The 118,082-nt window shown below is 41.7% G+C and overlaps 2 protein-coding genes and 1 long non-coding RNA gene across 36 annotated transcripts; 1 reads left to right on the top strand and 2 right to left on the bottom strand.

Annotated features, from left to right (window-relative positions):
• Positions 1-19,737: 19,737 nt before the first annotated feature.
• UBE2D3 (ubiquitin conjugating enzyme E2 D3) lies at positions 19,738-54,981 on the bottom strand. 18 transcript variants are annotated; one of them, XM_070047814.1, is made up of 9 exons: positions 54,531-54,680; positions 53,074-53,232; positions 34,504-34,567; positions 34,382-34,413; positions 27,005-27,082; positions 25,712-25,817; positions 23,130-23,223; positions 22,659-22,708; positions 19,738-21,218 (listed from the first exon to the last, which is right to left on the bottom strand). In XM_070047814.1, the coding sequence occupies exons 2-8, from the start codon at positions 53,095-53,097 to the stop codon at positions 22,660-22,662; spliced, it is 447 nt and encodes a 148-aa protein (XP_069903915.1). In that variant the 5' UTR covers positions 53,098-53,232; positions 54,531-54,680; the 3' UTR covers positions 19,738-21,218; position 22,659. The 18 variants fall into 18 exon arrangements, with proteins under 18 accessions (XP_069903915.1, XP_069903917.1, XP_008265771.1 ...); XM_070047816.2 differs by lacking the exon at positions 54,531-54,680 and adding an exon at positions 54,177-54,349; XM_008267549.5 differs by lacking the exon at positions 54,531-54,680 and adding an exon at positions 54,320-54,349.
• A 10,429-nt stretch (positions 54,982-65,410) lies between these two features.
• On the bottom strand, positions 65,411-105,622 carry LOC149125089 (uncharacterized). Of its 16 annotated transcripts, XR_016212368.1 has the most exons (6): positions 105,431-105,622; positions 102,876-102,975; positions 99,971-100,171; positions 96,044-96,159; positions 66,683-66,883; positions 65,411-65,654 (listed from the first exon to the last, which is right to left on the bottom strand). It is a non-coding gene; the product is annotated as an uncharacterized LOC149125089 (long non-coding RNA). The 16 variants fall into 16 exon arrangements; XR_016212370.1 differs by lacking the exon at positions 66,683-66,883 and having other exon boundaries at positions 99,971-100,296; XR_016212362.1 differs by lacking the exons at positions 66,683-66,883; positions 99,971-100,171 and adding an exon at positions 70,342-70,428.
• Positions 105,623-105,738: 116 nt separating this feature from the next.
• On the top strand, positions 105,739-117,486 carry CISD2 (CDGSH iron sulfur domain 2). 2 transcript variants are annotated; one of them, XR_011378330.2, is made up of 4 exons: positions 105,739-105,886; positions 113,944-114,071; positions 115,496-115,710; positions 116,997-117,486. XR_011378330.2 is itself a non-coding variant. In XM_008267552.5 (3 exons), the coding sequence occupies exons 1-3, from the start codon at positions 105,784-105,786 to the stop codon at positions 117,084-117,086; spliced, it is 408 nt and encodes a 135-aa protein (XP_008265774.1). In that variant the 5' UTR covers positions 105,739-105,783; the 3' UTR covers positions 117,087-117,486. The 2 variants fall into 2 exon arrangements, 1 of the variants encoding a protein (XP_008265774.1); XM_008267552.5 differs by lacking the exon at positions 113,944-114,071.
• Positions 117,487-118,082: the final 596 nt, after the last annotated feature.

Below are 118,082 nucleotides of genomic sequence, written 5' to 3'. Positions count from 1 at the left end.
AAACCACCCTTCAGTCCCCCAAGTTTTGCACAGACCCTCGTCTACGCTTCCGGGGTCGGCCTAGTGACTCAACCTGCTGACCTCCGAGCACACGCGACGCTTTGAACGGCGAATGAGTACTGATGGTATCTAATGTGACCCAAGTCCTTGAGCTTCTAACACTGCGCTGTTGCAAGAGTTTAAAATTCGTTGCGCTCATTAGCTGTGGAACCTGGGCAAGCGCAAAACCTCCAATACCTGCTTCCAGAACCCGAAAATATGGGCAGTTAATTCCTTTTATCTGTTGTGAGCATACAATGAGAGCAGCTGAGAGCAACGTCCCTAACAATGCCAGGGAACGCAAGAAATGCCAGAGTTGTTTCAGGTCTTGAAATAGCCAGGTCTACCGAAATGGTGTTTCTGCAGTAGGGTGTTATTCCAGTGATCCTAGGAAACTGAGATGGAATTTCACGTTATAAAATAGATTGATTCCTGTGTTATCTGCATTATTTTTCTCTTTAGGAAGAACTCCTTTCCTCGGATCTGAGCTTGGTTTTGCCTTGTAATGGCCCTGGAATTTTCTCAACGTGTAGGTACAGATTAGATTACTTTTTTTTTTTTTTTTTTTTTTTTGACAGGCAGAGTGGACAGTGAGAGAAAGACAGAGAAAGGTCTTCCTTTTCCGTTGGTTCACCCTCCAATGGCAGCTGCGGCCAGGGCACCGCGGCCGGCGCACCACACTGATCCAAAGCTAGGAGCCAGGTGCCTCTCCTGGTCCCCCTTGCAGGTGCAGGGCCCAAGGACTTGGGCCATCCTCCACTGCACTCCCGCGCCAGAACAGAGAGCTGGACTGGAAGAGGGGCAACCGGGACAGAATCCGGCGCCCTGACCGGGTCTAGAACCCAGGGTGCCAGCGCCGCAGGCAGAGGATTACCTATTCAGCCTCGGCGCTGGCCAGATTAGATTACTTTTGCAGAGTCAGAAGTTTGTAAAAGTCCAACATCTTGGTTTAGAGACTATTTTCCAGTCTAAGCCTCTGGCTGTTCAGCAACCCTAAAATTTGTATCACAAAAGACATCTACTGGCCAAAGCAATTTTGAACAAAAAGAACAAAGGTGAAGCCATCACAAAACCTAATTTCAAAATATACTACAAAGCTGTAGTAACACAAAAACCATAGTGTGGCATAAAAACACACAGGGACCAATGAAACAGAATAGAAAGCCCAAAAATAAGCCCACATATTTACAGCAGCTGATTTTTTACAAAAGCACCAAAAACATACATCAGAGAAAAGACAGTCTCTTTAACAAATAGTGTTGATGAAATTGAATATCTATAAGCAGAAGAATGAAACTAGACCCCTAATTCTTGCTATATACAAAAACAACTCAAAATTACTTTAATCTAAGACTCAACTCTATGTAGCTAGTAAAAGAAAATATAGGCATAGGCATTGTGGTGCCATGGGTTAAGCAGCCACTTGGCATACCCATATCTCATATTAGAATGCTGGTTCAAGTTAGAGCTCCTTCACTTCCAATACAGCTTTTTGCTAAGGCAGCAGATAATGGCTCAAGTACCTCGGCCTCAGCCACCCATGTAGGATAATCAGATGGAATTCCCAGATACTAGCTTCAGCCTGGCCCAGCCCTGGCTATTGTGAGCATCCGGGGGAGTGAAACAGTGGTTGGAAGATCTGTCTCTCTGTCACCCTCTCTCTCACTCTGCCTTTCAAGTATATAAACATAAATGAGTAAACTCTTTTTCAGAAATAAAACATACAGAAAATGCTTCAAGACATTGGTCTGGGCTAATATTGTTTGCGTATGATCCCAAAAACACAGGCAACAAAAGAAAACATTGACAAATGGGATTACACCAAACTAAAGAGCTGCTTTCTGCACAGAGGAAAAAACAATCAACAGCGTGAAAACAACCTAAGGAAGTGGAGAAAATATTTGCAAACTATTCACTCAAGATTAATATGCAGACCATATAAAATACTCTCAAAACTCAAGCAATCTTACTTTATAATGAGCAAGTGATTTCAATATACATTTCTCAAAATCTATAAACAGCCAACAAATACCTGAACAAATGTTCAGGGACTGGTGTTGTGGCACAGCAGGTTAAACCAATGTCCACCATGCTGGCATTCCATTTCAGAGTTACAGTTCAAGTCTCGGCTGTTCTGCTTCTGATCCAGCTCCCTGCTAATGCACCGGGGAAGGCAGCAGAAGATGGCTCCTGCCATCTGTGTGGGAGACTTAGATGGAATTCCAGGCTCCTGACTTTGACCTGGCCCAGCCCTGGCTATTGCAGCCATCTGGGGAGTGAACCAGTGGAAGGGTGGATCTCTTTTCCCTGTCTCTTCCTCTTTCTGTCAATCTGCCTTTCAAACAAGAAAAAGCAAATCTAAAAAAAAAAGAAAAAAGAAAAAAGAAAAATGTTCAGCATTACTTATTATCAGAGAAATGCAAATGAAGACCAAGATTGTATGTCATCTCCTCCCAATCAGAATGGCTTATTATTAAAAAGACCAAAAATAGGCCGGCGCCGTGGCTCAATAGGCTAATCCTCTGCCTGTGGCACCGGCACACCGGGTTCTAGTCCCGGTCAGGGCCCCGGATTCTGTCCCGGTTGCTCCTCTTCCAGTCCAGCTCTCTGCTGTGGCCCAAGTACTTGGGCCCTGCACCTGCTTGGGAGACCAGGAGAAGCACCTGGATCCTGGCTTTGGATCAGCGCGGTGTGCTGGCCTCAGCACGCCGGCCAGCCGTAGCAGCCATTGGGGGGTGAACCAACGGAAAAGGAAGACCTTTCTCTCTGTCTCTCTCTCTCACTGTCCACTCTGCCTGTCGAAAAAAAAAAAAAAAGACCAAAAATAATGAATTCTATTGAGGTTGCAAAAAAGTGCACTGTTATACACTGTTGGTAGGAATGTAAATTTGTACAGCAATTATGAAAAACAGTACAGAAGTTCCTCTAAAAATAGAAATAGAACTATCTTTTAATCCAGTAATCCTACCACTGGATATATATTCAAAGGAAAGATAATCAATATGTCAAACATAATCTTCACCCCCTTGTTCACTGCAGCACTATTCACAATACCGAAGATATAAAGTCAATTTAAGTATCCTCCAGTGGATGAATAAATGAAGAAAATGTGGTTTACATGAGGGTATTTCAAAAAGTTTTTTGTAAGATAGAATTAAAAGATAGGTTTATTCTGGTGTCAATGTTTTAAAAGATCTATCTTTTATTAATTTGAAAGGCAGAGTTAGAGAGAAAGAGGAAGACATACACCCAGAGAGAGAGAGAGAGAGAGAGAGAGAGAGATTTTCCATCATCTGGTTCACTCCCCAAGTGGCCACAACAGCCAGAGATGGGCTAGGCTGAAGCCAGGAGCCAGGAGCATCTTCTGGGATTCCTACATAGGTACAAGGCACCCAGGACTCTGGCCAGCCTCTGCTGCTTTCCCAGGCCATACCAGAGAGCTGGATCAGAAGTAGAGCAGCTGGAACTTGAACTGGCACCCATATGGGATGCCAGCATTGCAGCCTGCGGTTTAACCCATTATGCCATAATGCCATCCATAATACTCAGCTCTTCCTTTAAATTTTACTTATTTATTAATTTGAGAGAGAGAAAGAGTTCCCCTTTGCAGCTTCACTTCCCCAAATATCTGCAGTAATCTGGGATGAAGTCAAGAGATGGAAACTCAATCCATGAGTGACAGGAATGCAATCACTTGAGCTGTTACTGCTGCCTCCCAGGGACTGCATTAGCAGAAAGCTGGAGTCAGGTATTGAACCCAAGCACTCTGATGTGAGACACGGGAACTATAACCAGGTCTTCACCACTAGGCCAAATGCCTGCCCCTCCATGAAGCCTTTGAAGAGCTTTTACATATGCAACGGAATAGTGTCGTAAAAAAGAGTGAAATCCTCGTGGCCAGTGCTGTGGCATAGTGGGCTAAACCTCTGCCTGCAGCTCCAGCTGTGTCCCAGCTGCTGCTCTTCTTCTTTTTTTTTAAGATTTATTTATTTATTTGAAAGTAAGAATTACACAGAGAGAGAAGGAGAGGCAGAGAGAGAGAGAGAGGGGTCTTCCATCCGCTGGTTCACTCCCCAGTTGGCCGCAATGGCCGGAGCTGCACCAGTCTGAAGTCGGGAGCCAGGAGCTTCTTCTGGGTCTCCCACATAGGTGCAGGGGCCCAAGGACTTGGGTCATCTTCTATTGCTTTCCCAGGCCATAGCGGAGAGCGGGATTGGAAGTGGAGCAGCAGGGACTCAAACCGGCGCCCATACGGGACACTGGCACTGCGGGCAGCCACTTTACCTGCTATACCACAGCGTTGGCCCCCTGCTGCTCTTCTGCTCCAGCTCTCTGCTATGGCCTGGGAAAGCAGTGGAAGACTGCCTCAGTGTTTAGGCCCCTGCACCTGCATGGGAGACCTGGGGGAAGCTCCTGGCTTCGGATCATTGCAGCTCCAGCCTTTGCAGCCATTTGGAGAGTGAATCAAAGAAAGGGAGACCTTTCTCTCTCTGTCTCTTCCTCTCTCTTTCTGTGGTTCTGCCTCTCAAATAAATAAATAAATCCTTAAACAGGAAAATAGTAAATAAGATATTAAACATTTGTCACCAAGGGCATGACTATTATTAGCTGAGGACCAATCTAAAGACTTTACATTGCAATAACGTACTTGGTCCTCAGCACAACCCTTTTACAGATGAGGAAACAGTGAGAGCACACAGCCAGTAAACAGTGGAGCTGCCTTCCCCTTAAGTCTGTGGTCTTACAGTGTCCTTGGGTAGCTGATTTAATTTTATAACTGTACTATTGGCAAAAAAAAAAAAAAAAAAAAAAAAAAAAAAAAACTTCAGTAAGCATGCTACAATGTTATGTCAGCACAGAAAAAAATTACAAACTAAATCAGTCTATTAGTAACTGATGAGATTGGTGACATGTTTCTGTGTAATACTAGGATTGACCTACATGATACACGTGTGCATTACTATACTGTATCTTATTTGATGCAATAAAGTGAAATGTGGCACTACCAAAACTACAAAGCTGTGTTTAGTGGAAAACACGTTAATTTTCTTCCATTTTTAAATTGTTAACACAGCTGTTTGTTTGAAAAGCAGAGTGACACAGACACAGAGGGAGACACAGACACACAGACACACACACACACAGAGAGAGAGAGAGAGAGAGAGAGAGAGAGAGAGAATCATCACAAATGGCTGCAATGGCAAAAAGTTGGGCTAGGGCTGGGCCAGACCAAAGTCAGGAATCAGGAATCCAGTCAGGGTCTCCCACATGACTGGCAGGGACCCAAGTATGTAGGCTATAATTCATTGTTTTCCCAGGCAGATTAGCAGGAAGCTGGATTAGAAGCAGAGACCCACCTTGTGCCATAGAAGGTTAAGGGTCTGTCTGCAGTGCCAGCATCCCATATGCGCACCAGTTCAACTCCTAGCTGCTCCACTTTTGACCCGGCTCTCTTCTATGGCCTGTGAAAGCAGTAGAAGATGGCCCAAGTCCTCGGGCCCCTGCACCCTCGTGGGACCCGGAGGAAGCTCCTGCTCCTGGCTACAGATCAGCCCAGCTTCAGCCATGCAGCCATCTGGAGAGTGAACCAGCAGATGGAAAACTCTCTCTCTCTCTCTCTCTCTTTCTCTCTTTCTCTCTTTCTCTCTTTCTCTCTCCCTCTCTCTGCATATGCCTCTCTGTAACTCTGCCTTTCAAATAAATAAATAAATCTTTTAAAAAAAAGAAGAAAAGAAAAAAAGAAGGAGAGGGGGAGAGGAAGAGGAAGAGAAGAGCAGCCAGGACTCAAATAAGCACTCCAATGTGAGGTTGAAGTTATGTTTCAATATGTTGCAAGCCACACCTCAACCTGCTGTGCTACAACACCAGCCCCACTTTTTAAATTGTAAAATGAGACATTTACTGTATTTCAATTGCCCCATAGCCCCATAAGGCTAATGACTGCCATACTGGACAGCATAGTTCTAAGAAAGAGAAATTCAGCAAAGAAAAAAGTAAAATAAAAAGGCCTCTCACCCTGGGGCTTAACTTGTCTGTCTTCCTATGTTTTATTTACTTATCTTACACAAAATAGAGCTGCATTTTAATTTTTGTATTCAGGCTGAACATCTTTTGCTTTAATTGGCTAAATTAACCTCATTACTTTCTTTAAAATTTATTTATTTATTTATTTATTTATTTATGTGAGAGTCAGAGTTATGGGGTGGAAGGGGGTGCTGGTGTGAGGACTTAGATGACCTAATGAGGAGCTCTTTAAAAAATATATCATTATCTGGGGCCAGTATTGGGGCATAGATGGTAAAGCAGCTGTCTGCCACGCCAGCATACCATACGGCACCAGTTTGTGTCCAGGCTGTTGCCCTTCTGATTTAGCTCCCTGCTAATGCACCTGGGAAAGCAGCGGCAGATGGTCCAAGTGCAGGGGCCCCTGTACCCACATGGGAGACCCAAGTAAAGCTCCTGGCTCCTGAGTGCAGTCTGGCCCAACCCTGGCAATTGTGGTCATCCAGGGAGTGAAGCAGCAGATGAAAGATCTCTCTCTCTCGTTCTCTAACTCTGACCTTTGAATAAATAAATATCCAAAAATATATAATACATTTTTTTTTTGACAGAGTGGACAGTGAGAGAGAGAGACAGAGAGAAAGGTCTTCCTTTACCGTTGGTTCACCCTCCAATGGACGCTGCGGCCGGCGCACAGCGCTGATCTGAAGCCAAGAGCCAGGCGCTTCTCCTGGTCTCCCATGGGGTGCAGGGCCCAAGGACTTGGGCCATCCTCCACTGCCTTCCCGGGCCATAGAAGAGAGCTGGCCTGGAAGAGGGGCAACCGGGACAGAATCCGGTGCCCCAACCAGGACTAGAACCCGGTGTGCCAGTGCTGCAGGTGGAGGGATAGCCTATTGAGCTGCAGCACAGGCCTAATACGTTATTTTTTTTTTTTTTGAAGACTTTATTTGCTAACTTGAAAGTCAGAGTTACAGAGAGGCAGAGAGAGAGAGAGAGAGAGAGAGAGAGGTCTTCCATCTGCTGGTTCACTCCCCAGATGGCCGCAATGGCCAAAGCTGCGCAGATCTGAAGCCAGGAGCCAGGAGCTTCCTCCAGATCTCCCATGCGGGTGCAGGGGCCCAAGGTCTTGTGAAGTCACAAGACCTTGTGAGGGGTTGGGATCTCACAAGTATATACATTTGCCAATGAACTGTGTACTTAAGAGCTGAACGCTAAGTAAATTACCTCAAGGAAATAAAAGAAAATAAGTTTTTGTTGACAAAAACTGATGGCTTACCTCAAATAGTTTTTAATCAGAGCTAATTCAAAGAAAGTGTATACCAGGCACAAGTAAATATATCTTAGTAAAGATACTGTATTACAGGGGCTGGCTCTGTGGTGTAGCAGGTAAAGCTGCTGCCTGCAGTGCCAGCATCCCATATGGGCAACAGTTCGCAACCCGGCTGCTTCACTTCTGATCCAGCTCTCTGCTATGGCCTGAGAAAGCAGTAGAAGATGGCTCAAGTCCTTGGGCCCTTGTTCTTGCATGGCAGACCTGGCAGAAGCTCCTGACTCCTGGCTTTGGATCAGCTCAGCTCTAGCCGTTGAAGTCTTTTTGGGAGCAAACCAGTGGATAGAAGACCTCTCTCTCTCTCTCTCTCTCTCTCTCTCTCTTTGTTCTACCTCTCTCTGTAATTCTTTCAAATAAATAAATATTTTTTAAAAAAGAAATCACTTGGAATACTCATATTCCATGTTGGAGTGCCTGGGTTTGAGTTCTGGCTTGGCTTCCAATTCCAGCTTTCTGCTTATGAGTGCTCCGGGAGGCAGCGGATGATAAACCAAGTAGTTTGGTCGCTGCCACCCACACTGCAGTCCCAGACTGAGTTCTCATTCCCTGCTTCTTTGTGGCCCAGCCCCAGGTGTTGCCACCATTTGGTGAATGAACCACTGGACAGAAGTGCTCTCTCTCTGTCTCATTCACAAATAAAGAAAAATTTTTTTAATTAACATTTTTCTTTTGGTAAAATAGTTTCTCCACAATGTGTCTAAGTGTTGACTGTTTTCTCTGTTTGAAAATCAGTGCGTTTACTTGATCCAAAGTTAAGGAACTTTAATCAATTTTAGAAAAAAGTTAGCCATTAACTTTTTAAAAGTGCCTGTGATCTGTTCCCTCTTTCTTCTATATGATAGTCTAGATCTAATTAGGAGAGAAGAATCACACAAAAGGTTAAACAAGAGAAACTTCACATAAAGAATGACTATGGTACAAGGAAACTCTATCTAGTACCCTGGGGCCAAGGGAGAGTATTCAAGAAAAAACAAACTTAGAACCTGTTCCTATCTTATTGGAGAAGTTGTGTGGGTCAGGATATTGGGTAGAAGAAAGCTTGGCTGGTTTGGAGTTGCTGGGCAGGTAATAAGCCACCCTTTGGATTATAAGCAGGAAAGTAGATGATTAGCTACTGATAACGTGGACCTGTGATGGGAGTCAGGATCCATACTGGGGTGGAAAGCCTTCAAGGGCATTCAGGCTGCCCAGGCGTGGCTGAGGGTTGGCAGCTCTGTGTAGAAGTGGGCCACAGCTGAGGTCTGCATGAGCTGAGCAGAGGCTTGTACAAGGAGTGACCTTAGACATCACTTCCCAGGCCATTCTGGAGCTCCGACTTCCTTATCAGGATGATTGCAAAAAGTTATCAGGAGGTCAAGACTGCAAGGTCACAGATGGATTGAGTTCTGGACCTGTAGATATTTACTGGTTATCAGCAGCCATCCCTCAGGCAACACTGGAAACAGCAGAAACTTCCTTAAACACCGCTCCAGTGCTCTTTACTGAGAAAGATTAATATCATGCACCATTTTAAAAGGGAAAGGCTTAAAGAATTCATCTATTCCAGAAGATGTGTTGGAAGATATATTTGAGGCCAGAGGCAGTCAACTGAACTCGGGCTCCAATTAGACAGGTGTTAGACAGTCATTTCTCCCACCTTGTTACTTAAATCCATTCTCATCTCATTGTGCTCCATATGGAAGGATTTATTCTTTACCAGTTTTGTCTACTAGGTTATTAAACCTAGCTTCTGAGTTTAAGTTTCAAATAGTCTATATTTTTTAAATTCTGGAAGTACTGCTTCTGGTTATCTTTCAAGTCTGCTCATTTTTATAGTCTCTCACTATTTATTTGTGTTTTCAACTTCTCTTATTTCTTCCATTATTAAGAGGTAAGATTTGGAACCCAATTAATTAAATCTAGCTTTTTATCCTTTTCCTCATTTGTAAATTAGGGCTAATAATATAAGTATGTAATAGGTCTATATAAGTTGTTATGAGAATTAAGAGTTAACATATGTAAAGAATTAAGAACAGTGTTTAGCAACTAAAAAATATTACATAAGTGTTGGCTGATATTATCTTTTGTGGTTGATTAATTTTTTATTGCAGGGCCAGTGCTGTGGCGTAGTGGGTAAAGCCGCCACCTGCAGTGCCAGCATCCCATATGGTCACCGGTTCGAGTCCCAGCTGCTCCACTTCCGATCCTGCTCTCTGCATGGCCTGGGAAAGAAGTAGAAGACGGCCAAGTGCTTGAGCCTCTGCACCCATGTAGGAGACCTGGAGGAAGCTCCAGGCTCCTGGCTTCGGATCGGCGCAGCTCTGTCCATTGCAGCTATCTGGGGAGTGAACCAGTGGATGGAAGACCGCTCTCTTTCTGCCTCTCCTTCTCTCTTTTTTTTTTTTTTTTAATTTTTTTGATAGGCAGAGTGGACAGTGAGAGAGAGAGACAGAGAGAGAAAGGTCTTCCTTTGCCATTGGTTCACCCTCCAATGGCCGCCGCTGCAGCCGGCGCACCGCGCTGATCCGATGGCAGGAGCCAGGATCCAGGTGCTTTTCCTGGTCTCCCATGGGGTGCAGGGCCCAAGCACCTGGGCCATCCTCCACTGCACTCCCTGGCCATAGCAGAGAGCTGGCCTGGAAGAGGGGCAACCGGGACAGAATCCGGCGCCCCGACCGGGACTAGAACCCGGTGTGCTGGCGCCGCAAGGTGGAGGATTAGCCTATTGAGCCACGGCGCCGGCTACTGCCTCTCCTTCTCTCTGTGTGTAACTTTCAAATAAATAAATAAAATCTTTAAAAAAATGTATCGTGGTGAAATTCACATAGAATATAAAACTGACCATTTTAAAATGCGAATTTCAATGATATTTAATGTGTTGATGATGTTGCACAATCATCACCTCTATCTAGTTCCAAGACATTTTCTTCACCAACACAGGAGGCCCCATGTGCACTAAGCACTGGCACACACCAACCTGCTTTCTGCCTCTATGGATTTAACTATTCTGGATATTCATACAAGTGGACTCATACAATATGTGATCTTTTATGTTTGGCTTCACTTACTCAGCATGTTTTCAAGGCCAAACTACATAGCCACATTGTATCATATGTCTAGGCCACATTTCCTTTTTGTGGCTGAATGATATGCCATTGTACAAGGGTACTTTAAAAGGCATGTGGGAAAATGTGGAGCATTTGGCAGTGATTAAGATGTCACTTGGGACACCCACATCCCATCTAGAGTGCCTGGTTTCGAGTCTTGGCTATTCATACACTTCTGATCCAGCTTCTTCCTGATGTTGCTTACCCTGGCAGACAGCACTTGGGTCCCTGCCATCCACACAGGAGACTCAAGATTGAGTTCTTGGCTCCTGGCTTTGGCCCAGCTCAGCCCTTGCTGTTGCGGGCATTTGGGGAGTGAACCAGCAGGATGGATTCTCTCTGTATGTCTGTCACTCTGCCTTCCAAATCAAGGTAAATAAAATTTTAAGTATGTGGAAAATAGAATTAAGGGGTAATTTTATTATGACATTCAGTCCTCAAATGGATGCAAAACCTGGTACTGGACTAGGCTGAAACTAGGAGCCTGGAACTCCATCTGGTTTCCCTTGTGGGATGCGGGGGCCCAAGCACTGGGGCCTTCTGCTACTGCTTTCCCAGGCTCATTAGCAGGGAGCTGGACTGGAAGTAGAGCAGCCGAGACTTGAACTGCTGCTCATATGGGATGCCTGTGTCACAGGCAGTGGTTTAACAGATTGTGCCACAATGCCAGCTCTGGGTTCATTTCTTTAATGTTCACCAACACTTATTTTTGATTTTTAAAAATTATAGCCATCCCATTGGGTATGAAGTGATCTCATTATAGTTGTTTAAAGATTTTTTTTTTAATTGAAAGGCAGAGATAGAGAGGAGAGACAGAGAGAAATCTTCTATCCACTGGTTCACTCCCTAGATGGTTGCAATGGCCAGGTCTAGGCCAGGCTGAAGCCAGGAGCCCCAAGCTTCCTCCAGGTCTCCCACATGAGCACAGGGGGCATCTTTACCAACTGCTATCCCAGGTGCATTAGCAGAGTTGATCTCAAATCAGCGCCTATATGGGATGTGGGCATCCCAGGCAGTAGGTGGACCCCTCATTATAGTTTTGATTTATATTTCTCTAATAACTAATGAAGCTGAGCATCTTTTCATCTGCTTCCTGGAAATTTGTATATATTCTTTGAGAAATATGTAATCAAATCTTTCCCCAAGCAGGATTACTTGTTTTCTTATTGAGTTTTAAGAATTATTTATGTATTCTGGGTACTAACTTTTTAAGATTTGAGTTGAAAACTGTTTCTCATTCTGAACATTGTCTTCACTTTCTTTTTTTTTTTTTTTTGAGAGGTAGAGTTACAGACAGTGAGAGGAGAGGGAGAGGCAGAGAGAAAGGTCTTCCATCTGCTGGTTCACTCCCCAAATGGCATCAACGGCAGCAGCTGCGCCGTTCCGAAGCCAGGAGCTTCTTCCAGGTCTCCCATGTGGGTGCAGGGGCCCAAGGACTTGGGCCACCTTCTACTTTCCCAGGCCATAGCAGAGAGCTGGATTAGAAGAGCAGCAGCCAGGACTAGAACCGGCGCCCATATGGGATGCTGGCGCTTCAGGCCAGGGCTTTTAACCTGCTGCACCACAGCGCCGGCCCCATCTTTTCACTTTTATAATGTCCTTTAACACAAGAAATTAACAACTTTAATGAAGCCCATTTTCTTTTAATTTTCTTGGGTTGCTTGTTCTTCTAGATCATATGTAAGTATTGCCATAATGCAAGGGCATGGAAATGTATTCAGTTTCTTCTAAGAGTTTCCATTTTAGCTCTCACATTTTGGGCTAAACCATTCTGAGCTATTTTTTTGTATATAAGGGTCCAAATTCATTCTTTTGCACGTACATAACCAGATTATCATAGCATCATTTGTTGAAGACTTTTTTTCCCCACTGAATTGTCTTAGCATCCTTGACAAGTACAAATTGACCATACCTGCAAGGGTTTATTTCTGGACTTTAAACTCTTATTGTACATCTTTCATGTTTATTCTTATGCTAATACCATTGTTTTAATTACTATAGCTTTGTAGTAAGTTTTGAATTGAGAAGGATGGGACCTTTATCTTTGTTCTTTAAGACTGATTCTACATATTATATTTCTTTGCAATTCCATATGAATTTTTAAATCTTTTGTATAGTCATTGGGGTTTTGAGAGGGACTGCAATCTGCAGATTGCTTTGAGGATCACTGTCATCTCAACAATGTTAACTCTTGCAAGTCATGAACATAGAAAGTCTTTCCATTTATTTAAGACTTTTTCAGAAATGTTCCATATGTTTCACTATATAAGTTTTGCAGTTCCCTGGTTACATTTCTAAGTATCTTATTCTTTTCAATGCTCCTGTAAATGGAATTTTAATACTTGGGTTAAAAAAATTGTTTTGAAAGGCAGAGGGATTGTGAGAGGGAGAGAAAGAACTTTTCCATTCACTGCTTCACTCCAAAATAGCCACAATAGCCAGTTCTGGGCCAGGCTAAAGCCAGGAGTAAGAAACATCATCTCGGTCTCCCATGTGGGTGGCAGGGGCCCAAGTACTTGGGTCATCTGCTGCTGCCTTCCCAGGCACATTAGCAGAAAGCTGACGGATTGGAAGCACAGTAACTGGTCTCGAACAGGGACTTCGACACGAAATGCTGATCATCACAAGAGGTGGCTTAACTCTGCACCACAAGGCCAGCCCCTGGCAGTTTTTAAATTACAAAAACAGAAGTTTTTGTTTTCTGAAAATTTGCTGAATTCATTTATTAGCTGAGTAGTTTTTAATTTTTGTGATTTTCCAAGCGCCAGATCATGACATTTGTGAAAAGAATCTTACATCCTCCACTCCAATTTGGTTAACCTGTTATTTTTTTAAATATATTTATTTGAAAGGCAGAGCTGCAGAGAGAGGCAGAGAGAGAGAGAGAGAGAGAGACACTTCCCTGCTGGTTCACTCCCTAAAAAGCTGCCAACAGCCACAGCTTCACTGATCCAAAACCAGGAGCCTCTTCTGGGTCTCCCACACCAGTGCAGGGGCCCAAGGACTTGTGCCATCTTCTACCGCCTACCCAGGCCATAGCAGAGAGCTGGATTGGAAGTGGAGCAGCTGGGAAGCAAACTGGCGCCCATATGGGATGCTGGCACTGCAGGTGGCAGGTTTACCGGCTATGCCATAGCACTGGTCCCTAACTCGTTTAATGTTTAAAATTCTTGCAAATTGCTTGGCTGGCTCCCTTTCATGCTGCTGTTCCCTTCTAATTTTTCTTCACTGTGAGCTATTTGAATTCATGCAGAGTACTTTCTTTTGGTTGCTCTACTACTTGGAACTACTTTAAGAATTAATCTTCTGGGCCGGCGCCGCTACTCACTAGGCTAATCCTCTGCCTTGCGGCGCCGGCACACCGGGTTCTAGTTCCAGTCGGGGCGCCGGATTCTGTCCTGGTTGCCCCTCTTCCAGGCCAGCTCTCTGCTGTGGCCAGGGAGTGCAGTGGAGGATGGCCCAAGTGCTTGGGCCCTGCACCCCATGGGAGACCAGAAGTACCTGACTCCTGCCATCTGATCAGCACGGTGCGCTGGCCGCAGCGCGCCGGCCGCGGCGGCCATTGGAGGGTGAACCAACGGCAAAAGGAAGACCTTTCTCACTGTCCACTCTGCCTGTCAAAATAAGTTAATTAATTAATCTTCTGGAGTTTTCTGGTGCCATTTGCATAAGATTTGGGACTGCAATCTTCACAAAGCCCAAACTATTAGTACAAATTCTGTTAAGATTCTCCTGTCACAGAACCCTAGACTCAAGCTAGGCAGACTCCTAGCTGTGTCTATCAGATGAGTTTCTATTGTGAAACCATTCATTGGTTGCATCCTGGGCTTTGTCTGAACCATGAAAATTAAGTACATCAGGTACTTCAACTGTTCTCAAAACTGCTTTATAGATATGTTCAACGTCCTTCTCGGGTTCCTGGTTCGTTTAGGGGACTGAGAGTATCTGCTTTCTTGCGGAGTCACTGATGTATCAGAAACTGTGTCCCCGTCCCCCAGCAAGTGTAGTTGCTTTGTTACAGTTGTTCATCCATACTGACAAATGAAATGCTCACTATGTTGGCATTTTACTTACAGTAATCAATATAGTAAAGGTGGTTCAACTAATAAACTGTAGTAGTTGTACTTTTGTGTTCATACTTTGAGTTGGAAATTTTTTAAAAAAGGAGTACTTTTGACAAAGTACTAGGGAACGTCAAATGTTTATGCAAAACAGGATTAGAACGTAAACTTTTTGTTTCTAAAACTTCAAATTTATGTGAAAGGAAGAATAACAAGACAGAGACAAGCTATCCACTGGTTCATTTCCCAAATGCACAGAACAGCTAAAGCTAAGGTAGGCTGGAGCCAGGAACAGAAAACTTGACTCAGGCCTCCCATTTGGTTGGCAGCAACCCAAGTACTTGGGGCATCACCTACTAACTTTCCAGCTGCATTAGCAGGAAGCTGGATTGCAAACAGGAGCAGAGACTAGAACCAGCATTCTGATGCAGCTATTCCAAGCACAGGCTTAACCCACTGCATCAGCAAATGCCTCAAGCCAAAAGTTTCTTTTAAAATCCTTGCACTGGGAGCCAGCGCCGTGGCTCACTTGGTTAATCCTCTGCCTGTGGCACCGGCATCCCGTGTGGAATGCCGGGTTCTAGTCCTGGTGGCTCCTCTTCCAGTTCAGCTCTCTGCTGTGGCCCAAGAAGGCAGTGGAGGATGGCCACCTGCATCTGCATGTGAGACCAGGAAGCACCCGGTTCTTGGCTTCGGATCGGCGCAGTGCCGAACGGAGCGGCCGTTTGGGGTGGGGGAACCAACGCAAGACCTGTCAAATTAAAAAAAAAAAAAAAAATCCTTGCACTGGAAGCCTTCAAATAGTTCATGGAAAATGCGTATTTGGAAACACACATTTCCCCCACCAAAACAGACATCTCAATTCCATTTCCCCACAAACTTCTTGAAGTACCCTGTTATACATTTGTGTATAGAGTATTTGACTATTTACAGTGTGCCAATCTGATCATTGTTGAATACAAAAGAACCAGAGAGAAATTTGTGCCCTCGTAGCTTACATTCTGGGGTGAGGTTGTGGGGGAACCAACTACTACATGTAAGGTGAATAAAACTGAACATATTGATGTATTTTAGCAAAGGTGCTGTTACTATTTAGGATGACCAAGAAAAACCACCCTCATAAGGTAATATTTGGACAATGCACTACATAAAGAGAAAGCCACATGGTATGTGGATTTAACAACCATCACCACAAAGTCCATTGTCAATTCTTCAGCCAGAGGTTTGCGACTTATGTTGGGATGGGAGGTGGAGGGCAAGAGAGGATAGTACAAGTGATTAGACAAAGTAGAGGTAAAAGTAGTGAAGCAAGGTCATTCACAGTAGCGTAATGGGAAGCCATTACAAAGCTCCAATATGAATGACATGGTTGTGTTTTACGTGCCATGTGGGAAAGATGCTACTAGGTAGGAGGCATCCTACCATCCTTGAACAGCAGACCATTCAAGAAGCTACTACTGAGGGGTACTACACACTGGCTGACACTGGAGTCCTGTAACATGAGTAACTGGGTTCAACTCCTGACTGCAGCTCTTTACAACTAAGACCCCTGGGAGGCAGCAGTGACGACTCAGTCTCTACCAACTTGGGAGACCTGGATTGATTTTTGGCTTCTGCTCAGTCCCTGCTGCTAAAAAGGCATTTGGGGAGTAGAACCGCAGATGGGAGTTCCCCGCCTAACAAAAATAAAGGACACTTTAGATCATAATGGCTGCAGTGAATATATTAAGATCAGCAGACTGAACAAAATTTTAAGTTGAGAGGACAGCCGCGAAATCTGTAGAAGCTAAGAAATTAAGAAATCAAGAATGGTCCAAGTTCTGAGCCAGTGCAACTGATACTTATTGAGGCAAAGAGGTAGGTGGGATAGTTGAGTGGGTATGAAATAGGGCCCCATACAGTTGTTTAGGAGACATGTGGATGTGAGCAATTAGCAATGGTTAGCTGTTCTTGCATGAACATATTCCTGTTTGGCTTTGACACTAGGTATGGTAAACACCAGAACAACTTACGTACAGGCTTAATTCACTGTCTGGAAAAAAAATGACTTTCATAAAACCACTTTCTACAACACAAGAAAAAAAGTAGAGGGTGCTTGAGGAAAGATGGAACTTTTGACAGGCAGAGTGGACAGTGATAGAAAGGTCTTCCTGTACCGTTGGTTCACCCTCCAATGGCCACCACAGCCCTGCGGCCGGCGCACCACGCTGATCCGAAGCCAGGAGCCAGGTGATTCTCCTGGTCTCCCATGCAGGTGCAGGGCCCAAGGACTTGGGCCATCCTCCACTGCATTCCCTGGCTACAGCAGAGAGCTGGCCTGCAAGAGGAGCAACCGGGACAGAATCCGGTGCCCTGACCAGGACTAGAACCCGGTGTGCCGGTGCCGCAGGTGGAGGATTAGCCTAGTGAGCCATGGCGCCGGCCAGGAAAGATGGAACCTCAACTAAAGCATATTTAAAGTAAAAGAACAATGACCAGAAATACTTTACCTGAGTTAAATGAAGCAAGATGGAAAGTAGATTAACAGGAAATAAAGCTACACTGACCATTACTGGACACTTAAAAACATTCACAGCTGATTTCAATGTTCCTAGCCTTTCTAGACTTTAAACATGGTTCCTCCATTTTTTAAAACCAAATACCTTTCGTATTTACTCTTCTACTACATTGGGAGAGTACAAAAAATGTTTATACCTGCCTTACATTATACTTGGTATGTTAAATTCAAACACGAAGTTTTTGACATCTTTATTTTTACTGGGGAGAAAAAGTTGCCTAGTTAAAAGACCACAGAATGAGATACAGGTTCAAATCTTTGTTCAACTATCCAGCTTCAACACCTAGACAGATCTCTGCAACCTGGCCACATTTTAACACTTTGCCCACTGGCTCAATTATGTATACCAGAAATCAAGTTCTATGCATTGTAATATTCCAAGGATGTGGAAATCAACCTAATTACTTAGTATTCATAGTAGTATGACTTCATCAAATGTTACTTAGAAACTTAAGACTACCGGCTGTAGTCTTTCAAGACTAGGCACTGACTCACAAAAAGGTTTCTACTTGGAGCCAGTGTTGTGGCACGGCTGGCTCAATCAATGCCTGAAACATCAGCATTCCACATGGGCTCCAGTTTGAGTTCCAGCTACACCACTTTCAATCTACTTCCCTGTTAGTGGCCTAGGAAAGCAGCAGCAGATGCCCAAGTGTTTGGGCCCCTGCCACCCATGTGGGAGACCTGGAAGAAGCTCCAGGTTTTAGCCTGGCCCAGCCCAGGTCGTTGAGGCCATCTGAAGTGAATAGTTGGATGGAAGAGCTCTGTTTCTTCAAATAAATAAATCTAAAAAGAAATGGTTGTCTACCATGCATGAGCATTATTTGGGAGGGTTCTTTAATGTAAGCAATGGCTTGATTCATTAGGACTGTGGTGGGACCTGAAAACTCCTATTTAAGTAATTTTCCAAATGATGCTGATACATTGGTCTTAGTCACACTTTGAGAACCAACATAATTCTTCACAGACCAGTTTAAGAAGTTCAAATTCAAGCTTACAGAGTTTTAAGTGTGGACTTCATTTGTTAGCTGGAATTACTGAGTAAGACCAAAGTGTCTTTAAACACAGACTTTAATGGTAACAATTCCTTTAAGCTCAATTAACTTTAGTTATTACAAGTCTTAGGCAGATGTCACTATTAGACAATATTTAGTGACTTGCACTGGGTTCCTCATAAAATAGACAAATTCACTTTAAAGTGTAATCAACAATCATTTAACAGTTTTGTTAGGTCAACACAAAACATGGCTGAGTCATCCCCCCACCCCAAAATCACTAACACAGCATGATCAGTATCTTATACTTCAACTAAGCCATTTAAAAAAAAAAAAAAAAAGTGAGTGTTTCACTACCCCTGAGACCACTAGTTAACTGTGGTTCATACTTTAAAATGTGAGTACACCCACACAAGAAAGCAAACTAGTCAGTTTAAAGTAAAATCTGATTATCACATTGCAAACTTGCCCAGGAAAAGTCACTTGAAATGTAAATTTGCTATTAACAGGCCAACTGGACTCTAATTCTTATAGGTTAAAAGAAATTTAAGTTTTATGCATTGAGATTAGGAAATACATAGGAACAGTCAAAATCATTTCTTAATCTGTTAAAAATCCACTTTAGTCCTACACATGGCACTAATGTTAAATTACTAGTTGAGCAAAGAGGGTAAATTCATGGAATCTTTTGCAGATTTCACTGTATATGATCTGAAGTCCAGTGTCCATACATTCAAAAAATGTTGGTTTTCCAGGTCCTTTAAATTACTGTTCTCTTAAACCTGGAGAAGCCTTTATGGCTTATTCCCTAAGAAATAACGAATGAAATGTTGTATAAGCATCATGTCAAAGAAACAGAACTGGACATACCTACTAGTTATGACAATCAATGGTTTAAGGAAGTCAACTCCATATACCTAAGGAGTCTAAGGCTATATAAAGGTCAGTTTTTGAAAGCCAATTAGGGATATACTATATTCTATAAAAGTGGTTTTTTTTTTTTTCGTGTTTGGCTTTCAAGAAATGATTTGCCTACTAATGCTGTTATTTTGAGAATATAGGAGTGTCAAAAGTAATTATTGTGAAAATGGAGCCAAAGAGCAGTTCTTACCTTGCAGAGCAGTATGTTACTAATTCTCACTCACAATTAAATCCAGAGTTTTAACAATACAACATCTACCTTGATAGGAGCCATTCTCTTAAGCAAAAGATAAAATGAAAAAAACTCACTCATTGGAAAAATTATATAGTTGGATTGACTTTTCCCAATGAAATGCTTATGCTTATTACAGAATTAATGAAGCTAGAACATTTTCAGAAGGCATGCATTTCAGTTCCAGTTTAGACAACCATTAAGTCAATAAATCATGTTCAAACTATGTATTAAGATGTTTATAAAAATTAAGCTTTAACACTTATTTCTAGCTTTCCACATCTGTGTGGAGACTAGAAATAAGATTGCACGTAAGTGTAAGCAGTGCAAAACTGTAGAAATGGAGAAGTCACATGTGCAAGAAATTGAATACAAGATTTTAAGAAATTGCAATGATAAATCAAAGTAACTAGGAAAAAAGTAAACTACAGTGTCAGAATCAGGAGAGTGAAGATGGTAATGCCCTTGTTACTGCAGAAGTTAGTGGCACAGATAGCACTTGTCAAACAGAAAAATAATCCAATAGCATCGACTTTTATTCATTCATGTTAAGTCACCTGAAATGATCTGTTTTAAATGCTCATTAATGTAAATGGCTGAACAAATCCATTTCAATGGATACTCAATATCCCACATAGTTAAGTCACTTCAACACAGCCTCATGACAACTCCCACACCAAAACAGTACTTTATTTTGTAAATTTTGACCCATTATTACTCCCAAGTTATGTTTTTATCAGCTGTCAAGTGTACAAGGTGAAGATAAGTTTTAGTTAGATGGGGCTACACCTGGAAAATAAATTTCTTAAAACTCCATATACACGCTTCAAAACTGCTGGGTCCCAAGTCCATCTATGAACTCCAGGGCTGCCAGTATCACGGTGCAGCATATTAAAGCTACACTATCTGAATAGCTTATTAATTCTGCATAAATCAGGTCAAGCAATGTGTCAACCTGTAACAGACTGTGCACTCTAACTGAACATGGCAAAATATTCATTCTTTTGAACTTTACATCATCATTTGATGTCAAACAATGAAGCAAATCCCAACAGTATATACAAAAAACAGCTTTGCATTTACAAAAGATTGTTTCCCATACTGATTAATCCAGGCAGCTAACTCATTGGTTTATGCAACTTTATTGAAGAAAAATAAATCAATTACTAGCAGAGCTATTAGTTGATCACTCATCCATTGACAACTTGCATCATTTATTCAGTGCTATATTAAACAGTGTATTGGAAGATAGATTAACTAATAGCTCCAAGCCTCCTAACAATTTAAATGAAAATTACAAAATGTTTGAGACCCTATTTTGGAATACAAAGGGTGTTTGACTTCCAATTTCCATTCTCTGTAGAACAAGAACAGGTCATTCCTTTATTGACATGCATAAAATACATCACATTTTCTGTTCTGCTGATGCTATAAATTCAATACCAATTCTCCAGCCACATCAGTTATGAGCATAAAGTATATCATGTAACCTCAAATCTCTAACAGTGGAAGGCTTAAACAAGAATGGATGCTGCTAGAATAATGCTGCTTCCTTTGATGTGACAACTGAGCATCCATCTCCCTCCCTCTCAGATGATTTCTTCAGCATGTTAGAGCAGTGAGGAATGGTTTTAGTCTCATAACCAAGTTAGAGTGAAGACATTGGCCACATAATACACATGCTCCATTTTTTAAAAAAATTCTGAATCTTGGGCAACTGTTCTCTTGTAACTACTTTACAGTTTCTAAAAGCAGTTATTGTCCAAAGCTGGAAGAACTTAAGTCTTCTCAGATGAGCATGTGAATGAATGGAGGGAGGTAAACAAAAAATAAAATTAAAAAAGATGAGGTCTGATAGGGGAGCAGCCGGATAAGAAAATCAAAAAAGGAACAGTAATTTAAAGTTTATTCCAGCTATAATGCAGGTTATTCTGACTTTAAGGTAGCATCACATGGCATACTTCTGAGTCCATTCCCGAGATATTCTGTTGTACCTGTAAATAAAGATGATATTTTAAAAAGAATAAAGTGGAAAAAATTATATTTTAAAAAGGAAAACTTATCTTCAGACTCGTTATAAAGTCACCTCTAAAGGCCTTAATTAGAATAGAAGCCAACAAGGGAGACATAGCTTTGGTACTCAAGGCAGTGTGGGCAATGAGAACCTTATGCTTTGAAAGCAGTATTACTTTAACAAACTTAAAATGGCGCTGAGATTGGGAGGTTAACAAAAATCAAAGACCTTTTCTCTATTAGAAACTCATCAACAGAAATGCATTCTGACAAACTTCTAACACCAAGAAAAATATTTTCCAGTTCATCACAGTAATATACAGAGGGACATACATATTCTCTACATCAAGAATTTCCATGAAAGCCAGAACCAAGTGTTTCCTACAAAATTTTACCTGACTCCTAGACTTTGAGAAGTTCCTTGGCTCTGGCTGTTACCAGAAGAGAAAATGCCTTTGAGACTTGGAGAGGGGCAAAAGAGTAAAATATTGTAATTTTCAAGAGGGGGTGGTTTCATTGGTTGTGTTAATCATAACCACATGTGTGGTGACTGGTGCTACTAAGCCCTACTGCCACTCACTGAATGGAAATTTCTAGAAGTACAATCACATCATCTTTGTTTAGTAAGATCCACAGGTAGTTCACACATGAGCAAGGTTATGATTGAGAAATATTTCAAATATTGTCAAATACTATTGAGTTTTCCCTAAACATTCATGCCATAGACTACTTACCCCAAGAAAGACAGTGATAACCTTAAGAAATAAATACACATCAAAGGGCATAGGATATCTTTTAGATTTATAGTTTAAAATTTCAAAGTATTAACAAGCTTCATTTCAAAAATTAAATATGACTCAACTGTTTTTCTAAGCTTTAACACATAAAAGTTCTGTCTACTAGTTCACGATTATGCCATTTTTAAAAGATAGCCCCTCAAGAAGTCACCACTTTGAAACAAAAGGCTTCACTTAGCAAACAGGGTGCCACAAAATATAGCTGACACTGAGGCATGCTTGTCAGTAATGAACATTTAGTTTAGATGCTTAGGCTTTAAAGTGTTTTTCCCTTTCTATACTATCTCCTGGCAAAATTTGAACTGAATTGCCACATTCCGCATAGTATTGGTACAAGGACTCAAGTTAAAATCTAAACACTGTGGTAGTTTAATATAAAGATACTAAAATTTCCACTTCTTAACAAGGGCTATATAACTGCTTTGCCATGCAACAATACTTTTAAGCAATAATGACTACTGGATATACTTTCAAGTTAAACCGAGATCAAGCAGTTAAATGTACAGTTACCAGAAAACTGCCACATCTGTTACCTTTTGTTAGTTAATACAGTGCCTTAAAGCATGCAGCACTCAAGTGCTGGCAGTACCATGAATAAATGGACCACAGTGCAGATCCTCTTACCCTACAACATAGCGTATTTCTCTGTCCACTCTCTTGCTAACCTATTGTACCTAATTGAACAAGTACACTTAGCATTAATTATAACATACGTAAGTTATAACGGTGAAGTCGAACAATAATCAAGTATCTGAGAAATTTAGACCTCAATGTTTATAACAGCATTTTTTTTTGGAAAAATACAACTGAGAAGACTTTCTGCCCAAACTTGAAAATAAAGTGACAAAGTAACACATCAAAACAAAAAGGTTTTAAAGGGCCTATTCACTGTCACACACACTTAAATCTAGTAACTTTTTATACAACCATTTTATTAACTACCTTTCTGTACTTTTTAGTTATTATCAAATAAAAGCATCAAGTCTTCTTGGCACTGCCACAAGTTACAGAATGTAAGCCCAACTCATTAAGTAATACCACATTATTTCCTTAAAGTATTAAAACCAGTATCTCCTCAAACAATTACACACTTACTTATCTCTGTCTGTTTTATAGATCCGTGCAATCTCTGGCACTAGGGGGTCATCTGGGTTTGGATCACATAGCAGTGAACAAATGGATAAAAGAACTGCAAGTAAACACAGAGCTCGTTATTCAGCATCAAAAGTTTGGATGATGTGACAACAGTATTTTAACACACAGGCATTACAAACCTCAACCGTCAAAAGTTAATCTCAATGAGATATAGTTTAATAGAGTCAGGTAAAAGTAAATCTAAAAAGTAGAGCTTTGTTGGCATCAAATTCAATACCAACTAAACTTGAAAACACCACCCAACTCAGGAGTTTCTAAGGTACTCAAATGTCATTAACTTCTTATTTTTTCAAGAGCCTAACTGGATTAGAATTTAAGTAGCTTTTGGGCATTTTGACAGTAGGGACAAACAACTTTACTAAGAACAAGGAAGTAACACACATGCCATGTTATTCTTAAAATCCATTCATTTCTCCAACCCTTAGTTTTATGAGAAAACTCCCAACCATTCCACTAAATGTTATGTCTCCTTGAATCTACTTGAAGATATTATTCTCAAGAGTACTGGTGAAACGAAAACAATGTTAAGACAGAAAACGATAGCATGAAAAAGTTACATGAATGAAGTATGAGGGGTCTTCAAAAAGTTCGTGGAAAGTAAGCATTCATGTACTACATACATGAATAATGTCTGGTGCCAAAATAAGCTTATCTTTAAAATCCCGTAAGTACTATCATATACTGGTTGACATCAAATACAATTTCAAACCATACGCCCAGGTTGGTAGGCCAAGATGCTACAGATATAAAATTACAAGATAAAAGAGACTTGGCTACACAGTAATTGAGGAAAATGTAGTGAGTTTTAGTTCTGACTGAGTTTACTAAGTTAAGCAAAAAATGACTGCTGAGAAACAAGTCATGAATGGGTATTTGGTGTAGAGAGGTAAGATGTCAGCTGGGGCATCCAGAACCTGAATCGAAGTGCCTGGGTGCCAGCAAGGCTCTACTTCAGATTCCACCTTTTTGCAAATGCATACTCCAGGAAGCAGCAGATGATGGCCCAGGTTGCTTGGTCTCTACATGGAGACCCACATTAAGCTCCAGCCCTGGCCACTGTAGAATGATCCTAGAGATGAGAACTATTTGCTTCTCCACACTAAACACATTAAAAAATCATTTTTTTTTTAAAACTTAAATTACTGCAATCTCCTCCTATATTTACAGGTTTTCATTGTTAGTGTATGCTGGCAACAATAAAATCTTTAGATTTAGGTATGAAGGCAAGATTAAAATTTGAAAAATTCTAAGTAACCCCGCTAGGAGATTCAAATATAGTACATAAGCACATGAAAGCTTCTATATGATGTCCTGTTTTACTGCGCACTTTTTAAACTACTTTTAGTAAAACATTACCTATTCCAAAAGTTTTGGAAATGCCCCATGTCAGGAAAACTTTCTTCCCATCAGTTTTTTGTGTGGGTGGTTTTACTTGAGGCAAAAACAAGAAGGAAACCACCAGAATCATTCAAAACAAGACAAAGAGACAGCAAATCTGTCACCATCTAAGATTCTGAGATATTCATGTTACTAAGTAAGCTACTATGGTTACATAAACATCAACTAAAGATAGGTTTAAATAACAGAAAGCAAGTAAGATTTTCCTACAGTGAAAATGTTAAGATTTAAAAGCTCTATTGACTACAATATACCATATTTGCTAAAAAGGCGAGTATGCAATAAGTGGTTTGCAACTGAAATACAAAAAAACAAATAAACTATTAAGTGTTAAAGTTAACTCATTATGCAAAGAATGCCTCCCACCTCAACCTAAATTTTCTTTCCATAAAAGTCTCAGTAATCAAATATGCCAAGAGTAACCCTGATATAAATAAATTAAAACTTGTATTGGGTCGGCGCTGCCACTCCGGGTTCTAGTCCCGGTTGGGGCACCGGATTTTGTCCCAGTTGCTCCTCTTCCAGTCCAGCTCTCTGCTGTGGCCTGGGAAGGCAGTGGAGGATGGCCCAAGTGCTTGGGCCCTGCACCCACATGGGAGACCAGGAGGAAGCACCTGCTCCTGGCTTCAGATTGGCTCAGTGTGCCAGCCGTGGCGGCCATTTGGGGGATGAGCCAACGGAAAAGGAAGACCTTTCTCTAACTCTGCCTGACCAAAAAAACCTTGTATTAATTTGGGAGGGAAAGATCTTCCATATACTGGTTCACTCCCTAAATGCTCCCAACAGCTGGGGCTAGGCAAGGCAAAAGGCAGGAGCATGAACTCAACCAGTTGACTTAGCAGAAAGCTGTTATTCAAAGTAGGGGCTATTACACACACTGGGGAGCAGCAGGTGATACTCAACCCAATTCTTCCACAACGGGTGGCAAGGACCCAAGAACTATTCCCTTTGACATCTTAATCACTTTGTCAAACTCACCTGATACAAAGAACGTCCTTCTTATTCCTTTCCCCACCTCTTAACAAAAAGTGGAACTCAAAATACTGAGTAGATTCAAGGATGAAATTCTTTTAACTATTAGAAAATCAGAGCATCCCAAGAAAGATTTGCTGTAAGTATTTTACCTTTAGAAATAGTTAAAGCAGGAGACCACTGTGATCTTAGAATATCGAGACAAATGCTGCCATTACTGTTAATATTTGGATGATAAATTCTTGTTGTAAATGCAACCTAAAATAAATTTTAAAATCTTTAAGTATTTGATCCAAATAAAAACAAGCATCCTAAACTTAAGTAGAAAACTATGAAATATTAATTAAGGTCACACAAAAAAATTCATATCACTAAAATCTAGTCTATACATATGGAAGAATGAAAAACTGCAACTGATTTGTTTATACATTGTAAGATTCCCCGTAAGGCTATCTGTTTTTAATTAAAAAGGAAAATATAATTTTAGGACAAAAATTTCATTACCAATGATATAATAGCAAGTTCTTTTTAAAACCTTAAGTTCTTTTTATTGATCAAAAATGTTCCACAAACTTGGTGGGAAGTTCTGCATGGCTCAACAATACTGCAAGTATCAAAAAGAGCAGTAAGGAAGGTATTTAATACATCCAAAAAAATAAACTTATGGATATAATCAAATTTACAGACCAGCTCAGTTAGTTATACAGGCACATATTTGACAATGCATTTCCCCTGTATATAGTTGAGTATCGTGTATTTCAGGTGTTGGAAATGTCTGGCCCACCAGCAATAAGACCTGTGAAATCATCTGGCCCTGCCAAGGCACTGCAGAAAAGCTTCGAAATTCAATCTACAGCAGGCTAATTTTTAGGTTGGTAATTCTGTATGGCCCACAAATGATGTTATAAATATAAATATTCAAATAGCCCTTGATGGAAAAAGGTACCTTACACCGATAAGAGACTTCACACTGTATGTTACATAACTCAAGTGTCAATGTTCCCTGTATACCATCTTCCACAGTTATCATAGGTTGAATTTATATTGACTAATCGTATGTACAAACCAATCATCTAAGTGTATTGAGCAATTCCTGTATGTTGTGATAAATTTATAGAGCTATATACACAAAACCACTGAATGACTACCTACCTATACTGCATTGCAGAAATTTTAACCATGTGCAACCACATACCGAAGTTGAGTATCTGATGCCTACTACTTTCAGAGAATAGCAAAAATTATCCAAATCTATATAAAAACATTAAAAAACCCCAAATGTTAGCAAAGCCAAAGACTGACTCAAAATCACTTACACAAATTCTATGAGTTTGTGTATGTTAGCCTCAATTTTATTCATTATAATATAGAAACTAATTTCTAAGAATGCTCTATTTCTCTAATTAAAGCATGTATCCATAATAAAGGTTTTAAGAAATACTTACCTTAGGTGGTTTGAAGGGGTAGTCTGTAGGAAAATGAATTGTCAAAAAGAATACACCGCCTTGATATGGGCTGTCATTCTGACAAAAAAAAAAAAAATTAAAAAAAGGGTTAGCTCTAGAATCAGTGCTTAATATATAAAACATCACCATTTTTAAAGCATTTCTCTAATAAATGAATCAAAACCACCTATTACTTACCCTGAAATGATCTATATTACTTCAAAACTCAGTTCATATTAATGTGAAAGACAATCAAAGCTTACTATTAAGAAATACTAGTTTACTTAAAGTGTTTAGAAAACGTTACTACAAAAATATTCTATATTCTTAAAGAGTGTACTTAACAATGAAGTCTACACACAGAATTATGTATTATACTATAATAGTCTACACAAAGAAAATTAAATAAGAGGAAGGTGAGCGGGATTGGCCTTGTGGCCCATAGCAGCTAAAAGCTGCCACCTGCAACACTAGCATCTCACATCAAATCTCCAGTTCAAGTCCCAGCTGCTGCTTCCAGTCCAGCTCCCCACATTTGATGTGCCTGGGAAAGTAGCCGAAGACAGCCCAAGCGCTTGGAACCCTACCACCCAAGTGGGAGACACAGTTTCAGGCTCCCAGCTTCACTCTTAGCTGCCCTGGCCTAGAGGTGTGGCCACTGCAGCAATCTGAGGAATGAACCAGTGACTGGAAGGCTTTGTCACTCTGCCTTTCAAATAATAAAAATACTTCCTCTAACAGTAAAAGGACTATGCACTTCAACAGGCCACCTAACCTACTGGCAAATCAAATGTCAGGTATTCCAAGTACCACTCATCTACCTTTAAAAGAATAGAAATAAAATAGGCTTTTTAAGAAAATTTAACTTCCAACTGGCTTCGCAAAATTTCTTTTCAAAAACAGAATTCTCCAGTGAGTCAACAGGAACACAAGTTTACAAGATTTGGAAAACAAAGTGGAATATGTTTCTTTTAAAATAGAAAAGACAAAATTTTGGATTTCTATCTGTGGATCAGTACTTGTCTTTGATAGTATGAAGAACTTAATAAATAAATATTAGACAATGTTAGTACAAACATCTGAATTTCAGACTACTTGCCAGGAGTTTCTCAAATTTAACTGTTCCTATTTTATGGTTGAGTAAAATGAGCCAATGTAACTAGTGTACAAATAAATGACAGAAACAAGATTCAAAACAAGACTAAAAAGAGTTGCATAACACTAATCAAAACTGATGATAAAAGATACTGACCTAGTCTAGGACTTTTAGGTTAAAAATTACAAACTGCCTAACTCTGGATTTGGGAAGAACCAATCTGAAGACACATTATAAAATTTATGGTAACTGGAAATTGGTGCTAAGGCTGAGACAGCTAAGCCCCTGCCAGCTAAGCTGGTATTTCATATTGGAGTACAGATTTGAATCCTAGCTGCTACATTTGCGATTCAGCTCCCTGCTATTACACCTGGGAAAGCAGCAAAAGGAGGCACAATTGCTTGGGCCCCTGCCACCCACGTGGGAGACCTAGACTGAGTTCATGGCTTCTGGCTGAGACATGCCCCAGGCCCAAACATCGCGGCCATCTGGAGCATGAACTAACGGACAGAAGATGTTTCTCACATTAGAACAATTACTCTAACTCTTACCACGAAATGTGAGCCAAAGAATTTTTTAAGAGCCCGAAGGACTTCTACTCTGGTACAGACACATGTACAGAAAAATGTTACAGGTATGAAAAATGAGCAAGATACACAACCAGTTCAAAGAAACCTAACTAGTAAACCCAAGAGCTACTATTTAAATCGAGTCCCACACAATTTTATTTGAAAAGCCTTAAGATTGCAAAGCATCATCTGAAAGCTGTAAAAAAAGGCATGAGAGTGAGTAATTTTGTTAAATATGGGTTAAAAATCATGTGGGTATATGAACTGGAAATAAAAGATACTTCATGTATCATGTAATTTTATGTAACTGGATAATATGGTAGATGTCTTCACTGTATACAATTAAAGAGTAATCTCAAACAAGAAAACCTTTAAGCACAATTCCAGAAGATCTGTTTAAACTTTCATTTTGAGTTTTACATCATTAAGTGCTATATCTTTCTGAATAAAGACAATCATTTTTGAGGATATTTAAGCAAAGTCAAATTTCACATCAATTGCATTAAAGAACTTTCCCAAGGTCAGCTTTAACACTACAATTTCACGATAAGGGGCTAGTGCTGGCCCCTGGCACCCACGTGGAGACCTGAAGAGCACTCCTGGCTTCAGACAGGCCCAGCTCCGGCCATTTGGGGAGTGAACCAGTGGATGCAAGGTCTCTCTAACTTTGCCTCTTAAAGAAATAAAAAATTTTTTAAAAGTTTATTTGAAAGGTGGAGTGGCAGAGGGAGAGAGAACGAGATCTTCCATGCACTGGTTCTCTCCCCAAATGGCTACCAATATCCCATCTCTCTTGTCCAGATTAAGTGCAATTCCCAGTCAAAATTGATGTAATAAGCCGGCGCCGTGGCTCACTAGGCTAATCCTCCGCCTAGCGGCGCCGGCACACCGGGTTCTAGTCCCGGTCGGGGCACCGGATTCTGTCCCGGTTGCCCCTCTTCCAGGCCAGCCCTCTGCTGTGGCCAGGGAGTGCAGTGGAGGATGGCCCAGGTGCTTGGGCCCTGCACCCCATGGGAGACCAGGAAAAGCACCTGGCTCCTGGCTCCTGGCATCGGATCAGCACGGTGCGCCGGCCGCAGCGCGCCGGCCGCGGCGGCCATTGGAGGGTGAACCAACGGCAAAGGAAGACCTTTCTCTCTGTCTCTCTCTCTCACTGTCCACTCTGCCTGTCAAAAAAAAAAAAAAAAAAAAAAAAATTGATGTAATAACTCTTTGGGTCAGAGCTGGTCCGATCTGAAGCCAAAAGCATCAACTGGTTCCCCGACGCGGGTGCAGGGGCCCAAGGACTTAAGCCATATTCTATTATTTTCCCAGGCCAGCTATAGCAGAGAGCTGGACTGGAAGTGAAGCAGCTGGGTCTCAAACCAGAGCCCATATGGGATGTCAGCACTGTAGGCGGCGGTTTTACCCGCTACACCACAGTGCCCGTCCCTAAATAAAATCTTTGAAAAAAAAAAAAATTCCACAATAAAAAGAGGAAAATCCTGTAAAACAAGATTTAGAGGTATGACACTAAGACCTATAAAAATGGAGGCTCTAGAATACCAAATTTATTTCAGTAAATTACTCCAAGAGGAGGTGAGGGGAAGGAATACTTTGATTATCAAACTGACCTAAATCTTAGAAATCCAGCAATTATATTAGATCTCTCCTTTAGAAACCTGTACCCTGACTTTTCTCCCATCAGTTCAAGCTTCTCCTCAGTGGCATCAATAAAGTGATGTTATTCCTACAAATTCATTTTCTGTTTCTAACTCCTATTCCATATTTTTATATATTCTGCAAACAACTTTTCCTATAATGTAGTTTTCTGCTCCTAACCACATACACAAATGCCTCTTCAATATTTCTAATCTCTAAATCTTAAGTTGCTGATCTCCTTCATTTCACATTTTCTATCTATAAACAGTTAACCACAATACAAAGTTGTAAACAATAATCCCATACTTGATTCCTCCTCATTTCCTGAAAGAATGTACTTACCAAATTTTAGATGTAATTTAAAAATTTCTTCAATTATTTTCTTCTTTTGGCCAACAGCCACTATTTTAATTCAAGATGTTTCTAGCTTTTGACTTTTATGCCAATAGTTTACTACCAATATTCCTGCCTTCAGTCTTTCCTCCCTTCCAATTCTGTGCCCATCCTAATGGTGCAGTACTCTTCAAGTTGAGGCCCCTATTCAAAATCTACCAAACCTTTTCTAATAAAATTCAAAATCCTAGATACACAAGGGTATTTTGGGATCTGAATCCCATCAATCTAGTTTTCTTCTTCTACTTCTTCAAAACACACGCTTTACTGGACATAAAAATCAAAGTGCTGCTCCCTATCTGGAACATTCTTCCTTATAAGAAGTCCTCCCTTCAGTCCAATCTGCTGGCTGCCCTTTTATGTACCTTTTAATGAACACAATTACCACTTCCCACCACAATCCTAATATGTACTAATATGTTCCTTAAAAAATAAAGAAATAGAAGTTTAATAGAAGTCTTTAAAAGTAATGACATAACACACTTAACGTTGGAAAAAAAACTAACCCTTATGGGGCAAAAAGTAGTATCTATGGACTGAGGATTATTTTATCCATTGTTTTTCAAGTTGACTATGATCATACTGCTAAATACATTAAGATATGGCACTTTTTTCTACAGTTAGGTCGTATATCAGGTGGAAATTGGAGTCGTTCTCCAAATAATGTCAACACATCTCTTTCTGCCAACTCCATTTCCAATTAAAGAAAAATCAGGGAGCTGGCACCGTGTTGCAGTGGGTTCATCCTCTGCCTATGGCGCCGGCATCCCGTATGGGCGCCGTTTCTAGTCCTGGCTGCTCCTCTTCCAATCTAACTTTGTTGTGGCCTGGGAAAGCAGTGGAGGATGGCCCAAATCCTTGGGCCCCTGCACCCACATGGGAGACTCAGAAGAAGCTCCTGGCTCCTGGCTTTGGATCGGCGCAGCTCTGGCCGTTGCAGCCATTTGGGGAATGAACCAATGGAGGGAAGACCTCTCTCTGTCTCTAACTCTGTCAAATAAAATACAATCTTTCTTTTAAAGAAAAGTTAGGCATTAAATACTAGAAACAATAGGTAAGGAAGTTAATTCTTGTTATCAATTTTTTAAAGATTTATCTGTTTAGGCCAGCACCACGGCTCACTAGGCTAATCCTCCCCCTGCTGCGCTGGCACCCTGGGTTCTAGTCCCGGTTGCTCCTCTTCCAGGCCAGCTCTCTGCTGTGGCCCAGGAAGGCAGTGGAGGATGGCCCAAGTGGATGCTTGGGCCCTGCACCCGCATGGGAGACCAGGAGGAAGCACCTGGCTCCTGATCGGCGTAGTGAGCCGGCCACAGCAGCCATTTGGGGGGTGAACCAACGGAGGGAAGACCTTTCCCTCTGTCTCTAACTCTGCCTGTCCAAAAAAAAATATAAATAAATAAAAATAAAAATAAAAATAATCTATTTGAAAGGCAGATTTACAGAGACACAGGGAGAGTTAGTACATCAATTCTGACTGGGAATTGCACTTAATGTGGTCAAGAGAGAGAGAACCCCAAATTTCAACAATTACTTGATGAGTAATTCTGTCAATCCTTTCAAAGATGTTATATTATTTGTGCTTCCATCTTACGTTCAAAAATCAATAAGCAAGCACGAACTATTAAAAGTATTCCTGACACATAACTTTTATTGAGCATTTCCTGACTGCAACTCATGAAAGTTTGATACTCTTTTCAAACTGAAATGCTATATTTAGAAAATCAAATTTTTATTCTGCCATCACTTTAACAGACTTAAGTAGCCCAAAGCAAAAGTGATTGTCATCATTCCTTTCTTCCACCCAATCTGTAGTTTATGGGTTGTTATACTCCCAGTGCCCCAGTTGTATTTTGTCACAACTGCACATCATAGAACTAAACTCACAAAACTATTATTTATCTTACACTATATTGTGATATCTTACCACAAACATGCATTCAGAAGCATAAAGAACGCAAGCCATTTCATTGATGCACTCTATAGTAAGCACATAGTTAACCATTTAAAGCTATCAGCTTAATGTATGTGCTTATTTAGGTGACAAAATTTATTTGTGGGACATTTTTCTAACTTTTGATTATTTCCTGAAATTATCCAACCTGTGAGAATTAACTCTTGTAGCCAAACACATTAAGAGACTACTACTACCAAGGCAAAACTTTGCAGCTGTGGTATATACATTTTTTGCTTTTGTTAATCAGAATATTCAGACAGTTCTGGAAAAAAAACAAGCATTTATTTTGAAAACGAACCCTAGTTATTAATACATGTAAAAAGGCTGCTGTGAAGACTTACCTTTTGGAAGAGTTCAAGATACCACACCAGTTTCTATTTGAAAGATCTGTATACTGTCCAATTAGGAAGCTGTGATTATTGTGATTACTAACTTTTCTGCACTTTCTTAGTTTTGGCAAGTTTTAAAATGAGGCAATCCCAAAATGCTCTAAATCAAAGGTAAGTTTTATTTGGTATAGCTCTGAAAATTGGCCTTTAACAATGCAAACACTCACAGAATCTAGGTGAATAAGACAAAGAGGACCCAGCAGGAACTGTGGCAGAAACATACATAGTCCCATCTAAAATGATGAGTAAGGACCAGGTGTTTCTCCTATTGTTTAAAACATTCATGTCCTACTTCATCATGCATGGTTCAATTCCTGGCTTCAGCTCCAGTTTCCTACCACAATAGTATCTGTGCCTTGTCATAATTTGTTTTCATTTAATTCATACTTCCTTCTTTAGGTTGCAACATTTTCCAATTACTTGAACTCAAGAACTCCTGTCCCATTTTCCCATAAATTTCTTTTATGAAGCATTTGAGTCACGTATTACTTAATTCCCATCATTACTTTAGTTTCTAACAATTGTTTTGATTATCTGTCTCCCTTAGTAATTGTAATTTCCCTAAAGTTTGATAAGGATCATTTCTATTATGTCCATTTGTATCCTTTTTACTTGACACAGCAAGTATTCACATGAGGTAGAAATATTAAAATTTTCAGTAAGATACACATGTTGTTACTTAGAATAAAAAACCTAAAGTGTCTTCCAATTTTAAAATAAATTTTAAAGAACATTTAAGTATTTGTGCAAGATAGTCTTACCCCAGGATGTTTTTAAGTGTGCTCTAATTCTCTGAAATTCTTAGATGGTATCGATAATTCTCAACATTCAATTATCCAGCACATTGTTTCTCATCTACCCAGAATAGAAACAAATTTTGCTATATTCAAAATATCACTGTCTGCCTGAAGTATTAATTTTGTATAGAACTAAAGATTTATTAAGAATAGATTACAAAATACAATTAGCTAGACTGTTCACAAGTACAGAAAGGTGGTACGACTTTAGAGTAACACAGCTCATGGTAGAATCAGAGCCAGTACATTAATATTCTACATCACTATAAAAGGAAAACTGCATTGAGACTAATAGATACCTGGTAATTCCAGAGAGATGCTATACTCTAGAAACCTTATCAGAGAGGATAACACATAAGGTACATGTAAGCAAGTAACTAATTCATTACACTATTTTTTCTAAAGCAGTAAAATTAAGGCATATCCAAAACAAAATTACCACCTAAAAAAATAAACCTAAAGACTAAGTAAAACACCACAAACAGATCAATGCACAGTCTTCAACCAAAACCAAGATTTAAAAATTTTTAATACTTACAGGTCCCATAATTGTGGCTTGCCAGTGAAACACTAAAGAGGGAAAAAAATGTAACTTATTATCTAAAAATACAGTAGCTTTAAAAAAAATCAGCTATAAACATCAACCTGAAAGTTACTTACTATCATCCCCAACTGGACCTGCAGAACATTGTGCTGGAGGGTCACGGGCCAAATCACTAAGTTCCTACACAGAGAAAGAAAATGTTGGGTCACATAACCTAAAAATTTAAAAAACCTAAGAAGTCAATTGCTTCTAGTTATTTTAATTCCATTTCTTTTAGGGACATGCAATCCTAAAAATCACATAAACATATTTCATTAGGGGAAAGGAAACATTAAGTAACCCAACTCTAGTTCCTGGAACTTCATAGGCATATTTGTTTAATGGACACATGCTGAGGCAATTACTTTGGCTAGGGCTCATTAAAGTTTACATATAGCAGTATCAATGTTTTTATTACATGAACAAAAGCTGATCACCTAATAAATCAAAAGAGTGAGATGTTCTCAGTTTAAGAACTTATAGCACAGCTAACATTCATGAAATTTGCCAAAATTCCAGACCATTTCAGAGACCCTTTTGTCGTTCTTAAATCCTTTACTTTCTTCTTGAACAATTATTCAAAAGTGGGGAGGGGGAGTCACTAACTCCAGTTTATACTTGAAAACTTTCAGACCTAAGTACTTTTTTGTATTTAATCTCCTTATTCAACTCAATGTCTTTTACTGAACATCCATTTTTACTACTGAAATTCCACCTAGGGAACCACTTCTAGGTAGAGCAATTTGCTCTTCACAAAGCTACAATTCTTAAATTTCATGAGAACTTTCCAGTATCTATAAGTACTTAATTCTGCCATGAGTTATGCATAACAAATATGGGAAGTCTGATATGAAGTAATTTTTAAAATATCTAATATTAAGCATAACTCCATCTTACGACAGAACCAATGTATGATCAACAAAACTAAAAAGATAAACTGAACCAATGTTACTTTGACACAGCCTTGAACATTCTCAAGTTTCTCATAAGTTAACTTACAGTGTAAGAAAGAGCTGCTCCTTTAAAAAAAAAATCAAATACACAAATACACCTGAGGCTGGGGATGGTTTTAACCACTTTATCCCTCTTCTAATCTACACATGGAAATACTGATAAAAGCAATGCCTGTAAACAAAACAGAAAAAAACTGCTGAATGCAGTCACATGCAAAAGACAAAGTTCTAGAAAGCAGAAGAATGAAAGCCTAAATTTAAAAAGATACAATAGGGGCCAGTGCTGTGGCATAGGGAGTAAAGCTGCCGTCTGCCGTACCAGCATCCCATATGGGAGCTGGTTTGAATCCCAGCTGCTCCACTTCCAATCCAAATCTCTGCTATGGCCTGGGAAAGCAGAAGTCCTTGGGCACCTGCATCCCCAAGGGAGACCCGGAGGAGGCTCTTGGCTTTGGATTGGCACAGCTCCAGCCATTGCAGCCATCTGGGGAGTGAACCAGTGGACAGAAGACCTCTCTCCATGTAATTCTTTCAAATAAATCAATCTTTGGCCGGCACCGCAGCTCACTAGGCTAATCCTCCGCCTTGTGGCGCCGGCACACTGGGTTCTAGTCCCGGTCAGGGCGCTGGATTCTGTCCCGGCTGCCCCTCTTCCAGGCCAGCTCTCTGCTGTGGCCCGGGAGTGCAGTGGAGGATGGCCCAGGTGCTTGGGCCCTGCACCCCATGGGAGACCAGGAAAAGCACCTGGCTCCTGTTAAAAAAAGAAAAAAAAAAAAAAAAAACCCATCAAATAAATCAATCTTTAAAAAAATATACTAAATAATCTATCCAATGGCAACAATGTAATGCAATTATCAATGTATCCGTAAGGTGTGACTCTGAAAGTTATTTCTTTTCATCTTGTCTACTGTAACAATTTATTCTCTACTACAAACACAGGAATTCGATTAAATGAGAATTTCCAGACATGAATTCTTTGATTTTCAGTACAATTAGGATATAAAATGCAGAATATTCACTACAAACCCCCCACCCTACACCCAGGGTTCAGAAAAGGGGAATAGAAATTCTCAATTTAAATTCCAGAATAATTGCTTTGAGTATGTAGGACCTTGTGGCATTAGAAGAAGTAAACTGTATGACCACCACAGTAGAGTAACAAAATATATCCAGCATACACACACACACACACCCCATTTTACTGTTATGACCTGAAACATTTGTACATGCAGTCATAGACATAGAAATTCCAACAGTATCATAATGTTTTCATGCACTACATAGACTTAAAAACAACTTTTTTCTAATTCTTCTTAATAAATCTGCTATATTCTTGGGGGCAGTGTTGTGGTGTATTAGATTAAGCTACTGCCTATAATGCCAGCATCACGTGATTGCCAGTTCAGGTCCCAGGTGCTCCACTTCTGATCCAGCCCCCAGCTAATGCACCTGAGAAAGCAGTAGTAGGCTAAGCAGTTGGACTCCTACCACCCACATGGGAGACCTGGTTGGAGTTTCTGGCTTCCACCTGACCCAGCCCTGGCTGTTCCAGCCATTTGGGGAGTGTATCAGAATGGAAGATCTCTCTCTCTCCTGCTGTCATGCTTTAAAGTATATCTTGAAAAAAATTCCTTTAAAAGAAGCAATTTCTGAAGCATAAACATTCTTTAATTGGTTGCGGTACATACCAAAGAAATGGAGCCTGTCAAAATACTATTCATACACTCAAATATAGTAACTTACAAAATATATGAAAAGCTCATCAGTTAAAAAAAAAAAAAAACCCAGCCAGTAATTATTTTTTGCAGTTATCTGTAATTCAGATATAAAGTTATGGTGATTCAAAAATTACTTCAAAAACAGAAAGATACCATTATAGCAATGATTCATTCAGGGGTTTATAAAGGAAATATTTAAAAAAATTTCAACGGATGTTGAACAAAATGTAACAGACACTTGACCAATTAGATGTTCCCCACCCAAAAATTTTTCACCTTTTAAAGCTTTTAGCAAAGTGGAATCATTGAAAAGATGATACATCATTAGAAATTTTCTTACAGAACAGGCTGGACAGTTAAATTACACAAACCCCAATACTACCTACATCTAAATTTGTGAGCAAGTTTTCTTATTTCAATTGGTAAGTTTGCATTTTATATCAGCAGTGGAATAAAATTGAAATGGCTAGGGTGGGCCTTGTGGCTCAGTGGGTTAAGCCAATAGCCCTGGCTACCCTGCTTCCTGTTAATGTGCTAGGGAAGGCAGGGAAAGAAGGTCCAAGTACTTGGTTGGGTTCCTGGCTCCTGCCTGGCCCAGATCTGGCTGTTGTGGCCATTTGGCATGGAGTGAGCCAGCAGATGGATGATCTCTCTCCTTCTCCAACTCTTGCCATTATCTTTAAAAAATATACGTAACTCTTAAAAAAAAAAAAAAAGAGATGGTATAACATTTGAAGATTCGACATTGGTGAATAAAAAGTGATTACACAAGTTTTCATCTTGAAAGGCACGAATCTAAACCTATTCATCTCAAATGAAGTGCTACTTTGGGGCAGGTATTGTGGCAAAGTGGGTTAAGCTGCCACTTGGAATGCCCACAACCAACATCAGAGTGCCTGGGTTCAGGTCCTGGCTTCATTCCCAATTTCAGCTTCTTGCTGGTATACATCCAGGCACGCAGCACTGACAGCTCAATGGGTTTGGTCCCTGCCACTCATATAGACACTCAGACTGAGTCACTGGCTCCTGGCTTTACAGCCTGCCAAGGCCTGGGTGTTGTGGGCATCTGGGGAATAAATCAGAGGGCAGGAAATCTCTGCTTTATAAATTTTAAGATTTTTTTTTTAATTTGAAAGGCAGAACTACAGAGAGGCAGGAAGAGGGAGAGGGAGAGAGAAAAGAGGTGTCTTCCATCTACTGGTTCACTCTCGAAATGGCTGCAATGGCTGGAGCTGCACTCATCTGAAGGCAGGAGCCAGGAGCCTCTCCCTCTGCTCCACTCCCCCCCCCCCCAACCACAGCAGAGCTGGATCGCAGGTGGAGCAGCCAGGTCTCAAAACACCACCCATGTGAGATGCGGCACTGCAGGCAGAAGTCTTACCCACTATACCACGGCGCTGGCCCCTGCATTATAAATTTAAAACAAGAACAAAAAACTTTTTAAGCCAGTGCATTGGACAATAATCACGCTGATACACTGCCAATTCACTTCTCAAACTCAGATGATTAGGTTATCAAAGACCATAAGACTCAATCTTGAAGATGACAGATCAGATCGTATCTCACATGTTCAACATATTCACAAGAGGGAACCAGGGGCCAGGAATGCTACAGCGGATTATACAGAAGCACCATTATACAGAAGACCAAGAGTCTTGGCTGCTCTGCTTCCTGATCCAGATCCCTGGGTTAGCAGGAAATGATGGCCCAAGTCCTTGGGCCCATCACCCATATTAAGAGAACCAGATGACGTTCTTGGTTCCTGGCTCCTGGCTCCAGCCTGGCTCAGTCCTGGGCATTGTAGCTATTTCAAGAGTGAACCGGAGGGTCAGCACTGTGGCATAGTTATTAAAGACACCGCCTGCTGTGCCGGCACCCCATATGGGCGCCAGTTCAAGTCCCTGCTACTCCACTTCCTATCCAGCTCTCTGCTATGGCCTGGGAAAGCAGAAGATGGCCCAAGTCCTTGGGCCACTGCACAAGCTCCTGGCTCCGGGCTTCAGATTGGCACAGCTCTGGCCGTTGCAGCCAACTGGGGAGTGAACCAGCAGATGGAAGACCTCTCTGTCTCTGCCTCTCCTCCTTTGTGCTTTCAATTAAATAAATAAATCTTAAAAAAAAAGTGAATCAGGAGATAGAAGATTGATCTTCTCTATCACTCTGCCTTTCATGATTGTACTCAGAAATATTTTAAATTCTGGAATCTTACCATATACATGAGATATCCTGAGGATGGGACTCAAGACTAAAGTCTAAGCATGAAATTCACTTATGTTTGTAGATACTTTGTACCTTAAAGTAATTTTATACATTTTTAGTGCCTGCACTTTGTGACCTGTCAAATGAGATAATATACAGAATATTCCACTTGTGGCATGCTGCTGTTCTAAAGTTTTGGGGATGACAGTTTGGGAGACCTAGACTGAATTCCAGGTCTTGGCTCCAGCCTGGCTGTTCAGTGTATTCTGGGCGTAAACCAGCAGATGGGAAGGTATCTTGGTGTCTCTCTCACATTAAATTGAAGTGTACAAAACAAAAATAACTCTTTAAAAACTATGGAACTTAACTAGAACAAATCAACATACTACTACTTGAAAATTATACTTTAACTACAAAGAATGAAAAGTATTTCTTGGAAACAAGTTTTTCTGCACACTAGTATTTATGAATCACTAAGGCCTTTTCAATACTGTTGTTCCTTTAGCGTAATGGTAACTTCAGCTAGTTAATGCTGAATTTCAGCTCTTTATTCACTCGATTTCAGGTTCTGGTTACTCTCAAATCATTTATAAATGCTGTGTTTCTCAAACTTTCCATGATCAAGACACCTCTGAAGCTATAATTAACTGCCTAAAATGGAGCCAATAAACCTACACACCAAAATCTACTTCAAATTCAATGTTGAGAAAAATGACCATGGTAACATTTAAGGATCAAAATAGCCATTTTTAAAGATAAAAACACCTCTGTCTCTCGCTCCAACTCTGTCAAAAAAGATAATACTAATTTCACTTTTCATGCTTGCCTTTCAAATAGTATCCAATGCTAATCAAATCATGTATCAGCACTTATTTTTGAGATCCCAAATAATTTTAATGACGTTATGCTCACAGAATGAGTAATAAGATACAGCATCTTTGGCAGGGAAAAAAATCTGAGGAATAGAGTAAGTCATCATAGAAAAGCTTACCTGTAGTTGACACTTTGTTATTCAATAAGACCTTTTCACTCAGGGAACTGCTTTATTTCCTTAACATAAATACGCGACTTTAATTCTTGAGTGAGTTAAGCTCCTGAACCAATTATAAGGACATGGCTAACCACAGAATTTTGTTGCCTCTGCTTCAGTTATTACCTTAAAGGGCTGGAATATAATATAAGCTCAGACTTGATTTTACTAGTCCATTGTCTATCCCTGCCCACGAATTTTCAAATCAATACTAGAAGAGACACTCATTCTATAATCAAGAGCTTGAAGAGATATGACCCAAAGCTGTTGGCAGTGCCTTAAAATTACAAGGTAAAGTAGCCAGAGAGACCACATTCAGCAGCAAAGATAACATATTCCTTTAAGTATCCAGTTTGCTTCTAACAAACTCCCTTACTAAATCTGGGTCACACCAAGAATGAAAAAAATGTAGTGGGGATGGACCCATGTTAAGAAACATGCTACCTGGTCCCTTTTACCAATTATGTAGATTATCCTACTAAAGTACAATATAATGCTGAATCTTCCTGGAAAATCAGAAATGTAAATGAAGCAAAGTCTGAAACTTACATTATGGAGAATAAGGAACAGTCATGCATCCTAATGCCACATAAACTAGAGGTAAATTTAAATCTATTACTAAAACAAAAAATGCAATGCTATTATCTAAAACTTCACCATTAACACATTTACTTTTCTGTACTTTTTTTGTGTGTGTGCCAAACATGTTAGTTCTGAAAATACCAAGACAAGTAAGAGTGGCAGAGGGGGTAGAAACTAGAGCCCCATTTCAAAGACTATCCCAGCGGCAATGAAAAAAAATCACTGGTTGCTTTCAACCAGGAGTTAAAAAAATCAGATTTGGTTTTTTCAAAGTACTGGCAGAGCACCAGAGGTCAATCTTCACTTGTAATTTTTAATTAAATCGCATCATTAAAGCACACATGTATTACTAAAAATTTTTATTATAGTTCCTTCCAATCTTAAGAAATGTTCTAGAAATAACTGAAGCTTTCTAAGTACTTCTCAGGTTGCCTTCTCCCGCCCTTCATGAGATGTTAGCCCAGATTTCTATATTACTGCACATACATTTTGTTTTATACCACTTTTGTAGGTTTTCAAAATTTTAATCGTTTAAAGTAACAGACACCATGCATAACATTGGCTTTTTTTTTTTTTTTTTGACAGGCAGAGTGGACAGAGAGAAAGGTCTTCCTTTGCCATTGGTTCACCCTCCAATGGCCGCTGCAGCTGGCGTGCTGCAGCCAGCGCACCGCGCTGATCCGAAGCCAGGAGCCAGGTGCTTCTCCTGGTCTCCCATGCGGGTGCAGGGCCCAAGGACTTGGGCCATCCTCCACTGCACTCCCGGGCCACAGCAGAGAACTGGCCTGGAAGAGGGGCAACTGGGACAGAATCTGGCGCCCCGACCGGGACTAGAACCTGGGGTGCAGGCGCTGCTAGGTGGAGGATTAGCCTAGTGAGCCACGGTGCCGGCCAACATTGGCTTTCAACACTACTTATGACAGCGGCTGCTAAGAATCTGTTAACACCAAAATGCACGTATGCCAAACTAAGATTTTTTTTTTTAATAGGCAGAGTTAGAGAGAGACGGAGAGAAAGGTCTTCCTTCCGTTGGTTCACTCCCCAAATGGCCGCTATGGCCAGAGCTAAGCCGAGCCAAAGCTAGGAGCCAGGTGCTTCCTCCTGGTCTCCCGTGAGGGTGCAGGGCCCAAGCACTTGGGCCATCCTCCGCTGCCTTCCTGGGCCACAGCAGAGAGCTGGACTGAAAGAGGAGCAACTGGGACAGAAGCCGGCGCCCTGACCGGGACTAGAACCTGGGGTGCCGGTGCCGCAGGCGGAGGATTAGCCAAGTGAGCTGCGGCACTGGCCTAAACTAAGATTTTTAACTTGTGTACCATACCCTAAAATCATATCACAGGAATTCCTACTAAGACAGACTGAATATGTAACTACATTAGGAAACCACAGGAAGCATTTAGTTGAGTGAAGAATGTAAACTAAGTTGCCAAGATGGTTTTACCCTCCCAACTACCGTATAGAAATAGAACTCATCTCTATTTTAGGAGCCTCTTAAGAGGGGAACAGAACCATTAGGTGTAGGACACCCTGAGACTCAAGATATGTAGAACATGGAAGTAGGACTAAAGGTAAGTTTTATAAAGGGTCATTTCTCCATAGGATGTTCTTGCATTCAAGATTTATTTAAGTTAAAGAACCTGATATGGTATTTGGCACAGAGGAAAGAGAACTTCAAATGCAAAACAATTTCCAGGAGGAATACTTCACAAAGTCTATGGGCAGCAGGCATTTGGCCAACCAGCTAAGATGCCAGTTAGGATGCCCACATCCTATATTAGAGTACCTGTGTTCAACTCCTTGCTCCAGTTTCCTGATAATGCAGATCTTGGGAGGCAATGGTTATGGTTCAATTAACTGTGTTCCTACCACGCTTGTAGGAAACTTGATTCTGTTCCCCATTCCTGGCTCCAGCCCAGCCCAGCCCTGCCCTGGGTATTGCAGGCATTTGGGGAGTGAATAAGCAGAGAGGAGCACACTGTTTCTTGTCTCAAATAAACTTAGAGAATTAAAAAAAGTTTATTCTAGTGTAAAAATTTGAAGTCCATTACATGAGGTCTTCAAAAAGGTAATGGCCTACGATTATGAAAACCGTATGTGGATTGCAAATTTTTACCCCCCCCCCCCCAAAATAAACTGACCTTTTAATTTCATTTTCCGTACTTTAAGGATCTCCCATGTGGATGCAGAGGCCCAAACACTCAGGCCAACTTTTGCTGCTTTTTCGGACACATCGGCAAGTACCCTTTTATCACTCAATGAATCAATGTCTCAGAATGAACATATGAAGTAAATTAACGCTTTTCCTACAGTTCAGTTGGCCTAACTATCCAATGTCCATCTGTATCTCACCAATGTTCATCTGTATCTCACAGAGTGTAAATCAAGTGTTATTTTTCAAGTTACACGGCCTTTAAACAAAGGCCAAATCAGAGAACAATTATCTAGTCCACTGCAAGAGGAAACAATTTACTGGACCCAAGGTCATTTTCAATAGAGCACCTACTCGAATTTTCAAAAGTAATCTTGTCTACCATTTCCATTTTAGTAAACATCTATTAGTGCCTGTAAGTTTCACAAGCTTAATTATTTACAGAACTAAAACTGTCAGCTCATTGCTTCATAGTAGAGATGAACAGTATTGTGGACCAGACAGCTGACATGTGGCCCACATAAAATTCACACTCCACTAACAGGAGAATGCCCAACTCAGGTGAACTCTTGGCCAAAACAGGAAGAGCTGGTGGGGAAGAGTCATATAGAGCAGGAGTTACTACAGGATTCATTCACTCTGAAGGGACATTAAGAGGAATCAAGTACACACACATTCAGAGTACAGTGCATCAATTTTGGAGTGACTGGGGTTGAGCCCACTTCAGATTCCCATCCAATTTCCTGCTAATGTGCATCCTGGAAGGCAACAGATACACGGCGGTTTAAGTATCTGGGTCCCTGCCTCTCATGTGGGAGACCTGGGTGGAGTTCCTGGCTTCAGCCAGGCCCAGACCCCATTATGGGCATTTGGAGAAATGAATATGTAGATGGAAACGTTGAGTGTACATGCATGTTTCTCTTTTCTCTTTCAAATAAACTTGAAAAAAAAATTCAGACAATGAGTTAAATCTTTTTAAAACTGTTCTGTTCTTAAAAAAAAAATCAGACACTTCTGTGTGCTGTTGTGGGGCCAACTCCTTTTAGGATTATCTTCTGCACTGAAACCTTCTACACAACTCTTGAGAATCTAGTCCTTTTCCAGTGGCAAGAATGCTACTTCTCTTTAGAAGCATAAAACATTTATAGGAAAAGCAGTTAGAAGACCACTCTGCCATTTTCTTCTAACCTAGATAAATGAGATCCCCGAAACTCTTAAATGGTCTAGTTTACCACATTATGTTAAAAGTCCTACAAACAAATCTGAGATTGAAACAGGTTTAATACACCTGATTTAGCTGCCTGTTTCCTTAAGATTTAATAAGCACCATGATGGTGAAGGAGGCTGGGCTCAGGGGATTCATTCACCAAGAAGATCTTTCAACAGATAACCAACATTTTCAACTCAAACTATTAAAGTACTCTCATCTCGAAGTACATTAAACAGTAATAGTTATGGGGCCGGTGCTGTGACGTAGCGGGTAGAGCCACCACCTGCAGTGCCAGCATCCCATATGGATGCTGGTTCGAGACCCGGCTGCTCCACTTCCAATCTAGCTGTCTCTATTATGGCCTGGGAAACGAGTGGAGGATGGCCCAAGTTCTTGGGCTTCTGCACCCACTGTGGTTAAAACCCAGAGGAAGCTCCTGGCTTTGGACTGGGGCAGTTCCGGCAGTTGCGGCCAGCTGGGGATTGAACCAGCAGATAGAAGACCTCTCTGCCCCTCTTCTCTTTGTGTAACTGGCTTTCAAATAAACGAATAAATCCTTAAAAAATGGTTATATGATTTTTAATTCTGAAAACATTTCTTCTGTGGAATTTTAAGATGAAGCTGACAATGTGATAAGATCTGATCTCTGTAAGAAAAGACTTCTGACAGTTAAAATTGGGAAATAATTTGGTCAGTGTCTATCAGCCTTTGTCGTTGTTTAAATATGGCATTAAATTTTCTGCTCTCTACATGTTCCTCACTCAATGATAGATACATGGTGCTGGCAGAATAATACACTCAGAACAGGAGACCAAGGCATGTAGCACTGCTAGGGAAGTATAGGAAATGGCTGCTGCCTTCAAAGTTTAGAAATTAGAAGTACAAAAGCTGCTTATGCATAATGAACCTATAAAGTAGCCAGGCTCAATGAACCTCTAATAAGATTTAATGCCTCTAATAAAATCAACTAAGCATTCTTAACTTTCTTTCAATGACAACCTCTACTTGTGTATCATATCAGAAGAACTGAAAAGGCACTATTTATGGAAACAAAGCTTTTACTGTCAGAATACAAGTCCATTAGTAACACATTCTATATTGTCCAAATTTCATTATTCCCCAAAACTTGTCAACTCAGTTACTGTGATAAGACCAAGTACGTAGATTCTACCCCTAATTATAAACTCCAACAATCTGTTACCCAAATCTCCACTCATCTTGCAGTTTCTAATACAATCGATTCAATGAGAATGGAATGAGATTCAAATAGGTACAATTCCTAACAGTGCTTTTGGGAAACTTAAAAGCTTACACTACTATAGAAAGCTAATCTGCTGTGTGTTGAGTCCATTTCTTTCAGAACTAAATTTACTTGCCTTAAAGATAAGATTTTGATTGTGAATTGGCACTGAAAGACAGTCCTTGCCTCAAACCCATACTAAATGACAGTGAACACTCCCTTTGGGGCTGGATGAAATGAGGGCATCACATGGAAGCAGGGGTTAAGTTAGGTGCGTTAGAAAGAAGGAAATTGAAGTTACGAATCACTCACTAGGAACCTCGCAAAACACAATTCAGATCAATGATAAAGGTCAAAATGCAGTATAATTATGTCTACTAGGCAGACAACACTGATTTGTTCATATAATTATCAAGCTAACTGTAAATAAGTTTAAAAGGAATTCCTATATACCTTATGTAAATACAAATATAAACTTCTCAGAAATGTTTCTAGCAATTATTTCCTAAGCAGTTTGGCAAAATCATGAATGGGGACCACAGTTATGGCATAGCACATGAAGATGCAAGCATGGCATCCCACATGAGCGCCAGTCCCAGCTGCTCCACTTTCCATCCAGCTCCTTGCTAATGTATCTGGGAAAACAGCAGGAGCTGGCCCAAGTAATTTGGGCCCTTCCACCCACAAAGGAGACCTGGATGGAATTTCTGGCCTCTGGCTTCAGCCACAGCTATTGTGGCCATTTGAGGAGTGAACTAGCACATGGAAGATCTGTCTGTCCTGCTCTCTAAAACTCTGCCTTTCAAATAAAAATCTTTTTTTAAAAAGATGCTAAAACCAATTCTTAGAACTCCAAGCTTGAGATCAAAAGAAGGGGACAGGTACTTGGCACAATGGTTAAAATGCTGCCTGGGACTCTAATATCCCCAGTGGGAGGTGACCGGTTTTTGAGTCCTAGCTACTCTGCTTCTGATCAGCTCCCTTCTAATGCACATCCTGGGAGGCACCAGGTGATGGCCCAAGTACTTGGGTCCCTGCCACCCAAACAGAAGTTCTGGATTGAGTTCTAAGCCCCTGGTTTCAGCTGGCCCACTATGGCTGTTGTGGGTATTAGGGAGTGAACCAGCAGACATAAGTTCTCTCTCCCTGCTTTCTAAATAAAATGAAAAATTTCAAACAGGGTCACAAGGAATAGTTCCTTTAAAATTCACTTTAATTTCTGAGAAATCCTGAAAGTTTCTATTATTGTAAGGATTAACAGGTAGGTGCTGTACAATGTCTCACTAGCAAGGTATTAACTTCCTGTTTAGTTGTAATTATAGATATGACAAGTATGCTTCTTCATTAGACATGATACTATAAATGAACTTAATGAGTAATACTACAATTTTCTTCCTTTAGATCATCACTGAAGGTCACTTAAGATTATTCAAAGCTGTTCTTTTCTAAGCATTTTATGAAATGGGAAAGACAGCATGTCAAACTTCATTTCTGAGCTTTAATCCATGAAAGCAAATATTACGGACATAAATAAAAATTAACAGTAGCCCAGGAGTAGAAAACATCTCATTATGTATTAGCCATTTAATAGAATGGCTAGGATTAATAAATATTCCAACTGGAACCAAGCAACCAAACAACAAATCACCACATAGACTTCAAAGGATAAATACAACAAATGGTCGAAGGTTGAAGATTATGCTGAATGCATAGTTGGGAAATAGAATCAGATGTCTGGACCAAGTACAAGGATACAGAACTTTCCCCCTTCCCACGTAACAAGGTTATGGGTGCAGATCTGAGAATAAACCCTATATAATAAAACAAATTGGTTCATCAGATAATTAATGTGTCTGTTCTCAATTACACTATTCGATTTTGAAGTAAGATTGTAAGATCACCACTGTGCTAGCAATACCAGAACAAGAGCATAAAATTTTCCAGTTAAGGAATGGAAACAGTTGAATTTCCTAATTTCCCAAAACACTGGTTCATATTGACAAGGGAAATTAATGTTACAAAAGATAAGCCACACTAACGACAAGATGGAATACAGAAAATTATCTAGTATGTCTTTAATGGGCAACCATGGCATGTAAATACCAATATTTCTCTTTACAGTAATAGTTTGCCATACTAAACTTATTCTTGAAAGCTGAAGTTACACAAAGTGACAAACACCCACTCTTGTTTATTTGCCCTTTTTCTCCATTTAAAGCAGCTTCTCACTGATGATTACAGCCTTACTCATTTTTCTTTAATCCCCTGAGACTAGATTACTGTGCCTAATGCAGATAACGCCCTTAGTTCAGTATTGATTAAATGATTACCAACTATATCTGTGGTTCTTAACCAAAGGGCTTCACTTTCTCAATCACTGAGAGAACATTCAAAATGTCTGTCTCCAGAGAAAATGACTAAGACCCCACATTGCTGAATTCTTTAAAAACTCTCAATGTTCTTCTGATGTATAAATATTTACTCGCGTCTCAACTACATACATAGGCTGTGCACTGTGACACTGCAGATGAGGCTACTGCCTGCAATGCCAGCATCCCACATGTCCTGGCTGCTCCACTTGTGATCCACTTTCCTGCTATTGGTCTGAGAAAAGCACTGGAAGATGGCCCAAGTGGGCCCCTGACACCCACATGGGAAACCTGAATGAAGCTTCTACTAGCTTCAGCCTGGCCCAACCCCAGCTGTTACAGCTATCTGGAGAACTAACCAGTGGATGGAAGCTTGCTCACTCTCGTGCACGCTATCTCAATCTGTAACTCTTTCAAATAATTAAAAAAAAAAAAAACTACATATGTAAGTTAATACATTATATACAGTCAGGTCTTATATAAATGGATAGAAGAAACTGCTATTGAAAGAATGTAGAGGTAAGCCTTGGTACTGTATCAGACACAGCTTGGGATGCCTACATGCTGTACTAAAGGGCCTGAGTTTGGATACTAGCTCTTGCTAACGTGCACCCTAGAAAGCAGCAAGTGATGCCTCAAGTAGCTGGCCTTGCCACCCACATGGGAGGCCCAGATGAGTTCTCAGATCCTGGTTTTGGTCTGGCTCAGTCCAGCTGTTGCAGGCATTTAGAGCAGTAAACCAGTGGATGGGAAATCTTTCTGTGTCTGCCTTTCAAAAAAAGTAACTTTGAAAATCATACAAAAGCTAATCCATGACGTGAGAATTTAATCTTCAACATTTTCACCTCAGGAATCTAGTTTCCTCTTTAACAGAAAGGGGTCATTAGAGCCAAATGCTTCAGAGATTTCTCTAGAATTTACTGTTTTTCCAGTGCTAACAAGAATACTGAACTACATATGAAAAACATAAGAAAAACACCGTGTCAGTTGTTCCTTTTCTAAATTATTAATGTCTATATGATCAGTATCCCTCAATCCCACGATAGTCCTACATACTAAACTGACTACAAACAAGCCTTGAGAACGATATAAAAAACATATCAAAGACTTAGTCTATTCTCTATAAACTCGCTGGGAACCAGAAAGTATTATTCACTTCAAGAGACCCCTAGAACTTGACACGTGGTAGTTTCTAGTCCTTCCAAATGTGTTATCAGCTAAAATCTAAATTCACAAGTCAACTACAACGTAACAGTAAAACTAAACCCCAATTATTTAAATGTAAAGGGAAAAGGAGCTTATTTCAGGTAGTGAAAATTAAAAATACATTCACTATAAACAGGGGAGTTGAAATGGCCCGTCTGAGTTTGACCTCTTGAGGCAGATCATCTTGATTTGAATCTCAGTCACTAATTGTGTTACTAGACAAATATATGAACCTCTGTGCCTGTACTCCATCCATAAAATGAAGTATCTCACATCCAGGTCTTGAAGATCACAAAGTTGCTACTCACGAACAACTTGGAAAGCACGGTAACAAAAATTAGTCTGGTCTCAGCTGTTATAAGCAATACTACGTAAAAAGGAAAACCATTTTTAATGACAAAAATCTCAAAGATGAAATCCAAATGTTCAAGAGCACAAACTCTGGAGCCGTATGGCCCGAGTGCTAATCTAACTCTGCCACAATGTAATAAGCCCAGGTGTGTTTTCCCTAACCTTTTGGTGCCCTAGTTTTCTATAAAGGCATCTCAAGAAGTTCATGGAAAAATGGAGCTGGTATGTGTTCTGCTGCAAATACAATTGACAGCCATACAGTTTTCTCATAATATACATTTCTATCAGCATTCTGAAGATCCCTCAAATGCACACTTAATTTTGGTGCCAAAAACTTGATCTTTTAACTGCATTTTTCATATTTTTAAGTACCTTTATAATTTCAAAATGGAGATAAAATTGTGTCTACTTTCTAGGTCTGTTATAAAATGAACTGAACTTATACAAGTGTTTCCAACGGTCCAAACACATAGCAAACACTGGATACATGAGCTAATCTTTTAGGCCTAGTTCACGTAATACTTTAGATAATGCAAAGTCCTGAAATATCCCACAAACCTATGTACTACAGTCATGTTGTCAAATGGGAATGTTAAACTTGTCTATGGCACCCAACAACCATCATCTCAATTTATTCTTGTTTATCACCTTATTTAAGACCATACTGCTTGTTCCAAATAAAGGATACAACTAAAGACAGAGTAAGGCTGTTTGAAAGAACTACTAACAGTTAAAAGTACTCCAATAAGTACTTCGATAAGTTAGTGAAGAACAAATTATTTCAGTATTTCTAATTTGGGGGCTTCAGACAAGAATTTAAAATAAGTAATGACAAGGCCGGCGCCGTGGCTCAATAGGCTAATCCTCCACCTTGCGGCGCCGGCACACCGGGTTCTAGTCCCGGTTGGGGCGCCGGATTCTGTCCCGGTTGCCCCTCTTCCAGGCCAGCTCTCTGCTATGGCCAGGGAGTGCAGTGGAGGATGGCCCAGGTGCTTGGGCCCTGCACCCCATGGGAGACCAGGAAAAGCACCTGGCTCCTGGCTCCTGCCAGGATCAGCGCGGTGCGCCGGCTGCAGCGGCGGCCATTGGAGGGTGAACCAACGGCAAAGGAAGACCTTTCTCTCCCTGTCTCTCTCTCTCACTGTCCACTCTGCCTGTCAAAAAAAAAAAAATAAAATAAAATAAAATAAAATAAAATAAAATAAGTAATGACACAAGAAATGTATGGATATCAATGGCTACTGTATCTACTTCTACAACAGAAGTAAAATAAACAGCATGCTCCTTCAAAGCTGTCCATTCACTACAACTGGATTTAGTATCATTTTTAGAAGTTTCCTCATGTGGTTCTGACAGCAACATTTAAATACAAACCACATCAAAATCTTCTATAGGGCGACCTAACAACGTCTCATATTTACCAATTTAAAAGTGACATCTATTGTATCACCAAAATATTTACAGTAAGATATAGATGGTAGTAACTAAGCATACTAGATGAGAAGTCAATGTTCTTTAGTAAACAAGGATTTTAAGTTCTGTCATTAAAATAGCAGTAATAACTGTTTAGAGTATCATGCAACATGGGCCTGTTCAAAACCACATATTAACCTATTAATCCTCAAAAAAACTACGACCTGAAAATCTGTTTTGTCCACTACTGCCATCTCAGTGTCTCGAACAGTTGCCAAGTATATATCATTAGGCACACAACTATTGTTCATTCGTAACAAAAATCTATCTTATAAAGGCACGTAAGTAAGCTTATTCAGAGCTTGAATTTTAATGAGCATTTGTGCTCCTATGTTCACACTCTTAACCATTATTTTATATTGCCTCTCTAGAGCTTTTAAATCATTAAAGTGGTGTCACAGCAGCTGGGTATCACCTGTAAAAGAGAAAAAATCAATGAGACCTTCCTTTAAAGTGTCCTGTTCCACTTATATAAAAACGCTACGGATCTGAAACATTCCATATCTTAGTGGGCTGAAATAATTTCCTGAGGGTTTTGATTTTTACATTGTATTCTTCATATTAAGTACACTACAAAATACAGCAATGCATCCACATGTTAAGTGGTCATGTAAAGGGGTTTATTAAATAATTCCTTATACTTTAGTTCTTAAATCCTCAAAAGTTTTTCTTCCTTTCTTTTTCCATAATCTCAGAAACGAATATTTAAGTTTGTATTCTGCATAAAACAATGGGATGAAGGCCTTAAAAATTTTTCAGTAGCGTATTAAGATTTAAACTTTCATCTCTTGCAAGACACCAGTTTTGCTAAATAAACTCCAAAGTCACACTTACTAATTAAATGCAAATAAAGCAGCATCAGATCTATTTTCCTGAAGCCAAGTTCTTCCAATACCTTCCAAGGAATTTTAAAAAGTAACCTATCAACGCCAGTTCCGAACCTGCAACCTTCCTGTCCCATCTCCTATTTTCCAATAAGGCTGAATTTATTCCATGACATTTTTTTTCAAGTTAGCTGTAAATACTCCACCCTCCTCGATTGTGCAAGAATCAAATACACCACACGTACACAAGTTACGAAAAAGGGAAATACAGTCTCAGAGTTTCAATTCAGGTAAGTCTTGAACAAGGGGTCCTAAAGCAGTGCACAACCTGATATAAAAGTTAACGTTTAACACAGAATATTATTTCACGTTATTTCTAAAGGAGATACCAGAAAGAGCCTGAACCAGTTAGAGCAGCCGCCATCTTAAAATGCGGGACAGAAGTTAGAGCAAGAAAATGAGACTAAACCACCGGAGGTGGAGGTTCCGCTCACCGCCTGAGTTTCAAAAATCCTAGCTTCTTTCAACTTAGATCGATAATTTACTATGAAACCACATTTTAAGTCGCCAAACAATCTTCCCTGCGAGTGTTATTAAACGAACTGAGGCAAAAATAGGTACACCCAGCCTTCCCTTCCAGCCATCTCACCCCCATCTCCCCCGACACCTAACTCCAGCCAAAAGAAAAAGGGAGCTTCCAGAAGGTATTTACATCAGTTCCCAGTGTGCTTCCGATAAACAGCTTCGGGTGAAAATCTGCAACTACCGCACAGAGGAAGTGGCAACATTGTGTCACCCCGGCTCCTCCCAAGCCCACTCAGCCGGGCCTAAAGCTGCCCCGAGTCTATGAAGTTCCACGGCTCAAGCACTACCCTTCAGCACAGGCCAAGAGACTTAGTCCTAACTGCGACCTTAGCGAAGTTCGGGACCCACCAGATTTTTCTGATCTCTCTTCTAGAAGACCTAAAGCCTTGCTCCTACAACTAAAACCAGTTTTTCAAGCACCAAAAACAGGGAGCGCCATGACATCTGCTGGGGTGTCTCCCCGCAATTCCGACCCCCAAACGGGACCAATTTTTAAGAAGCAGAAAAGTCGAGGCGTCTTACATCACTCTCCCGCACCCATAATTTGCAGATTCCATCGTAATATACTCAGAACACCACCTCATTTGCCACAAGTGTTCTCCCTCCCCCAGCTTTAAGCCTCATGCCTTGAGAAAGCACGTCCGGGCTCTTTATCCCCCAATGGGAGAAGTGACCCCAAGAGACTATCTTCGGAACTATAGTTCTGGCCCGGCTCTCCTTTCCTCCCACAACCCCAATTCCCTTCAGCCCCCTCAAGTTACCTTATTAATCCGTTTCAGCGCCATAGTCTGTGCTTTTAGTCTGGCTCCTCTCTCCCTCTCTCGGTGTATGCTCAGAGGTCCGGCCAAAACTCTTGATTATCCGGGCGGCGGGGAAGGATTGTCTCTTGGTCTCACGCCGGCTCTGCCAGACACAGGCGCCTTTTGCAAAAACGGAGCAGATCAGCACTCGCACAGGCCCCGAAGAGAGACCCTGATGAATCCAGGTCCCTTAAAACCGTCGCGCTCCGGGGTGGGTGGGGTGGCAAACCCACCAACAGTCCCTATAGCGAGCTTCGGCCAGGAGCGGGGGTGAGGGTGACGGGAAGAGCGAAGGGGTGGCTACAAGTTTAACTTCCCGGCCTCTCGAAAGGAAGAGAGCCGGGTGGGAGAGGAAGAGGCGTAGGAGAAAGGGGTGGGTGCGGGGCAGGGTCCGGGGCCCGGCAGAGGAAGAGCCGGGGCCTAGTCGGCGCTGCGCCGGCGTCACTAGGGCAAAGAAAGGCACGGGGGGAGGGGGCAGCAGGGGAGTGCGGGCTGCCGCCCGGCTTCCTTCGCTTTCTGCTCAAAGGTGCGGCCGGGGAGGGGAAGGGAATAAAGAAAGGTTGGATGTGTGGCTGTCCCCGCAGCTACAGCTATTCTGTATCGCCCCTGACGCCACCGTACACTCCGCCTTCCAGCGCGCTCCCGCGCGCGCCCGCCCGCCCAGCCACTACCACCACGCGCCCGTGCTGCCCGAGGCTTCAGCGCGAGGACGCGCCCATTCCCCCCTCCCACCCACCCCCCAGCAGGAGAGGCCCCGGCTCCTCCAGCTTCCCCACCCCACCCCACCCAAGCCTACAGGCTGGCCACTCCGGCGGCCCGGCGCCCGGAGGCCCCCTTACCCCGCCGGCACTGGCCAGCCTCCCCTTCCCTGCCCCTGGCTGTCCACACCCACGCGTACAGAGGGGCCGGGGCCTCCCTCAAGCTGCGGCCTCGGCCTCCTCCCCGCGCGGCAGCTGGTGCCTCCCCGGCCCTACGGGGCTCACGCGCACGACACAGCCACAAGATGTCCGCTCTGACGGAACTACTGCCAGCTGCCACGCTCCGCCCCTCCCCCCTCCTCCTGCCTCTTCACCGCCGCGTATCAGTCCGCCAACGCCGCCGTCGCGAGCACGGCACAAATCTAAGGGTGGCGGGGGACGGTTTACTGCCCTCGGCCAGAGCCGAGCGAATCTGGGCCACCCCCTTTTCCTTCTTTTCGGAACAGCACCTTCTTACTAAACAGATCGGAGGTTGGACTGGGAGGGCGGGGGACGGAGGCGGGTCATAGGCTGAGGGGGGAGGGTGGACGAGTGGCGGAAACCCTTAGACTCAGAGAAGCATCGAGAACCGGAAGGAGACCATGGGAGGAAGGTAATGGAAGCGACAGCTGCGCGCTGGTGCCCCACGCCCCTCCCCACAGCGTCCCTCGGTATCCTCACTTGGTATGGAGGCGGCGGGTCTCGCGAGAACGACGTGGACGGCTAACAGGAGCTGGAGCTCTGCAGTGACTTAAGGGCAGTTTTGTGCGCTCTTCCGGACGGGGATCCGCCCCCAAACCTACCAACTCTCGCGAGATGCAGCGGGCCCCCGGCTCCAAGTGGGGCGGGCCCCAAGCAAGCACCGCCCCTGAGTGCTTGTGCTGGTGGGAGGGAGAGGAAATGGAATTCCCCGGACTGGTGTGAGCGCGAGCCGACGCAGCCCTCGCTCAGGCGTCCAATCAAGGGTGTGCAGTGGGAGGTCTCCAGGGTTAATTACTAGATACCTTTCGTCGGGGTTGAGCAGGGTCCTTGAGGGTTCCCGTGCGGCAGGTGAATGATATTTACTCACTTGCCCTCCGGGGCCGGTTAACTGGTGGGGGGAAGGCGCCCCTCGGGAAGGGAGCGGTAATTTTAAGTGGGTCCCAGCTGACTGTGATCAGCGCTCCCACGTGCGGAAACCTGGTGCGTTGCTGACCCTCGGTCGGTACTGAGAAGTTAAGAGGCCCGTGGGCCGAGCCCCAGCGTCGGAGCGGCCTCGAAGCCGAGCTCAGTGACCGCGAGTTGCGTGGCTGGAGGCGAGAAAGTGAGGGGCGGGCTGTTTGTCTAACCCGCAGCCCCTGTTCCGTCAGGTTTAGGCGTGGGAACAGCGCGCCTGATAGTTAAGTATCTCTCCTCCGCCCCGCTCAGTTGCGGTTCGGTTTTTGAGTCAGAAAGTGGCGTAACCCGATCCAGAACGCGTGGAGTTTGGTGTTGAAGAGCTCAGTACTCGCCGAGATACCCCGGGGCTACTGGGCTGAGGCGAGGAGAACTGGCCTGCCTTAGTGTGCCGCCGGGTTTAAGTATTTAGAGGGCGACTTTGCGCTCTGGTGTGTTCTACAGGCAAAATATAGTAAGACCTTAATTTTGAGGAATATAAAGGCGGGTAAGCAGTGAAATGCTTAAGGGTTTTTTTTTTTTTTTAACTTTCCTTAATGAGTTCTGTTTACCGAGGAGGGAAAAACAGGACTACATGGAAAAATCCTTGTTTGTTTGTTTGTTTGTTTTTTTTAACTTTTTTATGTTGGAGAAAATATTACCTAATAAAAACCTTCACAGGTCAATGATAAATAACAGGTAGCGTTCAATTGATCATACAGTGCACCAGAGCAGTTACCAACAGTGCCCCTCAAAGACCGTGAGAATCACCTGGAGTTTTGTTGAAAATGTGGATCTTGATTTAGCAGGCCAGGGGAGGAGCCTGAGGTGACAGGCTTCCAAGATCCTAGGTAATAGGGATTTGTTTTCTGGTCTGACCCGCCCTGTGAGTAGCGGAGCACTCAGGGGCAGCCCTCATGGCCTCCTGGACACCTCCGCTTCCTTCCTCCCTCAGGAATAGGCTATTGTTCTCTTCTAGCTAACCAAATATAGTAGAAGCACAGGAGGGGGCATGGGGGAGGAGGGAGGAACCACCTCGGACTTCTTGTTTGATACTGATCTGGTTACTTTGTTTCTCTACCGCTAAACCAGATGTAATAATAGCTGTCCCTTCTCACAGGGTTATTGTGTGTTTGAAATGTCATAATGTCAGAGGACACTGTAGATGTAGATGACACTACTGTATAAATGTAAGTTTCTAAAGTAACCAGTCAGGTGTTAACTGGCCATAATGTGAAACAAGTGTATGTGATAAATATAGGTAATGTTTTGAATTTATCATGTGCCAGGCACTGTGCTTATTGGCTTTCTTACAAATGAACAAACTGATACAGATTGTTACTGTACAAAGATGACACAGCTACTAAGTGGCAGAAGTGGAATTTGAACTCATGCAGTTAAGTTCAGAGTATTTATTGGAGTTTCATACTGTCTTTTAATTTAGAAAGAAAGTACACTATCTTGTAAGTCTACTTTAAATGCCACCTGAATCTAATTTTATTTAATTTCTTCATTTGTTTTACTCCTTCAGAAGCCAGGGTACCAAGGATGGTAGAAAAATTCCCACCTACCCAAAGGAAACTCCAAAAAAAAAAAAAAAAATTCAGGGAAGTCAGTGAAAAAAAGTCTCAGAGAAGCCAATTTATATAATCCTAATCTAAAAAGTTTCAGTTTAAAAGTATAATGGAACGTTAAAACTGTGGATTTACAGAGCCCAGCAGAGAAATGACAAATTTGAGGTCACAATTTTTAATTTTTTGTTCAAACCACTTTGTCAATCTGATAAAGCCACAGATCCTTGTCAGGATTATGTAGTGTTTTTTTGTTTGTTTTTAATTTGAGAGGCAGGGACAGAGACACACAGAACTTGCATCTTCTGGTTTACTCTCAAATGCCTGCAGTGACTGGGGTCAAAGCCAGGAACAACAAAACTCAATCCAGTTCTCTCACATGGGTGACAGGAACCCAGTTACTAGAGCCATCACTTTCTGGATGCTAGGGTCTGCATGAGCAGGAAACTTGAGTCAGGAGCTCATGCTGGGATTCAAATCTAGGCATTCTGAAATGGTACACTCATGTTCTAACCAGTTTCTTCTCAGCTATGCCGAACACCCACCCAGCAATAATGTCTTATATATAAAAAATGAAATCCGCTGCATTGTGAAAGAAAATATTTGAGCTACAGTTGTCAAAATATTAAAGAAAAATTTGTGATAGACATCTTTGTGTTTTATTAACATGGTTAGATCTAGTGGCTAGGTCTTATTAATATAGGTAAAAATTTTAGAATAAGGATGAATATAAGTGATATTTCCAGAGTTTGCAACAGTTGTGATAAAAAGTGTAATTTCTATTGATAATACAGATATAGGTATAACTAATACTGCCATGTTGTGTACATTTACATTTGGAAGAATGCTAATTTTTATAGATTAGTAAAAATACATAATTTTTCCCATACATGTTCACATACCCCAACTCAATCAATAAACTTCATGTTAGCAAGTCTTGGATAGTCTTGAAGAGATTGTGACATTTTAACACAGAACTGTAATTGATGCTCATAATGATAATGATTCATCATGAAAAAGCTTAGTGACAACCAGTATACTTTCTAAGAAGGTATAGAAGTATGTAATAGGTTTAAGAAATAATTGGGGCTGGCACCATGGCTCACTAGGCTAATCCTCCGCCTTGCGGCGCCAGCACACCAGGTTCTAGTCCTGGTCAGGGCGCCGGATTCTGTCCCAGTTGCCCCTCTTCCAGGCCAGCTCTCTGCTGTGGCCCGGGACTGCCGTGGAGGATGGCCCAAGTGCTTGGGCCCTGCACCGTATGAGAGACCAGGAGAAGCACCTGGCTCCTGCCATCGGATCAGCGCGGTGCACCGGCCACAGTGCGCTGGCCGCGGCGGCCATTGGAGGGTGAACCAACGGCAAGGGAAGACCTTTCTCTTTGTCTCTCTCACTGTCCACTCTGCCTGTCCAGAAAAAAAAAAAAAAAAAAAAAAAGTTGGATCCCATTTGTTAAGTTTGTGGGGAGGGCTGTAAAGCTTCTTTGGAAAATGATTCATTTCCCAAGTATTTTGGATAACTTGAATTTTATTATATTCCTTTATTACATGCCTTTCTAAATAAGATGTGACAGAGAATTACAAAATCATATGAGGGCAAAAGTCATTAAATATTGTATATATTTTAAATTTTTAAAAATTTTTATTTGTATAATATGTACTAGGTCCTTTAATTTCTTATCTGATTCTCTTTCACTGTACAGGTGAAAACTCAAGACAAGAAATAAGTAGTACACCCATGTACCACTACTTTCTTAAACCTATGTAGTCTGACCACAAAGCTCACACATAAAAGAATGTTTTTTTTGAAGGCAGAAGGACAAGGACAGAGAGAACTCCCATTAGCTGGTTCATTACCCAAATGCTGAAAATGATTAAGACTTATCTGGGCCTAAGCTGGGCACCTGGAACTCAATTCATGTCTCCCAAGTGAATGGCAGGAACTCCTAAGGACTTGAGTCATTATTGCTGCCTCCTAGGATCTGCATTAGCAAGAAGCTGGAATCATTAGCTTGATCCTGGAATCAATCTTGGCACTCCAATGTGGGACATAGGAAACTTAACTGGAATCTCAACTATGAGGCTAAATGCCAGGAAGCTGATTAGTTTAATCATTTGCTATTAGCTGATGTCAATTTTCCCACTAATGCAACACATACACACATATACATACGTTTGCTAGCCCAAAATATTTATGTACTCCTTAGTATTACAAGTAAAATTCTACCCAATGACTAACAGATATATTCCAAAGTACTCCTTTGCGTAGTACTTGATATACCCAATATCACCCCTTAAGTGGGCTATTGCACTTAGGACTAAAAAATAGTTTTGTTTTGTTGAATTTTTTGTTCTAATGGAATTTTGCTTAAAATATGGATCCTAGGGCCAGACATTGTGTCTCAGTGGGTTAAGCCACGTCTTACTGCAATTCTGGTTTGAGTCCCACTACTCTGCTTCACTTCCAGCTTCCTGCTGGTGCGCTTGGGAAGGAAGTGGAAGATAGCCAAAGAACTTGGGCCCCTGCTGAAGTAGGCAGGCATACAGGTTAAAATTGATCAGATTTGTGAACTGGAAGACCATGCCCCTGTGTGACCTTCTGCTCCTACCTGATGCCTTTGCCACGCCCCTGTGTGGCCTCATTCCCCTACCTGGCCACACCGGGGTGCCCACCAGCCAATCAGGTTAATTAACCACTCCCCTTTGGAGTGGGTTAAAAGCCTAGGGCACAGTGTGCCTGGCCCTATTCTTCTTCCCTGGCCTCTTGCCAGGACAGGGCTTGCTGTAGCCCTGCGCCTCCAGGGCACATGGCCTTCGGGCCTTGTGCTCTAGGCTTCCTGGCCTAGATGTTCATCCACGTGGCTGGTTCCTGGTGCTTGGTATGAACCCCTATTCACCTCTCTCCCCTAAATAAAGCTCTCCCTCTCTTATGCACCTTTCTTACTAAATAAAAGCTTAAAACATACCATGCTGCCTCGTTTATCTGTGCCGGTATTTAGAATTCTTCTCTAAATGTTAGGCAAGAACCCTCTCGGGCTTATTGATATCGGGGATTTAGTAATAAGCCCATGGTGAAATCGTAAGGCACCCCAAATTCCAGTAGCGCATGTGGCACCTCGGATAGCATTTCTAGAGAACTTTAAGGGGCCACATTTTAGTGTGAATTTTAGGGGGTCTTGTCCGATTTCACTGCCACCCATGTGGGAGACCTGGAAAGAGTTCTGGCTCCTGACTTCAGCCTGTCCCAAACCTGTCTGTTGAGGTCATTTGGGGAGTGTACAAGCAGATGGGACATCTCTCTGTTTCTATCTATCTCTGTTTCTCCCTCTCGCGCACGTTAACTCTTCCAAATAAAATAAATCATAAAAAAGACATGAGTCCACCAAGGCTCTCCTGCCCTCCAAACATCTTAAGCCTAAATCTTTTTTTTTTTTTTTTTTTTTTTTTTGGACAGGCAGAGTGGACAGTGAGAGAGACAAAGAGAAAGGTCTTCCCTTGCCGTTTCCCTTGCCGTTGGTTCACCCTCCAATGGCCGCCGCGGCCAGCATGCTGCAGCCGGCGCACCACGCTGATCCAATGGCAGGAGCCAGGTACTTCTCCTGGTCTCCCATGGGATGCAGGGCCCAAGCACTTGGGCTATCCTCCACTGCAGTCCCGGGCCACAGCAGAGAGCTGGCCTGGAAGAGGGGCAACGGGGACAGAATCCAGTGCCCCGACTGGGACTAGAATCCGGTGTGTTGGCACCGCAAGGCGGAGGATTAGCCTAGTGAGCCGCGGCGCCGGCCAAGCCTAAATCTTAAATCACATCTTAAATCTAAACTTTTGTTTTACAATAGTGGCACTATATTTTTTATATTAACCATTAAAAGGTTATATAAAGGGGCAGGTGTTGTGGCACAGGTTGTGCTGCTGCTTTGGACACTTTCATGCCATATCTGAGTGCCTGGTTTGAGTCCAAGCTGTTGTGCTTCCAAACCAGTTTCCTGCTAATGCACACTCTGGGAAGTAGCAGGTAAATGTTCCAGTACTTGGGCACCTGCCATGTACATGGGAGACCTGGATGGGGTTCCAGGTTCCTGTTTCTGCCTGGTTTACCCTTGGCTGTTGGCAACATTTGGGGAGTAAACCAGCAGATAGAAGATCTCTTCCTCTGTCACTCTCCTTTTCAAATAAATCATTTTTTAAAAAGATTTATTTTATTTATTTGAAAGACAGAGAGGTAGAGACAGAGAAAGAGGTCTTCCATCTGCTGGTTCACCCCCAAGGTGGCCGCAACAGCCGGAGCTGCTAGGAGCTTCTTCCGGGTCTCCCACGTGGGTGTAGGGGTCCAAGGACTTGGGCCATCTTCTGCTGCAGGCCACAACAGAGAGCTGGCTTGGAAGAAGAGCAGCCAGGACTAGAACTGGCACCCATATGGGATGCTGGCGCCTCAGGTCAGGGCTTTAACCTACTGCACCTCAGCACCGGCCCCATAAATCATTTTTTAAAAATGATTATACTGGCTCTCTCTCTCTCACTGTCCACTCTGCCTGTCAAAAAAAAAAAAAAAAAAAAAGGCCGGCGCCGCGGCTCACTAGGCTAATCCTCCGCCTTGCAGCGCCGGCACACCGGGTTCTAGTCCCGGTGGGGGCGCTGGATTCTGTCCCGGTTGCCCCTCTTCCAGGCCAGCTCTCTGCTGTGGCCTGGCCGCGGCGGCCATTGGAGGGTGAACCAACGGCAAAGGAAGATCTTTCTCTCTGTCTCTCTCTCTCACTGTCCACTCTGCCTGTCAAAAAAAAAAAAAAAAGATTATATATAGAAAATGACTAATAAATGAGTCATAATGTATGGATTATCCATGTTTATGTTTGGTAATGCCATTTTGTAATCCCGAATTCCTGAATTCCTTTTGGATGGCTTTGAAGAGAATTTATTGGTTGTTTTTAGGCTTATTTATTTATAGGTTGTTACTAGGCTTTCTGTTTGCTTGCTTGTATTTGCATTTAGTGGACTTATATTTATACTTAAATTTGGTTTAAAGAAATGTGGCCTAGAAGCATTTTGATGCCTTAGGATAAAGCTGGCTAGGATTAGCTCAAATTTTTCACTATTCACAAATCTAGTGTTATGGAGAGCCCGCTTTGCAGTTGCAAATAAAGCTGAAACATTTTCATTCTTTTAACCTATTTGGATTACAATGGTAGAAATGTCTGCATCTGAATACAGAAAGGAAAATGATTGTTTTTTATATCTTAGTCTGGGTGGAGTTTTTAGAAGTCTGGTTTTAAATACTGAAAGATACATTCCTATTGAGAAGTTAATAAAAGTACATAATTGTTGAAAAGAGGGGCTGGTATTGTGGCACTGTGGGTTAAGCTGCCACCAGCATCTTATCTGAGGGGGAGTGCTCTGCTTCTGATTCAGCTCTCTGCTGAGACACCTGAGAAAGCAGCTGAAGATGGTACAAGTACTTAGGTCTCTGCCACCCATGTGAGAGACCTGAATGGAATTTCTTGCTCCTGCCTTTGACCTGAGAAGTTCCAGCTTTTATGGCCATTTGGAGAGTGAATCAGTAGATGGAAGAGATCTCTCTTTCCCTCACAATGCCTTTCTAAGAAATAAAGCTTTTTTTTTTTTTTTTTAAACAACAACAACAAAAAGTTTGAATAGATGATGGGCTGAAAACAATTCCTTTTTTTTAAAAAATATTATTTATCTGAAAGAGTTATAGATGGCCACAATGGCCCGGGTTGGTCCAGGTCGAAGCTAGGGGCCACTAGATTGTTCAAGGTCACCTGCCATGGGTGGCAGGGTACCAAGAGCCTGGGCTATCTTCTGCTGCCTTTCCCAGGCACACTAACAGGGAACTGGATTGGAAGTGGAGCAGCCAGGACTCAAACTGGCACCTATATGGGATGCTGGCATCACAGGCAGCTGCTTTACTATCTGTGCCACAATGCCAGCCCTATAGTTCCTTTGTAATGAATATTATGTTGAATTCTCAAAAACTTTCTAGTAAATCAGATTTTCTTGCATGAATTGGCACAAAACAGAAAAATACCAAAGATCAAGAAAATATAAAATTGGCAATTAACTAATCTGAATAATGAAGGTGTGCCAAGGTTCTAATATTTGAATTCTTTAGTGAGACTATATTGTTATAACTTAAACATGGGGCTAATTGAAATATAATTAAGATTTGTACTGTATCTACACTTATGAATGTATCTATGTTTTCATGTATCTTTATATTTGACATAGAAGTCTATAACTTGCCAAGGACACTGGGTCTAATACAATTTCATCATTTTAATTAGAAATTCTATGGAGGAGATTTTCTGTTTTGCTTGGAATAGATCATTTGGAGCTCATCAACCAAATGTTATTCATATTATTAGTTTTATACTTACCAATGAATTCTCCTTTTTATTAAGTGAAATTAAGGTATTATAAATTATTTCATGCTAAGAACAACATTTTCACCTTAAATTAATAGGATTTTAACCATGTAGTGAACTTGCACAAGTCTTTGAGATAAAAATAAAGTATTTTTCTACACAAAAATTTAATACTAATACACACCAGTGTTCAGAGTAGCAGGATTCATAAAGGCCAAGTAGAAGAAACAACTCAAATGTCCAACAGGTGATGAATGAATAAACAAAATGTAATTTGGTTGTAAGGTGGAATAGTTTGAACAAGAAGGGACAAAATACTGATACATGTTACGACATGTATCTTGAAGCTAAAAAATATCCTGTTAAATGTAAGAAGCCAGGCTTAAAAGGCCACATATCATATGGTTCTGCTTATATGAAAGGACCAAAAGTGAATCTACAGGGACAGATGGCAAACTAATGGTTGCCAGGAACTAGAAGTAGAGAGAATGGGGAGTGACTGCTAATGAGTGTGGGGTTTTGAGGATGAGTTGTTGAAATTTTCTAAAATTAGATAATGGTGATAGCTGCACCACTCTGCGTCTATAGCAAAACATACTGAATTATACACTTTTTTATTTATTTTTTTATTTATTTATTTTTTTATTTGACAGGCAGAGTGGACAGTGAGAGAGAGAGACAGAGAGAAAGGTCTTCCTTTTGCCGTTGGTTCACCCTCCAATGGTCACCGCGGCCAGCGCACTGCGGCCAGCGCACCGCGCTGATCCGATGGCAGGAGCCAGGTACTTATCCTGGTCTCCCATTGGGTGCAGGACCCAAGTACTTGGACCATCCTCCACTGCAGTCCTGGGCCACAGCAGAGAGCTGGCCTGGAAGAGGGGCAACCGGGACAGAATCCGGCGCCCTGACCGGGACTAGAACCTGGTGTGCCGGCGCTGCAAGGCAGAGGATTAGCCTAGTGAGCCGAGGCGCCGGCCGAATTGTACACTTTTTTAAGAGTTGATTCTATGACATATAAATTATCTGAAATATAGATTTTTCAAAATAATGGTAGATTAGAACAAATATGGAAGCTAGTCTGGAAGCTTATTAGTCAGTAAAATAATTTTTAATTTATTTTTTATTTGAAAGGCAGACAGATGGATCTCCCATGCTCTGGTAGACTCCCCAAATGCCAGGAATAGCCAGTGCTGGACTGGACTGTAGCCAAGAGCTGGAAACTCAATCCTGGTTTCCCTCCTGAGGGGCAGAGACTCAGCTACTTGAGCCATTTCCCGCTTCCAGGAAGCACTTTAGCAAGAAGCTGGAATTGGGCTCTGAGCTGGACTTCCCAAGTCAGGCATCAAACCCATGCAAGTGTCCCAAGCAACATCCCAACTGCTACTCAAAATGCCTATCTCAGTAAATACTTTCTCATAATAATAAATGAGTTATAGCATTCTTGAAACACTTAAAATGTGAAAATTTTATAGGCAGATTTTTCCTTCAGTATAAACAATTTAGATTTTTAAAAATTTTATTAGATTTATTTATTTGAAAGTCAGAGTTATACAGAGAAAGAAGGAGAGGCAGAGAAAGAGGTCTTCCATCCACTGGTTCACTTACCAATTGGCCACAGTGGCTGAAGCTGTGCTGATCCGAAGCCAGGAGCCAGGAGCTTCCTCCAGGTCTCCCACATGGGTGTGGGGGCCCAAGGACTTGGGCCATCTTCCACTGCTTTCCCAGACTACTAGCAGAGAGCTGGATTGGAAGTGGAGCAGCCAGGACTCAAACCGGCGCCCATATGGGATGCTGGCACTGCAGGTAGTGATTTTACCCACAAGCCACAGCGCCGGCTCCTGTAACTTAGATTTGTTTTTAACATTAGTATTTACTGTGAAACACTCTTAAATTTGGAGATATTTTCATCAACATTTGCTTAGTAACACATGATCAAAAATTAAATAGTATTCTATTTTATTGAACTTTTATAAATGCTCATTGTTATGACCAGAAATGGGAGAATATAGCCAATTAAAAAAAAAGATTTATTTATTATTTGAAAGAGTTACACAAAGAGAGGGAGAGACAGAGAGAGAGAGGGAGAGCAAGTGAGCTTCCATCTGCTGGATTCACTACCCAGATGGCCTCAGTGGCTAAGGCTGAAGCTACGAGCCAAGGAGCTTCATCCAGGTCTCCCACATGAGTAGCAGGTGCATAAGTATTAGGCCATCTTTTGCTGCTTTTCCTAGGCCTTTAGCAGGGAGCTGGATCAGAATTGGAGTAGCTGGGACATGAACTGGTGCCCACATGGGGTGCTGGCATCACAGGCAGCAGCAGCTTTATCTGCTACTCTGCAATGCCAGCCCATGATGATAAATCTAAATTTGTTCTATTAAATTTAGGAGTGATTGTGGCAGTGTGGCATGTAGTGGTTCTAAAGGTCCATGTGGTATCTTAATGATTTAACAACACCACTTAAATGAGGAATTGTTTTAAACTTTGCCTTTAAAAAAAAAAAGTTTTATTTATTTACATGAAAGTCATAGTTACACAGAGAGAGGAGAGGCAGAGAGAGAGAGAGAGGTCTTCCATCCGCTGGTTCACTCCCCAATTGGCCACAACAGCTGGAGCTGCGCCGATCTGAAGTCAGGAGCCAGGAGCTTCTTCCAGGTCTCCCACACTGGTTCAGGGGCCCAAGGACTTGGGCCATCTTCTACTGCTTTCCCAGGCCATAGCAGAGAGCTGGATGGGAAGAGGAACAGCTGGGTCTTGAACCAGCACCCAAAAGGGATGCTGGCACTTCAGGCCAGGGTGTTAACCCACTGCGCCACAGCGCTGGCCCCTAGACCTTCCCTTTTTTAGATTTCTTATATTACTTGAAATGCAGAGTGATGGGGGGAGGCAGAGAAAGAAATCTTACATCCATTGGTTACTCCCCAAACAGTTGCAACAGCCAGATCTGAGCTGGGCCAAAGCTAGGACCCAGAGACTCCATCTGGGTCTCCTAAACAGGTTGCAGGGGCTCAGACACATGGGCCATTCTCTGCTACCTTCCCAGGCACATTAGCAGGGATCAGCATTGGATTTGGAGTAGCCAGGACTCAGGACTAGTACCAGCACTCAGATAACAGGATGCTGGTGTTACAAGCTGTGTCTTAACTTGCTGTGCCCCAACACCCTCCTCTCCCCTGTGTGAAATTTATTTTTTAAAGATTTATTTATTTATTTGAAAGTCAGAGGTCTTCCATCTGCTCCCCAGTTGGCCACAACAAGGCCAGAGCTGCACCAATCCAAAGTCAGAAGCCAGGAGCTTCTTCCAGGTCTCCCACAAGGGTGCAGGGACCCAAGGACTTGGGCTATCTTCTACTGCTTTCCCAGGCTTTAGCAGAGAGCTGGATCGAAAGTGCATCAGCTGGGACTCAAACCAGTGCCCATATGGGATGCTGGCACTGCAGACAGTGACTTTACCTGCTACACTACAGTGCCAGCCCCTGAAATTTTTAATACGTACAGTTGTCTCTACGATTGTTTCTAGGACCTCTTGCAAATATCAAAATCCACAGATGCTCTAGTCCCTTTTATAAAATGGTATAGTGTTTGCATTTAACCTTCACCTCTCTAGATTACTTAGAATATCTAATATGACATAAATGTTATGTAAATAGTCTTTATACTATATTTTATTCTATATTGTTTAGGAATAATGACATGAAAAAAGTTTATAGATATTAACTATGGATGCAAAACTATTTTTTAAAAGATTTATTTACTTGAAAGGTAGTTGCAGGGAGAGAGAGAGAAGAGAGAGATCAATTCTTCATCTGCTGGTTCCCCAGATGGCTGCAATGGCATGGGGCTGGGCCAAATCAAAATCAGAAGCCAGGAATTCCATCCGGGTCTCCCACATGAGTGGCAGGAGTCCAAGCATTTAGGCCATCTTCCATTGGTTTCTCAGGTGCACTAGCAGGGAGCTGGATCAGAAGAGGAGCAGCCAGGAATCAAACCAGCTCTCATAGAGGAGTCTGGTATCACAGGTAGTGGCTTAACTCACTGCACCAGAATATGAGCACTGCAAAAAAGCTTTTTACCTGCACTTGGTTAAACTAGTAAATGTGAAGGGATGATCATACTATCTAGTACCTATTGAGGATTGTTGTTTATTTTATGTACAAACATAACACAAGGCACTAAAAGAAACAGTGGAACTAAGAAACTATACTGTACAGTACATTTTTTTTTTTCGACAGGCAGAGTTAGAGAGAGAGAGAGAGAGAGAGAGAGAGAGAGAGACAGAGAGAAAGGTCTTCCTTCCATTGGTTTACCCCCGAAATGGCCACTACTGCTGGCGTGCTGCGCCGATCTGAAGCCAGGAGCCGGTGCTTCCTCCTGGTCGCCCATGTGGGTGCAGGGCCCAAGGACTTGGGCCATCCTTCACTGCCTTCCCAGGCCACAGCAGAGAGCTAGACTGGAAGAGGAGCAACCAGGACAGAATCTGGTGCCTCAACCCGGACTAGAACCCGGGGTGCCTGCGCCGCAGGCGAAGGATTACCCTAGTGAGCCGTGGTACTGGCCAGTACAGTACATTTTTAAAACATTTGTTTACTCCAATAATTTGGCTCATTTGGTAGTGAAAAGATGTGGCAATTTCGGAGATACTCCATCATCAAGCATATTAAATTTAAAATCTCAAAGTTATAAGGAAGTAGTAATGCAATTGGGATTTCATGCACATACCTGGTAGAAGAATAATATGAGGGCCATGGCTCACTTGGTTAATCCTCCACCTGCAGCGCTAGCATCCCATATGGGCACCGGGTTCTAGTCCCGGTTGCTCCTCTTCCAGTCCAGCTCTCTGCTGTGGCCCAGGAGGGCAGTGGAGGATGGCCCAAGCTCTTGGGCCCTGTACCCGCATGGGAGACCAGGAGGATGCACTTGGTCCCTGGCTTTGGATCGGTGTAGCGCCAGCCGTGGTGGCCATTTCGGGGGTGAACCAACGGAAGGAAGACCTTTCTCTCTCTCTGTCTCTCTCACTGTCCACTCTGCCTGTCCAAAAAAAAAAAAAAAAAAAAAGTTGATGCTTTGAGACAAATTGAGATTAAAAAAAAAATCCAGAAATTACTAGACATTTATAGATGTGTGTGAATTTAGCTTTTTTGTTTTTCTTCTTACTATTTTGGAGTAGGGGAACAAGGATGATTCCTCTGGAAGATTTTAGGGATAGAACCTAATGTCTAATGCTGGATTGGATGATAAGGTTATAATTAGGGACAAAAGGAAAGGGAAGGACTTTGGAGGCAAGATAGATGTGTAGAAAGAAGTGAGAAGAAAAATATCAAAGCCTTGTGAATATTTTTTATTTTGTTATTTGTGTATATATATACACAGATGTTAAATATCTTTGATTTCTGTTCCTTTATCATGTAACATAAGATGTACTGAGTTTATATTGGTATTTAAGTATTATTAATTGTTCTTATTTCTGTTATGTGATATCAGGAGAAAAATGACCATCACCCAAGGACCTTACTACCTCTGCTGGGGAAGGGATTAATACATTTCTAGTTGTGTCACTTTCGGTGAAATTGCAACCTTGTTATTGTCTATTTGGAGATTAAAGTATAGTTTAAGGAGATTATATGGGTGCCAAGTTGATAAGAGGTGGACTTGAGATGGTTACTTTTATTTTTATTTATTTATTTTTTTATTTTTGACAGGCAGAGTGGACAGTGAGAGAGAGAGAGACAGAGAGAAAGGTCTTCCTTTTTGCCGTTGGTTCATCCTCCAATGGCCGCCGCGGCCAGTGCGCTGCGGCCAGCACATCACGCTGATCTGAAGCCAGGAGCTAGGTGCTTTTCCTGGTGTCCCATGCGGGTGCAGGGCCCAAGGACTTGGCCCGACCTCCACTGCACTCCCGGGCCATAGCAGAGAGCTGGCCTGGAAGAGGGGCAACCGGGTCAGCATCCGGTGCCCTGACTGGGACTAGAACCCGGTGTGCTGGCGCCGCAAGGCGGAGGATTAGCCTATTGAGCCACGGCGCCAGCCGAGATGGTTACTTTTATGTGTCAACTATACAGGCTATGGGGTGCTCAGAAAACTGGTAAAACATTAATTTTCAGTGTATTTGTGAGGGAGTTTCTGGAAGAGATTAGCTTTGAGTCAACAGACTGAAAATAAAGAAGATTGCCCTTAACAATGTGTGTAGACGTTACCCAGTCTTTGGGAGCCCTGAAAAGAAAATAGAGGCAGAGAAAGGGCAAGCCTCTTTCCTGTTTGAGCTGGGATGTCCATCTCTTCCTGCCCTCAGACATTGATGTTTCTGGTTTCCTGGCCTCTGGACTAAGACTGTGACTTATGCCATCGTACCCTCCCCTCTAGTTCTCAGGCTTTTAAGCTCAGATTGAATTATGCTGGCTTTCCTATTTCTCCACTTTACAGATAGCAGAATATAGTAGGTTCCATAATTAAGTGAGCCAATTCATATATGAGTATATATTCATATTTAGGAGAACTTTACTAGTATATTTCTCTTGCTTAAATGCTACAAATCTCTGCTGACCAATATAGTTTCCTGCTAACGTACACCTTAGGAGTCAACAGGTGACACCTGACACCCACATGGGAGCTCTGGATTGAGTTCCTAGGTACCTGCTTTAGCCCAGCCCTGACCTGGCTGTTGGGGGCATTTAGGGAGTGAACTAGAAGATGAGAGATCACTGTATGTTTCTCTCTCTGCTTTTCAAACAAAAAAATAAATGAGAAAAAAATCCTTTTATCACATACCCAAAGTGGAATTAGTTGAATTTAACCTTGTGACTCTTTTGTAGGGTCAAGAAATGCGAGACAGGTAGGACAAATAAATTAATAAACCTGATTCTAAAGTGAAAGTCAAAGGAGGAAGGCTTTAAAGAGTTTGGGTGTATATCAAGAGTCATTTCTATTCTAGAACAAAGAACATGATTTCTTATGGAAAAGCAGTTATGGCTACAAGTCATCCTGCAAAAAGGGTTTCTCTAACTCCACTTGCCCAGTTTGTGTTACCTTCCTATGTAAAATGCTCCAGAGTTCCAAATTCACTTAGCCAGACCCACCAACCGGGGCCAGCATTGTGACATAGTGGGTAAAGTCACCACCTGCAATGCCAGCATCCCCTGTGGGTGTTGCTTCCTGTCCTGGCTGCTCCACTTCTGATCCAGCTCTCTGCTGGCAGCCTGGGATGAGAAATGGAGGATGGCCCAAGTGCTTGGGCATCTGAACCTACATAGCAGATGTGGATGAAGCTCCTGGCTTCAGCCTGGCCCATTGGTGGCTGTTGCAGCCATTGTGGGAGTGGACCAGCAGATGGAAGATCTCTCTCTCTCTCTCTCTCTGACTTTCAGAATAAATAAGTAAATCTTAAAAAAAACAAACAAACAAAAAAACACCCATGTACCTTCTGCCCATCAGATTGAGGCTGCCTGCCTTTCTGGTCCATTATCAGAAAGTCTCCAAGTTTCCAACAGGAGTCACTTCTTTTGGCCTAGAGGAAGGACTCAAGCACAGTGGGGGAAAATTGAGTGTGAAATCATGTTGAGTGGCTGCACAAAAGCTTTAAGAATATTTGGATTGGTGGCCAAGCAATCTGTACATTGAACTCTCTTGAGTGTCACTGTATGTTTCAGCTGACTCTGGGATCCTTTTTCTTTTTTTAGAGCCAGAGTGGTTGACTCACATTCTTCTTCACTGCCATTATCTGGGGCTTCATAACAGGAAACAAGCTTTCTTTTCTACCCTGCTAAATGTGGAAAAGGGCAATTTCATAGGATTTTTCTTTGCCATATACTTTTGTTCCTAAAACAAGTATACACCCTGTTAGGTTTTCATAAGGGTTTTTATTTCTGGTAATAGGACTTTAGCACTTCTATATGATAATAAGCCAGCAGCTGGCAGTGTGAAGGTCAACAAGAAAGTGGGTAAACTATTTGATGGTGGTTTCCTTCCTATCACCACCTCCAGCACTGTCTCCCACCTTCTCAGTAGATGAAATCCAATAGAAAAATTCCTAAGATTCAACTAGTCATGTGTTGCATAATGATGTGTTGGGTCAAGAATGGACCACATATGTGATGGTGGTCCCATAAAATTATAATGACACTGAAAAATCCCTGTGACCTAGTATCATTACAGCTTTCTTAATATCATAGCACAATGCATTACTCACATGTTTGTGGTGATTCTGGTGTAAACAAACCCAGTGTGCTGCCAGTATAAAAGTATAGCACATACAATTAGGTACTGTACATAATACTTGATAAGAAACAGTGATGTTATTTATGTGTCTACTATACTGTACTTTTACTCATGATTTTAGAGTGTACGCCTATTTATTAAAAAAAGTTTTCTGTAAAAGCAGTATGTATGTTATACCAGCAGCAGTTGCATTAATAGGCCACACTGAGGGACTGACCTACACTATCTGGGTTTGTGTAGGTGTACACTGTGATGTTTGAATAATGACAAAATCACTGGATAACACATTTCTTAGAATGTAATCACATCCTTAAGTGACATATGATTATGTTTTAAAGAAAAATTGGAAATGGTTATTGTAGTACTTTCTTTGATGTTGACACACATTAGCACAAACTAAGAAGCTGTTTTAAATTTTTATATATTTTTTCTTCTTAAATATTTACTTATTTATTTGAAAGGCAGGGTTACAGAGAGGCAGAGGCAGAGATAGAGAGGTATTCCATCCAATAGTTCACTCCCCAGATGGCCACAGTGGCCTGAGCTGCGCTGACCCAGAGCCAGGAGCCAGGAGCTTCTTCCGGTCTCCTGCGTGGGTGCAGGGGTCCAAGGACTTGGGCCATCTTCCATTGCTTTCCCAGGCCACAGCAGAGAGCTAGATCAGAAGTGGACTCGAACTGGTGCCCATATGGAATGCCAGCACCGCAAGCGGCGGCTTTACCTGCTACACCACAGTGCTAGCCCCCTAAGTAGCTTTAAATAACATATTTATAGATCTGGACACCAGAGAATTAAATGGGTCTCACTGGACTAAAATCAAATAAGCAGGACTGCATTTATTTCTGGAGGTTTTAGACCAGAATCTGTTTTCTTACCTTTTCCAGCTTCTGGAAACTACCATGTTCCCTGGCTCATGAACCATTGCTGTGTTCAAACCAGCAATGGCTAGCTGAGTCTTGCTTATCTCATTTGGATATACTCTTCTGCCTCTTTTGATGTTCATTTCCATTTTATTTGACAAGGGATTGAGGTAGATCTTCTATTAGCTGGTTATCTCCCTAAATACCCACAACAGCCAAGGCTGGGCCAAGCCTAAGCCAGAATCTGGGGACTCAATCTGTCTTCCACATGGGTAGCAGAGACCCAGGTACCTGAACCATCACCTGCTGCTTTCCAGGGTGAGCATTGTCAGAAAGCTGATCAAAAGTAGAGGAGGCAAGAATCCAACCAGGTACTCCAACATGGATAATCCAAGATACACAATGCCAACTGAAGGATAGATGATCAATAACCTTTTTTTCCCCTTTGCCATGTAACTATATTCATTCACATAGTCCAGCAACTAGGATGTGGGCATCTCTGGCAAGATGGGGAGTGGGTGACTAGAGTCTTGCTACTCCAGCTATTTGTAACCCATTGAGTTCTCTTGAGTTTATAGGCACCTACCTTTCTTCTTTTCATCACATTCCCACTTTATTCATCCAAAAAATATTTGCCTACTCAAAATATCAGATGCCAAGTGATACAGATAGTTCAAATGTACTAATGATTAGTACAGCTAAACTTTGTCAATTGTGACTCAGAGTTCTGGTGAGGTGATACAGGTTGAGTATCACTTATTCGAATTGCTTGTGACCAAAAATGCTTTGGGTTTTTTTGTTTTGGAATAGTCACATTCATATAATGCAAAATATATAATGAGGGAGAAGCTCCAAGTCTAAACACAAAACTCATTTTTGTTTCATATATGCCTTACATACATAGCCTGAAAGTAATTTTATCCATGTTTTTAAAAAAATATTTACTTTTATTTATTTGAAAGAGTTACAGAGAGAGGTAGAGACAGAGAGAAAGAGGCCTTCCATCCGCTGGTTCACTCCCCAATTAGCTGCAACAGCTGGAGCTGTGCCAATCCAAAGCTAAGAGCCAGGAGCTTCTTCCAGGTCTCCCACATGAGTGCAGGGACCCAAGGGTTTGAGCCATCTTCTACTGCTTTCCCAGGTTATAACAGAGAGCTGGATAAGAAGTGGGCAGCCAGGACTCGAACAGGCACCCACATGGGATGCTGGTGCTGCAGGCTGGGGATTTAACCCACTGTGCCACAGTGCTGGCCCCTATCTATGATCTTTAATACACCTTTATTTTGACTGGGACCTCACATGAGGTCAGGTATGGAATTGTCCACCTGTGGCATCGTGTTGGTGCTTAAGTTTTAGAGCACTTTAGATTTTTCTATTGGGAATGCTCAACCTGTATTGACTTTAAGTACATTGGTGGTTAATGAAAGGTGGAAAATGGAGAGGTTGGCATGACTTAGAGGGACTTTGTCAAAGGAAATTTTTTTTTAGGAATGGGAGAGATTTGGGTAAATTTATAGTTGAAATTCATAAAAGAAATGAGATACAGGACAGAGGGGTTGATGGATGAAGGCAGTTTTCTGAGAAGATATGAGACCTGGAGTAAAAATATAGGTGGAGTACTTGATTCTGAACAAGGGAGAAACCCATCAGAAATTAGAAGAAAGTGAGGCTGGTGCTGTGGTGTAGTGGGTTAACACCCTGGCCTGAAGCGCCAGCATCCCATATGGGCACCAGTTCGAGATCCAACTGCTCCACTTCTGATCTAGCTCTCTGCTATGGCCTGGGAAAGCAGTACAAGATGGGCCTTGGGCCCCTGCACCCGTATGGGACACACAGAGGAGGCTCCTGGCTCCTGGTTTCGGATTGGTGCAGATCCAGCCATTGCAGCCAATTGGGGAGTGAACCATTGGATGGAAGACCTCTCTCTCTGTCTCTTTCTGCCTCTCCTCTCTCCATGTAACTCTGACTTTCAAATAAATAAATAAATAAATATTAAAAAGAAGAAGAAGAAGAAGAATGTGAGGCTGGCGCTGTGGCATAGTAGGCTAGGCCTCTACCTGTGGCGCTGGCATCCCATATAGGTGCCAGTTTGTGTCCTGGTTGCTTCTCTTCTGATTCAGCTCTCTGCTTATGGCCTGGGAAAGCAGTAGAAGATGGCCAAAGTGCTTGGGCCCCTGCACCTATGTGGGAGACCTGAAGAAGCTCTTGGCTCCTAGCTTCAGGTGCTCAGTTCCAGCCATTGGAGCCATTTGGGGAGTGAACCAGTGGATGGATGCCCTTTCTCTCTGTCTGTAACTCTTCCTCTCAACTAAATAAATAAAAATCTTTTTAAAAGAAGAAGAAAGGATATTAGAGTGGGTAAAAATGAAATGAAACTAGGTTAGAGGAAGCAGAAAGTCAATATCATAGTTGATCTCAACTTTCTTAGTAAAGAAGAGGGCTGTGTGACAATATTGAGTTGGGCATGAGAAAAGTTGCAGACTTTGGAATCAATCTGGAGGCAAAATGAAAAACTAACCAAAGAAAAAAATGTTGGTTAATGAACTAAGGTAGGAGATTATTAATTTGTAGGCACATTTTTCCATATGGTTGTATGATTTTTCCCCCTCACTATTGAGGTTTTATTGAGGTGTTTGGATATGTTTAATAGGATTTTTTAATAGAGAATTGCATTGCTAATCAATGTGTGAATATGTATATAAATCAGTGCTTTTACAAAGATGGTACATTGGTATATTGTATTGGTACTTTTTAAAGTGGACAGTTAACACCTTTTCTTAAATGTATGTTCCCATGTTGAGAAACTCAAATGGCAGGAAAAAAATTATATGCCAGTTGAGACAGGATTCAAGGGGCTGGGGAGGGAGGCAGAAGTATAGAAGGAAATGAGAGGCTTTTAAAATTCAATCAAGATTCATTTCACAGATATTTATTGAGTACCTACTGTGAACAGACTCTGAGTTTGGCATTGTAATTAAATAGATGGTTTTCATGATTTGTTCACCACCCCCTCCAGCCCCCCACATCCCCACCCCTCTAGAAATCATTTGTAAAACTGAGAACCTTTCTGGGTTGGAGACCAAAGCTTTACCCATTCAGATTCTTGTCTCCCTTTCCCTCTATCGCTAATCCCCACTCCCACTTAGGATACTCCTGATGGCTCCATGGGTAGCCCTAGTGTTCACTCAGCAAGTCTGAAAAGCCAACAGTTTAATGAATATTAATGTCATTTTAAATTATAATGAGAAAATCTCATTATAAGAGTAATAGTCATGTGTAAAACAAGTGATTTGAAGAATTTAGGGGGGAGTAAATGTAAACATAGGCATTCAGATGAAGATAATTTGGTTGAACAATAAATATGTAATGAAAAGAGCATTTCATTTGTCTGACTTCTTCTGTGTAAGCCAGAAGTGTGCTTATGGCTCCCTAAACTAGTTTCACTCTGAAAGAATAGAAATAGGTAGTCCAGAATAAAGCAGTTGGGGGCTGGCACTGTGGCATAGTAGGTTAAGCATCTGCCTGTGGCACTGGCATCCCATATGGGCACTGGTTCAAGTCCCGGCTGCTCCACTTCCAATTCAGCTCCCTGCTGATGGCCTGGGAAAGCAGTAGAAGATGGATCAAGTGCTTGGACCCTGGTACTCACATGAGAGACCCAGATGAGGTTCCTGGCTCCAGGCTCCAGGCTTTGGACTGGCCCAGCTCTGGGTGTTGTGGCCATTTGGGAAGTGAGCCAGCAGATGGAAGACCTCTCTATGTGTCTCTTCCTCCCTTTCTCTGTAACTCTTTCTCTCAAGTAAATAAATAAATCTTAAAAAAAAAAAAAAGAATAAAGCAGTTGCCTTTTCCTTGTCTCTACTGGTTGGACCACAGCCAGATTATTATTATTATTATTAAGATTTAATTTATTTGAAAGGCAGAGTTACAGAGGAAGCAAGAGACAGACACAGAGATTTTCCACCTTTAGATCACTCCATTAGTGGCTGCAATGGCTAGGGCTGAGCCAGGCAGAAGTCAGGAGCCAAGAGGTTCATCTGAATCTCCCACATGGGTCATCTTCCACTTCTTTCCTCAGGGCATTAGCAGGGAGTTGGATCAAAAGTGGAGCAGCTGGGACTTGAACCAGGCCTATATGAGATGCTGGCATTGCAGGCGGCTACTTTACTTTCTATGCCACAATGCAAGTCCCATGTTAACATTCTTGTACAAGTGATTGTATGGACATGTGCTTTCATTTTTCTTGGAAGAACAGCTAGGAGTGGAATGACAAGATCACATGAGAGGAATATGTTTAACTTTTTAAGAAGCTGTCAAACTTTCAAACTGCCAAGTGGTTATACCGTTTTACATTCCCACAAGTAGTGTATGAATTCCAATTCCTCCTGCTTTGTTAGGGTTAGTCTTGTGAATTTTAGCCATTCTAATAAGTGTGTAATTGGGGCTGGCTGCTGTGGCGTAGTGAGTAAAGCTGCCTCCTGAAGCATTGACATCCCATGTGGGTGCCAGTAGAGTCCTGGCTCCTCCACTTCCAATCCAGCTCTCTGCTAATGCACCTGAGAAAGCAGCAGAAGATGGCCCAAGTGCTTGGACCCCTGCACACAGTGGGAGACCCAGAGGAAGTTCCTTGCTTTTGATCTGCCCAGCTCTGGCCATTGTGGCCATTTGGGGAGTAAACGAGCAGCTCTCTCTCTCTCTCCCTGTAACCCTGCCTTTCAAATAAATCAATAGTCTTTTAAAAAATGTATGTAATGGTATCTCTTATTTATTTTAATTTGCATTCCCCTATAACTAATTATATTGAACATTTTTCATGTGTGTGTTTGCCACTCATATATATTCTTTCCATATTTTTTGCCCTTGTTTACTCGATTCCTTTTGTCAGTATTTATTTTTACCAGTGACATGGATTAAATTAAACATCTACAGTAGCCTTAAAATTAATAGTCATTAATAGTAACATATGCATGGGGGAATATGAGAAGGCATCAATAGCATTCTTTTGTGAGACCACATAATTTAAGGATTGACTATATAAATCCAAGTGTTATATATATTTAAAAGAATCATAAGGTAGCAGAACTACCTCAATTCATATTGTTTCCAATAAATTTCTGCTTCCTCTAGCAAGATTGAGACCCTAAAAGGGGGTCCCTTTTAGGTTCAGTGTTGTGAAGCCAGTAACAAGACCAAAACTTAAGCACAAGTAGCACATGCTAATTTAGTGGCTAATTTAGTGAAGAAGTGGAAGCCTAGCTCGCAAATCAGGTTCTCAGCTTATTGAAGATTGAAGAGTCATAGATTTGGGCAGCAGGAGTTCGGGAGAGGAATATGCTAATTAAAGGGAGGGATTTTAATGGCTTTCTTGGAATAGGTGGAAATTTCTTAGAACTTGGGTGCCACCTCTTTTCAGTCCTTTTATAGTCTGAGGTTTCCTGTCATGGTGGTCAGCACCTGCCATTTAATAAGGAAATTAGCACATGTGGAAGGTCTTTTGAGGTCACCCAGGCACCATCTTGGATCTAGCCAGTTCTAGCTGGCCTGTCTGAGGAATAATTCTGGTATCTATAGACATTCTCCTGTTCTCAAAGATAAGCAGTGTTAAAGTGTGGTGGGCATTTATTCAGGTTACTCAGGTGCTGTCCTGGGTAACGATACTGTTCAATCCTTCAATCACTTCCAAAACTAGGAGTACATGTGGTAGTGTGCTAGAGCTGGCTTATACAGACTTAAAAGAACTGCTTTAAATATTTTTAGGGATTTTGTAGGATGATTGTTAGAAGTCACTATTATAAAGCAGTTACATAACTGACAATTATATTAAAATCCAATATGTAAGACTCAGTAAACAATACCCAAAACTTACTTCCTCTTTCTAGTACATTAAACTATTATTCATGCTTTTGTGGTTACATCAATTTGGTTCTCATGGTGGAAGTATTATATAATTGTTGAGAGTATAATATACCTCTTCTCAACTGTGTATTCAGTGATGTCCTATGGTAGCTTGAAATGGAACACAGTAGGAGAACTTACTCTAGGGGCATTTGCAGACACCAAAAATCAGAGCTTTACTCTCATGCCCCAGCAAGAGATGGCTGTTAAACATTTACTACCACACCAGTGATGCTAAGGCCCTTGCAGCTGCACTGACTTCCTGTCCATAACAATAACTGAAGCTTCAGTTTCATGGAGAATTCACCTTTGTGAAACTCTTAACTCCTCAAAAAGAGACAAATATTTTTGCTACATATAAAGCTATAACACCAATTTTCCTTGCTGATCATTTTTCCCCTAACATCCAGGTTTCTTCAGTTGAGGAAGCTAACATCTGACTACTGGGTTAGGAGGATACCACTATATATTATATCTGTGATCTCAAGGAAAAGCACATAATACTTTATTCTGAGAACAAGAAAAGGATGTACAATACAGAATTGTCCTAGGCAAAAATATAGGAAAAGCAAATAAGTGCCATACAACCAAGTTTCTGTATTACCAAAATTCAATTTATGTAAAGGAAACTAGATTAAAATGAGAGAGCAAGAGATGATGGGAGGGTTTGTTCTAACCCTTAAATCAACTTAAAAATTATTTATTTATTTGAAAGGCAGAGTTACAGAGAGAGGGAGAAAGGAGGAGAGAAAGAGAAACAGATGTTCCATCCTCTGATTTACTCTCCAGTGGCTGCAACAGCAGAGCCAGACTGAAGCCAGGAGCCAGGAGCCAGGAGCTTTATCCAGGTCTCCTACTTGGGTGGCAACGGCCTGAGCACTTGGGCCATCCTCCAGTGCTTTTCCCAGGCAATTAGCAGGGAGCTGGATTGGAAATGGAGCAGCCAGGACGTGACCCATTGTCTATATGGGATGCTAATATCACAGGCAACAACTTTACCCACTATGTCACAACACTGGCCCCTCAAATCAGCTTTTTATTTTGTTTTTAAAAGTTAGCTTATTTATTTGAAAGGCAGAGTTACAGAGAGAAAGAGAGACAGATTTTCCATCTGATGATTTACTCCATAAATGGCTGCTACAGCCAGGGCTGGGACAGGCTGATGCCAGCAGCCAGGAACTTCATCTAGGTCTCCCACATGGGTGCAGGGGCCCAAACACTTGGGACATCTGCTGCTGCAGATTAGCAGGGAGCTGCATTGGAAGTGGAACAGCTGAGACATGAACCGGCACCCATATGGAACCTAGTGCGTCACAGCGCAGGCCCCTCAAATCAATTTTTTAATATATGAAGCACTTTTTGCCCAAAGTCATCAAAGATGCTGGATACTGTTAGGAATTTAACTTCTAAGACAGATTCAGTATAATACTACAGCAGTCTAAAAATAACCAAATAAACTCTGGGAACAAATTTTTTATTTCTAAAACATGGAGCTACTGCTAAGGTAAGTGTCCATTAAAGTTTAATTTTAAAAGCAGCTAAGAGAAACCTACTAATGACTTCAAGAGCTTGCATTGTGGTGCAGTGGGTTAAGCTGCAGTGTGCAATGCAAGCATCCTATATGGGCGCTAGTTTGAGCCCAGCTCCAGCTGTTGTGGGCATTTGGGGAGTGAACCATCAGATAGAAGATGTCTCTCTCTGTCTTTGTCTCTCTATCTCTCTTTAACTCTGCCTTTCAAATAAATAAATCTTTTTTTTTTAATTGATACCAACAAAAACTAAACACCAGAACTTATTAGAAAAAGATTTCAAGGGGCAATAGAAACATTTAAAATGTAAGAGACAAATGTATCATCCATATAACTTTAAGTATTTGATTATGTTTCATAAGGAATTTGGATAGAAAAGCACATGTATACCTTGATTATAGGAAGGTACTAGTAGTGACATTTATTTAGAATGATGCATAGAGAGGTGGGCATTAGATCGAATGATTAAGTCACTATTTGGGGCACCATATCCCATATATCAGAGTGCCTGGATTTGAGAGCTAGCTAATGCACACCCCAGGAAGGCGGCAGGTGACAGCTCAAGTACTTGGGTCCCTGCCACTCGTGTAGTAGATCCAGATTGAGTTTGTGGTTCCTGGCTTCTGCCTGACCCAACCCTGGCTGATGCGAGCATTTAGAGTGAACCAGCAGATAGATCTCTGTCTCTGTGTATCTCTCTCTGCCTTTCAAATACATACATATATTTTTATATACATATATTTTTAAAATAATCATGCACAGAAAGAATAGCTCCATATTAAATTAGGGGGACTTAAATAATCTTTAAAACCAGTCAGTGCCCTATATAATGAGTGAAATAGATGAAACTTCCATGGGTATATGTCCTCCCTTATTCCTCCTTTCTTTTATTTTTAAAAGATTTATTTATTTATTTATTTGAAAGAGTTACACAGAGAGAGATAGAGAGGCAGAAAGAGAGGTCTTTCATCCACTGGTTCACTCCCCAGTTGGCTGCAATGGCTGGAGCTGTGCTATCAGAAGCCAGGAATCAGGAACTTCCTCCTGGTCTCCCATGTGGGTGCAGGGGCCCAAGGACCTCTGGGCCATCTTCTGCTGTTTTCCCAGGCCACAGCAGAGAGCTGCATGGGAAGTGGTGTAGCTGGTACCATATGGGATGCTGGCACTGCAGGCAGTGGCTTTACCCACTGTGCCACAGTGCTGGCCCCTCTCCCTGCTTTCTTAAATACAAGAACACAAATTCCCCAGGAGAGAACTCTTTTCTCTGTTTATGAAATTATATTTTAGGAATTTCATATGACAAATACTCAAGAATATATGAAACTAATATACACGACAGAACTGCCTGCTGAACATTTCCCACAATTGAAATTAAATTAATCACTCTTTTCTTCCTAAACCTTGTCCTATTTTCCAAAAAAATTGGTTTGTCTACTGACTGTCCTACTTAGGTGAATATCGACTCAATATATTGGAGTAATGTTTGTCTTTCACCTTTCTTGCTCCTTTCAGTCTCCATTTCTGCTTCCTTAGGCCTTCAATGCATATTACACCTTAAGTTTTCTGAAATTTAAATGTTGAAAACGTTTTTCATCATTACTGTATTTATATAACTACTCTGTGAGTTAAGCCAAAGCTATAAACATTTCATCATTCAAGTATTTATTGAGGGCCTACAAGGTGACTGACATGCAAATAAGAAAGCATCATCAGACAGGCTAAATGACTTGCTGAAGGTGACAGATCAGTAATTAAGACCAATCCTGTGGTTCTGATCTCAACATTCCTTTCATTACATATGATTCCTCTCATGAACTCATTTTTGGTCTATTACTTTAGATTCCTAATGAGTTTCTCTGTTTCTGCTCTTCCTTCTCCATTCTATCTTGTACATCACCATTAGATTAAGCACAGCTTTCAATCTAACATAGTCCAATAAAATTTTTAGTGGTTTCCCAGTATATCGTATGTAACAGTAAACCATGTTAATGCCTTATTGAGTTTCTTTCTCTTTTAGGACACTGACTACTGGACACTGACCACTGGACAGCCTAATGTAGTACTTTCCTGACACAAAGTTTTAGTGTTGTAACACTAATGTTGTAACACACTTTCAGCCCCCAGCTCCCCATTAATCTGTAAAAGTATCAAACCTGGCCCTTCTATTTTGCCCAGCAGAATAAGCCTTACTGAGTCATGCCTGGAACAATCTGTAAATTGCCTTAACATATTCTTTCATTTTTTAAAACAGCTTTTTTTTTTTTTTAAGATTTATTTATTTGAGGCTGGCGCTGCGGCTCAATAGGCTAATCCTCCGCCTTGCGGCGCCGGCACACCGGGTTCTAGTCCCGGTCGGGGCGCCGGATTCTGTCCTGGTTGCCCCTCTTCCAGTCCAACTCTCTGCTGTGGCCAGGGAGTGCAGTGGAGGATGGCCCAAGTGCTTGGGCCCTGCACCCGCATGGGAGACCAGGATAAGCACCTGGCTCCTGGCTTCGGATCAGCGCGGTGAACTGGCCGCAGCGCGGCGGCCACTGGAGGGTGAACCAATGGCAAAGGAAGACCTTTCTCTCTCTGTCTCTGTCTCTGTCCACTCTGCCTGTGAAAAAAAAAATTATTTATTTGAAAGACAGAGTTACAGAGAGAGGTAGAGACAAAGAAAGAGGTCTTCCATCTGCTGGTTCACTCCCAAGATGGCAGCAATGGCCAGAGCTGTGCTGATCCAAAGCCAGGAGCCAGGAGCTTCTTCTGGGTCTCCCATGCGGGTGTAAGGGCCCAAGGACTTGGGCCATCTTCTACTGCTTTCCCAGGCCATAGCAGAGAGCTGGATTGGAAGAGGAGCAGCCAGGACACGAACTCACGCCACATGGAATGCTGGCGCTTCAGTCCAGGGCTTTAACCCACTGCGCCACAGCACTGGCCCCTAAAATAACTTTTAAAAATGTTTATTTGAGGGGCTGGCATTGTGGCATAGCAGTTTAGGCCTCTACCTGTGATGCAGGCATCCCATATAGGTGCCAGTTCAAGTCTCCTCTGCCCTACTTCCTTCCAGCTCCCTGCTGATGTGCTGATGTGAAAAAGCAGCCGAGGACGGCCCAAGTGCTTGAGTCCCTGTACCCACATGGGAGACCTGGAAGAAGCTCCTGGCTCCTGGCTTTGATCTAGCCCAGCTCCGGCTGTTGCAGATGGAAGACTGTAACTCTCACTTTCAACTAAATAGAATAAATCTTTAAAAAAGGTTTGTTTGTTTGAACAGGAGAGTGAGACAAAGAGAAAGAGAATGTTCTCACCCATTGTTTGCTTCCCCAAATGCCTGCAAAAGTCAAGCCTGGGCCAGGCTCAACTCAGGAGCCAGGAATTCAATCCAGGTCTACCACATGGTGGCAGGGACCTAACTACTTGAGTTACCACTTGCCGCCTACCAGGGTAAGCATTATCAAGAAGCTGGAGTCAGAAACCCAACAGAGATTGACTTGGGCAGAATAGCAGCTTCAGATCCTCCATGAGGTCACAGGTTTATGAAGGTTCCTCTGCCTATTCCTGTAGGGCAGAGTCAGGAATAAGTTTAATTCTGGAGAAGTTAACTTGGAGAGGGATACCTTGAACTTTTTCTATGGTAGGGGTGTTGGGTAGTACTTTGATAGAACACTTTCTATTCAGGCTGTAGTTGAGCAGGTGGAAATCCCCTTCTTCAAGTCTTTAGTAACAAAAGATCTAAGAAAAAGACTGTTTATGACCCTTGGGATATGGTGTTGGAAAAATTTTGTTACTATATTCTCCAAGAGCTTTTTGTATATGATCCAAATTAATAGTGTACTTTATTTGATCCTGGGTATATGGATCAAAGTGAAAATCAGCAGTATGGAAAGGCCATGCACATATCCTTTCATAGGAGTTTAACAGTAAGTTTACTTTAGGTGCCATACTTATTTTAAGAAGGGAAACTGGGCAGCAGCTTCAGTCAAGTTTCAAAGGTGTCTTGACATAATTTAGCCAGGGTGTGTTTAAGGAATTGGTTTACTCTCTCAACTTTGTCTGATGACCAAGGTTTCCAAGACACATGGAGGTGGCAGGTGATGTCTACAGAGGAGGTTACCTGATGGCTTCCTTTGGAGACAAAGGGCCATTATCACTTTGGAGGGATCTTGGGAACCTGAAATGGGGAATCACTTCATTTAGCAAGACCTTAGATACCTCTTGGCACCTTTTCTGTTTGAGTTAGAATGGCTTCATCCAGTAGGTGTCAAGAAAAACTAGTCAATATTTAAAACCATTTGCTTTAGGCATATTTGTAAAGTCAAATTTTCAGTTTTCACCAATATGTGATTCCTTCCCTGTACAGGGTTAAGTAGAAGGTGTGGTTTGTTGTAGCTGCCAGGGATATTTTTGAAGACAAAAGGAGAAAAAAAGATCTAGTCACTGCTTGTGTCAGTGTATAATCCATTGCCTCCCAAACTGTGAGAAGCCATCTGAGCCAGAGTTTCCATCCCCAGCTGGGTGAATCGTACAAGTTTTTGATGATTTTCTACTGAGAGCCCATTGGTAGCACTATTTCAGGATGTAGGTACCCTCATCCATTGGGGTCTTTAGTATAGCCTGGTTGTTGGGGTCATTCTATCTTGGGAATAGTATAGTGGGAGCTTTTAGCTGCTGACAAGAGACTAGGGGATCAGAACCATTTTCAGTGCTCCTGCTTTTTTTTTTTTTTTTAAGGTTTTTAAATTCTTTTTTTAATTGGAAAGGCAGAGTTACACAGAGAGAGGGAGAAACAGAGAGGAAGAGAGATCTCCCATCTGCTGGTTCACTCCTCAGATGGCTGCAGTGGCTGGGACTGGGCCAGGATGAAACCAGGAACCTGGAACTCTTCTGGGTCTCCCACAAGGGTGGCAGGGGCACTTGGACTTCAGCCATCTTCTGCTGCTTTCCCAGGTGCTTTAGCAGGGAGCTGGATCCAAAGTGGAGCAGCTGGGACTAGAACCAGTGCTCACAAGGGATGTTGCCATTGCAGGCTGTGGCTTAATCTGCTGTGCCACAATGCTGGCCACCCAGGGCTGCTTATGTAGCAGCTCATTTTGCTGCCTTACCTTCTGCCAATATGATTGTTTCCCTTTTGGTGCCCTCTTCAAGAATCTCAGCTACCTCTAGGGGTTCCAAAATGCCTATAGAAGAGCCACAATTTCTTGGCCATGTTTAATAGGAGAAGTTTTTTATAGTAAGTCCAGATTGCTGCCTGGGCATGCAACACAAGGAAAGCATAGTTAAAAAAGTATTGACTGTCTTGTCTTTTCCTAATTTTAGGGATCTGGGTAAAGCAATGAGTTTGGCATTTTGACCTGAAGTGTCAGGAGGTAATGTTTCAGCTTCCACATTTGACTGAGACTCACTCACTATGGTGTATCCTGCCATTCTGATCCCTCATTTTATGAAACTACTGCCATCAGTGACTATTCATCATCTGGGTTTTCTAGAGGCTCATCTTTGAGGTCAAGTGTACTCTGCTCTGAAGTCTCTACACAGGAGTTAGCTCTTTAACATCTTCAAAGGGAAGGAAAGTGGCTTGACTGAGAACTAGGCATACTTTGAAAGTTATCTGGATTGAGAGTTCTCTCTGGTAAATCTAAAAGAAAGATCTGGTACTTAGTGAGGCATCCTTATGTTAATCATTGGTGTTTCTCTTAACATCCAGAACCCCCCTGCCCCTGGTGAGGAGTTTAAACCTTGGGGGACTAACCTAAAGTTCACTTGGCAGCTGACCACCAGAAGTGAGTAGCAATCACTGCCTTTAAGCATCCATTTTGTCATTTTGTGGCTACTGAGTCCAGCTGTTTGGAGAAATAGGTCACTGGCTGTGAGAGTGGGTCTAACTTTTGAGTAAGCACCCCAAGAGGAATTCCCTTTTGCTCAGTCAAAAATAGGGTAAAAGACATATCAAAATTAGGGATTCCTAGTGCAAGGGCAGTGGTCAATAAGCTCTTTTTTTAAAAAAAAAATATTTAATTTGAAGGGAAGAGAGAGGAGAGAGGGGAGAGGGGAGAGGCGAGAGAGAAGAGGGGAGAGAGGAGGGGAGTGGAGGGGAGGGGGAGAGAGAGAGAGAGAGAGAGAGAGAGAGAGAATCTTCCATCTGCTGGTTCATTCCCCAAATGGCTACAACAGCCAGGGATGAGCCAGGCCGAAGCAGGAGCCAGGAGTTCATCTGGGTCTCCCATGTGGGTGCAAGGGCCTAAGCACTTGAGTCATTTGTTGCTTTCCCAAGCACATTAGCAGGGAGCTGGATTGGAAATAGAGCTGGAAGGCAAACTGGTGCCCATATGGAATGCTGGCACTACAGGGTAGCTTAACCCACCACACCACAAGGCCAGCCCCATCAATAACCTCTTAATTTCTTGGAAAGCCTCATGACATTTCTTGATCCATTCAAGTGGATCCATTTTGGAACCTTTAAGGTTTCATGTAAAGGCTTGGTATGAGTCTAAATCTTGAAATCCAGATCCTGGAGGAGCCTGCCATCCCCAAGGATGTTCTTACATTTTTAAAAAGATTTATTATTTATTTGAAAGTCAAAATTACAGACAAGGAGAGATGATGGGATGCTGGCATCATAAGTGGTGGCTTAACCTACTGTGCCACAATGCTGGTCCTATCTGTAACATGTCTCCTTTTCAGTTAATTGCTTTCTGGTTTCATGATGTATCCCAGATAGGCCACTTTCTATTAAGAAACTTGGGATTTAGCTGGAGAAACTTAATACCCTCATTCCCCTAAACAATTTAAAACCTGAATAATATTTTTATTTGAGTACTCCTTTGATGGGTCACAAAAAGAATATCATCTATGTACTGTAAAATGTCCCCAGCCTTTAATTTGAGCTCCTTGTGTTTCCTAACAAGGGTGTTATCAAACACATTTGGGCTATCCCTAAAACCTTGGGGAAGGACCATATCCATGTACTGTTACATTTAAGTAGGGGGTCATTCCACTCAAAGATGAATAAATATTGGGATTATGGATGTAGAAGTATACATTTTAAGGCCAGGACCATAAAACAGATGGTGCCTTTATGGAACTGGGCTAGAATAGTATAGGTGTTTGATACAATAGGGTGGAGCAGGATGACAGCCTCATTTATGGTCCTGAGACCCTGAATCATGCAATGTTCCTCATTTGGCCACGGGACTGGCAGAATAAGAGTACTGTAGGAGGACTGACATTAAAGTAGAACCCCATGTTCAAGAAATTTATTGATCAGAGGTTGGAGTCCCCATTAGGCACAGACCTTAAGGAATACTGACATCAATAGGGGGAAACTGGTGGTATCCTTTAAGATTTTGACAGGGACATAATAGGTGGCCTGTCCAGAAATGTCCCAGAGTTGAGGGTTTGATTTATGTTGAAACTTAACAGGGAGTTTATCTAAATGGAGTATTGCCTTAGTATCTATTAGCATCATAGTAAGAGTTCTGGTCCAGGGGCATTTTTAGCTAAAGGGACTTGCCCAAGGAGGACAACAAGTTTCTGACAAGTAGAGGCATTAGGCATTCCAGCATTACCTCAAAGTGCTAGGTGACTAGAACATCTATTTGGCAAGCTAGAGGCAAGGTAAGAAATTGGGAAAGAGATTTACTCTCAACTCTGGTAATACATCTTTAAGGACAGGGGTCCTGTCTGGGAATTTTAAAAAGAGTAAATGGTTCCTTTGTCCATCAAATCAGTATTGTTACTTGTGACATCCAGGGTTCTCTGGGTTTCTAGGACTGAAATAATCATGAGTTGTGGTTGCTACCTGAGTTCCCAGGCCATCAGTCCTCAGTGACATAAGGGAATTAGGATTCTTCCCCTCCCTTTGGAGATGGGGACAATCTCATTTCCAGCATCCTTCTTGTTTGCATTGAGGACATGGTCTGGGTGGCTCTCTCAGGTGGAGACATTATTTGAGCCAATGTCCTGGTTTCCCACTTTAAGTTCTCCTTTGGATTTTTCACTTACACCTGGACACCCCTTAGGTTGACTGTGAGGCTGCAGAGCACTGGTTTATAGAAACTGCCACCATGAGAGCTTGTTGTAAAGAACATTGTTCCCTGAAGTAGAGCCCCCTTTTCTCCTCAGCTTTGTCTCTGTTACTAAGTATGCCAAACACTGTAGCTAGCGTCTGGTTACTGGGAATTTGGGGGTTCTACTGATAAATTTTGGAGTTTTCTCTGAATGTCTGGGGCTGACTGATGAAATGAATACTGACCAAGACCTGTCTCTCAGGTGTGCTGGGTTCTATGTTGCTGTATCTCTTTAAGGCCTCTATCAGTTGTCTCTGGACTACAGCTGGGCTTTCTAATTTTGTCATAATTGATTGGCTTAACAGTGTATTTTTTTTTTCTTTTATCCCAGTCACCAATCAGGTAACTCTATGGCTTTAGCACCCTAAAGCCCCATGACCTCTTTGATAGTTCCATTTGGGATATGTTTGAGGAACTGCCGTGGCTCCCATAGCATATTAGCTCGGTTGCTGAGCTGTCAGGGACTCGGTATGAACTTGGGTTTCAGCACAAATTTGCTGTTTTCCTTCCATGGTACAACAGATAGAACAATATGTAAGTCACCCAGGTTAGATCAAAGGCTAGGGTTAAGGCCTGAAACTCTTCAATAATCTAAGTGGCACCTTCCAAGCATCTCCCCAGGTTTTGTTTGCACTGAGTTAGATCAGTCACGGAGAAAGGAACATGTACTTATTATCCTAGCTTCTCCATTGGCTACTTCCCCCAGGGGGCAAAGTCTATTTGCTCCACTACAGGTGACCCCAGATGAACTACTTCCTAGTAAAGGAACACAGACTGGATTATAGGGTGGAGGCTGGGGGCTGGTAGGGAGCAAAACAGAATCAGGACTTGAGAGAGAGGAAGTCCCATCATCCCTTCACACTTAGGCAGGTTGAGGTTGAGGTAGTTGGACCCTGGGTGGTGGAGGGGCACTTAATAATAATTCATCCATCGAATTCACCTGTCTTTATAGAGGGTGAGGCTAGACTTGATGCTGGACAGGAGCTTCAAGATTTTCCACAGGTATAGCAAGGATACTTAGGGTCTACAGTGTGGCAGAATTTGTTATCCATCAATAAAAAGAGGCTTGCCACCCAGGGCCCAATATTTCCTTAGCTATGGCAGTGGAATACTATGTTTTTAACAGGAAAGTAGGGGTTTTAGAAGACAATGTAAAAAATATCATAGCTAGATTGCAATAAAGATAAGAGACTTCCCAGCCAATGCCTTGGAGCAAATCCCAACCATTCTTACAAGGCTTCATCAGAATGGATCCCTGGCATCTTATCTGGATGATGTTGGCTCTTGGCATTCCCACCTCCCAACAGTTGCTGGAGGGAGCAAACATCATTGGGTTAAGAGGAATTAGTCCATAGTGGGTGAGAATGGCGTGAAGAAGAGAGGGTAGAGGGACACAGTCCAAGATTCTCAACCACAACAGAGATTACAGTTGACAGAAAGATTCATTGGCTGATTTCTCAGTGGGCTTTCAACTCCTGCTTGGCTCACCAAGGATTGTGTGGAATGAGGGGTCCAGGTTCTGGTCACCAACACAGGAAAGAATTTGAAGAAAGGACACAAGGGCCAGTAAAAAATTTTTATTGCAAAGCAGAAGTACACACTGAAGGAGTGAGTGTGGGCACACTAGAGAATGAGCTGTGTCCCAGGTGCCAGTAGAGATTCTTTTATCAGGCTTTTCCAGCTTGTGGCAGCATCCTTTACTGATGGGTGAGTCTTTGTCATGTAGTACTACTGGGATAACACACTCTAACATACATTGTGTATTTCACTAGAATCTTAATTTTCCCCCCAGTGATGTATGTGTTTTACTATTATAATAAAGCAAAGGTTGGTCAGTGGTTAAGATGAAGCTTAGAGCTATTAAAATTGGTTTTTGATTGCCTGTCCAGTATTAAAAAATGGTTGGGGTATAACTGCTTGGTTATTGTTGATCAGGACTTGTTTTCAAGAGGTGGTTATGACACCAAAAGTGCTTGCCGTAGAGCAGGCCACTTGCCCTATGCCAGTTATCTATCCTGCCTCACTAGGGTTTTCATTTGAGATCCTGAAGAATCAGAATGAACTGAAAGTAGATCAGAACTTACAGGAACAGAGTCATCTCAGGCATAACTATATTGTGGTGATGCAAGTCTATATATCGCCCTTGTCTAGCTGCCTAACAGAAGCAAAAGAAATCCTCTTTAGAGGAAAGTAATGTTATCCACAGCCTCAAAATATCTCTGTGATATTTTATATGTAATATTCAGGACACAAAAATAATCAGGTATACAAAAAGGCAAGAGAAAACAGGAAGCAACCCATAAAAATTATAAGGACTTCAAAAATCACTGTAATTAATATGTTCTTAAACTTAAAAAAAAACATAAGAATAGGAATGTTTGTAGTGCCTGGAAACACAGAAAACCAAATGAAAATTCTACAGCTGAAAGACAAACATCCAATCAATGGATCTAATGGCCAATTATAGAGTTAAAGACAATCAAGGAACTGGAAGAAATTTCAGAAGAAAATATGCAGGTGTATTTAGAGAAAGAGATGAAAATATAAAAAATTAGGGAGTGGGGAGAAGAGGAGATATACAGAACAAGGATTTTTTTTTTTTAAATGTCTAATTTAGGTATAAGTAAAGACCCAGGAAAGGAGTGACCGATGGAAGAAGGCATCATTTGAAAAGATGTCTAAAATAAAAGCCACCTGAAAAAGCAAGAAAATCACACCAAGTCACATCATAGTAAAACTGCTAAAACCTAGAAAACAAAACCAAAAGCAACCAGAGGACAAAGATAAGTTACTTTATTACATGAGTGGCAATAAGAAAGCTGCTTCGCAACTCAAATTATGCTATCTTCAACTTACTGAAAGAAAATATTGTGAACATAAAATTCCATATCAAAATAACTATAGGGCCGGCGCCGCGGCTCACTAGGCTAATCCTCCGCCTAGCGGCGCCGGCACACCGGGTTCTAGTCCCGGTTGGGGCGCCGGATTCTGTCCCGGTTGCCCCTCTTCCAGGCCAGCCCTCTGCTGTGGCCAGGGAGTGCAGTGGAGGATGGCCCAGGTGCTTGGGCCCTGCACCCCATGGGAGACCAGGAAAAGCACCTGGCTCCTGGCTCCTGCCATCGGATCAGCGCGGTGTGCCGGCCGCAGCGCGCCGGCCGCGGCGGCCATTGGAGGGTGAACCAACGGCAAAAAGGAAGACCTTTCTCTCTGTCTCTCTCTCTCACTGTCCACTCTGCCTGTCAAAAAATAAAAAAAAAAAATAAATAAATAAAAATAAAAAATAAAAAAAATAACTATAAAAATAGTGCAAAATAAAGTTATTTTCATACATACAGAAACTAAGAATTCAGCACAAGCATATCTGCTCTAAAAGAAAGAGCAGCCTCTGGGCAGAGAAAAATGATGTAAGAAGGAAGTGCTGATATTCTGTGAGGAATTAACAGCAATAAAAAGGAAAAATATGTAGGTAAATCTAAGTGAACATTAACTTTACAAAAAAGGCTGCAATACTGTGTTAAAACATACAGATTTAATTCATAACAGCAACAAAAATTTAGGGAGCACAAATAAAGTGTTAGAGGGTATTTTTACAATGTCCATAGAGTGGCAGAAGTACTAATATACATATTAGAATTTTAGAAGTCAGGGATGAGCAATCAGCTTCCTAGAGGAATTAAGATAGTGAGCAACAACAACAAAAGAATAGTGAACACAGAACTAAAAGTCTAAGAAAAAGATGAACTAATTTCCTAAAAACTTGATAAATTGCAAAGGAAGTAAAGAAAAAAGCTTGGGGCCGGCACTAGGGTGTAGCAGGTAAAGCTGCCGCCTGCAGTGCCAGTAACCCATATGGGCACTGGTTCGTGTCCTGGATGCTCTACTTCTGATCCAGCTCTCTGATATGGCCTGGGAAAGCAGTGGAAGATGGCCCAAGTCCTTGGGCTCCTGCACCCGCGTGGGAGACCCAGAAGAAGCTCCTGGCTCCTGGCTTCGGATCGGCGCAGTTCCAGCAGTTGCAGCCAATTGGGAAGTGAACCAGTGGATGGAAGACCTCTCTCTCTGCCTCTTTTTACTCTGTTTAACTCTGACTTTCAAATAAATAAATCCTTAAAAAGAAAACTTGTAAACCAGGTGGGACAAATAAAATACGGTAGGGTGGCACTTCTAAAGCTCCATATATCAGTACTCACATTAAATGTAAATTAGTATTCCCAACTAAAAGACAAAGTGTCACCTTGGGCTAATAAAATACACCTTTAGCTTATTTTCAAGAGACAAAAAAATTTTTAAAAGATTTGTCTCTTTGAAAGGCAGAGTTATAGAAAGAGGAGGAGAAACAGAGAAAGACATCTTCCATCTGCTGGTTCACTTCCCAAATGGCCACAATTGCTGGGGCTGGGCCAGGCTGAAGGTAGAAGCCAAGTGGAACAGCCTAGACTTGAACCAGCGTCCATACAGGATGCTGGCATTGCAGGCAGCTTAACCCACTATGACACAAATTTTAAATATTTACACACACACCATATATATATATATATAGCATGTATATATACAAATATATACATGTACATATATATATATATACACACACACACACACCCCTGTAAAACTAACAGATAGATAGATGGTGTGGCCATGCTATTATCCAAGTAGCATTTATACAAGAAGCAAAACGAGATATAAAAAGGTCCTTTGTAAGGGTCCTAATAGGAAACAAATAACATTCAGGTTGGGATCATTTAGTAAGGATTTATTTACAGTGGGACTGATAACAAATTTGTGTGTAGGGTACAATGGAATCATAAGGGATAGTTCTGTAACCCAGGGCTAACAGCAGGGGAGCTGTACCACCTTTACACCCAAAGACACAAAGGGATGAGGAAGTTACCAGAATCTGGAAGGAGAGAAAATTGTGAAAAATTCACTTCAAGGGATGCAGTGGCTTTTTGTTAGAGTACGCACCCAGTTACAAGGTAGCCTGATTTCTACAAGGCAATCCAGTTACGAGGTAACCTCTAACAAAGGGAGCAGTGAAATAAATACCCTCATCTCACTCTTTTTTCACCAGTATCCTCCTGTCAGCTACTAAGTCATCATGCAGTGGTGTTAATTCAGTCATATGTTCACTCAAAACCAAAAACATTAGCCACCCCAGAATTCTTCATACACAGTAGAGAAGAAAAGAAGTAACAAAACACAGTTTCATAGAACCTGCTTTTTCACTGGTCATAAGGCCTAGAGTCATAAGCACAACTGCTTTCTTTTACCACCTATTCTAGACTTCTCTCAATCTTTACCAACAGCTAAGCTGAATGGAGTTATTTTACAGGTGAAGTAACCAAGATAACAGTCTTGTATGATCCGAGTCCTAGTGGAGGTCCTTAGGGGGTCATACCCCCTCCTTTTTTTTTTTTTTTTTTTTTTTTTTTTTATTGGACTACTGGCCGAGAGAGCACTGAATGCATCTGAGTGAATACCCTACATTATACATGAAGTAATACTGAATCCAGTTTTCTCCTGTTAAGTAGGAGCCTCACCGTTGCCAGTACAGGGATCCCCTTTTCTGTTGGCTTAGTGATATAAGCAGTTCAAACTTGCTGGTGAACACCATCTGCGTCTAATTAATTGAAACCATTTTTCCTGTGAAGCATTCCTCCACTGCACACAAGGACACTGGAAGCAACTAAAGTTTCAGGGACCAGAAAATTCTTTAAGTGGGTTATTAGGGTATAATAGAGCAACTGCCAAAAAGGTGTATCTTTGTGCACCATAATGGTATATACAAGAATGTTCATAGTAGTGCTTTTCATAATAGCCAAAAAAATAAACATTTCCAACTTCCTACAACAGTAAAATGGATAAATTGTAGTATATACATAAAGTAGAATATTGCATAATAGTGCAAATGAATGTACAACTTTTACCAGTAACATGAATGAATCTCAAATGAAGGAAGTCAGACACAAAAGAATGCACTATGTATAATTCAATTTATATAGTGGTTAATTATTGATGAAACTAATTTTTGGTTTCAGAACAGAAGATGTGACTACCTTGATTAAAAGACACAATTTTCTACTGTCCTGAATAGATATTCTAACATGTTTCAGGCTACTGGACCCCTAAGACACTTGTAGGTCCTGGAAGTTTTGTAGGGTTTCTAGTGTACCTCCTACCATGCATATGTCTTACCAATGTGTGTAAATGCTGGATACTATTTGCTAATTTCACTACTATAATGAATCAATGTGATGTTCTATGGTGTAACAAGATTACCAAGGTCTCTTAATACCATAAAAGAGAGTTGACGTAGGATAAGATAGTAGGAGGGTTACTGTTGTCCTTGCTATCTAAACCCAATCTGCTAATTTTCTTTACTGACTGCAGTGTGTGTGTGTGGGGGTAATTCCAGATCAATATCATGTCATGTTTATTAATTTCCTCCAAAGAAGATATCATATCTAAGACAGTTACTGCAAATGTCATCTCCGCTTGCTTAAGCTTTGCAATAATGTGCTGTTATCCTTCATTACCCACCTGGTTTTTACAGTATTCTGTAAGACCTACCTGGTGACCACACAGGTAGTGGAAATGGCAATGTGGTAAGAATCCTCATGCCAGCATGACAGTGTTAATATCTGCAATTTCCTCAGGCATGCAATGCTGCTTTGCATTTACTATCTTGATGAGGAGTGGCAGAAGGCAGTCTTGAGCTTCCATGTAGCTTTTTTGTATTAGTCATTTTTTAAAAAAGATTTATTTATTTATTTGAAAGAGTTATATAGAGAGGAGAGGCAGAGAGAGAGAGAGAGAGGTCTTCCATCCACTGGTTCACTCCCCAATTGACTGCAATGGGTGTAGCTGCGCTGATCCAAAGCCAGGAACCAGGAGCTTCCTTCGGGTCTCCCACGTGGGTGCAAGGATCCAAGGATTTGTGCCATCTTCTACTGCCTTCCCAGACCATAGCAGAGAGCTGCACAGGAAGTGGAGCAGCCAGGACTTAAACCAGTGCCCATATGGGATGCGGCACTGCAGGCAGTAGCTTTACCTGCTAAGCTATAGCGCCGGCCCCTATTAGTCACTTTTATTCATCACTATAATACCTCAAAGAAGGAAGATTTATATTTGCTCATGGTTCTGCAGGTTCACAGTCCAAGACTGGATGGGCCCCATCAGGGTCTCCTGTGTGGTAAGACAGAGATTGACAGTGGCAGAGTGTATGCAAAGGAATGACCATATGTTGAGCCAGGAAGCAGAAAGACAGTGAGCATAATCATCTCTATGTGCTCTCCTTATATAAAGCCATCATTATACACCATGAATACTTTAAAAACATTTTTATTTATTTTGATTTTATTTGAAAAGCAGAGAGGGGCCAGCATTGTGGTATGGTGGGTTAAGCCACTGCCTATAATACTGGTATCCCATATGAGAACTATCTCAAGTCCTGGCTGTTCCATTTTCAATCCAGCTCTTTGCTAATATGCCTGAAAAAGCAGTGTAAGATGGCCCAAGTATTTGGGTTCCTACTCCTATTGTGGAAGACCTGGATGAAGCGCTTGGCTCCTGGCTCCGGCCTGGTTCAAACTTGGCTACTGTGGCCACTTGGGGAGTGAACTAGTGGATGGAGAATCTCTCTCTAACTCTGCCTTTCAAATAAATAATCTTTTTTTTTTTTTTGATAGGCAGAGTGGACAGTGAGAGAGAAAGAGAGAGAGAGACAGAGAGAAAGGTCTTCCTTTTCCATTGGTTCATCCTCCAGTGGCCGCTGCAGCTGGCACACCATGCTGATCCAAAGCCAGGAGCCAGGTGCTTCTCCTGGTCTCCCTTGCGGGTATAGGGCCCAAGGACTTGGACCATCCTCCACTGCCTTCCCGGGCCACAGCAGAGAGCTGGACTGGAAGAGGAGCAACCGGGACAGAATCTGGTGCCCGACAGGGACTAGAACCCGGTGTGCTGGCGCCGCAGGTGGAGGATTAGCCTATTGAGCCACAGTGCCGGCCCAAATAAATAAAACTTAAAAAGCAAAGTAAAGAGAGAGAATGAGATAGAGACAGAGATCTTCCATTCACTGGTTCACTTCCCAAATGTATGAAATAACTGGGTTGGGCTAGGCTGAAGCCAGGAGTCTGGAACTTAATCCAGGTCTCCCATGAGGGTGGCAAGGAATCAGGTACTGGAGCCATTACCTCTTGCCACCCAGGTGTGCACTGGCAAAAAGTTAAGAGTTAGATATGGAGCTAGAATTGGATGTTCACTCTCAAGCAGGGTTTAAAGTATTGCACCCTAAGCTTGCCCTCTTTGACCCTAACTACTTACTCCAATCTAAACATTTCCCAAAGGTACCACTTCCAGAAACCATAATTGGATTAAGGTACCACCCTTACTCCATTAACCATTAACATAAGACTTTGGGGACCAAATACTGAACACAAGGACCTTTGAGTAACATGCAAACTAATATTCAAAGCATAGCTCATTCTGCCCTTAACAGCATTTCACACCATGGGTTAGAAAACCAAAAGTCTGATTGCTTATTATTAAAATATATCTATTCTGACTATATAGCTACATACCTGGGACTGGAGATGGGTTCCTCTGGATCCACTGTTAGCTGCTCATGCCAAGACTCCATCTATCACTTGACTTAGGTCTTCTATGCTGACCAGTTTCTCAGTGTGGAATTCTGGGTCTTCAGATATTAGTATATGATTAGAGATAGTATGCAATAGACCTTAAGAGATCTGGATACTTTCCTTTCTCCAGGAAGCTGGTACTGGTCCCTCTAGAGAATGGTTAGAGCAGTGATTTCCTAAATTTTCTCCTTATTGGAATTACCTGGGTAATTTTTTTTTTTTGACAGGCAGAGAGAGAGACAGAGAGAAAGGTCTTCCTTTGCCATTGGTTCACCCTCCAATGGCCGCTGCAGCTGGCGTGCTGCAGCCAGCGCACCGCGCTGATCCGAAGCCAGGAGCCAGGTGCTTCTCCTGGTCTCCCATGCGGGTGCAGGGCCCAAGGACTTGGGCCATCCTCCACTGCACTCCCGGGCCACAGCAGAGAGCTGGCCTGGAAGAGGGGCAACCGGGACAGAATCTGGCGCCCCTACCGGGACTAGAACCTGGTGTGCCGGTGCCGCAGGCGGAGGATTACCTATTGAGCCGCGGCGCTGGCCACCTGGGCAATTTTTAAAAATACCAATACCGGGGCCGGTGCTGTGGCGCAGTGGGTTAAAGCCCTGGCCTGAAGCGCTGGCATCCCATATGGGCGCTGGTTCTAGTCCCGACTGCTCCTCTTCCAACCCAGCTCTTTGCTATGGCCTGGGAAAGCAGTGGAGGATGGCCCAAGCCCTTGGGCCCCTGCACCCACGTGGGAGACCTGGAAGATGCTCCTGGCTCCTGGCTTCAGATCAGCGCAGCTCCAGCCGTTGCAGCCATCTTGGGAGTGGACCAGTGGATGGAAGACCTCTGTCTCTCTCTACCTCTCTGTAACTCTTTCAAATAAAAAACAATACCAATGCCTAGGTCTCACCCTGAGAGATTATAACTGAATTATCCTACAAGGTATTGAAATGTGCAGACTGGTTTGGGAACAATTCATGATACACAGCTGTGATTCCAATGTAGCTTTCGCAAAAGAATGCAGTTTCTTTTCATCAGTCAAGGAGTCCAAAGTCTGAGAAAGAGATGAGATCTTTCTAGTTTCACAATAACATGTTAACTTATTTCTCAGAATTTTTATACCTATCCATCAATAAGCATCTTAGTAGGTTATCTATTTTGTTTCAAGAACTCTTTTTTTTTTTTTTACAGTTTATGGATTACAATGGCTTTCCCCCCACATAACTTCCCTCCCACCTGCACCCCTCCCATCTCCCGCTCCCTCTCCCATTCCATTCACATCAAGATTCATTTTCAATTATCTTTATATACAGAAGATCTATTTAGTATATATTAAGTAAAGATTTCATCAGTTTGCACCCACACAGAAACACAAAGTGTAAAATACTGTTTCAGTACTAGTTATAGCATTACTTCACATTGTACAACACATTAAGGACAGATCCCACATGGAGTAAGTACACAGTGACTCCTGTTGTTGACTTAACAATTTGACACTCTTGTTTATGGCGTCAGTAATCTCCCTAGGCTCTAGTCATGAGTTGCCAAGGCTATGGAAGCCTTTTGAGTTCGCCGACTTCGATCTTATTCCAACAGGGTCATAGTTAAAGTGGAAGTTCTCTCCTCCCTTCAGAGAAAGGTACCTCCTTCTTTGATGGCCCCGTTCTTTCCACTGGGATCTCACTCGCAGAGATCTTTCATTTAGGTCTTCTTTTTTTGTTTCAAGAACTCTTGATCACTTCACCATTAGCATCTTTTTTCATGGGGTCAAAACAGTATGATTAACATTCTATCCTTTGATTGATTGTGGTAACCCTGCCCACTTTATCTCTAATAGTTGTATGTCTCTACCACTTTGGGATTCTATCCCTGCCACTGAGATCAGGAACCCCAATTTTACCACAGTATTCATCATCATGTCTGGCAAACAAAGATTGCTATTTCAGGGTTCTTTGGGAATGCTGATGCTCCCGTCATCATTGCATTCCTAAGTGACTTGAAAATTGAGGATGGCTAAGAGTCTTTGTATTTCAGGAAATATCTGGCATTTGGACCATTTCACTTGTACACTATTACCGAGACCAAGCCTCATCCTAGCAAACTATTAATGCCAACATAATACATCTTGATTCTTGGGTGAGTATATTTATGCCAATAAATCTGCCTTGATTTTATTTTGTATTTATTCTTCCTTGGTAATAACACTCTTAGAACTCACTTCCATAGATACCTGCCAGGTTCCTGCTGATTAAATTGGCAAGGTCTAAGAAAAAAAAAAAGCAACGAAAGAACAAAAAAAATAATAAAAACAAAAAGAAAAGAAAAAAAGAACAATAAAAAACAAAGAAAAAACAAAAAAAAAAACCAAGAAAAAAAAAACAAAAATAAATAAATTGGCAAGGTCTCTTTCTCTTTTTAAAAGGTTTATTTATTTGAGAGACAGAATTACAGAAAGAGAGAAGGACAAAGAGGTCTTCTATCTATTGGATCACTACCCAAATGGCCACAATGGCCGGAGCTGAGCTGTTCCAAAGCCAGGAGCTAGGAGCTTCTTCCGGGTCTCCCACATGGGTGCAAGGGCCCAAGCACTTGGGCCATCTTCTACTGCTTTTCCCAGGCCATAGCAGAGAGCTGGGTTGGAAGTGGAGCAGCCAGGACTGGAACTGGCACCCATGTGAGATGCCAGCACTGCAAGTGGCAGCTTTACCCACGATGTCACAGTGCCAGCCCTGGCAAAGTCTTTTAATTCTTGTGTATGCTGTCTCCTTCCAGAGCAGGCTTCATACTTTCTTAACCAAGTTGTTTGGGAATTTAACTGGAGGCATTGGGAGACGGGAAGTTGAGGACAGCATGTATTAGCTTTTGAGGAGGAAAGTGGTCACCAAGGCCCTCCATGTAGAGGCTGATCCTCTGAGAACAAGGGAGGTTGAGGGGAATATGGAGGTTCAAAGTTCTAATTCTTGTCACCCAAATGTTCCTATCCTGTCTATGCTTTCACCTTAGAATGATTAACTGGAAAAATCAGGCATTTAATTGGTACGATAAATCTGCAGCAGTTTCAGAATATAAGAAACTCCTTCAAAACTGCAGCAGAGGAGTTGATGCTCCATATGCATTTTTTTTAAGATTTATTTATTTGAAAGAGTTACATAGAGAGTTCAAGAAAGAGAGGTAGAGAGAGAGAGAGAGATGTCTTCTATCTGCTGGTTCACTCCCCAATTGACTGCAATGGCTGGAGCTGCACCGATCTGAGGCCAGAGGCAGGAGTCTCCTCCAGCTCTTCCATGTGAGTGCAGGGGCCCAAGGACTTGGGTCATCTTCTACTGCATTCCCAGGCCATAGTAGAGAGCAGTATCGGAAGTGGAGCAGCCAGGACTCAAACCAGCGCCCATATGGGATGCCGGCACTGCAGGGAGCGGCTTTACCTGCTGTGACACAGCTCTGGCCCCTCCATATGCATAGTTTTTCTTTTTGTTTTTCTTGTGGCCATTCTGTCTAGGAGGAGGTCAGGCATATCCACAATTTTCATAATTACTACTATTACCATAGTGATACATTCTTCCCACCTTCACTCCATCCTATGCTATTATGGTGATACAATATGGATGTTGTCCCCCAGGGTTCACGTGTTGGATGCCTGTGGAACATTTAAGAGGTGAAGCCTAGTGGGAGGTGATTGAGTCACTGAGGGCATCACTCTTGGAAGAGATTAATGTGGTTCTCATGGGATTCTGGTTGGTTCCCATCAAAGAGAGTTGTTACAAAAGAGCAAGACTGGCCCTTTCCTGGACTCTGGCTTTGGAGACTAGCTTTAGGAGGGCACGGTTTTCATCACTAGTCAACCTGAGTAGAGATTCTGGAGGGTCTCCCAGACCTTTTACTTACTCCATTGCTCTGGCTGTCTTGTGGAGTGGAGATAGGCAGAGAGCCAGTCGAGCTTGGGTGCTGAGATCCTCCATCTATTTTTTCTGGGACAGTATGCTGAAGTGTTCAAGGTTGTGTGCCTTCTTCCAGTGCAGCAGTGCAGCCAGTTGCAGAAATCTGTGTGCTGTATGCAGGCCTCCATGGAGGATGGTGGGGCACTGGCTACAAGGGGCAAGTTGGGTGATGCTTCCCAGTTAAGAGAATCTATAGAACGAGGCATGCTGTGGAGTTCATTCACAGGCCTCGTGGTGGAGTCCCACAAGCCAGTTACCAGGATCCATGGCCATCTGTTGGGAATTAAGTACTAGCTGCTGGTGTGCCTCAGCCTTTTATCCAGCATCTAACTATTCCCAGACTATTCAGTTATGAGATTCCCTGAATGTTTAGTTTTTTTTTTTTTTTTAAGATTTATTTGTTTGAAAGGCAGAGTTACAGAAAGGGAGAGGTAGAGAGAGGAAAAGTCTTCCATCCACTGGTTCACTCCCCAAATGGCCACAATGGCTAGAGATGGGCCGATCTGAGGCCAGGAGCCAGGAGCTTCTTCCAGGTCTCCATGCAGGGAGCCCAAGGACTTGGGCCATGTCCACTGCTTTCCCTGGCCATAGCAGAGAGCTTGATTGGATGTAGAGCAGCTGGGGCTCAAAGTGCTACCCATAAGGGATGCTGGCACTACAGGCAGTGGCTTTAACCTCTAAGCCACAGCGCTGGCCCCTCCCTGAATGTTTTGCATGCAGTAAATCAGCAGTGGTCTCCTTGGGCAGCATCAAACAAACTTAAGGAAACTAGCCATTCCCTTCACTCTTTCCCCCTGCAAGAATTCCTAGGCCATGGAGGCCTCTTTTGGATCTGAGCTGTGGTGCCTTGGGGAGGACAATGTGAGTCAAGTAAACTGTTCTTACCCTCTTCAATGCATCCATTATTGGAGTTTTTGCTCTACCTACGTGCTGAAACCTTTGAGTTGGAGTCCCAAGCTCCGTTAAAGATAATCATCTTGTCTGTGAGTGGTTGTTATCATCAGTATTTCTGAAACCCTTTGAGGGCTGGGACTTCATATTCCACCATCCTGATGTCAGTTAGGGTGAAAATGCTGCTCTGAGTTTACTAACTCAAAGGTGAACACATCTTACTTTATTTATTAATTTATTCTAAACACACAAGTAGCATAACAAAGCATTAGTCAGATTCTTGTTTTCTTTAATGTTTAGTTTATCAATGCTTAGAGAAGACTAATTCCAGACTTCTGAGGTAAATGAGAATGTGCCCTATTACTTTATTATTTTACTACTTAATGATTATATATGCAGATCACAGTGAGCACAGAATTTCTAAGGGAAAAAATATGGCTTCTAAAAAAAGAAAAACTTCCAAAATCTATGGAATTAAGCCTTTAATTATGCATATACATGTCTTTATATTTACTTTTTAAAAATGTTTTATTTATTTGAAAAGCAGAGTTAGAGAGAGGGAGAGTGATCATCTGCTGGTTCACTCCCCAAATGGCTGTAATGGCCAGGGCTTGGCCAGGCCAAAGCCAGGAGCTTCTTCTGGGTCTCCAGCATGGATGGCAAGGGCCCAAGCACCTGGTCCATCTTCCACTGTTTTCTCAGGCACCTTAGCAGGGAGCAGGATCAGAAGAGGAGCAGCTGGGTTTGAACCAGTGCCCAAATGGGATGCTGGTGTTATAAGCAGCAGCTTCACCCACCAATACTGCAACACTGAGCCCTATATTTGCTTTTAATCATAATCTTTTTTCTAGTCAATGATTCCAACAGTGATCAATCAATATACACTCATGGAATTATAGAGTATAAAGGTTCTTTCAAAGCTCATTCTAGGGGTAGCTGTTATGGTGTGGTCGGTTAAGCTACTGCCTGTGAAGCTGTGAGCATGGGTTCAGGTCCTGACTGTTCTGCTGCTGATCCGGCTTCCTGCTAATGTGCCTGGCAGAGCAGTGGAACATGGTCTAAATACTTGGGCCTTTATCACCCACATGGGAGAGCAGGATGGAGTTCCTGGTGCCTGGCTTCTGCCTGGCCCAGCTCTGGCCACTGCAACCATTTGGGGAGTAAACCAGCAGATGGAAGGAAGATCTCTAAACTGCCTTTATAAATAACATCTTAAGAAAAAAAAAAAGCAACTCATTCTATTTCATTAGGGGGCTAAGAATTTTACAGAGGGAATTCTATAGACTGCTTTTTTTTTGGTAATATAAAGTTCTAGGGAAGATAACTGAAAAATAGTTTAATTACTGACTTACAATAATTAACAAATAGCAAAACTCCAGTTTTGTTTTTGTAATTTAACTTTTATTTCCAGTTTTCTGTACTTCCTCTTAAAGCTGTGGGCAATGCAAAGCAGTTCAAATGAAGTTCCTTCCAATAAAGAGGAAGTACAATGTAAGAATGCTGAACACCAAAGTCAAAATACTCATTTTAAAATGAGTTTCTTGGTCCCTTAAAAAATATTTGAGCAGGGTGGTGTTTGACCTAGCTGTTGGAATGCCCACATCCATAGTGGAGTTGCTTGGAATCAGTTTCCGCTCTTGCTCCTCAGTTTAGCTTCCTCATAATACAGACCCAGTGAAGCTGAAGTGACTAGGTTCCTGAATCCATATGATAGCTTGTTTTGAGTTCCTGAGTCTCAGTTTCAGTCCTAGCTGAAACTGGGGGCTGTTGTGGACATTTGGAAAATAGGGTGGCAGAGGGGAACTCTTTCAATTAAATAAAAAATAACTTTGGAAAAACAAACAGATATTATTTTCACTGTGCTTCTATGTAATAATTATCAATTTAATCTCAAACCCAGCTCAAGGTAAGTCTCTCAATTTGTTTAAACATATTATATTCTCTTAATTTCATCTACTCACCCAATCATGGATCAGTGACTCTTTTTCTCTTTCGTTTCCTTGATCACATGTCCCATTTGTTGGTTTATTCATTTAGGAGGAACATACTCTCCATTAGCTTCTGGGAAAAAAATGCATGGAATATGTATTTTCTTGAGCCCTTTCGAGTTTAAAAATTATTTTATTCTAGTTTCACAACTGGTTGATCATTTGGCTTGGTACAAAATTCTAATTTTTCTGTGAAACTTTGAAGCATTATTCCCATGTGCTTAGTTTCTAGAGTTCCTGTTGAGAAGTCCTGTACATTCACCTTTGTGTGCATGATGAAATCTAATTTTTTTTTTGTCTAAAAAACTTGTATAAACTTTTCTTTGACTTAATAGGACACAGTAATGGGGAGAAGGGAGATAAAATTCCATACAGCTAACAGAGAAGGAGCTCCAGAAATCTGCATGGGGTTCCCTTAAACTTTTTACTTGAGGGTACTTCCAAAAGTTCATGGGAAATGGAATTAAAAGATAACTTCATTTTAGTGCAAAAACAATTTGAAATCCATGCATGGGAGGGTGAGGGGGTCTTCCAAAAGTTCATGAAAAATGTGTATTTTAAAAAAACTATTCATGGATTTCAAAATCTTTTGGCTTATGCTTTTTTAAAAAATTTTTTTTTTAATTTTTTTATTTTTTAGACAGGCAGAGTTAGACAGTGAGAGAGAGAGACAGAGAGAAAGGTCTTCCTTTTTCCGTTGGTTCACCCCCAAGTGGCGCATCGCGGCTGGTGCACTGTGTTGATACGAAGCCAGGAGCCAGGCAGGGACCAAGGACCTGGGTCATCCTCCACTTCACTCATGGGCCACAGCAGAGAGCTGGCCTGGAAGAGGGGCAGCTGGGACAGAATCTGGCGCCCCGACCGGGACTAGAACCTGGTGTGCCAGCACCGCAAGGCAGAGGATTAGCCTAGTAAGCCACGGCGCTGGCCTGGTTTTTGCCTTCACATTTACTTTTAATTCATTTTCTCAATTCCCTTTGTACTCATAACAATCTTAATTAGGTATTCAATAGTCTATGTGATTAGTATCAAAGCACTGGTTCAACCACTATAAAAAACAAATTATGTCTTTTAAGGAGAGTTTAAATGTAAGAAACGCCAGTGAGACCTGAATTTGAATACTATGTCACAAGGTGGTAAGTAAGCCTGTCATTCCTTTTTTAGAACGTTATCTTCAGACCCTCTCTCTGTTTTATGTACTGCCAAGAAGGCACGGTTGCGAAAATGAAATCCAAATTAAAAATATATGTAAAAACAGGATTTAAATTTTAAAGGGAATCTAAGAAAATATCCCTGATAAATGTACAATAATTGTACATTTGGCACGTGAGATTTTTCTGTTATACTTCTAAATTGAGGTATTAGTTTAATTCTTTAAGAAAAAGCTGTCTGAAAGCCTTAAGAATATCATTCAACACAGCATGTTTTGCCTCATCAGGATGACAAAGTGTCTAAGAAACATATATTTAATAGCCTTTTCTTAACTTTTCTTCCCCACTTACAACCTACCGCTACCTCAAACAGCTCCCCAGTGGTATTTCTATATGTGATGAGCAGATATTTAGACAGCCAACAGTTCAGATAACAAGGTTGCTGGCTGAGTTGCATTATTTTCTAGATAAAGATGCTCCAGTTCCTTCTTCCCCGACGCCAAAAACAAACTCCCAAAAGAAAAACTCTAACATAAATGCCAACCTTTTAACTCTGTACACCTTCTATATTACTCTAGGTCACAGCTATGAATTTACATTCAAATATACTCATAGAATTTCCACTGTGATTTTACTTGGACAATTCTGAACAGGTTAAACCGACAGAAGATAGTTTTATCTAATTTCTGTTACCCCTCTGAACTTTTTGTTTTTGGTACAAGACAATAAAAAATTTAGTACAGAGAAAGATTGCCTTAAAATTTTTATTCTTCCTTTTCCATCTTAAAATAAAAATGCCAAAGAAAAAGTAAAAAAATAATACCGACTCTCAGTTCCTTGGTATGTGTGGTTGGTTAAGCAAACTGCAACTAACGGTATACGCCCCATGCAAGCGGCCACGGCGTCTTTCAGAGATCCTAACTTCAGCCCACATATGACACAATATAGTGGCAAGGAATGATTCAAGAGACTGAGGATGTCTCCTTTCACCCTCCAAATCTTCTTTATACTTAATAAAAGTAAGTAAAAAAGGCTTTACATTTTAGCTGAAGGCCTGCTGCACAGAGAAAACCCTAAGGCTTTGTGTTTTTCTATTACCTCGAAGAGTTTTAGTTAATGCAGAAGACATGATCTGCAAAAAGAACGGAAAATACCTAAGGCAGGCCTACTAGGGGTCTTGCCTGCGTGCCAAAAACCTTGGAGCAGGGCTGCCGCAAGTTTGCCAAGGGGCAGTTCCTGGTTTAACTTCTTTCCTTCTAGAAAAATACCCTGCCCTTGGGGTGAGGGAGCAGAATCAGGGGCCGCGGGAGCCTGGGTGAGGCTGAAGAAAGGGGCAGAGACCCCAGGGGCGAAACAGCGCCGGCGAGAGAAACTCACTTTTGAAAGACACTCGCCGTTAGAAAGCACCCACAGGCCTTATCAGCACCAGAAATCCTTCCCGCTGGCCTCCAGGGCCTCCCAGGCGGAACACGCCCACAGCGCCGGCCTTCAAACTCCAGGCTCCCAGGAAGGCCTCCCCGCTCACCTAGCAGTTCCCGCGGCGCCGCAGCCCGCCGCGCGCGCACGTGACTCGCCGTGGCCAATCGGCGCCCGGAGACTCACTTCTCGGCCCGCAGCCCCGCCCGTCGGGGCGACCGAGGCCGCGAGCGCCCGCCGGCCGCTTCCGCTCCCTGCGCAGGCGCAGCAGCTCGGCGTGGGGCTCTGGACAGGAGCGGAAGCCGCACGCCAGGATGGTGCTGGAGAGCGTGGCCCGCATCGTGAAGGTGCAGCTCCCCGCGTACCTGAAGCGGCTCCCGGTCCCGGAAAGCATTACCGGGTTCGCGCGGCTCACAGGTAACCCTCCCAGCAGCCAGGCCCCATCCTTGCACCCTCTCCACGAGGGGGTGGGGAGGGATGGTTATGAAAATCCTGGCTCTGCGGGGCGGAGCGGAGCCTGGCGAGTGGCCCGTCGCCCCGTGACCCGGTGCGCGGAGGGACGCTGCGGCGGCGGTGGATGGCGCGGCCAGCGGCTTCGTGTCCTCGGGCTGTGTCCAGCGTCGTTGGGAGGAGCGAGGTCGGTTTTTGCCGAGAAGTTGCTGAGCTGGTCGCCGGCCAGTCTGTTTCGTCTCCTTATCGCTGTCCTCAGCGTCCTTGTTTGTTGTAAGATTAGGTTATCATTGTCCGAGCCGTCTTGTTCTGTGACAGGCAGCGTCAGCCCTGGGCTGGGTGTCCCCCTCAGAGCTTTGGGTGCAGGGGGCACACACACATGTGTCTGTTCTGCTTAGAGAAGTTAGAAGGTAGCCTCCGGGTCCACAGGGTAGAGCCGACCTGCCGTGGGGGCGTCCGAGGTCCAGTCCTGGGGGCAGCTGAGGTGACGAGTTGGAGGAGAGATGCCTTACCCGGAAAGTATTCGAAGGCTGGTATGACGGGCCCAGAATTAGGAAAGGAAGCTTAATAGTTAACATACTTAACGTTCTGTAGGTAGGGTGCCTCCGATATACAAAAATGTTACAATTGGGTATTCGTAGCCAAAGGATGTAAATCTGCAGAAGGCAGTCTGTATTTGGAGACTTCCTTGGGTTGGGAGCGTTGCAGTTTGTATTGTATTGTGTGGGATACATTTGGAAACCATTCTCATTGAGTAGGATGGGGAGCAAAGAGGCAAACATAGAACTCCTGTGCCTAGCTGTTGGGAAACTGAAGCAGATCAGAACGTGTGATACTAGACTTAGTAGCTGGGAGATTTTTAGAAAGGTGTCTTTAAGATCTTCACTGTCAACGAATATTTAATCCCTGTTAAAGGCATTAAGAAAACTGATCCAAAACACTTTACTTTCTCGCTTTAAAATATATAGTAACTTCCACTTTAAAGATGTTAAATATTTAATATTCTCAGAAATGACAACTATATTTAACAAGTCTCATTATATTGTGTCTGCAGCTTAGTTCTCTGTATCTGTTCAGGAAACAAGAATGTACTGTAGTAACTGCTGTATGAGATACTCTGTTGCAGATTGGACAACAGCTGCAGGGTCTCTGGAGTACTGTGGAAGAACTTAAGGCACCCTTTTTGAGTTTCCTCTTCAGAATAGATACATTCTGAAGTATACCTAGTGACATTGGACTTTCTTGAATGAGCTACTCGTGGAATCCATAGGTAGACTTTTGAAATTAAAAGCCAGTTAAGACATTTTACCAATGCATGAAAAAGTTTAAGAGGCTGAAAAGTATTTCTGTTTTCTTCTATGGAAATTAGAGCAAAAGAAGGTTATAGTTCCCAGTATTGTCTATTATTTCCTTCCCTTTTCAGAGCTAGTTTTTTTTTTTTTTTTAAGCTGTGAACTCTCATGGTGACTCTGCACTTTTTTTATTTTTTTAAGATTTATTTATTTATTTGAAAGAGTTACATAGAGAAGGAGAGGCAGAGAGTGAGAGAGAGAGAGAGAGAGAGAGATGTCTTTCTGCTGGTTCACTCCCCAATTAGCTGCAGTGGCCAGAGCTGTGCTGATCTGAAGCCAGGAGCCAGGAGCCTCCCCCGGGTCTCCCACATGGTTGCAGGGGCCCAAGGACTTGGGCCATCTTTTACTGATTAACAGAGAGCCATAGCAGAGAGCCGGATAGGAAGTGGAGCAGTCAGGACTTGAACTGGCGCCCAGATGGGATACCAGCACTGCAGGCGGCAGCTTTATCCACTAAGGCACAGCACCAGCCCTCTGCTCTGCATTCTCACAAACACATTCAGGTCCTTAATTACCATATACTATGTTTTCGAGAGTGAACTTTTTAAGATAAATTTCTCCGCCTTTGGAAGTGTAAGTGTATTCTAATACTTTGACTTTTGAAAAGTCTCTACCTGTTATCATATAAGCTTTTTTTATTTCATTTATTTATTTTGTTCCTCCAGGTCTCCCACATGGGTGCAGGGGCCCAAGCACTTGGGCCATCTTCTACTGCTTTCCCAGGCCATTAAGCAGAGAACTGGGTGAGAAGAGGAGCAGCCGGGACTAGAACTTATACCCATATGGGATGCCAGCACTGTAGGCGGAGGCTCAGCCCACTAGTTTTTTTTTTTTTAAAGGATGTATTTATTTGAAAGAGTTTCCAGAGATAGAAGGTAAGACAGAGAGATCTTCCATGTGCTAGTTCACTCCTTAAATGGTTTACATGGGATGTTAGTGAGGCAGGTGGTGGCTTTACCATAACAGCCCAGTTCCTTTTTTTTTTTTTTTAAGATTTATTTATTTGAAAATCATAGTTACAAAGCAAGAGAAGAGAAGAGAAGGATCTTCTATCCACTGGTTCACTCCCCACATGGCACAACAGCTAGGGCTGGGCCAGGTAGAAGCCAGAAGTCAGGATCCAGGAGCTTCTTCAGGATCTCCCACATGGGTGCAGGAGCCCAAGCATTTGGGCCATCTTCTGCTGCTTTCCCAGGCCAAGAGCAGGGAGCTGGATTGGAAGCAGGGCATCTGGTAGGCTAGAACCAGCGCCCATGTTGGGTGGTGGCATCGCAGATGGCGGCTTTACTTGCTGTGCCACAATGCTAGCCCCAAATCAGATTTTTTTAAAATAAAATTATTCAGCCTTTCAGAAATAACCTTTTATATGTATATATGTTAATAAGTCCAATTCTGTAAAGAATCTAATGCTTTCCAAAAAAATTCACTTTGTTCCATTTTTTTAAAATTAAAGTATGATTTACATACAATAATCAGAGCCTTAGTGTTTAGCTGAGTAATGACAAGCAAATACACCCTTGTAGTCTCTACTGAAAATCAAAGGATTCTCCTGCTCCTTTCTAGTCTATTCATCCTCTCTAATGATTTTGATAGCATAAAGGTTTTTGAGGTTCATCTAGTAGATCGGTAATTCATTCCTTGTTACTACAGACCAGTATTCTACTCCTTGAAAATACCGTAACTGGTTTATCTATTCTGTTGGAAGACACTGGGTTACTTCCAGTTTGGGGGCTATTCATATAAAGTGCTTTGGACTTCTTGTACAAGTTTTCTTGTAGATGTATGTTTTCCAACTCTGTTCCACTTACAAATTCTTGTTTCAGAATTGGCTGTTTCAGGACAGATAGCACTAACAAACTTAAACTGTCAGTTTTGACATGTTTGTGTTATTCTGGAAAAGATACTAAAGCCTCAGACACTGATTATGTTTAGGAGTAAAGCCTTGTGGCCGGCACTGCAGCACAGAGGGTAAAGCCACCACCTGAGACGGTGGCATTCCATATGGATGCTGGCGAGTCCTGGCTGCTTCACTTCCGGTCTGCTCCCTGCTAATACACCTGACAAAGCAGCAGAGGATGGCCCAGGTCCTTAGGCCCGTTACCCACATGAAAACAGGGAAGAAGCTCCTGGCTCCTGGCTTTAGACCAGCCTAGCTCTGGCTGTTGAAGCCATCTGGGGAGTGAACCAGTGGATGGAAGATCTCTTGTGTGTCCCTTCCTCTCTCTCTCCTGTAACTCTGCCTTTAAATAAATAAATCTTAAAAAAAAAAAAAAAAAAACAGCTTTTATGTTTCTAAGAAGCATACTAATTCAAACTGGCAAAATTTCATAACTAGACTGTATTTCTGGAAATTGTTTTTTGACTTTTGAATTGGAAGACTTTTGTTGTTGCTGTTCTATTTTAAAAGCTTATACAGTGGGGCCAGTGCTATGGTGCAGTAGGATAATCCTCTGCCTGTGGTGCCAGCATCCCATATAGGTGCCGGTTCTAGTCCTGGCTGTAGCTCTTCTGATCCAGCTCTCTGCTATGGCCTGGGAAAGAAGTAGAAGATGGCCCAAGCACTTGCTCCCCTGCACCTGTGTGGGAGAGCCAGCAGAAGCCCCTGGCTCCTGGCTTCAGATTGTCTCAGCTCAGGCCATTGTGGCCATTAGGGGAGTAAACCAGTGGATGGAGGACCTCTCTTCTCTGTCTCTCCCTCTCTCTGTCTGTAACTCTACCTCTCAAATAATATATGTTAAAAAAAATCCTTTAAAAAAAAAGCCAGTGTACTTAAGTATTGACTAGCCTTTGTAGTAAAAGTATCTTTATTTAAATGTTTTCTTCCATATGGCTATTTCACAATTTATAAATTATTGAAGTATTTATTGAGCACCTACTGCGTGTCAGCCAATGTTACAGATACCCAGACTGTTTCATAATGATGAATGGAAAAGAGATTTTTTTAGTTGGTCATTAATTTTATTTTATTGGCCTTTCAGTCCTGAATTCAGTTTCTGCTGAGTTTTGAGTGATAATAGTAAAGTCATCCATTTAAAATATTCTACTTTCATCTTTTCAACAGTTAAAAAATAGAAAACATTTCTGCGTCTTAGCTGTAAATGGTACATAAGAAAATAGGATATAAAATTAACAGCAGCCAATTTGTCAAAATTATTTTTATGGTATTACTATAAGTAATCTTTAAAATTTATTTTCATCTTACTCAAAAAGTGGAGAGACAGAAAAAACTTCCATCTATTGCTTTACTTCCAAATGCCTGCAACAGCCAGGGATGGGCCTAGCCAAAGCTAGGAGACTGGAACTAAACCCAGATTTCCATGTGTCTGGCAGTGACCCAACTACGTGCTGACTCCAGGGGTGAGCATTAGCAGGAAGCTGAATCAGAAGTGGAGGACTGGGACTTGAACGGGGCATTCTGATAGAGAATGTGAGTGTCCCAAGTGACAACCACAGTGCAAGATACCCACTCCTGTATGTAAGCTTTAGCAGATTTGAAAAGGAAAAAAAAAAAAAAAACTGTCCAAATTCTGTATAATATAGTGCCTGATTGATACCCATGAGTATTTTTTTTTAAAATTATAATAGATTTTTATAATTTTTTTAATGATTCATTTTCTTATTTGAGAGAGACAGAATTCTTATCCTCTGGTTCACTCCCCAGATGCCTGCCAGGAGCCAGGAATTCAATCCAAGTTTCTGGTCTGAGTGGCAGGAACCCAGTTACTAGAGCCAAACCACTGCCTGCCACTGTGTTAGCAGGAAGCTGGTATCAAGAGCTAGTAGTGAACATAGGTCTGATAATGAGACATGGTGTCTCAACTGCTAAGCTACATGCCTGCCTCTGTTCACGTCTTGATCAGGAATAGGTTGTCATAGCCAGTTTCACTATATAGGTTGAACCTGCGCTCTCTTAAATCCAGTTGTTTTTAGGAGATACTTTCTTTGAATTGTTTCTAACCTTTCAGAAAACATGTTAAAATTTCTTTGCTACTCAGGTTGCTTTGAAATATTCCTTTCTGTCTAGATTTTGTTTCTTTGATGATGCTGGTTCTTTATTCTACTTTCTTTAGTCTTCTTGCTCATCTGAATAGTGGAACATAGAAGTTAAATATAGATACTGGGAACCTGCTCAGGATTATGTGGTCTGTTTTTTTTTTTTAAACAAGTGATTTTTCCCCCCTTTTAAATTAGAAAATGGAAATCTTCACTGATAGAGGAAGAAAGGCTTTTGGAAGTGAAAATTTTTAACTGAGGGAAAAATTAGGAAAACTCAATTGTTTTACATTCAAATTAGCAAATAACACACTGAGTGAGTACTTTTTATTTTATTTTTTTAAGATTATTTATTTAGGCCGGTGCCGCGGCTCAATAGGCTAATCCTCCACCTAGCAGTGCCGGCACACCAGGTTCTAGTCCCGGTCGGGGTGCCAGATTCTGTCCCGGTTGCCCCTCTTCCAGGCCAGTTCTCTGCTATGGCCCAGGAGTGCAGTGGAGGATGGCCCAAGTGATTGGGCCCTGCACTCCATGGGAGACCAGAAGCACCTGGCTCCTGCCTTTGGATCAGCGTGGTGTGCCGGCCGCAGCGCGCGGGCCGCAGCAGCCATTGGAGGGTGAACCAAGGGCAAAGGAAGACCTTTCTCTCTCTCTCTCTCTCACTGTCCACTCTGCCTGTCAAAAAAAAAAAAAAATAGATTATGTATTTGAAAATATTAGAGAGAGAGAGATCTTTGGTCTGCTGGTTCACTCCCCAAATGGCCACAATGGCCGGAGCTGCGTCAGGTTGAAGCCAGGGTACTGGAACTCTGTCCAGGTCTCCCACAAGGATGGCAGGGGCCCAAACTCTTGGGCTATCTTCCTCTGCTTTCCAGGAATCTGGGTCAGAAGTAGAGCAGCCAGGACTTAAATGGGCACTCATGGCATGCTGGCTTTGCAAGCAGTGGGGTAACCTGCTGCGCCACAATGCTGGCCCCTTGTAGTCTTTCAGAGACCTGTTTAGGTGTCAAGATTTGTTCAGTTTTTGCTCATTTGAGCTAGAGTTAATCACTTCTTCCTCTGCATTGCTTATATATGAGTGCCTAGAGTACACTGTACTATAATCCTCTGTGGGTCTGTATTCCATACTAGATGGAAAGCTCCTTTGTGATGGGGAGTGTTCTCTTTTTTTTTTAATTAAATTTTTTTTCAAACCCCTATGGAGGGCTGACTTTCAGTAGTCTGCAACAGGGAGGTGCTCTGCTATGGTTGAAATACAAACCCAGAAGCAGGTCTTCTATGAATAGTTTAATGCCAAGTTCCCCACAAACATGCATTGTGTGATGGGGTCAAGAGGGCACCCCCCCATTCCGGCTGCACCTTGTTTCCCAGGATGAAGGGCTTACCACACCAGACCCTAGTCCCATGGTGTGGCAGGGGACTGACTGACTGAGACCAGCTGAAGCTCCTTTGGTGCTGCTGTCCATTCCACCTGGGCAGGATTCTGGCTTAGAGGCATTTAGTCAAAAGTGATAGGGCTTTTTGTATCTTCTGTACCAGTATCACTTGGCTTATGTCAATGAGATTTTACAGTTTTTAAAGACACTGAAAGTTTTTATTAACGATTTTAAATAGTCTTTCTGAATTTTAACTTATACCGTTTCAATGGTGAACCATGAACAAAGGTAAGTCAATCTACACCTTAAAGGAGTTACCTCAAATGTCAGTTTAATGGAATTCAAACAATTTAGCTGAAATTTATGGAAGTCTTGGTTTATGTAAGTCTCTGTTAAAAGAGATGGGAGTTGACTCTTTTGTTCAGTGAGGCAGGAAACATGTGCATCACTAGCTTCAAGGTGAAATGCAATAATAGCTTTCTTTATAATAGTGCTCTACAGTTTTTACTGAGAGTTCCTACTTCAGTCATTTGTTCCTCTAAAAGTCCGATGATGTTGGACGATTTTTTTGTATGTATTTTTTGTATACCTTGGAAGTTTTTACTCTCAAATCTTTTGAGTGCATAGTTTCTCTTCATTCTTTTGATTTGAGCTTAAAGGTCCTTTTTTAGAAACCTTCTGTGATCCCTTTACCTAGCCTACCTAACAGCCAACCTAGTGCTCTGCATCAGCTTAGTCGTTTGTTCTCCTGTACCATCCTGTTTATTTCCTTCATAGGATGGTGTGCGATGATCTTTGTTTGCTTGTGTATTGTCTGGCTCTTCTAAAATGTATCCCCTAAGAGAGCAGGGACCTTACCTAACTGCCTGTCTAATAGTGATGTCCGGAATGGGGTGAGTACGGAGAAAATATTGTTGAACAAATGAATGAATGATTATAATTCCTGCTTTATGGTTAAAATAAACCCAAGTATATGAAAAACTGGATTTATACCACAGATAAACTGGAAACTAGCTGCTTATTGAAATCCTGCCCTGTGCCAGGTACTACACATTGGGTATATGGAGACAAATAAGATAGCAGCAGGTGCACTTGCATGTAACAGCGTCTCTCTACATGGTGGGTCCTTAATAATTATGTAGTAATAAAATTGAAAACACTTAATATTAGGAGACTGATCAGATTTGCTTATTCAGAAAATGCTTATTCATTTAATTGAAGATAAAAATAAAAAGGGTGGTGACTGAAAAAGTAGAAGAGGAACCTTGCTGGGGTGATGGAAATAACTTATATTTCATTTTAGGTGGTGTTTACAGGTGTATATACTTTCACAACTCCTCAAACTTACTCAACAAATTGAACTGTAAATTATGCCTCAATGAAAAGGAAATTAAACAAATTACATTATTTAGGGGCTGTAGTGGTGATCAGGTAAGTAAGGTCCCTGTTTGTGTAGATCTTATGTTGTGATTGAGGGATATGATAGGTAGCTACAGCCATTAAAATTTGTGTTTTCAAGCTATATTAAGGATTTGAGGAGATGATTGAATTATCTGGTGTATTTATTGAGTTTGAAAAGTAGGATATAGACTGTACATTAATGGCCTCATAAAAATTTTATTTGTAAAAAATTCTTCATTTACTTGAAAAGGGAGAAAGAAAGAGAAGTATATTCTATCTACTGCTTTAGTCCCCAAATGCCCTCAACAGCCAGAGCTGAGTCAGGATGAACCAGGAGCCAGAAACTCCATCTGGGTCTACTGCGTGGTGGCAGGGGCCCAAGCACTGTAGCTGTCATCTGCTACCACCTAGGATGCATCAGCAGGAAGCTGGATTGGAAGCAGACTAGCTGTGATACAGATGCAGATGACTTAACCTCTACCACAATAGCTACTTCCAGTCTCATTGTTTTTAAAGCATTTACAGCTTATATTAACATACAACAGCAAAAAAGGAAAAACAGAAATATAGCAAAATATTACCAACTCTTACTGGTAGGATTATAATTATTCCAAATGTATAATAAATGTTATTTTCTTATGTTGAAACAATAAGAATAAAAAGTTGCTGTGTGAAATACATGCCACTTTAAATTATTTCTTATATTTGCAATTTGTAGATAATATTTTCCCTTCAAAGTATTTGAGCTCAATATACATCAGGCAGGTTCTGATGTCTGATCTCATGGCGCAGTGGGTAAAGCCACCGCTTATGACGCCGGCATCCCAATATGGTCACTAGTTTGTGTCGTGGATGTTCCACTTCTCATCCAGCTCCCAGCTAGTTCGGCTGATAAAGCGGCGGAGTATGCCCAAGTGTTTGGGCCCCTGCCACCCATGTAGGAGACCAGATGAAGCTCCTGGCTCCAGTCTGGCCTAGCTTAAGCTGTTGCTGGGAAGTGAACCAGAAGATCTCTCCCTGTCTCTCCCTTTCTCTCTCTAACTCTGACTTTCATATAAGCAAGTAATTCTTTTAAAAAAGTGAAAATGTTTTCTAAGCCAATAAATTCATCACACATTGAATTTCATTTATATTTATGGTGATTGTAATTCCTGGGAAAAAAAATAAATACAAACACAAATATACTTAATGGGAGCAGTGAGATAGGATTTTTAAATAAGACCTGTTTCTAAAAATTTATGTCTCCACCTTCTTATGTGTCAGGTTAACCCATAAATAAAATAAGGTGACCGTGGGTGAAGCTTGCTTTATTGTGTTACTTAATTACAGTTTCATAGATAAGGTAAATAAGAAATTAGTACATGAAGTAAGAGATCAAAATAAGTTCATGGATGAATGTGGACTTGCTTTTTTACAACAGCGCTACAGACCCTAACAAGTCTGTATATGTTTAGTTTCAGAATGGCTCCGGCTGCTGCCATTCCTTGGTGTACTCGCACTACTTGGCTACCTTGCAGTTCGACCATTTTTCCCGAAGAAAAAACAACAGAAGGACAGCTTGATTAATCTTAAAATACAAAAGGAAAATCCAAAAGTGGTAAATGAAATCAACATCGAAGATCTGTGCCTAACTAAAGCAGCCTACTGTAGATGTTGGCGTTCTAAGACGGTAAGATGTCCATTTATACGTACACTAACATTTTGTGCAGTTATATTTGTTTGGCTTGTTAATTCCTCAGTTGTGGGGGTTCTGTGAGATGATTGTTTTCATATTGTTTATAATTCTCCTATGGTATTAAAAGTCCTTATTCCTAAGTTACAGTTTACATTTTGTGATTGATACTACCTACCTTAGAAGTGATAAAGCTGCAAGGAAGTCTGGAAACTGATGCTTTCACAATGCTTAGCGCTTGAGCAAGTAACATGTATTTTTAAAAAACTTATTTTTTTGAGAGGATATAAAGTTGAATGGAAAAGGGCTGAAGCTGTGGGTCAATAACTAATGCTCCAATCTGATGCCTGTCACTCGGTCAAGCTGGGCAGGTGGCCAGCTTGGGCTAGAGCAGATTGCTTAATTTTTAATCTCTGATCTTCAGGTTTTTGTTTTTAATCTGCCATGTATCAACATTGCAGATGTTTTTGAGGATTTCGTGAGTTGATCTATGTAAGGTGCCTTACATAGTATGAGGTAGTAAATGGTAGTTATAATTATAGATGCTTTTTAAGGAGAAAGGAATTCAAAGTGAAGAGTAGTTACTGTAGATAGTTGATGGAATCTGTCTTGTACTGCATTGATTACACGTTGAGGTTTTAAGCACAGCATCCTTTGTAATAGCAGGATTTTAAAAACTAAAGATCTGAAAGTATGGGAACAATTGTAATACAAGTGATGGGATCTTAGAAACCATTACATATCATATTCTTAAAGAATATTTAATGATCTGAGATCCTGATGTCATATAAGAAAAGCATACTATAATATGATCTTAATTTTGAAAAATGAGTACAGTAAATGCTTGGGAAAAATAGAACAAAATATTAATTGCTGTTACATATATCTGGATGGGATATGAGTGAATTTTTAAATTTAGGGTTTACATTCCATTCTTTTTACATGTAAATAAGTTGAGATGTATGCAAAAGTAGAGCATAATAGAGTCTAGGAGGTTTTTTTTTTTGACTCTTTTTTAAACCTAGTATAGTCATTCAGATGGAGTCATCCAAAGGTTTTGTGTTAAAATCTAAACCAAATAATGAATTAACTGTTTGGATTGTTAGATTTGCTGGGTATGGAAATATGGCTTGTTTAGACATAGATTATATTCATTACCTAGAAAAGGTATCTGATCATTTTTTTTGATAAGTACATGATGTTTTCTTTGTGAGAGCAAAGAAACATTTCTACTTAATGAAACATTTTTAAAATAACACTTGTAATTGTTTTTTTCTTTTTAGTTTCCTGCCTGTGATGGCTCACATAATAAACACAATGAATTGACAGGAGATAATGTGGGTCCACTAATACTGAAGAAGAAAGAAGTATAATGTACGGAATTAGGATTGGAATCAGTTGTGTGCTGTAAAGTCTTACAATATTTTCTCATCCTTTGTGTGTAGAAAATATGAAATGGTGGTCATAATTATTACCACTGGTTGAATCATTGTTTCTGCCAGTTTATTTTCTTGCTACACTAGTATTTATATTTGATACTTTATATATTCAGTCATTTATGTAGACGTTAGATTGTCAGACCTCATTCTGACTTCAAGAGTTAATGTATCTTTCAATAGTAAAATCAACATTTCTGATTTTAATTACCTGAAGAAAATCTAAATTTGGGCAGTGGGTTCAAAGCTGTTTCTTTGAATAACAATATTTCCAGCAGAATCTGTACTTTAATAAATTTTTCCGTGTTTTCTGTTAAATATATTATTTTTCATATTGCTTTGGTTTTGATCATTTGAAGTGTATCTTTTTTCACCTTTTGGTCTTACACAACCCATTCTTTTTGGATTAGGGAACATGTTACCATCAAGAATTATTTGAGTGTTCATAAAGATAAACTCCTTTAAAGAGACTATTGTCTAATTAACATGAATATCCTAATTTCAGAAAAGTAAACTGGATATAAAAATTCCAGTGAGGAACAGTTATTTACATTATAAAAGAATTGTTTGCAAAAGGCTTGTTTGTGTCTGTTAGAAAAAAAATGAGAGGGAGAGAGATTGTGTGTGTGTGTTTTGAGGCATTTGACTTGGTGACAGCTGGGATGGGGTGGCAGGAACACTTGACAGACTTCTGGACTGCTACATTTTGAAGGTCAGTTAGACAAAAATACAGCATATCTGAATTCTCATTGAAATGAAAAATAGTTTTGTTCAAACTTGTATTGATATGAACATTTCTGTCTAACAATTACATTATCTAAGGAAATACATAAAAATATTTCCAAAATATACTGGAGAATCTCTTAAAAGTTTAGAACTTTTTTTTTAGCCTACTAGTAAGAGTCTTTCAGTTCTCACATTAATAGTTACTCT

This window comes from Oryctolagus cuniculus, chromosome 8 (assembly GCF_051225735.1).
Source record: "Oryctolagus cuniculus isolate XC-2025 breed Fujian yellow rabbit chromosome 8, ASM5122573v1, whole genome shotgun sequence".
In the NCBI taxonomy this organism is placed as follows: domain Eukaryota; kingdom Metazoa; phylum Chordata; class Mammalia; order Lagomorpha; family Leporidae; genus Oryctolagus; species Oryctolagus cuniculus.
This window is presented reverse-complemented; position numbering and strand designations above follow the sequence as displayed.

Coding starts and splice junctions, on each gene's coding strand:
- UBE2D3 (XM_070047814.1), bottom strand. CDS start 53,097: ATGGCGCTGAAACGGATTAATAAG. Junction 34,414..34,503: donor AGGTCCAGTTGGGGATGATA/GTAAGTAACTTT, acceptor TTCCCTCTTTAG/TGTTTCACTGGCAAGCCACA. Junction 22,709..23,129: donor TATAAAACAGACAGAGATAA/GTAAGTGTGTAA, acceptor TTGTTCAATTAG/GTACAATAGGTTAGCAAGAG.
- CISD2 (XM_008267552.5), top strand. CDS start 105,784: ATGGTGCTGGAGAGCGTGGCCCGCATCGTGAAGGTGCAGCTCCCCGCG. Junction 105,887..115,495: donor CGGGTTCGCGCGGCTCACAG/GTAACCCTCCCA, acceptor GTATATGTTTAG/TTTCAGAATGGCTCCGGCTG. Junction 115,711..116,996: donor GATGTTGGCGTTCTAAGACG/GTAAGATGTCCA, acceptor TTTTCTTTTTAG/TTTCCTGCCTGTGATGGCTC.